General features: G+C 40.8%; 4 protein-coding genes across 8 annotated transcripts; 3 read left to right on the forward strand and 1 right to left on the reverse strand.

The window, feature by feature from the left end:
* Positions 1–12,739: 12,739 nt before the first annotated feature.
* Positions 12,740–67,333, reverse strand: kdm6a (lysine (K)-specific demethylase 6A). 3 transcript variants are annotated; one of them, XM_088083745.1, is made up of 30 exons: positions 66,812–67,333; positions 66,602–66,665; positions 62,387–62,495; positions 61,156–61,205; positions 57,173–57,231; positions 48,967–49,087; positions 45,019–45,073; positions 43,788–43,822; positions 42,036–42,129; positions 36,500–36,626; positions 35,050–35,148; positions 32,766–32,985; positions 32,232–32,372; positions 29,487–29,579; positions 29,323–29,400; positions 28,162–28,269; positions 27,102–27,512; positions 24,998–25,869; positions 22,457–22,586; positions 22,171–22,276; positions 20,306–20,511; positions 19,220–19,272; positions 19,067–19,141; positions 18,304–18,452; positions 17,443–17,557; positions 17,173–17,360; positions 15,866–16,007; positions 15,256–15,382; positions 14,484–14,654; positions 12,740–13,750 (listed from the first exon to the last, which is right to left on the reverse strand). In XM_088083745.1, the coding sequence occupies exons 1-30, from the start codon at positions 66,979–66,981 to the stop codon at positions 13,724–13,726; spliced, it is 4,395 nt and encodes a 1,464-aa protein (XP_087939871.1). In that variant the 5' UTR covers positions 66,982–67,333; the 3' UTR covers positions 12,740–13,723. The 3 variants fall into 3 exon arrangements, with proteins under 3 accessions (XP_087939871.1, XP_087939872.1, XP_087939873.1); XM_088083746.1 differs by lacking the exon at positions 32,232–32,372; XM_088083747.1 differs by lacking the exons at positions 48,967–49,087; positions 57,173–57,231; positions 61,156–61,205; ... (1 more) ...; positions 66,602–66,665; positions 66,812–67,333 and adding an exon at positions 46,115–46,234.
* A 1,684-nt stretch (positions 67,334–69,017) lies between these two features.
* fundc1 (FUN14 domain containing 1) lies at positions 69,018–73,507 on the forward strand. Of its 2 annotated transcripts, XM_088083749.1 has the most exons (6): positions 69,018–69,105; positions 69,559–69,712; positions 70,955–71,030; positions 71,130–71,258; positions 71,907–72,029; positions 72,741–73,507. In XM_088083749.1, the coding sequence occupies exons 1-6, from the start codon at positions 69,087–69,089 to the stop codon at positions 72,816–72,818; spliced, it is 579 nt and encodes a 192-aa protein (XP_087939875.1). In that variant the 5' UTR covers positions 69,018–69,086; the 3' UTR covers positions 72,819–73,507. The 2 variants fall into 2 exon arrangements, with proteins under 2 accessions (XP_087939875.1, XP_042350526.2); XM_042494592.2 differs by lacking the exon at positions 71,907–72,029.
* Positions 73,508–74,486: 979 nt separating this feature from the next.
* efhc2 (EF-hand domain (C-terminal) containing 2) lies at positions 74,487–102,844 on the forward strand. Of its 2 annotated transcripts, XM_088083748.1 has the most exons (16): positions 74,487–74,633; positions 75,498–75,686; positions 76,770–76,920; positions 77,072–77,295; positions 78,368–78,619; positions 80,307–80,414; positions 81,051–81,189; positions 82,428–82,593; positions 82,689–82,831; positions 83,850–84,046; positions 84,210–84,343; positions 84,986–85,180; positions 87,268–87,360; positions 88,140–88,239; positions 91,265–91,397; positions 102,707–102,844. In XM_088083748.1, the coding sequence occupies exons 1-15, from the start codon at positions 74,592–74,594 to the stop codon at positions 91,388–91,390; spliced, it is 2,259 nt and encodes a 752-aa protein (XP_087939874.1). In that variant the 5' UTR covers positions 74,487–74,591; the 3' UTR covers positions 91,391–91,397; positions 102,707–102,844. The 2 variants fall into 2 exon arrangements, with proteins under 2 accessions (XP_087939874.1, XP_042351025.2); XM_042495091.2 differs by lacking the exon at positions 102,707–102,844 and having other exon boundaries at positions 91,265–91,572.
* Positions 102,845–121,522: 18,678 nt separating this feature from the next.
* Positions 121,523–128,726, forward strand: ndp (norrin cystine knot growth factor NDP). Its single transcript, XM_042495159.2, has 2 exons — positions 121,523–121,720; positions 127,073–128,726. The coding sequence occupies exons 1-2, from the start codon at positions 121,523–121,525 to the stop codon at positions 127,295–127,297; spliced, it is 423 nt and encodes a 140-aa protein (XP_042351093.1). The 3' UTR covers positions 127,298–128,726.
* Positions 128,727–140,493: the final 11,767 nt, after the last annotated feature.

A 140,493-nucleotide genomic window follows, 5' to 3' on the forward strand; every position in this document is an offset into this window, starting at 1 on the left:
ACAGATGTAACGCTCCAAACATCGGGATCGATATATCAAATGAATGATCTGTGATGATTTGACTGGTGCTAAGTGAGACCGATATCCTTGTCATCATCTTTAGGTGTGTAAACAATGACATTTTGGGATTTATGACAGCAAACCTGCCTGGACGGAATCTCACTCTGCTAACTTCTTCTGCTCAGTTTCAATAAGGTGAGGCTGAAAAAACGTGCGTACAGACCGAAATTTAACTGTGCTGTTCTGTCGAGACACAGCGACCTAAACTGGCGGTGAGTATAATGATAATAATAATAACAATAATAATGGAAGCAGCTGAATACAAAGTGGGACTTTTCCCATTAAATTAAATAAGTAAAAATGAACAGAGGCAACTCTGAAAATGGGGAAGTTTGACTCTGTTGGTGGCATTCGGTGTCAGAAACCATCCTAACCAGTCTGTCATTGCCTGTCAGGCTTCACATATTTGGCTGCGTGCGTTAACGGTAGTCTGCGCTCCGCTCACACGCATTCCTCCCAAAGCCAGCACTTCCACAAATGACTATGATTTCCTCTTGGCTGCTGAAAGCACTTGATCCGCACAGTCCAAGAAATATAATTTTTGCCCTTCTGTACGTCCATTTCCTGTCCTAAAATACTTGCATATGTTTTCTCTGTCAACTAAAGTGTGAGTCACTTGGTTAAAGAGTAAAAACAAATACGGTCGGAACAAATGCAAGCTGACTCACAGAGGTGACTAAGACATGTGGAATACACCTTCAGGATTTAGGAACAGCTTTGATCCTCTTTATTAGCGAGTGTGTCAGAGTGTGTCAATGTGTGTGTGTGTCACAGACAAAAGTCAGCATACATCTCTTTCATAACTACAGTGACATCTGCTGGCTCCGGGTTACACTGGCTCTGCTTTCTCTGTTATTAGCTTCCTATCAGTGTGAGGACCAGAAACAGGTCGTATGCTGTTTAACCCTCAGGGACCGTTTGGCTCATTTTACACACTTTTCATCCTTCTTTTTTTAATGATAATTGGGGCTGTTTTCATGCATATGGTATACATTTCATCAAGATTGTGTATCTGAGTGTAATCAGTGAGTTTGCAGCTCAGCTCCTACAATAAGTCTAAAATACACTGTGGAAACTAAATAGTTAATTCAGACTGTTCAGGTCCAAAAATGCTCCATTGAAACCCATTCAAACTGACATTTTTGATCCCACAGCCATCAGAGCAGAAAAACAGGACTTGTATTATTTCTGGGTGTCATTCTGGACTTTTGACTCTGAATTCGTCATTTTGACTATTTCCCACCTGATGAGGTCATTTTTTTTAAACTATATTTGGCATATGGAGGAAATACATGCTATTTCCACTAGGTGACCTGTCACAGTCAGTGAAGCTGCTGATCAATGAAATATCCCAGACTACTGCATGTTGAAAATCATTCATTTTTATGCGCTTTTTTTAATCTATAAACATGTGGCATCATGACAAAAACCTGGCATTTAAAAGGTTAAAACTCTGAAAATTCAGTAATATTTGATATTTTGATTAGGACCGATATTGGTTAAAATTAACTAAATGATAATAGAAAATAAAACAAATGTATAACATTTTTAAAGCTTGGTTTTGAAAAGCGCATTTTCTGCACAGAGCGATATGTGTGTGTGTGTGTGTGTGTGTGTGTGTGTGTGTGTGTAATATTAAAGCGGGCTCTAAAGGGTTAAACATGCATCAAATTTTACCACATAACATGAAACTCTTACTGCACTTGACCTCAGCGTGAGCGGGTCAACAGGCACGACCTCTCGTGGTTTGAATTACTTTAAATCGGTGTTTCTCTGAGCGTCATGCAGGTAATATGCTGTTCACGTAGCTCTAACCGCTTAAAAAGATGATTTTTTTTATTGATAGCTGCATTTTTGACCTTCACTGTGCAGAGCGTCTGTGTGAGATGAGGCGATGCGCAAAGTCAGAACCTGGAAAAGTGATTTTTATTATTCAGTGCAGATTATTTTTTGTAGAAACGCGTCTGAAGAGGATCTCTACATAATGTATTCTCTTTCCTGCCAACAGACTTGTATATATATTCTGCTCAGGTGTGCTCAAGGGCACGGGTTTGGTTTGAACCCAGACGCCTCTGAATGAAGTGTCTTTTATGATGAGTTAACGAGGCCATTAGGCCTCGTCCATCTTCTCTGACAGCGAGAAAGTTGAATTTAAAAGGTGTACAGTTATATTTCTGTTTATTCAGAAAAACAGTTGTGAGGATATAACCCCTAATCTCCACCAGATCCGTGTTCAGTCCGGATCCACCACGGCAGACGGAGCATCACATACGCAAGGCTCCTATTTTTGCCGGATGCACTTCGCATCCGTAAAGTGGTGAAGTAATGAGTCCTAAAACGCGGAAGTCCGTTAGCCTTTTAGCACTTCCGGTTCCCTCGTCTCAAAATCTCTGTGTGTTTTTAATGGGTTTTCAGTAAAATGTCCTAAATAAGGTAAGTACACATACATCCACATGCAAAAGGCAAAAGGATAAATCAGGTGAGTCTAACTGCGTCCAACATTTCAGAAATATAAACTGTGTCTGACAGAAAACCGAAAAAGGCCGCGCCTCAGCTTCCAGCTCTGATATTTTCTTAAATGTCAACCTCCTCCCTCTTCTCACTTTTGAAGGTAAGTGGGAAAAAAATACAGCCTGCCAAGATTTAAAAAAAAGAAATCTGAATATTCAAAATGGATCATGAATAAATTAAAGGTGTATCGGCTGAAGTGGCTGTCAGTCCGTTGGACCGACGCGGCCACCTGTGGTCGTGAAAAAGAAATAAGTGTCAAACTAAGCCTCCAGGCCCGCGTACAGATCATCGATCCCACACCTCTGACTCATTTTGCACAATGAACGTCAGCGAGCGAGCAAGTCAAATCCTCCATCGTGCTCCGTCTGAAGTTTGGAGAAAAGGCTCAGGTGAGCGAGATCATTGTTCACCGATTCTGGCTCCGTAAATGACCAGAATTTCACTGTTATTAAAAACTGATTATTCATGAGCTTCACACCGAGCGACCAAGTGTTCGTGGAAAAGGTTTTCACACCGACTCAATCCACACTTAGATTTGCCAGATTTTTTTGCTGCACCTCGGATTGTTGTTGGTGAAAAGAAAACCGAATGTTTTCATTTGCTTTGGTTTGTTTGTTTTTTGGGGACCTGTAAGTATTTTTCCAACAACTATTTAGCCTCTAAACTTTGGTGTTTTTAAGGGATCCGGTTCTCTTTATCCAGGGGCTTATTAAGCAGCAAACACAGGTGTTTTCAGGCACCCTTTGCTGTTTTTCCAGCAGCGTTTTAAGCACCAAATAAAGTTGTTTTTAGGAACCCATCGCCATTTTTCAAGCTGCTTTTTAAGCATTTAGGCATAGGACATTTTGAATGTCCAGAAATGTACTAACTGCATTTTTGTGTTTTGCATTTAAAGAGTTTCTTTAACTTGATATAGAAAATAAGAGAAAATGCATATTTTTTGTGTGAAATAATTGATAGAACATATTTCAGTGATATTTTTTGTAATCTCATTTTGTATTAAAAAGAATCTGAGTGGAGTGAATGGTTACATGAGTGGCTCATTTATTGGTTATTTAAGTAGTTTGGATGATAACAGTTATCATCCACAGAATAATCAGGTTTTATTGGTCGAATCTTTTCATTGTTGCTTTTGCTCAAATTCAGCTGAATGAAAAATACTGCGTTGGAATATTAAACTGACAAAAAGCAGCTAATTAACAAACAAGCTCAATAAGTTTAAGAGTTTTTATCTGATATAAAGAAAAACACTGACAGTGACAGCCTGAAAACTGAACTGCTAAAAACAAAATCCTGCCGTCAGGTTGCTGACGTGAACCAGCAATTTGGGGCTGAACGCCTTCCTCCCGCTGGGCTGAGTGATGGGCGAGATGCATTAATAGCTTTAATGGAAAGCGCTCCTCACTCATGTAGAGATAAATAATAATCATTTAAATAAGTTCCTCTGAGCACGGCTTTTTATAGCACTTTTTAAAACTAACTTACAAAGAGATTTATAAGTACACGAGTGAAACTAAACTGACAAAGTCACAAAGTCGCTTCAAGAAAAACTGAATATCGGCATATGGGCATAATGCATGATAAGTTTCTGCAATTCGGACATCACATTTGCACATTTCATACGTATATTTTGGACATTTTTTGTGAGGTGGAGGAGACGGGGGATGGTGCGACACCTACACACATTTTTTTTTTTTAAACAACTTTCAACCTGATAATGTGTGGATTTTTAGGGACTTTCCAGCAGCTCTTTATGCACAAAATGTGATTGTTTTTTAGGGGCCCGTGGCCCTTTTTCCAGCAGCTTTTTAGCCCCAAAACATAGGTGTTTTTAGGCACCCATCACTCTTTTTTCAGCAGCTAATTAAGCAACAAACATAGGTGTTTTTAGGTACCCTCCGCAGCTTGTTAGCCATCAAATGTGAGGTGGTTTTCAGGACAAACAAACATAAAACAACAACAATTTGTCTATTGATTGGTTTTTATGCTTCGTGGCGTATGATTTGACTGTTCTTCTTAAGATTTGCACTTTTAATGTCGTATTTCTTGTGCAATGACAATAAAGGCATTCTACCTTCAAACATACAAAGAAATGATCAGCCATGATGATATTTTTCTGTTATTGAGACGCAAACCAGTTATTTCACTATGCTGTAGGTGGTCATGGAGGTCAGTGGTGGACGTGTGTTTAGGTGCACGTGTGTCTGCAGCTGAGAAAGAAAAGAAAGAAGATGGACTGAGCAGATAACACTAGGGAAAATATAGAATATGAATAATGATAAGAGTCATATAAGTAGATAGATGTATAGATAGATGTATAAATAGATAGATAGAATATTAAATATAATAATAAGAAAATACTAAAACAACAACTACTACTATACTACTACTACTAATGACAATAATAATGATAATATGCCACACACGGTGGAATTAGAGGATTTTTCCAGTTTTTAAATAAAAATAAATAAAAATAGGGGTCAGCATGTTAAGGACATACAGTATAAATATATTTTTCCAACACAGAGCTGAATCCAAAATGTAACCAGCTCTTCACTCTTCACCACAGGAAACCAGTGACGGCAGCACGATCACCTCTGACACCACCGCCGTGACTCTACAACTGAACCGAAGGCAAATACGCACCGATCAATACATAATCCATCCATCCATTCACAAACATGGTACAAAACTGATCCTCCCGGACGAGGACGAGAAGACGTGTGCAGCTGACGCGTTCAGTGATGTGGAGAAAACAAACTGCAGCCTGCTGAGCAGCAGAGACAAGAAAATATTGTGCAATCACACAAATAAAAAGCTGCACACGTGAAACGGTACAAGTGGCTGCTATGAGCCGCTGAGAGCAGCTGGATCTGCACCAGGTCGCCATCAGCAGAGAGACAAAAACATCAGTTTATCGAGTGGACGCTTGTAGCTCCATTTAAAGTTCGAGCGCTCGCTAAAAACGCAGCACGTGGCCGTTTGTTGGTCAGAGACGAGCCGCACACGTCATACGTGTCAATGACGCCGTATGACATCCGTACGTCATACGGCCTGAAATACTGTTTATAAACTGTGTATTGTGTGTGCAGGTGCACATATATATGAGGAAAATATGTTTAACCCTTTGAAACCTGGAGTGACAGCCCTTTTTTTGTTGTGCTGCTTATTTTGCTTTTTTTTTTTTGTTTTTATGATTTATTTATTCACTTTTTACTTATCTCGTTAGTTGGTTATTTATTTTACTAATTTTCATATAATTTTCTTGCACTTTTATTAGTTTTTTGTTAATTTCTGGATCATTTCTACTTTTCTCAAATCAAGGCGATTTGCTCAGGTCTCAAAGGGTTAATATGTATGCATATGTGTGTATGTGTGTGTACTGTGTGTGTGTGTGTGTGTGTGTGTGTGTGTGTGGAAGTTTGGGGAAATACATAAAAAAGATCACAAATCTGATTTTCACGCATCAAAAAAGAGCTTTTCGAACCATAAACAGCCGATTATCACAACCAGACAACTATTCAGAAACTTAACTTTTAAAATCACATCATTAATGTTCACAAAGACGTTTGAGCAGCTTGTATCCAGGTTTATATTCACAAAAACACAGAGAAAGAGACGTCAAACTCAGATGTTTCTCAGTGAGTGGAGTACAACGAAAAAATGTAACGAGCCAAATTAATTAAAAACTACTGACTAAATATAAACTACTAAGAATTATTCAAACATAAAGGGGATAAATGTAAATATAAGTATGAACGGCAGAGTGTGCATGAAATGTTTGGTTTTTTTGAAGAAATACTAACTTATTTATCCATAACCTGATAATAGTCAATTATTTCACTTCCACACCAATATAAAGCTATAAAATAGTTAATTCTCTAGACTTATTTTATTATCTTAATAACCAATAATAAATAATAAGACATAAATTAATTTTTAAAATATTTATATTAATATATATATATATATATATATATATATATATATATATATATATATATATATATATATATATATATATATATATATACCTTATTCCAAACATAAAAATGAATTGCTGACATAATAATATTATTAAAGATCATCTCTGTTTAATTCTTATTAAATCATGACAGCTATGACTGAATTTTACGGACTGAATAATATCTGCGTGAACATCAGCAGATTCACTGTCAGCAGCGTAAAAACAGACTTCAGCAAATCACAGTTTAGCGTAAAAACATAATAAATGCTCCCGATGTGGCGTCTGAAGGACTTATATTTAATGTGAAGTTAGCATCATCCTGATTTTGAATAAATCGAGAGCTGTTCATGTTTGCTGTGACCTGTGACCTTTTGACCTGACCAGCATCCACCAGAGAGGAGACAAACGTCCGAAAAACGCACGAAAATGACCCACAGGTGACAGAGGGTGAGAGGACACCGCGGCGGGTGCAACAGGTGATATTCACTCACATGAACAATAAATAACAACCTGAAGCTTCAGCAGAAAACGTCACCATGGCAACAACACATGGGTCTGTAAACAACAATAAACAACAACAACAACAACTCCTCAGGACGCACAAACAAACACAAACAGGCGGCTGCACAGCTGTTACACAGCCTCACAGTGCACGCTCACAGCTCTGCGTTGCCTAGCAACATGGACATCTTCCTCTGTGGTGCCACACAAACATCACACTGAATGAGCTGCTGTACTCACCGGGCTGACCGTCATCCCGAGTCCTCCAAGATCAGGTCCAATGCAACAGTCCACCAGTCCAGTCACTGGTCCCAGTAAAACTCATCCTTGTGGTTCCAGTAAAACCAGCACACTTAGCTTCTGTAGTTCCAGTAAAACCAGTCCACTTAGCTTCTGTAGTTCCAGTAAAACCAGCACACTTAGCTTCTGTAGTTCCAGTAAAACCAGCACACTTAGCTTCTGTAGTTCCAGTAAAACCAGCACACTTAGCTTCTGTAGTTCCAGTAAAACCAGTCCACTTAGCTTCTGTAGTTCCAGTAAAACCAGTCCACTTAGCTTCTGTAGCTCCAGTAAAACCAGTCCACTTAGCTTCTGTAGTTCCAGTAAAACCAGTTCACTTGGCTTCTGTAGTTCCAGTAAAACCAGTCCACTTAGCTCCTGTAGCTCCAGTAAAACCAGTCCACTTAGCTTCTGTAGTTCCAGTAAAACCAGTCCACTTAGCTTCTGTAGCTCCAGTAAAACCAGTCCACTTAGCTTCTTTAGTTCCAGTAAAACCAGTCCACTTAGCTTCTATAGCTCCGGTAAAACCAGTCCACTTAGCTCCTGTAGCTCCGGTAAAACCAGTCCACTTAGCTCCTGTAGCTCCGGTAAAACCAGTCCACTTAGCTCCTGTAGCTCCGGTAAAACCAGTCCACTTAGCTCCTGTAGCTCCGGTAAAACCAGTCCACTTAGCTCCTGTAGCTCCAGTAAAACCAGTCCACTTAGCTTCTTTAGTTCCAGTAAAACCAGTCCACTTAGCTCCTGTAGCTCCAGTAAAACCAGTCCACTTAGCTTCTTTAGTTCCAGTAAAACCAGTCCACTTAGCTTCTTTAGTTCCGGTAAAACCAGTCCACTTAGCTCCTGTAGCTCCAGTAAAACCAGTCCACTTAGCTCCTGTAGTTCCGGTAAAACCAGTCCACTTAGCTCCTGTAGCTCCGGTAAAACCAGTCCACTTAGCTCCTGTAGCTCCGGTAAAACCAGTCCACTTAGCTCCTGTAGCTCCGGTAAAACCAGTCCACTTAGCTCCTGTAGCTCCGGTAAAACCAGTCCACTTAGCTCCTGTAGCTCCAGTAAAACCAGTCCACCAGTCCAGCAGAAAGTCCTCGCGCGCCTCACTGACGGTAAAAGTTTCTCGGTGAAACTAAAAAATCTCCACGGAGCGCGAGCTAACGTGTCAGCTGCAGGTGCGTTTGATTGACGTTACTTAGCATCCCGCGCGTCGCGCGCTTTAAACCGGGGTTTAATTTTGGCGGATCAAACTTTTTTTAAAAATGTGCCGCGAGACAATAACGCTAACCGTGACCCAGGCTGACGTCATTATTAATCATGACTCATGTTAGCCGCGTGAGGACTGACGTAGGCCTCACTGACAGAGCAGGTATCATTTCCGGAGTGTCACCTGACCGCAGAGTCACCTGTCACATGCAGCTCCACGCACACGCACGCACGCACGCGCGCACATACACACCTTAAAAAAGAAAAACTGTAGTAAAAAACTGACAAACTTTTTTTTTTTTACTTAAAAAAAAACACGAAAAAAGTGTTTTACAGAAAACATGCTTTCCAAAAAAAAAAAGTAAAAATGTTGTTATGGTTTCATAAAAACTCAAAAAAAAAAAAATGTTTTTCAAAGAAGAAATTGTCAAAAACTTTTAATGAAAGTGTGACTTCCAAACATGTTTTCTTGAAATAAATAAAAGCATACTTTTTTAAAAAATCTCCAAAATATTTTTTTTATAAAAATTGCCAGAAATTAAAAAAGGAAGAGAAAAATCACAAATTTTTGAAGAACGTGTGCCATCCATGCCATCCGTGCCATGTTCTCTTAAAAAAAAAAATTAAAAAATACAAAAATTTGAAGTTTCCTTTAAAAAACTGCCAAAAGAAGAGGACAAAAAAAGAAGTAAATGCCAAAAAAAATTCACATCTCCAAAATCTGTGGTAAAATTTTTTTAAAAAATCATAAAATACAAAATACAACCATTGACAAAAAATATCTGACATGTCTTCTGAAGAGACGCTTGGGAGGAAATGAAGAAACTTTCATCATGATCAAATAAACAAAAACAACCAAAACACTGTCACATGTTGATGCATTTAAAGCTTCAGTATTACATCAGCTGCCATTAAAATTACTTTCCAAAATATTACAATTATTTTTGCTACTTCCATGACTTTTCCAGGCCTGAAAAATGTGATTGAAATTTCCATGATTTTTCCAGGTTTCCATGACCTTGGATCCAGTCCTGTCTTCAGTTTCAGCTGGTTGCAATCTGCAGTCCTCACCACCAGATGGAACCAAATCCCCCAAAATCTGACGTCCTGGAGCTTTAAAGGAGCTCAGTGACAGAAAAGCTGCTGATTTTTAAAAAAAACATCATTTCAGTAAGAACCACAGACTAAATATCATTTTTTCCACTGTGCTGAGACAGAAACATAATGCACATGCACAATAACACACAGACTATCTGCAGAGGATGTTTCTTCTTCTTTTTTTTGTGTGTAACTTCTGCCAAAACTGTAAGGCACAGCATTAAAAAACGATAAAAATATTGATATTTCTTCATTATCAGAAATATTCAACTTTTAACACACTGGATGCAGAGACTTAAGCAGGTCTGCATGATGAAATGTATGACTGCAAGTCTACAAAGTGTAAAAAGTACATGAAAATTAAAAATCTCCAATCCCCAAAGAAAAACAAGTAAGAGAAAGAAAAAGAAACGCAAAATGACAAAAGAAACTTTAAAAAAGGGCTTAAAATAATAATAATAACTCATTCTCCCCAAGCTTCTTTAAAAATACTTTTCCAAATGTACTAGTTGCCTGCAATTTGTGGAAAAGTTCTTGCCAAGTTGCTCGTTGCCTGTTTAAAAAAAAAAGCAAATCAGATTTTGGAGGTTTAAATACTTGTTAAGATCTCTGAACACAGCCAAAAAAAACAAACCCAAAAAACAGTGAAGACGATCCAGGTTTCTGAAGAAATGTCCCCCAAATTGCAAGAAATCAGTGAATTAAGAAAAATATATATATTATTTTTAAATTTGAGAAAAATGTGAAAGATTATAGTCAGAATTATCATAATTAGATATTTAAAATTAATTTTATTATTATTATTATTATTATTATTATTATTTTATAGAATTTCTCTCTGCTTGTTCCGATTGATTCCTTAAAAAATTATGTTATTTCACATTATTTTAAAGGAATATCATTTTAATTAATTACCATAATTATTATTTTTGAAATTATTTTAAAGGAATTTTATAGTGTTAATTTGATTTGTTGCATTATTTTGATCCACTCTTTCACGGAGGAAGAAAACGTTTTCTGTTCCTCTTTTACAAACCGACATCGTCGACTTCCTCTTTTCATCTCCCGTAAATCAGGGTCTTTTTTTAGGAGGCTGCAAAGTAAATCATGTGCAGCAGATCCCAAAAAAAACTGAGCTGCAACACTCAACCTCCTGAAAAAAATCAGCCTTGAGCCAATCACACACACAAACATCAGAAACCCTTTTGATTTCGCTCAGACGCTTTGTTCTGATTCATTATTTTCTCCCACAGATTTTTTTTTTTTTGCCCTTCCGTGCTCATAGACTCGATCCGGATAAAAATAGTTCCCCGCCGGAGACGGTCAACTGGATGCACCATGTGGACATTTAATGAGGCCTTGTGTGTTTGGATCTGTCCGCGGCGTTTGTGTTTGGTGTAAATTCGGGGCACAGTTTGCAGCGATAACAGGCTCCCCAGAACGCCGAGCACAAAAACCACAGCGAGCGAGACTTCAGCTGTGCAGAAAAAAGAAAATCTGAATATGAAACTGTTCTTTCTCAAAATTTCAACATTCAGGTTCCAATTCAGCACCCAGCTATTATTAACTCCTTCATGCTCTGACAATGTGCAAAATCTTTTAAATCTCAAGTGGCTCAAACATGTAAAATCTGTGATCTGCCATCTGCATTGTTCTCACTCGCTCGGGCGCCCAGACCTGCTCCAAAGTTTGCTTTTGGTTCACATCCAACACTTTGATTTTTTTTTTTTTTTTGCATTTGGCTTCTTCAAACACAAACTCTCAGTTTTTTTTAGATTTCACCGTATTTCTGGTTGACTAATTGTACATTAAAAGCTATACTCTGAGCGGAAAGCCGCTAAGATTTTTTCCACGAGCAGCAGCTTTAATGGCCCTCCTGGTGATCCGTTTGGCAAAGTTTGGATTCTCCTGGCAGCCGGAGGACGAGAAGACCAACTGAGACGGACAAATGGCGGCCGTGAGCCTGCCAGCGCCGCTCTGTGTTCTTCACACAGGCGGGACGGTCGTCCACGAGATAATGACACTCATTGTTCGGACCCCGGCGCTCCGACAGGGAGGAAAACTGAAGATACGAGTTTGGTTTTGATCCAGTTCAGTAAATATAGTTCTTCATTCAATCCTCCGGGTGACCCGAACGCCCGTAAAACATTTAATGACACTCCATCCTGAATTTAACGAACAGTTTGAAATCAGGATTGATGTCAGTTTTCTTGTACAGCTTTCGGGCTCCTTTAACAGACGTTTAAAGCTCCGAGAGCTGAGACAGTTGGTACGAGATGAACGTGGAAACGCCGACAAGAAAACGTTCAGAAAAAAAGTTTGAAATGAGAGAGAGATTTCTTACCCATGCTCCTTTAGGGCGCCAAACATTACAATCAGCTCCACCCAATCAACACCACCCAGTCAGCACCACCCAGTCAGCACTGCCGAATCAACACCACCCAATCAGCACCAGCCAATCAACACCGCCCAGTCAGTACCACCCAGTCAGCACCACCCAGTCAGCACCGCCCAATCAATCAGCACCACCCAGTCAGCACCAGCCAATCAACACCGCCCAGTCAGCACCGCCCAATCAATCAGCACCACCCAATCAACACTATCCGATCAATCAGCACCACCCAGTCAGCACCCCCTAATCAACATCACCCATTCAGCACCATCCAATCAGCACCACCCAATCAGTACACCCCAATCAGCACCCCCCAATCAACACTGCCTTATCAGCACCATCCAGTCAGCACCAATCATAACTTGGCTTTGGTAAAAATAATTAGAAGTTAATATATTTTATGTAGGATATATATACATATAAATATATATTTTACATTTTTAAAAACCTTTTTCCTTGCATACCAATCAATACTAACCTGGCTTTAGTAAAAAGTATTCTAAGTTAATAATAATTAAAGAAAGAAATAGGTGGTGGAAGACAATAAATAGTTAAAGAAATAGATAATGAAAAATATAAGATGGGGGAGAAAACATAGATGATGTAAAAAATGTTGGGTGCTGGAAAAAAAAGTTTCTGTCAACACGTGTTAGTGTTCTTCCGAGAAACGCTACGAAGGATCGCACGACGGCCCGACTTTGGTAAAACTGAAAATAAATCCAGCAGAGCTGCAGATGTAAATAAAGACAGTTCTTGTTTATTGACTCATAAAACATCCTTCAAACAATAAACCCATTCAAGGGAAGGTCTCTGTACAACGCTTACTAAGCAGTTTTATTTATATAGAAAACGTACGAGGGGCCGAGCTTAAAATCACACGGCTCCTTCAAATTTGATGGCAGGTACTCTGGAAAAAAAATTACAGCATTCCATCAACAAATATTTTCAAGCAATAAATATGCATTTATAAATAGTGTAAATTTACATAAAAAAAGAAAAAAACAAATTAAAGTTCACTCTTTTGTCTATGTGCAACCCTTTTTCTCTGTGAATTGGCTGTTTGTCTACAAATGACCCCCCCCACCCCGAAATAATCGTCATCGTTCCAGCAAAATCAGCTGATTTTTTTTAAAAATGGGGAAATGTTGCAAAGAATGCGTCACTCAACTTTTCACATTACAAATCTGTTTTTTTTAAATCTTCCTGAACGAGGACGAGGAGGAGGAGTCTACCTAACATACAAAAACCAGCTATGCTAATGACTCGTCTCATGAGGGGGGACGGGGGGGACGGGGGGACAAAGCTCTAGTGTCGACCCACAAACAGAAGACAAAAATGGGAAAAGAAATCCAGTCAGTAGTCTTTGTGTGACCATGTTGCCAGTTAAAACATAATATGTACAAAACGTTAATTCATGTTGTTGTTGATGGGGTTTTGCGTGTTCGGTGGTTGAAGTCCAGCAGGAGAACAGTCTGGTCGTGACGACAGGAGGAGCCGCCGCCCCCCTCCAGTCCACCGGGGGGCGACGCGCCTCTCTGAGCAGGTTGCATAGACACACAGCTTTTCACGCAGCTGCCGTTTGGGAGAGCTACAGAGCGCCGTTTGAGGACTGCCGGCTTTCTTCCTGAATATCAGAAAATAAACAAAAAGAGGTTTCCGGAGAGTTTTCCGATTGGAGTCCGTCGTGGTTTCTGACTGTCCTCAGAACAACAGTGTTACCATCAAGACGAGGAAGGCAGCGGACTCGCCTGGAGACACACAGACGGAGAACACACTCAGACTGGACTCTGGCGTCTAACTGGACATCATTAAAGGGACAGCGTGGTGTTTTTTAAGTGGCGTTGTATGAAGGCAGCAGCTGAATAACCTCCGAAAAAAACAGCCTAATATCAGTTTAGAGGGACGATTCAACCTCGAGTCAAACACATATTTTGCGTCTCACCTGTAGTGATGTTTACTGATTAGATTCTGAGTTTACTCAGAATAAATAACTGGTCACAGCAGCAGCGCCCGTGTCCTGCAGGGACAAATGTTTCTGTCATCGGAGTCCGGAGGATTTGAGGACAGCACGGGGACGTTAACGCTTCAGAAAAGACTCTTTCAGCAAGATGCTGTTGTTGTTTACTTTTGTGAGTATTTATATTGTTATTATTATGATGATCAATATTACTATTAGTGGTAGAAATTTTGGGGAAGTGGAACAGACGTGATAGATATGTAAATGTACATGGATCACTTTTTATCATCTGTTGTTGCATTCTTTTTTTTCTTTTACTTTTTTATGTTCAAAATAAACTTCAATCAATAAAGCGGCTAAAATATTAAAAATATAGTGAAAATGAAACGGAGGGTTAGATTAGCTGCTGCACACAGCGGGACGTTGGACACGGACTTCATACAACCTCACTTCAAAACGTCCACGCTGTCACCTGAAACCGATTTCCCCGTTTAAATGACAGCAGGCGGTTTGGGGATACTTACGAGGGTGAACTGGTCGTAAACCTGCATGAGGTCCTCTATCTTGTACTGCTCTAGCACCACAAAGTTGTCCAGGTTCGTGCTCCCCCTGCGGGCGCAGTCCTGGCAGTGCACCACGTACGTTTTCCTGCTGTTGCTCTCGGTGGTCACAAACAGCAGGTCGAACACCTCCACCTGCGCCAGAGGGACACGAGAGGGGTTCATTCACGCAGCACCAACACAGCAGACAGAAGGACGCTCTACGCGTGGCCCACGGGCCACATCTGGCCCCTGACAGGGTGCCGGGTGGCCCCCAACTATTTTACAATTCACAAAGTGATTCACACGGGGAATAGTTTTTGTGCTTTTAGTACAAATAAAGTGTCAGAAAGATTAAAACAGCATCAAAACAGAGCTTGTTTATAAAAAGTGCCAGTGGAGGATCCCCCACACCCCCGACAGAGGACACAGCTAAGACCCTAATGTCCTAAAGTCCTATAAATGTCCCAAAATCTGAGAAATGTCCTAAAATCTGAGAAACTTCCTAAAATATAAGAAACATTAGAAAATCTGATAAAATGTCCTAAAATACTAGAAAACCTCTTCAGATCCCAGAATGGTCCTAAAAAGTCCTACAATCCTAAAAAGTCCTAAATTCTGAGAAATGTCCTGAAATCTTAGAAATGTCCTCTAGTCCCAGAAACACCCCAAACCCTAGAAACAGGCACAGATCCGCTGTGCGTGGCCCCTGGACTCTCGTCATTTTGCTTTCATGTCTTGGTTTTCGGGGCCTCACCTCACAGATGCTGCAGTAGTGAGCCGGCTCGCTCTGCGTCCTCCCGTGCCAAACCAGCTGTTTCCCAGCAGCCAACAGCAGCTCCCGCTGCATCTGACACTGTTTCAGAGTCCGTAACAAACAATACCTGAAACACACACACACACACACACACACACACAGCAGGTGAGCACAGGGTAACACACAGACACACACAAACACACAGAAACACACACACACACACACACACACACACAGACAGACAGACAGACAGACAGACAGACAGACAGACAGACAGACACACACACACAGCAAGTGAGCACAGGGTAACACACAGACACACAGACACACACACACACACAGACAGACAGACAGACAGACAGACAGACACACAGACGCAGACACACAGACACACACACACACACACACACACACACAGAGACACACACACACACACACACACACACACACACACACACACACACACACACAGACGCAGACACACAGACACGCACACTCACACACACTCACACACACACACACACACACACACACACACACACACACACACACACACACACACACACACACACACACACACAGACACACACACACACAGAATCGTCCTCACTTGATCATCTCAAAGAGCCGGTGGTCGGACACTTTGATGTTCCTCGCCATGTTCCAGGAGAGGTGGATCATGGGAACGATGGATTTGACGCTCTGCAGCTTGTTCCACTCGTATCGCTCCACTGCCAGCTTGTACTGGTGCGCTGAGGACGAACACGGAGGAAACGGTCATTTAACCCCGTAAAACCTGGAGAAACGTCACTGTTCTTCTGCTGCTTTCAGTCAAACTTTCACAAGTATTTAAAACTTTAAACCCAATTTAATCTCTTAAAAAAACACGGAAAAAAGGCGACGAGAAACCTGGTGAGAAATGTTCAAGACACTGCAAGAAATTAATTTTTTTTAAAAAAAACTAGCGAAATTGTCTTGAGAAAAAAGGGAAAATATATTTATAATTATTGTAATTACAGATTTAAAGTTGTTACAAAATAATTACACATTATATAAAATATTATTTGTTCCTTTTTATATGTATATTCTCCTTTTTTCTTTTAATCTTAGTTTAAAAAAACCTAAGTCAGTATTGCTCAGCTTTTACAGGGCTGAAGGGTGATTATGTCAAAATAAAATTATGTTTTAAAAAAAAATTATGTTATACAAGAAAAGTCTTATAACTCTGAAGTATTGTTTCCATGTCATTTCCTTGGGTTTTTTTTTTCATTTTTTTAAAACTATTTTTGGGGTAATTTTCTTTCACCTTTTACAAAAAAATCTTGCCAATTTTTGAGCAATTTCTTGTTCCGTCGCTCGTTTCCTTTTCCTGAGTTTTTGAAAGAAAGCAGACTTTCAAAGGGTTAACCCTCTGAACGACCATGTGAAATACCGCGTTCGCTCAGCAGGTGAGGTCACATAAGGTCACGATGTGATGACGGGGAAAACAAAAAATATACTAAAATGATGTTCTTATTATATTACAGTTCTTATTCTGGATCAGTTTTAACCCTTTAGGGCCCGTTTTAATATTACACACACTCGCATCGCTCTGCACACAAAATGCACAATCAAGCTTTAAAATATTACACATTAATCCTGTTTTCTACTTTCATTGAGGTAATTTTTTAACCTAAATCGGTTCTAATCAAAAGAATCAAATAATCATTAACTTTCAGAATTTTAACCCTTTTAATGCTTTTGTCATGGTTTTTGTCATGATGCCGCTTTGTTTTTAGAATTTTAAAAAAAACACAAAAAATGAATTATGTTCCACATACTACATGCAACATAGACTTTTTTATTTTTATTTTTATTCTCACAGTCTGGGATATGTCAATGATTAGGCTCATAACGGGATTTATTCCCGTTTCTCACCTGTGAGGGGTCCGACGTTCCACGCGATGTTGTTGCACCAGCCGATGGCCTGAACCCAGTGGATGGTGCCCGTGTTGAGCCACACCAGGTCCCCCGGACGCTGGATGAACCGGTAAACGGGCACGTTGGTCTCGTACAGGTCCTCCAGGTTGGGCCACCAGGAGCCCATCAGGAAGTTGATGTTGTTCCTGCGAGAGGAGGAGAAACACGTCGTCAGCGTCGACTCTGGAGGTCAGACGGTAAAAAAATCGCTCATTTCTGGAGACGTACTTTTCGCAGAAGTCGTTGATGACGCCCCAGTACGTCTCAGGCACGGCGAACCACTCACAGTCCCCGGGGCCGATGTTGATGTTAACGGAGCAGAAGTTGTTGTTCTCTTGGTGACCTACACACACACACACACACACACACACACACACACACACACACACACTCACACACACACACACACACACACACACACACACACACACACACACACACACACACACACAAATGGTTGTGGTTTAAAACATTTTGATTTTTTCTTTCATAAAAAAATCTCTCTCTCTCTATATATATATATACACAAAAAAATTTATATAGATTTTTTTTTTTTTAAATAATGAATTCAGAACAAGTTTAGATGTGAATATGTAATTATTACTTAGGGACTGTTTGTTATTTATTGAGGGGGGGTACAGAAAGGGGGAGGCATATCAAGTAATTTTTTATTTTTGTTTAGCGGAGGGGTGTACAACTTTAAATGCCTGTATTCTTATTTATTTTATCACACATTTTTAAAGAAACACACTTCAGTAGACATGTTAAAAAAACATTTTTTGTTTTTAATTTTTTTTTCTTAAAAAAGAAATCGCCATTAATTAAAAAATACTGGCAATTTAGAAATCAATTATTAGAAAATTTTAAGAAAATGTTGGCATTTACATTTTTTATCAGAACCAGGAACTGTAAAAACAGAAATTATCACTGGATTTTCAAATTTATTATAATCCTTGAACATGTTTTCCAAAACTTTTCCAGTCTGAACCTGTATACTGACAGAGTGAGACAGATACAGACGACAGCGGTATGTATTTGTGTGTGTGTGTGTGTGTGTGTGTGTGTGTGTGTGTGTGTGTGTGTGTGTACCTGGTGTCCTGCTCCCCGGCACCTTCATGTAGAGCTGGACGGTGTTCATGCCCAGGATGGTGTGTCCGACGTGGCTGAGCAGGTTACCGGCTGACACCACGCGGGCAAACGCAGGCAGTTTAGACAACTCCTGAAGCTGCTGCTTCCACCTGGAGGTCAAAGGTCACACATGAGGAGCTGAGCAGATTTTACACAGAGATCCAAAACACACAAACAAATGCTGGCAAAAAAAAAAAAGAAAAAAGAAAAGAAGGCAGCGAACAGAACATGGACCAAAAGTCAGCAACAATGATTAAAAATGGTAAACTAAAAATACCTGATAATGTGGAGGGAAAAAAAAAAGACGAAAAAAATTCAAAAAGCAAAAACAGAATTTTTGTAAAAAAAAGTAAAAACAGGAAAATAAATTTTAAAAAGCAAAAACGGAATATTTTAAATATAAAGGTAATATAATTACAGTTTTCAGGACTTTTTTGTTGCATTTTTTTTTATGATTTTCTGATAATCCTCTCCTCTTTTTAAAACTATTTTTAAGGTAAATTTCTCATGTTTCGCAAATTTCTTGTCAAGCTGGTCTTTTTTTGGTGCTGCAGTGCATTGAAAATGCTCTCTATATTCTTTATATTTTAATAAAGAAACAGAAATACACATCCCTAATAAAAGTCACTTTATTCCCTTTTCCCAGCTAGAGACTGCATAATGTAAATCAGAAGATGTGTGAAGTTTTACGCAGCCGGATGTTTGGTTAAAACAGATCACTCACTTCTTCTCATCGGAGAGGTCGATGTTGGTGCCAAACTTTATGTGTTTGAAAGGTCCTTTCCTCCGCCGCATCGCGCTGAAAGAGCAGCAGAGTTTATGTCGTTAGCGACAGAAAAACTCAGAATTTAGACGTGAAGAAGGAGAGAAAACTCACCTGTCTGAGGAACCTGCTTCTGCATCCATCTCCTTCTTCTTCTCATTCTCCTCCTGTCGAAAATAAAAAGTGTCACACTTAATGGAAACGTATCGAGAAAGTCTTCAGAATCGGCTAAATTTAGCAAAGTTTTCCGGTAAAAATTCCTCTTGTATTATTTCAGGTCACATGATCCATCTCTGATAACCTGTATGTGTGCATCACATGGAAATAACACGCCATTCACAGGTTTTGTGACACGCTTTGGTTCTACTGATGTTATTGTTATAGTATTTTTTCATTTAATTTCATCTTGGTTTCTTTATTAATTATAAGTGCATTATTATAATCACTGGAGTGTATCCTTATTTTTTATGTCATTATTATTATTATTATTATTTTGTTTTTATTTTTTTGTGTTATTTTTTATTGTATTATATTTTATCTTTTTTTTAATTTTATGATTATTATATTATTATTATTTTATTTTACTTTACTTCTTGGGGTATTGCACCTGGACCACAATACATCCGATGTGACAGGGTTTGAGGTGGGTAAGGGGTTAATCCAGGATGTGCTGGGTGGGTGTGTGGGTTTTGTTGTTACTAATGATGATCAAATTTCACAAATAAATAAATACACAAATAAACATTGGTTCAACTGTGGTTCATCTGTTGCAAAGATCAGTTTTCCTGCACGTCTGCAGTGTTTGGGTTTAGTTAATTTAAAAATGGACAGTGTAAATTAATAAATACATAAATTATAAAAAATGCCAGAATAAGCCAGGAGGCTACTTTTGACTTCTTTAAACACAACAGCAGGAGAAGAGGAAAAATAAATGAATACAAAAAAATAAAAAATAAAAAAAAACAAACCAAAGAGGAAAGAAGTTGGAATTTAAAGACTGGAAAAGAATATACAAATTATGAATGAATGAATTATTATTAATAAAAACACTGTTAGTGGCAGTGACATATATAGAACACATGCAGATTACAGCATCACAGAGAGTTTAGTGCTGACGAGTATCTGTCATCCATTTTTAACTGGTTACTGAAAGATCTGTGAACTGTGTGTGTGTGTGTGTGTGTGGTCTCTCCCACTGACCCGCAGAGACTCCTGGAAGGACGAGGCCTGGTACTGGGCGTATTTGATGATGGTGGTGTGGGAGCGGCTGCTCTCGCAGCGCCACATCTTCCTGCTGCCGCTGGGGTCCCAGTTCTCGTCGGTGGGCTGAGCCAGCTGAGTCCGCACCTCCACCAGGTGGTCGGGGTTGGCCTCCACCAGGGTCTTAGTGGAGAAGAGGCCCAAATCTGAGGGCGATGGGAAGGAAGAGCAGAGTGCAGGAAAAAGAGCAGTTAGAGGGAAGTATTTTCTTTTCTTTTTTAAATTTCATTTTTATTTTGGAAGTGCAGTGTAATCACATCCATAGTCAATAAATATTATTATACAAATGATACAAAAACTTTTTTTTTAGTCATAAGCAACATAAAAAAACAGGAACAAACTAGTCTATTTTTTTCAGTTTTCGGGGAATGACGATGAAAAAATAGCCACAACAATACTTTACTCGTCCAGAGAGGGAGAGATAAAGGCTAAAATAAAATAAATAAAATACTCGCAGCAGTCTTACTTTGTTACAGAAGGATTCGTTAATAAAAGTGCTGTAAACAGAGAGTTTGTTTGTGTTTGGGTCATAACTGACTGAAAAGAAAAAGGTTAGATGGATAAAATAAAGTATTGATCTTTTATTTGATTTATTTTATTACTTTGATGTTTGTTATATTAGTTTACTATTAATTTTCAGACCCAATTTATTATTTCCTTATTTTGGTTCATTTATAATCTGTTATATTATTATTATTATTATTATTATTATTGTTGTTGTTGTTGTTGCCTTTGTGCATTTTATTTTCTGTGTCTATGAGGGGATATATATATATATATATATATATATATATGTTTGTACATGTTTGATTGAATTGAAATACAATTGAAATTTCAATGAAGATGTTTTAAAAAAATTAATATTCATTGCTGTGATGTTCATGTCTTGTGACATTGACAGCAGTCACTGGTTAATATAAACCTGCAAATTGTGTCGAAAATCAATTAAAACAATTGGTCAAATAAATAAAAAAATAAATAAATAAATGAAATGAAATAAATAATAAAAAGAGTAAAGTAATTATCTAAAAAAGTCAGGTCTTAGTGGTTTGACACATCACAACCACAGTTGTATAAAAATGTCCAAAGTATGATTGTCAAAGAATACCTGAAAGATTTTTTTTAAATTCATGATTGCATTTTAAAACATTTCTTTTTATATTTACATAGAACATGATTTTGATGTATTTTCTCATCGTTATTCTGACTGAGGGAGAAGACGACATTAAAACTGTCGGTGTGTCGTCAGTAGAGCAGCACGGTGAGAGGGTCGGATGTGGGCTGTGTGTGTTTCCATGTTTTTTTTTGTCTTATTGTAACTTTGGCTACAAAACTCCTTAACACATAAACAATCTGTCAGATTAGATTATTATATAAGAGGGCAGCACGTCTTTATTATAGTAGAGCAGATGTTTGTAAGTTCTTGGCAAAGCCGAGCTGTTTTCTCAGCAGCAAACACGTGCAGTAACATTTTACACTTGCAGGTGGTGCTGTTGTCATACATGTCAGATTTTCTCACACACACACACACACACACACACACACACACACACACACACACACACACACACACACACACACACACACACACACACACACACACACACACACACACACACTCGCAGAGACACACCCACAGAGCCACGTGAGACAGAAAACATCCAGCTGCACACACTCACAGCTGCTGTCACTGTTGTCATGTTCAATAAATAAATAAATAAAATATACAAGTCACACACATCGAGATGCTCGTAACTCTAACATCCTCTCTGCAGAGTGGAGTGCACGTGTTTTGCAGCAGGTACCTAGTTTGAGCGCTCCAGCCAGCCCTCTGATGACGGTGACCGGGTTGGCGGGGTTGGTGCAGAACTGGTGCAGGGGAGGGAAGAAGGCGTCCCTCTTGTTTTCGAGCTGTACGTCAGAGAGGAGACACAGGAGCGGTCAGCGGGACTCCAGACTTACCGGCAGAATCAACAGATTACAGAGGAGCTGACGACCAGTGTTTGTATTTGGTAGCCAGGATAGTGTTTCTGTAACATCACACACAAAACATGATGAATACTTGTCCTTGTAAGGCGCGGCTGCACTCACATAAATGCTGGGTGTCGGGGGGTTGAGTTTGTCCTTTGGCAGCGGAGGAGACGGAGCGCGTGGGGGTCGTGGCGGGGGACATTTGTCCAGGAGGATGCTGCTCGTCGACAGGCCGTTCTTCCCGAGGTTCCTGCAGAGAGAGCGGTCGCTTTATCAGCTCAGGTAAAAGCAATAAACGACTAAACAATTATTTTATTTAACCTTCATTTAACCAGAAAAACGTTGAGATGAAAAATCTCTTTTTCAAGAGTGTCCTGACAAAAACAGACAGCAAGAAAAGTTACAGACATAAGAAAAGAAATACAAATAAAAACTCCAAAACAACAATATAAAACACACAAAAACATGTAAAATCTGCATTTATTCACTCAAACTTAAAATAGCATTTAAACAAAGTTTTGTGTTATATTCCAAATTCCAAATATTGACAAAAAGATTTGCATTTTTACTGTAAATGCATTCGGGTTCCAAATATTGATTATCGGTCTCTTTAATTAGTTCTGACTAATAAAAGAAGAGCGAACATCCCAACTTTTACAAACCGAGAGGTGTTCGATGCTGCATGCAGAGACTCTTCTGCAGCGTTTCCCAATGAGCATCACGTGATGTGAATGTGGCAGATGAGACGGCCCTGACCGAAAGTGAAGAGAGGATCCTGTCTGCTCCTCACGGGACTCAAAATCCACGCAGCTGCACACGCACGCATGCACGCACGCACGCACACACGCACGCATGCACGCACATGCGTACGCACGCTGCACTCCAATCTTTCTCAGCTCATGATGGTAAAGTCAAAGTTTTCATTCAATTCGGCCTCAAAGACACAAAGTGGCAGTTTTAATCCAAACGAGATGATGAATAAACTCAGCACGCGGCGCGAGGTCAGAATGTCACGACATTTTCCAAATGCAGCGGAGAATCAACACGTTACTCACGTCTGCACACGGTTTCACATCTGACGCATCTGCTGCTGCACTACTGCCAAAAACACTCAGTGTCACACCGCGTCGACTTCTTTAAATCGACAACTGGCCGATGTGTCAAGCGTGATGTACGTGCACGCACACGCACACGCACACACACACACACACGCCTTGTTCAATAACCCTAAATAACACAGCTTCTGATCTGTTAAACTTCTATTGTTAGTTGTAAACTGAACAGCAGCAGCCACAAAACATAAATGCATACTAAAACAAGACCAATGATCATTTTATAGGTTTCATTGAGAAACGCTGCAGTTTCAGATTACAGACATTTCCATGAACCATATTAAACTAAACTTTACTAAAACTAGAGTCAGCGCCTCGCTGCTGAATGTCATCAAATAGTCAAGTTTACATCCACGTCTGTCCAGACTCACGGAGCCGAGGAAGCTAACGCTTCAAATATATAAGATATATGTTCCAAAACACAGATGCCTCAGACACTCAGAGGACCTGTACACTCTTCCAGGTGGACACCCAAGATTTGTGTCTCCAGTTCTGTTCACCATAAACGTCTCACTCTTTGTTCCTGAGTTGTGGTGTTGAAAACTGGACAGAAAAGCGTTTGTGCAGAACATTACGAAGTGAAATTGAACTTCTGGATTTAAAATGTCATCTGGTCATCGTGCTTTTCTGTTAGACGTTTGTGTGAAATTTTGTCATAATTAGTGATGAATTCTCCATTAAACATGTTTTGTGAGGCCTCATTCAGCACGTTTTACGTGCTCTGTAAAGCTGTAATTACAGCTGGTTTATTTGTTTAAACAGACTAATGTCCTCGTCCCAGTATACAAGCACCGGGGGAGAGTCCATTTATTAACGCAAGTACATCTGACTGCTCCACAGCAGGTGGCGATGTGCCCCCTTTCAGCTCGTTGCTATTGGACCTTATTCCAGAGACTTATTACGTCACATTTCAAACAACTTAGCGGGCAGCAAAAGGGCTGCATCCCGAACATTTTGGTTTCTTTGCTGCTTCTTGTTTTCCATTTTCCCGGCTTTCTTCTACAAATTTCTGCTGCTCTGACCGAGTCGCACACATCAAAAGACTAAATCAGCCCCCAGCAGCATTATGGAGATGTGTTTGTTCGACTTAAAGAAATTCAGTTTAGTCCGATTTCAGTCAGACTAACATGTTTACATGTGTTTTAAAAGTCCAGTGAACTTACTGACTGTCTTTGACCTTCGAACGCCAAATTACAATCACTTCATCATTGAGTCCATGTGGACATTTGTGCAAAATCTGAAGGAATTCCCTTCAAGTGTTATTGAGAAACTGCATTTTCAAGAATGAGGCGGACGCACGGCCCCAGTGACCTCTGACCACTAAAATCTGTTTATTTTTGAGTCCAAGTGGACGTTTGTGCCAAATTTGAAGAAAAAACCTTCGGGGTGTCCCTGAGATTGTGCGTTCTCGAGAATGGAAACCTGAAAGCGTTCCTCTGGTGAAGGCTATCGCTCTCGCAGAGGCATAAAAACAGAAATACGGGATTAAAAACTGATCTCTCAGACCCACCAACAAGAAAGCTGACATGGCGCCGCGCCGGCGTCTTACCTGCACGCTTTGAGCACCTCACTGGAGCTGGGGTAGATGGAGACGGAGGACCAGGGAGCCAGACCGCCAGGGACACTGTGTCTCTGAGCTCCTGCAGAAGGCTCCACCTTCGTCGGGCTCTGGGAGTCCTCGGGCCCCTTCCCGTTGACGGTGGGCCCCTGGCTGTTGGACGGGCTGTTAAGGCAGGAGAGGCTGTTGGTGGCGTGCGGGTCTGCTGAGCGTGGAGAGGGCGTAGCGGTGGCTAAAAGTGGCGAGGACGCCGCCGACTGCTCTGACGTTGGCTTGGCGGCAGCGTGGAGACCCGGGTGGACGTTGTTGATTTTCTCTGAGGAAGGCCCTCCGTGGTTACTGTGGTTATTGTTGTCGTCGTTACTGGTAGTATTGGCTTTTCCCTTTAGCAAGGCTGAGAGCTGAGGATTGTCTGAACTGACCACGCCGGGGGCGGGAGAGCCGGGCTGAGCCGGGCTGGCCGAGCCGTCCGTCCCCCGCGGCTGGACGTGATTAGTCAGTCCCTGCGCGGGGGTGCTGCTGGGACTTAGGGGCGTCCCTGCGGAATGCCTGACGGCGGCCTCCGAACCTGATGGCAAAGTGGCGGCGGCGCCATTGCTGCCCCCTGAAGGCGTGGTGTCTTTGGTGTGGACCCCTGAGGTAGTAGCGGCATGGGGGGGCGAGGACAAGTGGTTGGGTGTGGTCTGGGGGGAGGTGGGGGACAAAGAGGAGGCTGAGGAGGAGGCAGTGCAGGGCCCGGAGGAATGTCCAACCTGATTCAGAATGCCAGAGGAAGAGAACGAGGTCTGAGGGGAGGAGGAAGAAGAGAAAGGGGGTTCTCCATTGGGACCTGCCGAATGTGAACCTGGACCTTTTTGAAGCCCCTGGACAGAGAGGAAGACCGAAAAATACACACAATGAAAAACACTAACATTTCAACATCAGAAACATTCACAAAGCTGTAAATTTTACTAAAAATAAGTCACACGCAGATACATCATCATCACAACTAATCTGGGACCATTTTATTCCCCGTCTCCGTGAATCAGTCGAGCGTCAGCTACAGTTTACATCCGTGTCTGAAATTGTCTGAGCTGATCACTACAGGGGGATTAAAGTCACTTTTAAAAGATCAAGAAAACAGCACTGAAGTCGCAGTCAATGTGATTTCGACTGTAATTCTCAGTGAAGTTGAAAATTGCACATTAATGTATTTGACTGTTCTGTGTTGCATTTTAACTGGACGTCGTGTTCGCTCTTTGTGTGACAGTTGTGTGTGTTTAGGCTATGTGTGTCTGTTCCTCTCTCTCGCTGACAGAGCTCACAAATCCATGGATTTGGGTGCATACTAACATCATTTTATCACTTGGTGAAACACCAGGCTGGCTGTTCACCGCCTGGCTCACTGCGGTGGACTGAAGCGTATTTCAAGTTTATTTTTCCAGGAGACCTGCGGTGTGTTAGAGGTCTTACTAAAGAACATTGTCTTAGTTATTATGCTATTTAATATGCTATTAACAAATTCATTCAAAACTGCATCCGCAAGTGATACCAGCAGACGTAAACTCTGATCTGACCAAACGTCGGTTCCTGAGTTATGATGTTGAGTAACGAGCAGAGAAGTGTTTTAGCAGAACATTATGACGTCACACTGAAGGTGGCCTCTGATGGCATCACTCCATCATGTTATTATTTTGGACAACTGTGTGAAATTTTGTCATAATCAGTGTAGGAATCCCTGAATTACAGCCAAACCAAACATTTTTTGACATCACCTTTGACCACCAAACTCTGATCAGTTCATCTTTGAGTCCAAGTGGACGTTTTGTCATTTGAGACAATAATGAGACAGACGAGGTTACAGTCTGTTGACCTAATCGATTCATTGTTGAGTCCAAGTGGATTTTTGCAAAAAAGAATTGAAGAAATTCCCATATGGTGTTCTTGAGATACTGTGTTGATGAAAAATTGGACAGACAGATGTAAGGAGATACAGACGGACAACCCGAAAATATGTCTCCGGCAATGGCTGCTGCAGATGTGGAGGCATTCAGATACAAACAGACAGAAAGCCCAGATGACCTTTGAATGTCGGATAAAAACATCAGCCGCGTACCTGAGTGGTAGTGTTGCGTTGTTGGCTCCTCCATGTCTCGTCTGCGTGACTGGGACTACTGGTAGTGCTGCTGGTGCTGGGGTGACTGGCGGCTGTGCAGTTGTGAGGTAGAGAGTTCTGCTGCGGGTAAGGCACGTTTCCGTTGCTCGCGCCGCCACCTCCCAGTCCCAGGGTGTGATTTTTGTCCAGGTGTCCCAGCAGCACCGCTGAAGGACTCGAAGAACAGGATCCGTTGGCGGTGGGCTGGGTGACACACGGGGGCCGGATGGCTGTGTGATTGAGGGGGGAGGTGCGGGAGAGGCCTGCGTGGTGGTGGGAGGGCTCAGCCAAGGGACCGTTGGGAAGGCTGGGCCGCGGCTGGCCACTCGCTGCTGCTGCTGCTGCTGCTGCTGCTGCTGCCTGCTGCCTCATCTGACACACAGGACAGAGGAGCAGAAGATTCAGGTAAACAGCAGGTTTCCATCAACCCGCAAACTGAGACTGTAAATACAAAATACGCCTAACGGAAGCACGTCAATTTGGAAAAAAAACTCCTGTTTATCTCAAAAAGGTTGGTGGTATTTCAGGCAAATCTACAGATCACATGATGTCCGACACAGAGTGGCGTTAATGTGGTTTCATGGATGCCAACTGCAATTAAACCCAAAAAAGAAGCACAACAACAACAAAGTCACATGACATTTTACAAAACATGACCCGGTATGTGTGGACGGAGGAAGAGACTGAAATCTTTCTACTCTGATACGAGACAAAGACATTACGGCGATATTAGATCGGCTTTATCGAGTGGCTGCAATAGATATAAACCTGCCAATGTTTTACCATCCATCGCCATGGTTACTGTGATGTTATTGTGAGTAGAGAAGTCGCATAATATCAAATGCAGTCATCTCAATTGTGTTTTATGGAAATTATCGCTTCAGTTTTGTGCAAATCTGTAATGGAAACCCGCCCAGTGACGCTGTGCAGCTACATTAACACTTGCAAAGACAAACAGGAGCTTTATGAAGCAGAAACACAGATTTAGATGGCGGCAGTTTGGTATAAATCTCGTGTTTACCTGCAGCTGATGTTGCTGCATGAGAGAGAACTGATTCTCCAGCTGCTCCAGCATCTGCACCTGAGGCGGCTTGAGGTTTGCTCGGTTGGTCCGCAGGTGATCCAGGTGCTGCACAGTTTAAGGGTTCATACAGAAAGGACAGAATTAAATCCAAGGACTTTCAAGTAGTTTTTTAACCCTCTAAAACCTGGATCACTTTTCACAAGTACAGTGCTTTGTAAAAAATATCCATCCCTCTTGGTGTTTTTCCTGTTTTGTTGCATTGTAACCTGTAATATACATTTTATTATTGGGAACGGAGGTAATAACAGCCCCGAAACGATGTCTGAGTAAAACATAAAGCCGGAAAGACGTGGCCATGAGCGCCACAAGTGTGACTTTTTAATGACGCGTTTATGTTGGTTCACGGGTGTTATAAACGGGGGACTTTGTTGTGGTCCTGTCGCGATAAAATAAAAACCACATGATAAAGTTAAACATGTACAAGTTAAGAATAAACAGCACATTTTAACGATATGAGCAGGTGAAATCTAAATAACAGATGATGCAGGCACAGTATGAGTACAGTCATTTTTAAATAAAGTAAAATTAGCATAAAGTCAGTGCTGACATTGTTGGTTTTCATGGAACCATTTTGTCAGATTACATTTAAATAAATGATATGACGGGAATGATATTGATGAGATGCTCTAAAGGACGAACAGCCTGGATAAAGGCAGTTTTTGTGTAGTCCCCCCTTTAATGCAGCTCTATAACTGGTAGATTTAAAGGTGATGAAAATCGAACAGAGGAGCTGCATAATCTTATAAACTAGGCAGACAATTTTGTATTTCAGGAGGTTTTCCTTTTTTTCTAAGATCTTAGTTAGATTTTCTCCACATATCATTCACCAAATCAAAAAACAACGACAACAAAAAAACCCATTAAACAGGACAAAGACCCTTAACAAAGACCTTTAACGACAAAACAAAAATACAAACAACAATATGTAGCTTATTTGTCTGGTAATGGGTATTTCAGGAGGTTTTTCCAGCTCTAACTCTGTGAGACCCGAGACATCGGGTTTGTGAGAATGGGACAGACGACCGGAAAACATAATGCCTCCGGCCACAGCTAACGCCAGCTGGAGGCTTAAAAATACTTAATTTTGACATTTCCTACCTGAAGCTTCTGTGGCGTCAGGTACCAGCTGGGGATCTGCTGCTGATTGGGACTGTTAGCCCACGAGTCTGCAACACCCTGCATATGAGACAAAACAATGTGGACCACGTCTCGCCTTTTAAACTGTCCTGCAGAGCCGTAATGTTAAAGTCTCGTATCTGTACCTTTGCTGGGCTGGCGGTGCGTTTCCTCTTGGCAGGACTGGCCTGTGGGTCTGTGTGGTTGCTGGTGGACTGGCCTCCATCCCCCTTACAGGCCTGGAAAGCCGGCAGAGACACAGCATGTGAGGACGCGCTGGACTGACAAAAACACTTCTTTAGGCAAAACACAGATCAGAATGAAGCCTAATGTTGTGTTTGATAAAGGAGACAAACAGCCAGAAATTCAAAGTGACACCGGAGGATACACTTAATACTACAATTACATGCACAACAATCCGCGCATTTTAATATCGCATGTATGACAACATACTCCGATTAAAAATATGGTTTGTTTTATCACCTTAATCCAATTGAAAGAGCTCGATTAAGGTCGTAATCAGAGTATTCATGCTGAGGTTAAGATGTGGGATAATGCAACGTTAGTTGCATCTGTGGAGGGTTTTTTGGACATGCAGACCATCTGTTCTGGTCTCTCATTGGTGGTTTACACATTCTCAAATCTCTGCAATGCATCATTATTATTTAGGAATAGCATTTGATTACATACAATCAGTCAGACCTCAAACTTCAATACTGAAGCAACTTAAAATGACCTAAAATGTCTTTTATTAAAATGTCTGTTAGTTTAATTTCTGTGTTTGGTGAAAGTGCAAATCAAGCAAGTGCTAATGATGAAAATGATGTTATTTGTTGTTAAAAGAGGATGATGTCAATGTTAAAGATTATAATAGACAAAACTGCATGAAAAAAACATTAGACGAGGAAAATAAGAGGACTAAATAAAACTGAGATGTTGATGGTCGGGGTCAATCTTCAGACCTAATGTGTGCAGCTAAAAAAATTGTCTTGTTTTCAAATTAGCAAAAACTATTTATGCCAATATTAAATATTTTTTAAAGGAAAAAAACTGGATAGTGTCAAATACATGACACAATAATTCATGCACATTAGTTAAAGGTTAACTCTGTGTTTTTCAACCTGGACCCTGATTTCTTGTGTTTCTGTGTTTAAGTGACAAACGGAGACGACAGTTTTTCAAAATGGTCCAATAACAAGCAAGACAGGCTGCAGTGTAACCACTTGGGGCAGTTTACGTCCACTAAAACTGCTTGTTTTTTCCACAGACAGGCTCAGATTGTTATTTTAAGAGTGTGGCATTATTATGGAAAGGATCATACTAAGATTGAGTTTTTTGTCAAAGACTAACCAGTTTTGTTTAACCAGAAAAAGCCCTGAAACGACCAAACCCACCACACTCCATTTAAATAACTGATTTTTTTTTACCGTAATCATACTTTACCTGACAAAGTCAAACTAAACAAAATGAAACTCAAAATACAAAAACCTCTTGGTTTGTCTTACCGCTGTTCCAACAATCACCAACTCTGGTTTGGTTGGAAAAAATCTTTAATTCACCCAGTTAGAAGTGAAAACATGCTGTACAGGCTAAAATTAGTTTATTTAAAAGGAGTCTGGAGGGTTTGTTAAGAGCGATTTCAAGGATCTTTCTCTTTAAATGTCTTTCTTTGTAGCAGGGTTCATACACATTTTCACCGATAAATTTCCATAACTTTTCCATGACTTTTCAAGACAATTCATGAATGAATTGAATGGCCATTGATCCGCCTTATCAGTTATTTTTCCTTGCAGATTTTTAAAGATTTTTTTCTTTCTTAGAAATGTTTTTTCTTTCCAATTTTTTATCATTTTATAAATGTATTTTTGGTGTTTTTTTTTAATGATTTCTTTTAAAATAAAGTTAGTGACTTTATTTATGTGGGGTTTTTTGTTTTGTTATTTGTTTTTTTAAAACATTTTTGGTGATTTTAAAGGAAATGTTTTTCCCCATTGAAAATTGCCTTAACAGAAATTATCATTGGATTTTTAAAAATCCCACTGTCCTTAAACACTTCATTTGATATCATGCAGGTTTGTCAAACTAAATTCCATGACTTTTCAAAAACTTTCAGGATGTATGTAGTTTTCCCAAACTTTTCTGAGCCTGGAAATTATTATTTGCAAATTTCACGATTTTACCATTTTTTTAAAAAATGACTGTCCACACCCTGTTAGGGAGATCCTTCCTGTAATGTTGTCAGACAGTTAGAATAATAACCTGAGCCTGTCAGTAACAGAAAACAGAGACTTTTAATGGCCGTGCCATGACGGCGCACAGATGACCTGAGTGGTTTCATGGCAGTCTGTTTTGTGAGTGTCAGTTTCAGCACTCTCACTCAATGCTGAACCAATTTCAAAGACTACAGAACACATTAGTCACTTAAACAAAGCCAAAAAAAATAGCTCCACGTTAAAATACAGCAGTTATCCTTTAACATACTGTAGCATTAATCATGCATTTTCAGCCTCGCAGTTTGCCAAGTACATCTGTAATGACTCTTTGCATTACGGAAAAGAGCTGCGGGACATAACGAGCTCTTCGTAGCTTTGCTCAATAATTTCAACACTTGTCATGTGACACAGAGAGGCACTATGAAGGTCAACTACACGCTGGTAATTAGATTAATGTAATATGGGCCGCGCTCCAACTCCTTCAGACCGTATCCTTTTTATCTTCTGGCCCAGATTGACCTCGGATGCAAATCAGGATTTTAAAAACATCAATATTGTCTGATGCAAATAAAGCGTCTGAAAGATTTGGAGCGAGGCCTCAGCTTTAATAGTCCTCGTAGATTTATTGTTTAAGTAATTTCTAAGAGGCTGTAGTTTCTGGTATAAACTGGATCTCACCTGCTGTGCCTGTGCAGTGTTCAAGGCCCCCTGCCTGGACGTGAGCTCAGCAGGAATGGGTAGGCTCCACGCCTCCTCAATACTAGGAAGCATTTTACTCTTATTCTGCAGACTACCTGGCTGAAGGTTACACAACTGAGCCTAGGAGAAATTGTTTAAGACACAAACTTTAGTGCTGAACTTGGGTTTAACAAGAAAAGGCGCTACAAAGACTACTGCTCACTTGCAGGAGGTGTTTTAGGAAACCGTATACAGAATATAACAGAAATGTTCAATGCCATGAAGGTATGCTTTACAATTAACAAGTGAGGAAAAATGTGTTTAAACACACCAATATGAATCATTATTCATATCTCAGTGGTCAGAAAGCAAAATGACAAAAGCACAGTTTTAAGAAGCCAATTGCTTTGGCAATAAACACAGCATTCAATACATACACACACACACACAAACACACACACACACACACTGATATACTGCACAACATCTAACAGACAGAGCTGATGGTGTCACCAGTGTGAATGTCGGGCCCACCTGCAGCAGCTTGATGCGTTGTGTGAGCGCAGCAGTGTTGAGGCAGGCCTTGCTGCGTGTAGCATTGATGTAGCACTTGATCGCGTCGTGCGGCTGGCCGCAGGACTCGTAGAGGGTGCCCAGGTCCATCCAGGCGGCCGCGTGGCTGTGGTCCAGTTGAACGGCGCAGATGTAGGCCTGCAGTGCGTCCATAGGCTGGTTCTGCTGCTGGTAGAGGACCCTGGAGGCAGAGGGGAAGGTCATTCTGCTGCCATCTTCCACGATTTATGTCTTTTGTTTTTAAAATACAGAACTGAATGAACATGAAGACCTTTCACTAACGTAAAAAAAAAAAAATAGCCTTTTGTTCCTTTTCCTCTCTATTTGTCTCACGTGCTAACTTTATTATCCTGTATAAACTCTCCTGAATGGTTTATTATATGCATTTAAAAAAAGTTTCTTTGTCTTTATGAATTATGTATATACAATTTTCAGATATGTATACAATAAATATATGTATATATTATAAATATCTATATTTATATTTATAAATATATGATAAATAAAGAAATTAAATAAAAATATTTAGAAATTATAGAAATAAAATAAAATAGTATGAACAAATAAATAGGTGCTGAAAAAAGGGGGGGTTAATAAATAAAAACAATAAAATAAAATAAAGGTAGAGAATAAGTAGAGATTTGAAAAAAAAAGTTGTGTAGACACGGGTATTAGAGAAAACACACACATAGACAAAGTGTGGCTGCACGTTACAAGACAATGTGTTTCTGATACCTGCTCACACAAAGCCAGGTCTGATACGTGAAACGTACACTATCCATTTTGCCCAGTGATAAAGGTATCCTTCTGGGTTCTTTAATTAAAAGTCATTCTCTCCATTAAATATATACTGTAAATTACATCAATCCATTCATCAGCACTGAGTATTTCACCTCTGTGAGGACACACCCTTCATACATCTATCTACAGACCTGTTCCCCGCGTCCTCTGTCGCACTGCAGCTGCTGGATTTCCCCAAAGAGAGCCGCTGACGCCCTGAGCACCAACCACCCTCCATCAGATGAACTTTTATAACGCAGCTATTGCTCCCCCTCAGACTTACGGATGTTAGCGTCCCGCTGCTTGTGACCTTTATACCTCTCAGTATTTTAACGTCATAGTTGAGGATCTCTGGTGTGAGATACTCATGTATTGTCAGAGTATTACATACGGAGGCTGCGGTTTGTAGAAACACACGGGGCGCACACCCCGTTAATATCAACACGTATTTCAGCTACTTTTAAAAAAAAGGATTTTCACCGCTTTACAGCGCCGTCACACAGCCTTTTCTTTTGGCACTACATTTCTCATTCGCCGCCGGTCAGCTGTTTGGATCAGAAGGTCAGTTAGCAGCAGTTTCGTGATCTGACTGAAATGAAACGTTGAAAAACTTCTAAATACAATATTCACTGATAATTTTATCTTTTATCTTTTATTTTTAGGTAGGCCTTTGTTTAAAGTGGCTAAAACACGCTTTGATACAGCAGCGTAATGCCAGAGACACACTGCCTGTGCGAGCAGTGCATGAGCGTCGCCGAGCGTGTTGTTTTGTAGTTTTGCTTTTTTTCGGCGCCCGTGTCATCAGTCAGAGCAGCCACATTGCCTGCAGGAGCAGCGCTGTTGCCTTTCAGCCGCGGCACATCGAGAGAAACGGTGGCTCAGCGATTTTTACCACGTGCCACGCGAGGTTGACAACAAAAATTGAAATTGAACGTGGTGTTTTGATAATTATATTGACTCTGTACCATCTTTAATTACAGTTTTAATGTCTTTATCTGTCACAGATATGAGGAAGTATAAATATATGTTTTACTCAAACATTCCTGCTTCCGTTTCAAAATAAGCAGGAGCTTCCGTAAATGAGAACATTTGTGCTCATAAATGTGGCAAACCAGAACGAATATCAGCAGGCAGCCCTGCAGAACCGTCACAACGCTGCCAGTGTGAACACCACGAGCGTCAAACACGCAGCCAGAGTGTTTCAGGCGTGATGCTGAGCTTTGGGGTGCGCACCTCGTCTAGTTCTGCAAACCGGGAGCACGCTGACCGCCAGCTACTGTGTGTAATACACTGACTATACAAAAGTATCTCATACAGTCACTTACAAAATCCACAACTCTTGCTTTCTTTTTTTAAGGCATTTTTGCCTTTATCAGATAGGACAGAGAGATGTCGGAAAGGGGGAGAGAGAGGGGACGACATGCAGCAAAGAGCTGTGAGTGGGAATCAAACCCGGTTTCCTTACCCTATGGAGCACCAGGTGTCAGCACTGGCCTCCGACTTATCAATGGACTGACGGTAAGAGATGAAGGCATCCTGCACCTTTCCAATACTGGAGTAGCACCTGGAGGACAGAAGACGGACAAAGGAAAAAGACATGAGATACGAGGGACAAAAGCCAAGTTAAACATCTGCTCATGTGAAAATACAAAGCTCTTCAAGTGTAGCACATCTTTAAAAATCAGAAAAGTGCTGGTCATTTATGGAGAAGATGTTCCTGAAAATATCTGATTTGGAAAATGGAAGAATCCCACTGGCTTTCTGTCGAGGGCAGCAGCTCACTCTCTGACTTACAGTCACCTTTGTCAAGCTCCTTCCATAAAACACTCGGTGCATCACGTTAATGAGCAGCTGTTGTCCACGACTCGCCGTGCTGTGACGGTTACATCATTAAAGGTTTAAGAAGGATGTGTACATCCCTCCAAATCCAATCAGACACAAAATGCTGCCCCACATTGCCAGATAATGCAACCTAAAAACTCTACACTATAGCTGGCATCTCAAACAGCACTCACAAGACAGCAACGTAATATTGCACCAAATTCAAATTGGCCTTACGAGTGGATATAGTACTTCAAAAGTGCAGATATTGTTTTAAATATCTTAATTTATTAGTAGTATTTATGCAGAGAGACATTGTTTTATACATCTCAGGTATGAAAAGTCTGTCGCCACCGGCTCCATTTTTATAAACACATCTTTCGTCCAAACAAAGACACCAACTCACGTTGCACAATAAACTACAACTACAACTACATTTAAGCTTTTTTATTTTAAGTAAACACATTTTGCCGTTTTGTTTTCTTTAAAAAAAATTCACCACAATAACACCATTTACAGCCAGAAACTGAAAAAAACAGAAATTATTATTGAATTTTCAAAATCAAATATACAACGATCAATGAACACATCATCTATTATAACACAAAACAGATTTCCGTGATTTCTTTTCCAAAACTTTCTGGGTAAACTCAGAGGTAAACTGGAAATTACCATTTGAAAGTTTAGTCTATTTTTATTAAATTCTATTATTCACATGACTTTTCCAGGTTTATGACCGTATGAACCCTGGATGTAGCTGAGCCTCACCAACACCTAAAGGGACTGCAGGAAATTCTGGGGAGGTCGTATGCTTACCTGCTCCAACACCTGAGTGCACTCACCCTGCTCATTTACCCCCACAGACACCCAAATCAGCAACACAAGAACAAGAGAATTTGATGTGAAGCTCGTGACTCTATCGACTATATTCATCCGACAAAAGGCCAACCGAGATTACCATCACTGCACGACGGCAGATGGTTTCTAGGTAAAACAAACAGTCTAATCTGGACTCCTTGAATGCGGCTGTGCTCCGAAAGCTCAGAGCGTAGCCCTGAAAAACACACAAACACGCACGCCCTTGTTTGCCTTACCTGCCGAGAAAGTACCAGGACTGGCCAGAGTTTGGGTCCGCTTCTAACGACTTCTGCAGACACTGGATGGCATAGCTGTCCTTGGTGCCTTTGTCCCCCAGCTGCTCCACCGTGTGATGCATCCAGCCTGAGGAGCAGAGCAGAGATCAGGGGAGGTGAGTCTTCGGCAGTCACCTCAAACACAACAGCTGGCTTTGCTCGTGACGCTGTGGCAGCGCCAGCGTGCAGAGGAGAAGCTGTGACGTGCAACAGCAGAATCAGAGCAGTGTGAAATTTATTTATGTAAAACAGTGAGAGTCAAAGACACAATGGGCCTCATGAAAGAACGGACATACGGATGCATTTTCTCTTATTTTTTGCTCACATCCACAATTTGTTCTTATTTTGTTAGCAACCTTTTTTGGGGATTCCCCAATTATTTCTTATTTTTGCTTTTTTTTTTTTAGGTAAGAGAAAATTTTACGAGTGGTCGAGAGCACTCGTACCAAGATAAGAGAAAAATATCTTTTTTCTCGAGACCACAAATTGTTGACCACACAAGGAAAAATACGTGAGTGCGTACTTTTACTAAAATACTTCAATGCATTTCCCTGAAAATCCTTTAAGTTTATTAAACAGCATGTCAATTTCACTACTGCAAGAGTTCTTCTTTTCGCAGCCTTTTTTGTCTGCAGTCTTGTTCATGTGCCAGAGTTTTTGCACACAGCACAAAACCTGCTCTCATATGGTGTTTATGGGGCGTTACCTGTGCTAATAGGTGACTTATGATCGAGTGGGATTTATCATTGAGAACAGCTGATCAGAGCAGATTTGGATGGTTAAGAGCGTTTGTTGGAGTTGACTTCTCTTATATTTTGTTTTACCAGAAAATTGAGAGAAAATGTGAGAGACATTTAAGAGAATGTTGCTGCATGAGGCCTAATGTGCAGTAAAAAGGTAAGACTGCTGTCTGATGTGCAAATGGACTCACAATCAAAACAAATGTCCCTCCAAAACGCTCGAACCAAAGAGGAAGGAGGCAGACAAAGACGGCGCATGCATGCACACACGCGCGCACACGCACACACACTTCAAAAGCTCTCTTATGAGCCAGCCTTTACAAACAACTCCTCCCTGCTCCACAAGCAAACACACACACACACACAAAAAAAAGCACACACACACACACACACACACACACACACACACACACACACACACACACACACACACACACACACACACACACACACACACACAGTGGTGTGCAATTTACAGCAAATACAGAATCTCTCAGGAAGACAGATGCAATCCAAGGCCTCCACGGTCCTTCTCCTATACACCTGTGGCAAGCTCCACAGGTCACCATGACAACCTCAGCGGGATACACTGGGAATGGTTTTTACAACTGGGTGAGAGCTGAGGGGGGTTGTCTGCACAGCGGAGGACATTTTCTCTACGTTTGCACAGAAATTGTGTGCAAAAGTGTCTAACATTTACGCTCCAGCTGCTCTTTCACAGCACTTTTTTTAAACATTTCTAAACCCTTTTGAAATCTAAGAAAATTGGCTAAATTTCCTTCAAAAAGCAATAGTGACTCAAAAATTTTGAAAAGATACTAAAGATACTAAAGTGCAAAAGTACTAAATGAGAGATCATTCAGTTATCAGAATACCTGCCGATTAATTTTCTGTAAAATGACTAATTGTTACAGCTGTAATTTACACCTTCATGCAGGCTGACACTTAAAATCAAGCCACCTGAAAATATTGTGAACAAAAGGCTGAAGAATACCTCAAAGAAATGTGTGTATTTATTAGGGGGGGTAATGATCAATCGATCTGCATCGACATATCAATTCAATGGGCAATGATCCCGTATCATTGGTGCAAAATGTACACATCGATCATCCTCTTTCAGATGTGCCTTTATTTTGAAATTCCACGTGACCTTCACACAGCGTAAGGAAAATAATGGTGAGCAGACGAGAGAAATACGATGAGAAGAACACTATTGACTGGGAAATAAATCATCAGTGTGGAAATGTTTTGTTTTCAGAGAAATTACGGGACAACAGACAGAAAATGTAAACATGTCTCTGCCGGGGCATCCTCACTTCACTAACTTCATGAATTTCAAAAATGTTGAGCTGAAAACATGTGCATGCAGACTGAAATTCATCTAGGGTTGAGATGCTGTGACTTAAACCAGCAGGGTGTAAGCATAACTAATACACGTAAACTGGCAGCAGCGGAAAAGTCCGCTAGCCTCTAAGCTAATTCATGCAATGTAAAATGCCATAGGCTTATGCTAATAACATTAGCATGTAGCATATGTGGGAGAAATGTCACTTACAAAAGACAGTTGTTTTGTCTATAGACCTTGACAGTTATCATTGAGCCAAGTTTTATACTTTTGTTCAAAGATGTCACGTTTTGAGGATGTTGGGAGAAGTTTATCTACAAGTCAGACAGACCTGAAGTTTCAGGAAAAAAATCGTTTAAATTAAAATTTTTAAAAAATTCCAGAAAGCATTTTATTTTACAATTATTAATATGTTGTTTTTAACGTTTTTTAACCAAAAGCAAAATAAAGGGGTGGCAGCTTCCTCTGTAACCGACTGTGTAAAATGAGCAGATAATATCGGCTCATATCGATCACCAGCGTTTAAATCGAATCATATTAAAATCGTATTGTGGCAGACTTTGTGATATCGGCAAATATGGTATCATTGTCCAAAGAATCGATATAATGTGTTATGGTGATGAATCTAGTGATTTACACTCCTAGTGTTCATTACCAAGACAACATAAGCTGCACACAGAAAGTGAAGAGAAAAGACGAAGAGCATTAAAAACACCAGTTGCATTCCCCATTTAGTGCTACTCAGCTACAGCGGTTAATTCTGCTTCCCATAGTTTTGAGGCGTGTCCTCAAAACCCAAATATAAACTCCACATATGCAGCTTTAAAGTTAACTTGTTGGTGTGTGTTTCACAGAGAAATCTGTACCACTAACATCATAACATGAACCGTAAATATCTGAATGAAAGAGATTGGTTAACTTGAGTTGTCATGACTACATGTCACAGCACATTCACATTAGCGCCAACATTTCTCAGCTTTATGTGGCGTCACCTGTCACTGTGCATCACTGTTATTAGTGCTGCTTTGTGCTACACGCTGCCTCTGAGAGGAACAAAAAAAAACTTTAACAAGTATTAAAACCTCAAATGGCAAGACAATAATGATAAAAAAAAAAGAAAAAATAGAAATTATATTTTGATAATCAATTTGTTTTAAAAAGCTGAGGAAAAATGTCCAGATAATTATCTTTATAAATTGTCATAATTCTGTAAAAGATTTTTTCTTCATAGTAATTATCATTTTAGAGCAGTTTTTTTCTTGTCATTAATTTTTTTTTGAAGGTGTTATCTAATATTTGATGGGGGTTGCTAATTTTCTGGTAATTTTCTTCTTTTATTTAATAATTTCTTGCTTAGGGCAATTTCTTGTTAAGTTCCTTCTTGCATTCTTGCCATGTTTTTGAAAGAAATCAAGCCAATTTTCCACAGTTTCAGGGGTAACTTTACAGTCTGGTAGCTCTCTGTTGACCAAGATACCACAAAGCAATACAAAACCATTCAGTGTGACCCTTCTGCTGATGTAATGTAATTGTTGCAGTATTATTTAGTTGGATTATGTAATTCACATATCCCACAGACAGATAAGATGGCCAAATTGATTCTATGATTTAATTTGTCTTCCCTGCCTTCTGCCTCTGAACCGCACAATCCGATTCCTGCTGTCTGAGTTATACTCAACCACATTAGATTATTTCACAGTTGCTAAAGGTACGCATTTAACCCTCAGGGCCCGCTTTAAAATTAGGCACACTGGTATCGCTCTGCACACAACATGGGCTTTTCAAAATCAAGCTTTAAAAAAATGTAAACATTACTACAGTTTTCAACTTTCATTGAGTTCATTTTTTTTACCCAACATCAATCCTAATCAAAATAATGAAATATTCATTAATTTTCCGAATTTTAACCCTTTAAATTAGTTTTTTGTCATGATGCCACTGTGTTTTATACTGAAAGAAAAATTCAATATACTACATGCAAAGTAGATATTTTTCGATGATGACAATCACACGTGTCCGCACTGGAGCGGGCTATCAGATGTGTCCATGCGCTGTAGCAGGTTGTCGGACATGTCCGACCGCTGGAGCGTGCTGTCTGACATGTAATATTTATAATGAAAATATCGTGTTATTATCAGAATTTTAATTCAGCTAATTTGAAAAGTCAGTTAAAGTGTGAGAGCTGTTAATTAATCATCAATTATCCGTCTGATAATCTATGATGATGACTGTGCTATCACCTTAAAGACGGTTTACAACAGGGGTATGCAACAAATTATTATTTATTAAACTTTCCAGCATTATATAAAAATGAAAAGCTCCATCTTAAACAAACTTCAGGTAAATTGAAGCACATTGTGCTGATAATAGGCCAACCTCTCCTGACTGCAGGACTCTGACTTCAGCTTCTGTCAAACTTCTGTGCTGTTAATCATTTTACTCAGGAATTAAAAACGTTTGAGTCGGCCTACTTCTCCTATAGCTGCCGACAGCCTGCCAACATTCACAGTTAGAGAAAGGCTGAAAATAAGCTCATGTGCTTGTGGCCCCGGGCCCCCAAAACATTACATCTGCCCCTGGTAATAATAATGAGAGCTCAGCGCTGAAGCGCCGGATGAGACACGGAGCGATGCGTCCTGCTGTTTCTAAATAATTCATCCAAAGTCTGATTAAAGCTGAAACTAACACAAAGTCGTCTGTAGAAGTCACCCTAACCCTTATCATCATTGACTGCTCGTGTTGTCTGTTAAAACATGGCTGGTTCTATCGACATTCTATCGACTATGTCTCATACTTCAATCGAGGACAAGATATTTTGTGATTGATATCGTTATCGTTTTACCCCTCAGCCCTACGTAAAATGCAACAAACAGTCCCTAAAGGTTAAATTGTAGGAAAAGTTGAAGAACTGTAATACAAACTCCAACCATTCCAGTGTAGCTACAGAGTGAAATATATGTTTCTGCAGCATGATTTTTATGAGCAAAACAGTTTTCAAAATCACCTCAAATCTCTGAAGATTTAACATAATTTTGCATTAGAGTGCACGTGCATGCCTGCACCCTGTGTGGGGGAAGGGAACAAGAGAAAACAATGCTCCGCTGCAGCACACACACTCAAACCAGCACTTTGGAAACAGGTAGAAAGCAGCAGAAAACTTTGAGATATCTTTGGACGTCACACAAACAACACACATTTAACAACATGATGGCCAGAAACAATGTTTGAACACCACATAGCATGATGCAACACCACCCGAAACAGCACCAAAGTGTTATGCATGATCACCCCTCTGCCATGCAAAATAGTTAAAGATACAGACTGCCAAAACACTGAGACAAATTTCAGCCAGTGTATCTGCGTCCACGTGTGGAGGTGGAAGAATTATCCGATATGAGCGAGGGACACTCACCAAGTTGTTGCAGTGTGGTCGCCTTCACCTGTGCAGGAAGATTTTCCGTCTGCAGCAGACTTTCATACGCTTCCTTCGCCGCTCTGTATTTCTTCTGCAGGCAGAATGAGAGGAGGAGGAAAACAAGACGAGAGAGAGACAGAGACGTTGTTTAAGCCAGACAGGAGGGTCAGTGTGTTTTATGGTTCTATCTGGACAGACACAAAGAGTCTTAAGACCTCCTCACACTCGTAATGACCAGCCACACACACACAGCCGGGGGAGGGTCAGCGTGGAAGAGGACAGGCTAGACTCAACATGTCTGGCAGGTTTAAGTGTGTGTGTCTGTGTTAAGGTGTGTGTCCACTGCTTTGTGTTTGGGGGAAACCTGAGCTGGCTGGTCTGAGGTGAGCCCACTGTTTGTTTTAACTTGGCGACCTTATTGACCTTGAGTCTGAACCGGTACGCTGAGGTAGGTGTGTGTGTGTGTGTGTGTGTGTGTGTGTGTGTGTGTGTATGTATGTATGTATGTATGTAGGTGTGTGTAGGCTGAATGTTCTTTTATCAACTCACAAAGCGGGTTTCCATTAACCCTAAAACTAAAAATTGCAAATATAAAATACGCACAATTTTGAAAAAACTCCCATTTATTACAAAAAAAAAGGTTTTTACACTTGCATGAGGTGGTATTTCAAGTTATTCGAAAAAAGACATATTTTGCAAAACTGCAATGGAAACATTTTTCAGTCTTTTCTAGGTCACATGATGCTGTGTCTATGTGCTTGTCAGTAGGAACTGGCTCCTTCATGAAGCAGCAGGAGCTACAAGAGCTGTTATTGCATCACAGCAATATAAGGGGCTCGCCTTTCCATCATGGCTCCATAACGCGCCTACGGGGCCTTGGATTGGAAATAATGACAGCTAGTTTGGTGGCTGCAATAGAAATAAAGCTGCTGATGTTTTGAACATCCATCACCATGGTTACTGGGATATTATCACCAGAGGAGAAGCTGCACAACCTCACAATTGTGTTTTATCGACATTTCAAAGATATGGCTTAAGTTTTGGGCAAGTCTTTAATGGAAATCGGCCCTCATTTTCTTAAAAGCAACCCGCCCCCATCGCTACAGACCCTACAGCTCCAAATGTCCCTGAGTGTGTGAAGGTGCGCACACACAGACACACACACACACACACACACACACACACACACACACACACACACACACACACACACACACACAGACACAGACACACAGAGTCTGGTCTTGTGGACTCTTCCTGTCTGCACACAATAAAGACACCTCAGGGTAAACACTGACACTTGGGGCACATAAATGAGAGAGGCTCTTAGTGGTTCCTTCCTGCTCGGACTAATGATTGTTCTCCAGTCGTGTCCGAGCCAGACGACACACACTGATAGGACACGAGATCTGAGCAGCTGTTTGACGCCTGGAATCAATACAAAACACTCAACTCATCTAGGGCCGGTAATCACGATTATTTCCTTTATTGATTAATCTGCAGATTATTTTCTAGAATAGCTAATTAATAGTTTGGTCTGTGAAAAGTAGGGCTGGACCCAGATCAACAGGTTTATCGACTGAGTCGAGACGTTTCAGAGTCGGTGTGAGCAGCACTGCAAACATGTGAAATATTGTCCATGTAACTGCAGCTAATGCTGGTTTTAACCTCCAGAACTGTCAATACGAAAGTTCACACAGCATTAAAGCGTCCTAAAAGGTAAAACAGAAATAGGAATTGAATGCTTACCTGGATCTCATACAAATGAGCGATGTGGAACTGAACTGTGGAGAAAAACAGCAGAGAAAAGAAGAGTCAGGATTTGACTTGTCAAAAAAAATCAGGGATATTACAAACACTATGTTTATATGATGTTAGAAAAAGTTGGATTCTTGGACTTTTAAAATACATTTATTGCCAATGAAATCTGAATATATCGAATTTTTTTAAATCGGACCAACACACCCAGATAATGTGATTGGTAATCAAGTATTTTTCTATTTATTTCAAATAAAAAAGTAACCCCCCAGCCACCTGTCTCCTCTGATAACAGAGTACAGTCCCACAACACCAGCACAGAGGCTAAGTGATGTCCTGCTGTGGACAGGCCGCAGCAACACAAATTTTAACCACCTCAAAAAATAAATAACATCATCGCTGTTCAGTGGTGTAAAATGTTTTTCTCAGTGGAGTTTGGGGTTTTTGATATCACAGCTTCCTGTCAGCATGGGCTGTCTTACTGCAAGAAAAAGCAAAAATACTCTAAATATAGTGAACACTTAAGCTGATACTGATTTTTTTTAGGTGGCTTAAAACTGATCAAAGAAGGCAGAGGTTGCTCAGCGCCGTTCAATTATATCTACGGATTATATGTGAGGCTTTCAAACCCAAAGTTACTGTAAATAAATATATCATCGACTGTATAAATAATAGAGGTCTATAGCAACCTGTTGAAAGAGGGCTTATCCCCACCTGCCGTGGAGGGCTTGGGCATACTTCAATCAATAAATCGATTTTCAAACCCTGGTGATTGTACATTGGGACAAGAAGAGTCCAGTTAAATAGCCTAATCGAGCTCTAACCGTAGCGCCACTAAACTGTGAATGTAAACGTACTGAGAGTCACCTCAGCACAGACCTCAGTGGGTACAGATTGCAAACAGTATGGAGCACAGATGGGAGGGGGAGTGGGACAGTTTCCCCAGAGTGTACATGTAATCTGAAATCACACTGTGTATGTGCAATGTGCTCGCAAGCACTTCCAGTTCTCTCTCTCCGTGTGCTGTCTCCTAGGCAACCCCAGTCTTGGGCAGAGTCAGCAGAGAAGCGGCAGCAGAGAGGAGAAATTGCTCTGAAGAAATATTCCTGTGCCCTTTCAAGATGTGCTCCTGCCGCCGACAAGCCGGCACATCACATCTAATATCGCATTACAACGGCAGCGCGTGGCTGCTTTCCATGTGGCCTCTGGTAATTGGACTTACTTTCAGCTTTGGACAAAGTGCAGAGATTGGAGTCGATCAAAGCCAGCTGAAAATGCTGCAGAAAGACAAAAAGGAATTTTATTAGAAATAGTAATAAACTTTTACTCAATTAAATGTCTGCATCATGCAAATATCACCTAATCACTACAGGTCTAAGAGCTTAAATCACAATAAATTTCTCCACTCTATTCAATCGGCTTTGCTGGAAACCCCGACACATCCACACCAAACCATGAATGAACCCAGCTGACCGTAACACGAGAGGACACTGACCGCTCGAGGCGCTGAACCTTAGATATTCTTGTCTCTGGTTCACTCATCTCGCTACAATCTCCCCTTCCGTCCTCGTGTCAGTCCTCAAAACGAGGCACTGGCATCCCATCCCACCATGTGAGCTGAAGACAGCAATGCCGGGTAAGACAGATGTCTGCAGAGGCTTAGCCGGGCTGCCAAGGCGTGGCACGCTACTAGCCAATATCTCCATCCAGGGTCATTGAACAGATTAACCCATAAGAGCATCACGCAGCTAGAGACACAACTCTGGGTTTTTATTTTGGGTTCTCCTGACCCCCTCTGGGCGGCTATACAACTAACTTCCCTCATACGTTAACACGCTGACTTTACGTTTCATTGCAGAGCAGACTTAAAGAGCTGAACCGCACCTGAGAGAGAAAAATTCAAAGCGAGGTGCTCCTGTTAATCTGTAAATGGAGCACTCGGGCACCCATAGGTGGCTTCAAGGTGACAGCTTCTATTGCAGCCACTAAAAGCTGCACCACAGTCACACACAGCTTTGTGCATTTAAAAAAAGGCACCGGCAGTGTCTCTTATCTGGGTCAGTAAAAACTCACAGCTCCTGAACACTAAAAATCAAGCCAACAGTTAGAGAACACACTGTACTGCTGGTGCTGCCCCCCTCCACCGGTCAACTGGAGGGGACTAAAAAACCTTAAAGCCACACTTGCACGTGCACAGACACACATAGATTTTTAAGCAGAGCTATGAAAACATGAGACATCACAGCCAGATGCCTAAATGTCAGAATACACTCACTCACACACACACACACACACACACACACACACACACACATTACCTAGATCGCTGGCACATCACACTCCTCCTGAAACCCCTCTGCATCCTCCTGTGGGTCTCTCCCTCTGTCTCTCCTTCCCTTCCTTTCTCTTTCACACTTGCTCTGCCACCAGGCAGATAATGCAGCAGGATTGTCAGCTTGGCATTCCACCTCCCTCCCCATGTCTCGCCTTCCTCTCTCTCTCTCTCTCTATCTTTCTCTCTCTCTCCCTCCTCCCCCTCTCCTATCCTGGTGTCACTGATTACTATTCAGCAGACGGCTGCAGTGGAGAGTGCAGAGAGATGACACACAATACCTCAAAGCTGGAGCAGGCAGCACACACCACCTCTCCCCGTCTCCCTCCTCCCTCCGTCTCACCTCAAAGCTCTCCTCTACACACACTTCACCTTGCAAATACACTCGTGCATTTCTCTCATTGGCTAAATTAGCAGCCATTGATGGAATGAAGTGCAACAGAAATTGCAGTTGCTGCCTCCTAATTAGGTTACAAACTGTGACTCAGTGTCTTCCTCTGTCCAATGTGCAGCGAGCACAGAACGGGAGGTAAATTAAGATGATGCAACATGCATCCTTCAGGAAAATCTGTCTCCACATTCCCTAACTCTCAACACTCTGCAGCAAACTGTCCTGTTTCCTCTTCCTCTCTTTTCTCCCTCTCCTACCTTCATTCAATCTCTGCTCCTCTAAACGTGCTCTCACCCCTCCCTGTAGATAACTGGGCCAGTCGTGTATGTGTGAGATCCTGCCTCTGTGTGTGCTGCTGGCGAGGAGCCAGGACTAATAGGGAGGGGTGCGTCCAAGACAGAGTGAGGACGTGCAGCACGTGCAGCCCACTTAGCTCAATACTGTACCACCACACACAGATTAATACACATCATCTCCTGCACACACACTCTTTTAATTTCAATTTAACAAGGTAGTTTAACAGTCACGAACACTTGGAACCCATGATAATAGATTTGCAATAAATGCTACCATTTTTTTTTTGTAGGAAAAAGAGCCAAATATTTTCTGGTTTCATGCTTCTAAAAAAAAGTGAGAATTTTATGCTTTTTTGTCATACATGATATACTGAATTTTTTAAATAAAACATAACATTTTTTAAGACATCAGCTCAGGCTCTGGGAAATTAACCCTTCAGTCGACTGGGAAACCTTCAAATTGAGCAGTCATTTTATTATGTTTCTTTGCTTGTCCATGTGCTGTGCAGTGCACTTCTGGGGACGTTTTGGTCCCCAGATTTTGCATCAGAGTAAGCGTCTTGACTTTCACGCTACTCTTTGGTACAGAGAGTTGCGAACATGCAGGCAGCGGCACAGAGGAGGAGAGGAGACTGGAAACGTCTTCTCTCTTCTGCTGAGAACTGGTAAATTTAGGTACAAACTGACTACAAAGATGACACTGCGCCATCTTTTATTACAGTTTGATTATGACCCCGAGTGCCAAAAAGTTAGATATTGTACTTTTAATTGATGATGGAAATAAGTGTTTCAGTCTTACTTCAGTAAGCTTTTAAAACTGACTTAAGCATAGATATGAAATTATATCATAACTATCTTCTCTAAATCAGCTAAAAAAAATTGGCAATTTTTAAATTTTAATTTGGCTTTTTTTCGAACAGGCAATTTTTTTTTTTTTAAAAAGAAAACATTCTGATGTTGTTTCTTTCACTATTTTTAAGAGAAAATATTGGTCATTTTTCTTATCTTTAGAATTTTTTGGCGATTTTTAAAAATATAAACAAACTTCCCTATATCAGCTCCATAAATACATAAATTATTCCACTCTTCAGACAGCCTTAAAGTTTAAATGCAAAACTGCTCTGTGAGGCTGGATAGTATCCTACTGTGTTGAAATGTCTGATAAAAACTCATGTGACAGAGCGTCTGGAGCAGGACAAAGCCCAGGATCAGATAGCGGGTCGTCCCTAAAGGGGACCAGGACTCTCAGACAACAATAGATCCATAGGCTCGATTCAGAAAGCCTCCACATCTATGGCTCACAGGTGTCAGGAGACAGTAGACGGGTTCAGCTCAGACAGACGGGACAGATGATCCTGCAGCCTTTGTAAATCTGAGGACTACTGAGGTCAGGTCAGTTCTGGCAGGAAGGACGCCTCTATGACTACACATCAAATTTACAATACACACTGGCATGAATGGAAAATGATTCCACTTTTTCTCATGTTGCCATCGTTCACTTGAAACACAAAGCTGGTGGGTCATTTTGGATTTTACTAAACATCTGCAGAATGCACTTGTACATATATTATGTATTCTAATCAATTTATCACTGCAAAGAATAAATAATTGCATCCCTGCCTTTATAATTTATACCATAAATGGCCTTGAAAAGACAGAAAATATTGTGTTCAGGGTTCATACGTATTTCTGTGACTTTTCCAGGCAAATTTTCAGGACCATACATTCTCTGAGACGACCATAGATACTTCATGTTCGGTCGTTTTCATTGTAGATTTTTAAAGAAGAGATTTTGGCTGTTTGTTTTTTCCATCTAACACATAACATATTATAAGTTATTATACAGGGTTGTGAAACAAAATGCCATGATCTCTCCAAAACTTTCAGGGCACATATTTATTTATCCAAAACATTTTTCACACCTTGAAATTATTATTTGCAAACTTCATGACTTCAGGTTTTTCATGGCCGTACAAACTCAGTGTGTTGAAAGTGAACTCGTGCCTGGACGTCGGGCTGATAACTGCTTCTAAAGCTTTACTATCAGGCCCTGCTTGACCCGACCGTGACCTGAACCAAAACAAACACTGTGACTCCGTCTCATTTGGTCTGTTTCACAATCTGAGAGTTTTTCCAGCCGTGAAGATTTACCTTTAAGCTTGACTCGTAGTCTGTGTTGACTTTAAACATGAGTCCCAGTCTCAGATGAATCTCTTTAGCTCTTGAGAAGCTGGGGTTGATGTAAAGCACCTCCTGGAACGCCTTGATTGCCCTGAAAAAAGACACAAAAACAGAGAACATTTAATACAAATAGAAATGTATACAAGTATTTAGGGCAACACCAATAAATCTGAAAACAATCTATTTTGTTAGACTAATAATCAGAGTCTTTCCTCGTTCTTCTACAATAACATAAGCCGCCTTTTCATCAGCTGCTGGTTTCACAAATACTCACCTGAGCTGTGCAATATCAACTCAAACATTACAGTATGACTCAGTGTTGTTGATAATATGGTGATAATTGTGGTAAGACTGAGACTCAGAAATCAACTGCTAACAGCTGCAAAAAGCAACCAAAAGCACTGAAGACTGAGTGAAATCTCATTTTGGAAACCATCCCAGAAGGTGGTTTGAGATGTGTTTCAGCCAGATGTTGACATGGTAATGATACGTTCATCTCCCGGCTGCAGCTGAAGTGACGCGGAAATAACACGCAAGCTTTATTTAGTAGGACTGCACAAATATGAGGAAAATGTGCAATAATGGTGTTGTTTATCACAATATTACATGCAATAAATTAATAGATATTAGATTGAAGTCATTTTTTTTATACAGCAACAAATTGACTGCTGAATTTAACAAAAGAAAGAAAAAATATTTTCAACATTCACTCAGAGTGAATTGAACATTAAACCGTAAACAAAGGGCACAATTATAAAAAACTATTATGGTAACATCTTAAAATAATGCATCTTCTGATACTCTCAACTAAAAAAATCCTTGAGTGTAACACTGAAGTCTTTTACAATGTGTTTACAGCGAATCATGATAAGGGCTGCACAATTAATCGAAATATTATCGAAATTGCATCTGGCCAAGTGCAACATCCAAATCACAGCAGCTGCAAATTTATGATAGAGGTAAAATGTGTCTCAACATACCATTATAAATACGGCATTGTGGTGCTAAAGAGATGCTTTTCATCTTGACATCTTTTTCATCATGACAATTAAAAAAAAACTGTGATCAAATTTGTATTGAGTTTTGTGCAGTATAATAGCAAATAATATATGCATGGCCACATCTCATCCTTATGTTTTCCAAATTTTGCAGGTATTTAAATTCCAAAACAAAATTGAACCTTTCTCTAACTTTCACCTCCCCACCCCAACATGCTTAAATGATTTGTGATTTTTACCTAATTAATTAATTTAAGAAAAAAAAAAAGCCTGAAATAAATGATGAAAAGACGAATTATTATGAAAAAGAGAAAAAAACAACACTCATCTTACCCAGATAATAATAATAGCAGGACTATCATTAATAAATGCACTATGTGTACACATGCCTACAAATAACCAAAACAGAAACAGATACATCAATACATGTATGCATGTATCATGTAAAAGAAAAAATAAAACCATTTAAAAATATACATATATTGTACAGCTCTGATCTTTGTGTCTGCCACTTTTCAGCAACAGGAAGCAGTTTCTTTTTTTCACATTTACAGCTGCTATCGACTCTAGCTCTTGTTTTGGACACCTTATTTGGATGACATCTGATCAGGGCTGTGCCTTCTCACCTGGTATTAGAGAATGTTGTCGTTATTTCTACTTGCACAGTGGTTACATTTTAATATGCAAATTGTGTGGGCGGGGCTAACGGACATGCCAACAGCCACGGCCCCAGGTAAAGGGAACTGCTGCTGCAGTACGGCCGAGTCAACGGGCCGCAGTGACTGAGGTAGTTTCCACACATGTTAGAGCGCTCACTTGGTGCGCACCAGATGCAAAAGTTTTTCACTGTTTCATTTTTCAGCTTCACCTTTGTTTTTACTCTAATCAAAAGGACACACCCAAAGGCGGAGCGTCATGTTTCCATGACTCTCGACCGGAAAAAGTAGTCGTGAAGCATCATGTTTCCCCGAGTCCTGACCGGCAAAAAAAGTGTGCAGTGACATTTTTCCATGACTCCCGAGTCCTGCGTGGCTGCGACTTAACAACATTGTGTTGATGTGCTGGAGACGATTCAGGAGGAGACGCAGATTAATCCTCCTGAACCGTGACCTCATCACACGTTAACAGACGTTACCGAGACCACCTCCTCAGGGAGGTTTTGGTCCACACCAGAGTGCGACTGCTGTGTTCACACTGACCCAGACGCACCGCGCTCGGGCCCAAAGTTGGATTGGGCCAACCTAAACAAGGACTGAAAACACCTGAACAGATCACCTGACAGGGAAGTGGATGACTGTGGCTGAAACAGGTGAAGCTTTTGTGTTTTCGGTTCCGTCTTATTTAGTCACACTTTGTCCGAGCTGTCGAGTCCGCTGACATGCTACAAATTGATCGACTTATTCACTAAAAACTCAAGCCAAATGTTAAAACGTGGACTTACAGCAAACTTTATTTCAACTAAAGTGACTCTGCACTTTTGCTGCATTACCTAATGTTAGCTTCCCACACTGAATGAACAGTTATTTCACAGCCCAAAATCCCAGAGGTCTTGATTCAGGGCTTTTTTTACACGATAAGCCTATAATAACGTTATGAGGTGCTTAAAAGTTTAACTGGAAGATTCAACATCCTGTTCCCCAACAACCAGCTGTCACTACAGCTGAGGAGATGGATTTTAACGACTGAGCTCCATGATGTGAATTATTCAGCTCCATTGCTTAAAAAAAGACGTTTTAACAGGAAAAACATCACCCTACATCATCTTTTCAAACATCAAAATGATACAGAAAGACAAGAGCACATTAACGAGACATGAGCCAAAGAGTTTGAGCCAAAGACATTGATGTGTTACAGCTGAAAAAATGTCATTATTATTTTTTTCACAAGCAAGTCAACACATTATTTTTTGACCTCATATAGTTCAAGAAATACGTAATATTACACACACTCGCATCGCTCTGTGCATAAAATGCACATTTTAAGATCAAGCTTTAAAAAAATTATACATTAATATTATTTTCTACTTTCATTGAGACAATTTTTGACCAACATCAGTTCTAATCAAAGTATCTAATTTTCAGAATTTTAACCATTTAATTGCCAGGTTTTTAATCATGATGCCACCATGTTTTTTGAATTTGAATTTGAACATTAAAAAGACTCATTTTCAATATGCAACATGCTGAGTAGATTTTTTTTCATGATCACAGTCTGGGATATGTCAGTGATCAGCAGCTACACTGACTGTGACAGGTCACCTAGTGGAAACAGCATGTATTTCCTCCATATGCCAAATATGGTCAAAATGACCCCATCAGGTGAAAATAATACAAGTCCTGTTTTTCTGCTCTGATGGCTGTGGGATCAAAAATGTCAGTTTGAATGGGTTTCAATGGAGCATTTTTGGACCTGAACAGTCTGAATGTAACTATTTAGTTTCCACAGTGTATTTTAGACTTATTGTAGGAACTGAGCTGCAAACTCACTGATTACACTCAAATACACAATCTGGACTACATTTAGGACACATGCATCAACACACACACACAATCATCACAACAGGAAGAAGAAAAGATACTAAAATGAGACAATCTGTTCCTAAAGGTTAAAGATGTTTTACCATGTAGGTTACTAACTTGTTTTACACTCAGTGCTTAATTGAAGTGTGGAGAGAAGTCTGGCTAAGGGAGACTAATGTCACATATCGATGCAGATTTTAAAAACGGAAGCCTGTTATGGTCTGAGATAGGCAGCCAATGACGGGCTGCATCCTGTGACCACTGACCCACTGACATCTGTCCCATTTACTGAGGAAACTTTACGTTGACATTTATGCAAAAGACTGAATTCAGCATTCATTGGTTGAAATTTCTGATCTTGTGGCTGAAGTTTATCAGGAACGCAGAGCTGACCTTACAAACGTAGCTTTTGCTAAACAAGAGCTGAAAAAGCTGCCAATGTACTGGCAATAAACTTTTTACTCCTCTCTTAACAATATCAAAATTTAAACTCATCTTCAGAAATAAGAGCATATTTAAACAAACAACACTCTGCATGAACCCACTCACTGTGTAGTCATCACAACAATGGCAACTGCATGTCAGCATGAAGCTTTTCTCCTGTATGAAGCGGCAGAGCTCTGAGCTCACTGCTGACTGAGTGACCCCCCCTCCACACACACACACACACACACACACACACACACACACACACACACACACACACACACACACACACACACACACACACACACACACACACACACACACACACACACACACACACACACACACACACACACACACTGAACTCATTGCCCCCATTCCCTCCTCCCCGTCTCCCTGCGCCTCCTCCTCGTTTATCTGGTCCCTCCCTCCCTTCTGTGCTCGCCGCCCGCCCTCTCCTCCCTCGCCTCCCTCTCTTCCCCCTCCTCCCTCGCCGAATGCTTGGAGAGAGCAGCTCTTGTACAGAATCAGTTGTGACACACAGCGTAAGGCCGACTGCAGCCAAAAGAAAAGGCCATCCGACAGCAAAACAACTGCACATTTTTACACACAGGCCGAGCAAAGACCACAGTCTGGTTCTCTTATATTGCTGCTATTTGGAGAACAACCGGAGATTTTATGGCATCAGAGACGCTCCAACCTGCTTCACCTGGGGGGCATTTCCGCAAAATGACAGGAGGCCAGGGGCCGGTCACAGCAGCCCCATATATGTTTCTAGGATCCTACATTTTTAGGATTTGGGCAGATTTAAGATTTTCTGACATTTCTAGGATTTTATGATATTTCTTGGATATTAGGACATTTGAAGGGTTTTTAGGACATTTCTAGGATTTAAGGACGTTTACTGGATTTTCTGACATTTCTAAGAGTTTAAGACATTTCTAGAAGTTCAGGGCATTTCTCGGAGTTTAGGACATTTCAAGGATTTTATTACGTTTGTAGGATTTTAGTCTTTTTTCTGAGAGTTTAAGACATTTCTAGGATTTTAGGACTTTTCTAAGATCTCAGAGTCTTAGCATGGACCTCTGTCAGAGGGTGTGGGGGTTCGTCCACTCACATTTTTTGATTTATTCTGATGTGGTTTGATGCACTCTGAAACCTTATGCATATTAAAAGTACAAAAACAACTGACAACGTAAATTACTTCAATTTTAATGCAAAAAAAAAAAACAAAAGAAAATGTTTGGCGGGCCCATCCGGCATGCTATCAGGGGCCAGATTTGGCCCTCAGACCTTAAGTTGAGTATCACTGGCATAAATGTTCCACACATATTTGGATATTTCTCAGCTTATATTTTCTTTGGCCGACGCTTGTTTTTCTTGGATTTTAACCATGAAACAAACAGTCATATTTGATAGTGGGCTGTTACTTGCATGAACAGGTGGATTTGGGGGCCGGCGTTTCTCCAGCTGGGCGCCACTTCAGCCCTGTGAGCTAACATTCACCATTTGACAGCTCAGCATTCCTCTGGGCCTTCGCCTGAGGGTGACGTAATCCCTCCTCACAAACCCGACATGCCACCCTCCCTTCCCCCATTAACACATTCCCGGGCCTCAGACATGGGGACATGAAAACTTGGCAGGGCGACAACACTGGAGGACTTCAAGGTCACAGAGGAGGTGGAGGGGGAGCAGCAGGCAGAACAGAGAACAGTAACTTCAAACCAGCGGAGGGGACGGAGGTATCAGAACCAGTGCAGTGTGAACTGCTGGCTCGTTACACCTGCTGCTGAATGAGCCAACGATTTAACTGAGACATGAAAGGGTCGGTGAATTTAACGGGTCAGTGTGGCCTGAAAATGTGCAGACAGCACCATATCCCGAGCTTTATAACGGAGTCCGAGTGTAAGTGAATCTGTAGAGTTTAATTCATGTCAGAACACCAGTACAATACACCCAAAAACACACACTGACAAGAACTTAAACAGTAATTAAATACCCCGTTTCCACCAAAATTAGTCCATGTATGCAAGAAAACCTTTTGTGTAAAAGTGGGAAGGAAAGACTTTTCCAATTTTCTATAAGTGGCCTTAAGTGTCCATTTATTAAGCAGCTGGACTTCAAGCACACAATTTTGAGTGTCTGACTGTGCCGAGGCAAAGAGCACTAAAAAGTTCACACCACATTTTTTTTGAGCAGTATGCAGCCTGAGGAAACGAGTGAAGATCATCAAGCCCGTCGTAGCCGTTTGTGGTGCGAGACAAAAAACCGTTAGTGAATCTGTCAGCGGCGGTGATGCTCTGCTCCCGATGGGACTGAGAGACGGGATTTACCGCACATTGATGGAGTCCTAAAACGGCCTCGAAATCTGGATGATTATAAGCAGAAGTTTAACAGCACAATCCCCTCGAGAAACTGAGCCACGTGGGTAAAAAGTCCACCTGGGGCCCTGTTGACAAGGATGATGTGGCTTTGATCACAGGACACCTAAAATATTGGACCTTACTTCAGAAATTCAAGCATTTTTTGAGCTATCATAATTCCCACCACTTTTAGGGATCTGGCATTAATGGACACATCAACATAAAGGCTCCACGCAGCTTCGGAGCAGAAACCAAGCTCATCCAGTTGGAAGGACGTTAAAATGAATGGTATGGTATTAAAACTTCAAAGACTTTGCTTAGACTGAGAAAACAGATCAAATAAATGTTTTATTTGTAATGGCTGACTACAGCAGAAGAAAACATGCTCAACAGGCACAAAGGTAGCAGGAGGAGATAAATAACGCCGGGGCCGGCTGCTACAGTTTGACATATTGGAAAGCTGTCTCTTTTATCTTCACTGCTCCGGCTTTTGGGTTCATTTGAGGACTCTTCAGTAAGTGCAATGCTTACCATAAGATCTGCCCCCATTAAACACGCTGAGCAGTCACACAAAACACATCTTCCTGCTGCAGCTGATTCACATGCGATGGATGTCAACGCTGCTCAAGTCTTCGCACATCAACACCCACCACTGCACACCACGTTACACCACCAGAAATACATTCTCAAGCAGAAAGAAACACAGAATAAAACTGGATCCGGTAGCGGTGAAATGCTGCGTGTATTCGGCCTGACACTCAGCACAACCGTTATACTCAACTTACAACCCAGGGGCCAGATCTGGCCCTCAATAGGGTTCCTGGTGGCCCCCCAACCATTTACTAATTCAAGATAAAAAATAAAGTGATTCACACTGGCAATCGTTTTGTACTTTTAGTACACATAAGGTGCCAGAGTGCATAAAACAGCATCAGAATAGAGCGAGAATTACTATTTTTTATTATTAATCAATTAAGAATGACCCTAAAATCTGAGAATTGTCCTTAAACCTAAGAGTTGATCTAAAACCTGAGAGTTGTCCTGAAATCTGAGAATTGTCCTAAAATCCAAAAAACATCCTGAAATCCTTGATATGTCCAAAAATCCTAGAATTATCCTAAAATTGAAGCAATGTCCTGTAATCCTCCAAATCTCAGAAACATGTATGAAGTTGCTGTAATTGGCCCCTGGTCTGCTGTCATTTTGTAAAAGTGGCCCCAAAGCAAAGGCAGTTTTGTCTCCCTGCGGTATATTCTGTGATCCAAACAGGAAAATGAAACTCGTTATTCTGCATATTACTGAAGACATACAAGTTGGATTTAGTGCCGTTATGCCGTCGGCACAAATAGCTCGTGGGGATTGTTTTTTAATTTGTCAGAATGTGTCATGATGTAAAATGCCAGTTCAGCCTGTTTGCAATTATCTAACCAGTTTAAAGCTTAAACAGGACCAGACAAACAGAAAATTTACCAACGACACCCTCAGACACTGATTGCTTAACCACAATGTTTCCTTGTATATATATCTACACATGTTAAATGCACACATATAACATGTAAATATGACAGCTTCAGAGTAAACAGTAGGTACTTTTAGAAAGCGAGGCTTGCCATTTCTCCGTTTACAGTCTCTGTGCTGTTTGTGCTCGGCTAAACGCATTCTGCAACCAGCTGTACTGAACACACACAGACTGAGTGATGATGGACGTCTAAAGCCTGCTAAAGGTAAGACAGCAAACTAGTATTTCCCAAAATATCTGAGCATAGCTTAAGGGCGGACTACAGCTTTGATTATCCACCACGTTTTCAAACCGACAAGGAAAACAATGATCATGCATGCAATAAAAAATATATACGTTTGAAGCACTTACCACTGAAATGCGTTGTAATGGAAGTAAACCATGCCAAGGCCGTATAAAAAGGCAGCATTCTGGAAGAGAAAGGGTTTGGAAAATTGTGAAAACAGCAGCATTAAACTTCTTCACATTGTAAAATAACTTGATACAAGGCCAAAAAAGAGCACATGATGGTGTTTTATAGGTTTTTTTAAATTTAGCATGTTCATTACTGAAAACTCATTATCAGTTAAACTGCTACACCCAAACTATTATCCATTCATTTCTCTATTTTGTTTATTTTTTGCATCTAAAGTACTACATAGTAAATCTACATTCATACAACAGTTTTTAGTGACACAACCTGCTACCGGCATGTCAGTTTATTAATTTGAGGACACTTTACATATACAGTACAAAGACATTTTTAGTTTTAAGCCACCTAAAGAAAATCAATATCGATTTGAGTGTTTTTTAAATTTAGAATATTTTCACTGCTTTAACTTGCTGTCAGACAAGAAGCTGTCTGTGAAGAAGCGGGGTGGCTGAGGTGTGACTTCTTTAAATTTAAAATCAATATAAAATACATCTTTTCAAGTTGTCTGTCCCTCACCTGAGCCAAACTTAAAAACACAAGTCCCTCCTCAGTGCTAAACTTTTTGTAATGCTTGACCTGTTTCGCAGCACCCCTACCTTCCTCATAAATAACGAACAGCCCCTATTTCTAACCACTGAGGGAGGCCTGCACGGCGACTAGAAGCATGTGCAGAACATTGAGTCCAGTTAAAGTCCGACTGAGGCGTCTACCTGACAGAAAAGCTCGATATCCAATCGCTCTGTCTTGGTGCGTAAGTCCGATTTCAGTCGGACTTACACACCCCCACACCCTCTTTGGTCAACCGCACCAGTCTAGCCCTGGGCTCCAAACTCCAGCTCTCACCACCGCCACCACCAGAAGTCGGCCCCACGCCATTAGCCAGCAGAGGGTAAGACCTCACACCCTCTCTCCGCTGTGAGATCTGTAATCCCGAAGAGCCCAGAGCTGTCAGGTCCGATCACAGTCCCGCTCTCGGCACCTCTGTTTAATGGGCTTTCCAAACAGTGAGACATCAAACCAAACGGGCCTATTCATCCACACGGAGAGCACCGAGAGGACAGGCTGGACGCCATCACATCACAGCTGATTGGACAATTTAACTCCAGACCATGAGCAGGAACTGTGGGTAATCTAAACTGTGTTTCTGCAAATAATACCAAAACGTTACATCCACAATATAAAGATCACGTCCTTATACAAGTCCAAGGCAGCTAAGCTCGCTGGAAAAGTGCTTCACTGTAAGATAAAGACAATGTCATGATCCAAAATTTACACACACACACACACACACAGAGAGAGAGAGAGAGAGATATCAGATATTTTTCTGTTCCCTCGCATTATGTTTTGCGCTCCTCTGATCCATTCATGTGTTGGTCCATTTAGAATAAATAATCTGCAGAAACTACAGAAAAGAGATGATGAGACATTTTACATGATGCATTTATTGGATATTACTCCTCTCAAAAGGCTCTGCAGTTTTTCTTTAAAAAATTTCGGCTATTTTTCTTCTTAAAACTCTTGGTTATCTTTTATGGAAAAACTTTCAGCGGTGCTTTTTTTGGTGATTTTTAAAGAAAACAAGCCTTCACCAAAAAAAATGACACCATTATTCACAGGCAGATTTTTAGAGAAAACACTCTACCATTTATTTTTAAAAAACACCGAAATGAGGCCACCCAGTAGCTGAGTTGGTAGAGCCAGCGCCTCACGTACAGACGCCATGTCCTTGCAGCAGCTGCAGGTTTGATTCTGCTGCGTGTCATTCTCTCTCTCTCTCTTTCACGCTTAAGCTGTCCTCTTAAATACAGCCAAAAAGCCCACAAATTATTCTTTTTTTCAAATCACCAGAATGACACCATTTATCACAGCCAAAAATGGTTTAAACAGAAATTATCGCTGGATCTTTTTTCTGACAGTCCTTGAACACATTGTGTGTTATCATACAATTGGGAAGCAAAATTCCATGACTTTTCCAAAAACTTCTGGGTATATTTAGTTTTCTAAAACTCTTCCAGGCCTGTAAATTGCTACTTGCAAATTCCATGACTTTTCCAGGTTTTTCATGACCGTTCCAACCCCGACCACAGGAGTTCGGCATGGCGGTAACTTCAATACAAGCTCAGCTAACACAACCACGTCAACAACCAAACATCAGCTACGGTTACAGTCACATTCACAGCTACAGCCTCTGCAGCTGTCAGTGTCAGAGCTACATTCAGCAGCTCCACCAGCTCTGAGCCGCCACATCTGATGGTGAGCCCGTTCACGCTGCGGTCACATCCAGCTGCAGCCTTCTACATAATACTGTATCATAACACCGCTCCATTTCTCTCAGTGGACCAGAGGCAGGGCTCCAAATACCACGTGCATATATGCATAGTAGTGCGTGTAAAATCTGAGCTGTGCAAGCATTTCTCAGGGCAGCTCTGCTCTCACACACTGACCGTGAGAATCACGCAATTGACACTTTCCACACACTCTCACGCAGAGAAAAACTAATTTATAACTGATAATTGCACAAAAAAGAGGACACTAACAGTGCACAGACAGACAACACAGAGGAGCACAGAGCTACAGCAGCACCATAACACACTGCAGGTCAAGTCAGCCACCATCACGATTTTTTTTTTATGTATGTGTACCTTAATCAGCCATAAGAGACGAAGCATTTTAGCAATAATTTCTCACATTTTATATACTGAATAAAAGCGCCAGCAAAGAAATCCTAATTTCTTAAAACAGATGACCGTAAAGGATTTCTGCTCAAAATGTCCCCGACTACGACCATTACTAGTTATACCGTACATTAGGAGCCAACTATGACCGTGTCGAAGCTGAAGTAATTTTCCAATCTCACTAAAACTTTGTTGAAAAGCTGGCAGTCTGACTGTGGCCATGATGCAGAAAAAGAAGGAAAAATACACAGATGGCGCAGGTAAACAATATTGGTGCATGTCACTAGAAAAGTTACACACATCAGTGCAGTGCAGCAACTTCAAGCCCTGAGAAGGGCTGCAGAAGTATTGGGGGGTAACGCAAAAGATTTACCTTTTGGGGTTCCTTAAGACATGAAGGCAGAAGTATCAATAAATGGTATCCAACATGAAACAATGGAAGAAAAGCTTGACAGAGGTGTAACCAACTGTCAAATAAACAGTTACAACCACAAGTGGGTCATTTTTGGGGAAGATAGGCCGCTCTGTATTAGTATATATCACTATTTAACTTAATTAATTTGCATTGGCAGCAGCAGGATACTGAGGCTCCATAAACCTGATGATTTGAATAACTCTATGTGCTTATTGTTACTGATGTGCCACATGTAGGTGCTCGGACACACCGAGTTGACCGTCAGCCCCTTGAGCTCCTGGAGCCGTCCAGCGCCCTCAGTTCCTGCAGTGCGTCTCTGGCACATGATGTACGCCCTCTCTCACTGGCCTTACATGCACTCAGCGGTACATTACCTCCACATGTCCTCCAGAAATGAAAAACATTCAACAGGCTGACAACCAGCCCAGTCTTCCAGCACTCTTTCCATCCCCAATCAACACATCACAACACAGCAGAGTCCAGCTGATCTGCATTTCAGCTGCTGGTTGTGTACAGCACTCTCACGTAGTATCGGGACAGCGGTATGTTTTTTTCTTGTTTGTCTGTTCGCAGCCTATTAGACTTGATATTAAACAACTGTGACATAACATGCCAGGTTACACCTTTAACAGTGTCTGAGGATGTTCACATTGCATAAAAAGTGACCCAGTTTTAGGGGAGTGCAGTGAAGTTGAGTGTTCACTGCAGTGGTCTCTGAAGACCATGTGGACCCAACAGCAAAGTACAAAAAAGAAAATGGCATCAAGAACAATGGTGCTGCAAAGTGGACTAAATAGTGGACGTTTTATGCCAACATGTTGTTCAAACTCACCTTCCAGTAGTCCGTCTGTAAACTGAAGTACCTCTGGTATGCAGATAATGCTGAGAAAATGATGAGAGGAATAAAAGAGTGTGGTCGAGAAAGAGGGAGGGACACAAAAAGAGATAATTAACAGTCAGTGAAAATGTTAAATGCTGAAGATATTCACCTCATCTGCACTTTTGACACTTTACAACAGGGAGGTTTTAAAGCCAAGCACAAAATGTCTAATCAGAATCACTCTAACCCTTTTTACACAGGGATGGCGCTATAAGGCCACTACGCAGTCCCGTCTTTATGCCTCTGAGTTTCAAGAACCAAACGACGGCAGCGTAACTCAGCTCCGGTGTGTGATTATTAATTGTATTGCAGCCTTGAGGAATCAAAAGAGGTGTACAACTCAACAGCGTCTGCCTTTTGTATGACGTATGACATACATGTCGGCGGCACTTTATAAACAATAACAAAGGCATAACATTTTTATAACAATCATTTGCCGCCTCTGTTATATGGCAGCCTATCTCGTCCTCTGCTCAGAGACCAAGGAGCCCCTAAATCTCACTGTTTTGCCAATTTGTGACCATTTACATCTGGTGGTGTTCTTCTTTGAATTAACCACTAATCTCTTTTTTAACCTCCCGCAGTGACGCACACACAGCATTTAAAACAGATTCTGTGTTCTGCGTGTGCTTCTAGTCGCCGTGCCGGCCTCACTCAGCGTTTACGGAGAGGAACTGCTCGTTATTTGTGAGGAAGACGTGCTGCAGTTAAAGTGTTGACGTCTTCATTTTTACAGCAGCTGATGGAGGCAGCAGTCGGACAGCAGCTCTGCCGTTCAGTGGAGTAAAATCACCTCAAATCCCTGTCTGTAAGGGCTGTCTGACAGCGAAGTAAAGCGCCAAAAATATTCTAAATATAGTGAACACTTAAACATATTCGGCGGCTTAAAACTAATCAACGAAGACAGAGTTTGCTCAGCACCATTTGATTATATGTACATGACGCGGCGGTTTCCTACCTCGAAGTTATTATAAATAAACAGTTATGATTGTGATTGGGTCTATATCAAAGACTGTATACCTGATATAGGTTGGTGCTGGTATACTGGGATAAGGACAGTAGTCCAGTTAAATGGCCTCAGCGAGCTCTGAACGCAGCTCGACTAAATTGTTCGTGTGAAACTACTGACAGATCTGGATGGGAAAAAAACAAAATGCAGGAGGATTTACACACAGAGACTCACCTTTTGGATAGTCCTCCAGCAGGAGGTTGAAGTGTCCCAGCTGACAGAAAATGTCAGGGTCCACTTTCCCCTCTGCTTTCAGGATGAGGGCATCGTAGCAGCTAACAGCCTGAAGAAAAAGCAACAGCAGCGTGGAGTTAAAGGAGTGCTGCAGCTGCAGCTGCAGCGAAGAACACAGAGTTAAATGTTTGATAGATCTCATTATTACACAAAAATAATCAAGTTATAAAGAGGCGCTGTGGCAGTCAAATTTTGATTCTGACTTGGTGCTTTAACTCAATGTTTAAACAAATAACTTGAGGTTTACTGGAAGCGATTATGAGACACAGCTGACTAACTGCAGGGCTGCTTTGCATAATACCAGCTGAATGCCCAAATATGGACCCTACAGTCAGTATTTTATCAACAGCTATACTAATCACTCTTGCTAACCCAAACTGCAGCCATTAAAGAGAATAAGCAAGTAAGAATATGCATCATTCAGATGTTGGCAATACTTATACTTATTGATACACTTATTCATAATACTCTAATAATGTGGTTCAATAAATAAAGACATTACATGAACAGATATGAAAGATTCATACTGGACAGTACAATAGGTGTGTATTTGGGATTTTATTTGCTATCCTAATAATCATCATCCCCTTTGTGCACTACAAAAAAAACATTCTCTAAATTTTCATTATTAACAATGCACACAATTGTGCATTGTCACAATCCATATTGTTATATTAATACATATTTTTATGCATGAACACAGCCAAAATGATAAAAAAAAAGAAGAATGAAAAAGTGCCTAAAATGCACTAAACAGTCCCTGAGGGTTATGAAAATATTCTGTGTACTACTGAACTACATTTGTCAGGGCCAAGATGAACCTCAGTTGGGGTCGTGACAGAAACATGCATGATGATTACACAGACTCGAACGGACTGGATCTATTGATGTTTAAAATTAATAATGCTTTTTTTAGAATTGAAATCTGTCAGTCTATAAACTTCCGCCCTGGTGTAACATTTATAGAACTTGTGTATTATTTGAAAATATAACAATAAAGACTAAATTTTAAGTGTTATAAACAGCCTCTGCTGAAAACATTAAAATCTTTTAAACCCTCCCACTTCTTCTCAAGCTTCTCGTGAGGTAAAAAAATCTCTGCTCACATTCACAGGAAGAATCAATGCATGTTTACATTGACATGGATAATCCCAAAATGATATGGGTTTTTTGCAGAATCCCCTTTATGTGTTTGGGCACCTAAACATCATATTATGTTTATGAAAACCCAAATATGCTGGCTGGAATAATCCGAAAGAAACCGGGATGCATAAGGGGAATATGGATAACCCAATTTCTCTGTGCCGATGTGATCGTATCCTGAATCTCATCATAAACAGGAAAAACCTCCTAAACAGGTCATTCAAGTCCATGATCACACTCATTCACAAACATGTCATTTCCTCACACTTCCATGTCATGCAGCAATTAAAATACATGCATTGTTACACACTTTGTGGAAGTGTTGACATCACGCCAAGCCGTTCTACTCATGAATTTGTGCAACAGGGTTATCTGAGGTCCTGCAGAGCACCCTGCAGAGGCAGCGTGATTCAGCAAACACGCATACACCAATTAAAAAAAACTATAATGGGATGGCCCCAAGTCAATGTTTTTCTAATGTTTCTCTGTGTTGACTGTATCAGTTCCCCTACATTTTAAAATGGTAGAGTCCACAGCGAGGATGCATGAGGCATCTGGTTGATTTATTTCACAACAGAGATACAAATTAATTTACTGAGACAAAGCTTCATGCATGCAGTTTTATCTCAAATATAGATCCCACGATCAGATCTTATGAATTTATTGTTCTGATGTGTGTAGGCCCGCCTGTGCTGCTCAGGTATCCAGCAGAGTATGAAGGACAGCAACAACACCAGAGCACATGGCTGATCCTAATTTTAAACTGCACTAACAAAATAATCAACAAGAAAACATTTCATGCAGCGAATAAACACCATGTATCACTACCCACATTTTGGAAGTGCTGGCATAATGCAAAGCTGTTCTACTTATGAATTTGTGTTAGCTAAGATCCTGCAGAGCACCCTGCAGAGACAGTGTGACTAAGCAAACAACACACTTTCACGCACATCCTCCAGTTTTCAGAAACTGTATTAGGATGACACCAAAATGTATGTTTTCTAGGAACAAAAAAGGCAATACCAGTGTGGTATTCAAATGTGTGCACCCATTGAAAAGAGTTGCACACCTGTTAATGCAAGCACCTCCCTCTGCAGTTAAGGGGAGAGGATGGTGCAAAACACTAAGGCCTTAATATAATAAAATAAAATAAAAAATTAAGCACTGGGGAGGGACTTGTGGTTTTGTTTTGTTTTTTAAAAAACGGGAAAATTAAGAAAATATTATTTAAAAAATGTGTATATTTACAATTATAATAATTTAGTGAAAAATATTACAAAAGGGAAACATTATAAAATATATAAATAATACCTTTTTTTCAGCACTTCTTCTAGGTCATATTCATGTTTGTTTTTTACCTCTTTTATTTATTTATTTATTTTTTTAACTAATTTTTGGGTCATGTTTCTCGTAGCCTTCTCCCCATGTTTTTGAAATAAAATCATGCCAATTTGCTTAAGTTACAAAGAGATAAAGTTATTATGTGTGTTGATTATAATAAAATATCCAATAAAATAAATTGTTTTTTCAGCACTTCTTCTAGGTGATATTGGTTTGGGTTTTTTACCTCTTTATTTGTTGTTTTCAGGTGAGTTTCTTGTAACTTTTTTTTTAAAAAAAAATCTTTTTTGGGGCCATGTCTTTTTGCCTTCTCTCCATGTTTTACAAAGAAATCAAACTACTTTGCTCAAGTTACAAGGGATAAAGTCATTCAGTGTGTTAATTAGTATAAAATATATAAAACAGACACATTTTTAAGCACTAATAGGTGTTTTGTTTTTTACCTCTATTTCTGCTTGTTTTCAGGTAAGTTTCCTGTAACTTTTTTAACCATTTTTTGGCTAATTTTTCTGGCCATGTCTAGTTGATACCCCCCCAAGTCTTACAAAGAAATAAATTCTCAAAATTTAGAGGGATAATACTATTATGTGTGCAGGCCTGTCTGTGCTGACCAGGTATCCCGCAGAAGGACAGCAACAACAAAAAAGGCAACACCGGAGCGCGTGGCTGATCCTGATCTGAAGGTACACCTCAACAAAACAATGTAATCAACAAGAGACCCAGCAGCCACATGTTGAAGACACACACCACACACAGAGACGTGACGGTGCGAACATGCATGAACACACAGCGTGCAAGCGTGTGTGCGTGCGTGCGTGTGTGTGTGTTCAGTTATTAAAGTGAGCTTCCGCTTCATAATCAATCATCTTTGTTACAAACACTGAACGTCGTGATATTGCTCATTAGCCTAGCCGCCGATGCTAGTTAGCAACCTAACGTTTTTTTCTCCAACATCCCCGCCATCTTGGGGCCAAGTAAAGCAGCCATTAAAATTTATTGCAAACTGTTACCACCGTGTGTTTGTTTCAGCCCAAATAATGTCAGCTAAGCGGCGTCGCAGCAGCTTTATGAGCGAGTGAAGGAGGGGAGAAAACCGCTGTTAGCCGCTAGCATGCTAACAGCGGCGAGCTGACGCACAAACTCCGGTTATTGGGGACGGGACGGCTGAATCGGTGGGACACGAGACATTTATGCCAATTTAATGTTAAAAAAAGTGTGCATTTATTTTATCCCGGTGTTTAATTTTTCCACTCGTGCGAGCTGGATACAACAACTTGCAATGTGTTCACCTCAAAAGCCCTTTCTCGGCGAAGTTGCAACATTGACGCGTTTTCTCCACCTTTAACTGCGTCCACCGCGACATTAACGTTTGATAAACACGCTTTTCTCTAACACGATGAAAACACGATGACTTTCAGCAGCAGGTGGAGATTCATGTGCTGTTTTTGCAGTTTGGGCCCTTTAATGTTGATACAGAAATGTGCAGTTTTATTCAGATGCAAATGTCAAAAAAAAAAACGAGCCGCTTTCACAGTGAGCAGTAAGTTGAAATTGAAGCTTGCGTTTGTCGCTTTGAAGCCGCGTAGCATTGTCAGCGTTTTTGGGAGGTCTGTGTCACTTTCTTCCAGGTGCACTAATGAGAGGAGCTGTAACACACGGACAGAGGCATACCTTTAACAGCAAGGCCTTCGTTCTGGCGCCATCTTCTTGAAGCCTATGAAATCCAAACAGTGAACTGCAAGTAGAGGACAGACAACACAGGCGGTTCCGTGTTACTTGGACGGGGGCATTTTTGTATTTGTGGCCTCGAAGCGAGGCAGAAAAACACATTTTTGGGGGGAAAGAACCGGGTGACCGGGCTCACACGGCGGGTTATCTGACCTGTCAGTCCCGAGCAGGCTCTCTTTTTCCTGCGCTGTTAGCTTCGGAAAGTCCTCTTCGATATCAGTCGCTGTTCCCGACGCCATTTTCTCCTCGTCATTACCAGCAACGCCGAGACTCCGGGCAGCAGCAGAGGCAGCGGCGGTGAGCGACACTCCGCACGATTTCATGGGAAAGCAACGGGGAAAACCGACGGGACCGAGCGATAACTCCGGCGGGGGAAGAAAAAAAGCGATAAAAGTGTCGCACGCCTTGATCCAGGACTAAAATGGGGCGTAGCGTAAAATTCTTGCCAAATCCTCAAGGAAATGATCCCTTCAAGTTACCTTCCACACTCCTCATTGTACATCGAAACACGGCGTGTGTTCCGGCGCCACTTTGTGCATGGAGTTGACGTGATGTTGGGTTTTTGGGAAGGAGTGTTACTTGGTAATGTCGCAAACTTCCCCAACCAGCGGCTCAAAGTTGTTGTAATTGTGTCACATAGGCAAACGCACGCCGCCACCGTCGGCACGCCCTCCGTCCGCGCCGGCCAATCAGCGGCCGGAGAGTGCGGTCACGTGGCTGTCTCCAGTTGATGTGTTGCGGACACGCGGACGAACACGCGCGCGCACACATCAGACTTTGGGGGGCGGGAGGGGGCTACAAGGCCCGCCTCCAGCCCTGCGATTGGCTGTTCACCCTGTATTGTGATTACGTAACTGTGTTTTAAAGCCGCTCATTGGTCGAAACAGCCGTCATGTTTCTATATGGGGGGCGGCTGTCAAGGATGTTTGTTGCAACGTTGCAAATATACAGGAGTGATAGAATAAACTATTTATATGTTGTATATAATTTACTGTCATTTATTGTCAGATGTATTGAAAAGAGATAAAATAGTTGCATAAACATCTATTACCTTCCTTTTTATTCAGTTTATTAATTTAAAATTACTGTCTACCAAAAATCTATTTTGCTTTACTTCATATTTTATTCATCTAATATTTTTGTTATATTTTAACTTGCACTACTGCTTTTTTTTTTACTTTATTCTATTTGATTCTCCTTTTTTACACATATTTACTCAAGATTTTCATTGACAGCAATATTTTTTATTGTTGGGCTTTTGAAGATAAATAATTTGAAATTAATTTGTTGATTGTTGTATACCATAGTAATCCCACACTGAAGTATATTCAGTGCTATCAAGGTTAAGTAGTGGTGTTTTTTGGTCTGAAGCTGGGGAAGGACTGAGTCTACAAATCCCAACATTTTGACCATATATATTAATACAAAATATTATAGGCCTAGTTATGTGTATGTGTGTATATATATAGTATGTAGTATATTGAGTATGTAGTATATATTTGGGGGTTTTCTTTTCTGGATGAAAACAAAACATAGTGTCAAAAACCAAAAATCTGGCATTTAAAGTTTTTTAAATTAATAAATATTTGATATTTATGATTAAGACTGATGCTGGTTAAAAAAATGAAAAAAACTCAATGAAAGAAGAAACATAGTGGCATCATGACAAAAACCTGGCATTTAGAGTGTTAACATTCTGAAATTTAATGAATATTGGATATATATGATTAGGACTGATGGTTAATAAAAAATTAACTAGCTTGCTTGATTTTGAAAAGTGAATTTTGTATGTGTAGTGGTCTGGGTGAGCATGTTTGACACTGCACAATAAAATAATGTATAAAAATCAGTGTTGCTGCAAATCATTGACATATCCCAGGCTATGATGATGGCGATAATGATAATGATAATGATAGTAATAAAAAAAAAAATTCATCTTAAAACATAGTGGCTAAATTATTTTTGATAATATATAGTTATAATTTAGGATTTCTTTATAATTTTACAATATTTTGTATAATCATATTTTACTTCTTTAACTTTTACTGTCTACTTAGCATGTAGTATATTAAAAATAATTCACTTTTATTCCATCTTAAAAGATTGTGGCATAATATTTTCTATAACATATAATTAATACGTTAAAAAAGTATAATATTTTATGTGATAATATTTTATATTTATGATTAGGGTTGAGATTTGGTTGAAAAATGAACTCAGTGAAAATATTAATGTATATACATGTTTTTTAAAGATTGAGTTTGAAAGCACATTTTGCGTGCAGAGTGTGTGTATTTAATATTAAAGCGAGCTCTAAGGGTTAATAATTATGGTCCATGTTGTTGTTTTTTGTTTTTAGTTTTTGTTAAAATTATGCAAATGACGTCGGACGTGCAGGCAGCTGAGGACAGAGCAGCTTCACTCCAAAATGGCGAACCGCGACAAGGGTAAGCAGCAGCTATAAACTAATAACATCTCTGTCCGGAGCTTCTCTGAGCATTAAACACACGCCTGATGGGATTTTACACCTTCGCCGTACACGCGTGACTCTGTAAAAGTGTGTGTTTCGCCCCGTTATGTCTCCGTGTCATCGTTACCAGCTAACTTTTGAAGTTAGCTGTAGTTGTGTGATGCTAACTTATTGTCAGGCCGATAACTTTATAAGTTCCTAACGAAGCTAACAGGGGAGCTACCGTTAGCTGCAACCGACTCAATTAAAACCACGTCAAAGAAACAAACGTTTATTATTACGCTTTTGCACCATATCGTCCAAAATGTTACTTTATAGCATCTCCAGATTAATTTAATATGATAGTGCTGCCTTTTTTAGCCACTATGTGCTGCATGACATCTTTTAGCAGCTAATGTGACTGATTTTTTGGTTATTTTTCCGTGCACAGAGCTGGAGGAGGAGATTTACGATAAGGTGGTGGACCTGACAGAGTATGCCAAACGGCAGCGATGGTGGAACCGGCTTTTCGGGACAAACTCCGGCCCTGTAGCAGAGAAATACTCGGTGGCCACTCAGTTAGCCATAGGGGGAGTCAGCGGGTGGTAAATATTCTCCTTCGTCATGCTTTGTGCTGCCTTCAGGTGCTCCTCGTTAACGCTACCACTTAGTTTTATGTATGCATTACTATAATAACAATAATAATAATAATATTTAAGGAGTGCAGCCCAACGTGCTTTACAAGAAAGAAATTACACGCACCACAAATTTCACATAAAAGACATAGAAGACAAACATAATAAAACCTGCATGTAAAAATAAAATAACAATAGAATACATATATCTTCACATGGATGAAACCGACTTACAACAAGACAAAGTAAGATAAAATAACGATAAAAATTGAAAACACAGAGTGTGTGATATAAGATGGAAAATAAAATAAATCCCCCTGACATTATTAATAAAAATAAGGATAAAAACAGAGTGTATACAATGCATACAATTAAAGAAAATACAGCATCTTAAAGCTGTGCAGCAGTGTCAAACAGCATTTAAGTTAGAGCTAGTTAAAGGCTGGAGTGGAGAGATAACTTTAGTTTAGTTTTCTTTTTAAAATATCTAGAGGTTACTTCTCTGATATCTGTAGGCATTGAGTTCCAGAGCTTTAACTGACAAACGCTGCATCCCAAATTTTCTTTTGGCTGTTTTTGGGAACCTCCAATAATCCAGCTGCAGATGATGGCGAGTAAGGAACGAGAGTGGAAACCCACATGCAGTGAGAAACTTAAAATTGCTTGGGAAATTTTAATACAAATGCTACAGTTTTTCAATAAAAATTCTGTTTTATTTACAATAAACATTTTATGTGAAATTTTTCTTAACCCTATATAATTGATCTTTTGTTGTTTTTCAGTTTTGGTTATAAAGTGGGTCCAAAATTACATTTTGAGTGTGCCTTAACAAGTCTACAATTAAATTTGCCATGAACTGGAGGAACCCTGTTTAATGGTTTAGTAATTATCAGTATTTTCCACCTATTTATTTGTTCTTTCTATTTCACTTCTTTTTATTCTTTTATATTTTTTCAATGATTTTATTTTTATCTATTTTCCCCCCTTTTTACATGACTGAAAGGTTTTCATGTTCATTTGGTTGTGTGCTTTTTTTTTGTATGTTCACATAAAGCGGTAAAAAGAGACTTACAAAAAAGAGGAAATGATCAGTATCAGTATTGTTAAAATTGTAGCATGAACTATCAGTTTTATATGCATATAAAAAGGTGTTATTGCGAATCTGTATTCATGTCCCATGAACCACCTTGCTCTGTCTTGATTTAATTTTAGGTGTGCAGGTTATCTCTTCCAGAAGGTTGGAAAAGTTGCAGCTACATCTGTAGGAGGAGGTCTGCTGCTGCTGCAGGTATTCTTGCATCACTAAACACATAAACCTTTCAACAAAAAACAGAAAAACATTTTCCCGCATCTCTCATCTGTGTTTTGTTTGCCTGACTCTCTTCAGATCGCTAACAATAGTGGTTATATCCAAGTGGACTGGAAGAGAGTAGAGAAGGATGTCAACAAAGCTAAGAAGCAGTTAAAGAAGGGCACCGATAAAGCCGGCCCAGAGCTGAACACGTTCTTTGAGAAGGTAAGATTTTCGTGATCAGAACTTAAATGTCAGTCTTGAAGAATATTTTATAACCTTTCATCATACTTAAAAAATGACAGTTGGGGCATCCTGGTGACCTTGTGGTGAAAACCTGTACCATATAACTCCCCTGGCACTATAGAGCTGCCACTGAGTCCCGTCTTTATGCCCCTCTCACATTTTTACTCAGAAACAAACAGCGACATCTTGCTGCTCCAGTGTGTGATTTTTAGACAGCATGCCGGCATCATAGAAACAAAGGAGGCTTGACAGGCGCGACGTTAAACGCAACAGCATCTGCCTGATATGTGACTTATACGTGTCAGCAGCACTTTATTACAGAAACAGTAGCATAACATGTCATTAACCCTATGAAACCTTGATTGGCATCAGTTTTGTTGTGTTGCGTTCAGACACCTTTAACAACTTTTAAAAACAGACACAAACAGCTTTTAAACCATTGAAACATAAACAAATTGGTTTGATTTCTTTCAAAAACTCAGGGAAAAAACTGAAATCAGAAACTTGACTGTTTAGTCATAACTGAAATATGTGGGAGCACTGCATGCTGATGATCAGATCATTTATATTATATTTAATGTTTCCTTATATCGTTTATAATAGATTATTAATGTGTTTTCCTGCCAGAATCGCTCATGGTTTGCGAAAAAAATGGACCAGACGCGGAAAGTATCGCAGCAGATCGTGAGCTCGCTGCGGGGCTCGAGGCCGCGACGTGCCCTGTGTAAACAGCCCGATTTCTCAACACAGGTACCGCTCTGTGGAAAATCGCGGCGCTTCCGCGTTTTATGTGAACCCGGCATAAGGAGCTCCCATTACCTCTCCCCATAACGCGATCGTACCTTTTATACAGAACAGCAAGGTGGCACTGATATTGATTCTTTTTATGTGGCTAAAGTATGTTTTGTTGCGGCGCCGTCCACAGCAGGACATCGTTTAGCTTCAGTGCCGGTGTTGTGGGACTGTACTTTATTTATCAGAGGAGGGGGGTGTCTGGAGTGTGACTTTTTAAATTTAGAATAAATATAAAATACAACCTTTTTCAAGTTGTATGTCCCTCAAAATTAAAAACACGTCACTTCCCTCCTCATAAATAATGAACAGTCCCTATCCCTTAACAGCGAGGGAGGCTGGAGTGGCAACTAGGAGCACGGCAGAAAACATCATGACTCACCTTGAAATAATCTGCGAGTTACAGAATATTTTGCAGTTAGTCAAATGTGCATTTATTACTTACTTTAGCTCTGGCTTTATGTTTGTATCTTTAATCTATGCATGTCAGGGAAGCAGCAATATGACAGTTTTCTTAGTGTGACTCATGTTGTTCCTGCTTTTGAAAAAAACAACAACAATTTAAACGGTGAATTCAGCTGTATTTCATTTCAGACTGAACTAACGTCAGTCTGAAAAGGGGTTGTATATTAACTTTAGACACTGAAACATATCTTCTGTCTCCTTCAGTCCACAGAGTTTGTGAAGAAGAACATTGTCGTCACGAGCGGTTTCATCGGAGGATTCCTGCTCGGCCTGGCATCTTAGGCTCTGCCAAACCACGAGAGTCTGTTATTCCTCTGACATCGAGAAAAACTTTAGGGAAACATTATCAAAAATTGCTGGAGGGTTTAAAGTGTTTTGGCAGCAGGCGACCTATCTCAGATTAGTTTGTAGCTGTGTGTTTCTACATAAGCTGCACATCCTTTTGTCTGTTTTAATACTGCACATGTGACGAGTACTGTCGACGTACTGTGGGACTGAATGACCCTCTTAAAAAAAAACCAAACTCCACTGTCTGAGTCAAATGATGATACATATCATGCAGAATTCATTTTAAAAAGTGTAAAGGCCATCAGAATGTATTTATTTATTTTTTACCAAACTGTCACAAAGGAACATAATGCGTCGTTATTGCAGCCTTGTTGCGCACAATTAAGCCAAGCAAAATGCAGCTAAGTTGATTTAAATTCACCTTCACATGGTGTCCATCAGCACTAATGTTGTATTTCTCAATTCCAGGCTTCAGTTATCGATCATCTTCAGGGCTAAAGTGCTGATAGGAGGTTGTTATGCCTCTTTGAGAGGTGCCACATGTTTGATGGGTTATGTCAGCCTCCCCGACATCTCTTTTTTTAATGTGTTTTGTTTAGCCATAAATTAATGCTTTAAGCACTGACAGCTGTGGTTTGTCTACTGTGTAAGTTTGATGAACAGTAAAAAAAAAATAACAATCAGTTGAATTGTTTCTCGTTCATTTTACAGCAATTTATATGCAATAGTACAGTCGTGTCTTTTTACTCTTGACCTGGAGTCTTGGATGTCTTTAGCAGGGCTCCTGCAGATCCTTAAAAACACCTTCATTAATTTAAAAAATAAGGCTTTAATTGATTTAAAACTGACATAAATCAGTCTTTCAAAGGTCTTGAAGTGCAGTTTATGAATCATTTTTTCTAAAGTTGCATTATAAAATCTTTAAAATTGTAACATTTATTTTTTGTTAAATTACTCAATAAATTTCTTTTCATAAACTCGTCATGATGGTAATCAAAGCAGTGGAATCTACATGCAGACTGAGAAATGTAAAATTACCCAAAAAAACTGACCAGAAATGCCAGATATTTCTCACCTCTGTTGATAAACCAAATAATTACTTATATGACAAAATAATATGTTTATTGCCTTCCATGTGTTCCACTTGGAAAAGGGTTGTTTTTACAATATTTGATGTGTTTGGTTAGCTTGTGCATTAGTTTATTTTTGGGAAATGTTTAAACAAGAGTAGAATAAAGGGAATAAAGTGGTTTTGGTGAAATGCAAATAATTTAAAGTTTTTGTGAAGAAAGTGTTCATGTCATATGCGTTCAAGGAACGTCGGAAATTTGAAAATCCAACAGTATTTCCTCTTAAAGCACCCTTTCAGTGTATTTTTGGCATTTTTCGTTTTATTTCATAGTTCATATTTTTCTGAGTCATATTCTAACAATGTTGTTGGAAGATGACGTTTGGCTATAGAAGAATCTGCAAGTCAAGCAGCAAAAAAAACCAACAAAACAGTAGAAATACTCAAGTGAAGTATAAGTACCTTACAAATGACAACAAACAAACAACAGCCGTGTATTTAATCACATTACACAAAATAAGAAAAGGGGCTTTTTTTCTTTGTGTTTCTGAGTTTAATTTTGTTCACGAACATTCTACAAGTTCCCCGCGTTCGAACGTTGCTAGGAGACGCAAACAGAGCGCTACCATGGTAACAAAAACCTACAGCAGCTGAATTGCGTTCGAAGAAAACGGAGTTGTCTTAAACACAACACAGCGATGGCGTTACCGTTTCTGCCCGGGAATTCTCCCAACAGACAGGTAAGAAACACTACTAACGACATTTGGTATATTTTACGTAAATGTTTGACTTTGTTTAGTTTAGGTTTTGGGCAGCTTGACTTCGACAGTTTTAACCGCAGAGACGTTATCTAGCTAACGTTAGACCGAATGTCAGTTAGCAAACGTTAAGTAGCATGCTAGCTCCTGAGCTAACCGGCTAAATGTTTGTGAGTTTAGCAATTTAACCCTTTGAAACCTGAGCAAATTAGCTTGGTTTCTTTCAAAAATCAACGAGAGGCGGCGAGCAGCTTAACAAGACATTGTTCAAAAATTAGCAAGAAATTAAGAAGATGTTAAAAGAAAATTACTGTAAATAGTAAAAGAAAAAAACATGTAGCTTCATATTTCACTTAAAAGTAAAGGGGAAACTTTATGCTTGACAGAAATAGTGATTTGATATATATCGTGATATATATCGATATCAACTGAAAAAAATATCATGGTAAGACTTTTTTCATATCGCCCAGCCCTAATATAACATGATATAAAAGAAAAAAAAGCCACACCCCAGTCAGACTACTCTCAAAAAAATTATATAGTTTAACTTTATATTTATTTCATGTTTCATTGTATCCCATTATTTTTACTTACATTATTTTGTGTTTTTTCACTTGCTTGATTCTCCCTCTTTGTTTTTATATATATACATACATAGCATTTTTTGGAAGGAGCCTGAGAACTAAGATTGTCACTGACAACATCTGTTTCTAGTTACTTGTTGTGCAATTGATAAATGATATGAAAATCATTAGTTGATTTAATGGTTGTACACCACAGTAATCCTACATTACAGTATGTTTGGGCAGTCAAGGTTGGAGACGGTTTCTCTTTTCTGTTCTGCAGCTGGGGAAGGAGAAATTTCACAAATCCCAACATTTTGACTACTCCAACGGAGTCCCGATGCTGGTGGGATGTGAGCGTCCCGGGATCGGCGGAGAACTGTTAGTCGGCCAGAAGATTAAGCCAAAGTATTCCCTCTACCCCAAAGGACAAGGCAGTGGTTTACCATCATGGGTGACCTTTGACAAACAGGTGACTCGATCAGTTCTTCCTCCACAGTTTGAGTGACCATAGCAGTTGTGTTAGAGTAACTGTTTTAACAGATGTCTCATTTAAACAGATTACAACAAATACAGAGCAGTGGCTTTAAAGGTTAATGTGTTACATACAGCATAGGTACTGTTCTGTATTCAGGGTTCAGTCATGAAAAACCCGGGAATGTCATGAAGTTTGATTAAAGAAATTTCCAGGCCTGGAAAAGTTTTGGAAGACTAAATATACCTTGAAGGTTTTGGAAAGGTCATGAAATTTTATGTCAGAAAAAACATTTATTCAAGGACCATTGGAAATTTTAAAAGTCAGTTTTTACAGTTTCTGGCTGTGATGAATGTTGTAATCTTTGGTGTTTTTTAAAGAAAATATGCATATTTTCTTTAAAACAGTTATCCAAAATTTCTAAAGAAAAAAAAAATTACAAGAAAAATAAATGCCACTAATTTTTAAAGAAAAAAAAAATCACCCACAAATGTTCTTTAAAAAACACAAAATTTCTTTGACAAAAAAGGCCAAAATTGTTTCTTTAAAAACATTTTTGAAGAAAAAAGGGCATTTTTTTCTTTCACTAAAAACATAAGAAAAAGTAAAGAAAAAGTATTGCCAAAAGTTTTTTAAGAAAAAAACATGACCCAATCTTTTCTTCAATAAAAATCATTTAAGGTTTTGAAAGAAAACCAAATCTTTTTTTAAGTAATCCCTAAAAATGTTTAATTTTTTTAATGTTCAGCTCTAATCCTGTTCAGAATTCTGAAATACTTTCTAAAACCTACTTATATCGTAATGAAAAAGAACTGATAAGGAGCATCGATGGACGCTTCAGAGAAGATATTCTCTCTAAAGTTTGCCTCAGATTCATGGAGATTTATTGGTAAACTGTGTATGAACTCTGTGCGTTGTTTATCTGTCAGTTTAAAGCATTTGTACCAATGCTGTGTGAAGTCACTAAAGAAATCTTGAAAACTTAATGATCAGTTATGTAACTAAAAGTGTAAGTAAAGTTATGTAAGTAAAAAGCCATAATTTAAATGTGTCATTCACAATCTCCCTCTGCTGCTCCAGGCTCTGTGTTTCGAGGCTTATTTTCAGGAAGCTGTGCCTCAGGCACGAGATGAGACGTACAGGATCAGGAAGTGTAAGATCTACTTCTTCCTGGAAGATGACACCATACAGGTGGTGGAGCCCGAGTACAAGAACAGCGGCATCTCTCAAGGTGTCTGCGATATCACAGCAAATGTGTCATGAATGTAGCTCAAATGAAGATGTCTGAATTTGTTATGTACCTTTTTTTCATTTCACAGACGTGATGAGTGATTTAATACCCTTTACTCCTGCGTTGTTGTTGTTGTTGTCTCCTGCGGCAGGAGTATTTATTTGTCGCCAACTCATCCCACTGCCTCCCCCAAATGATGACCAGTTCTACAACATTTTCCATTTCAACATCAACCAGCAGATGGTGCTGTACTCACGCACATTCACTGTCACCGACTGTGACTCTTTCACGAGGAACTTCCTCACAAAGCTCGGCGTGCGCCTGAATGAGCCCGCCGCTGTACCCGACGACCCCTACAGCAACCTCCGGGAACAGGTGGGCCTCACAGCCACACTCGTTTAAGTTTCTCAGGTTTTTCATTTTCTTTAGGTATTCCTTTAAAAAGAACAGCAGCAGGTTTCAGTCTGACTCATCATGTGACTGCAAATAAAAATAGAAAAGCAAAAAAGATCAGCAAAAACAAGAAACAGGTCGGGTCATTCCAAGTAATGACAGTCAGATCCTGTGTGGAATAAAAAGTTTCACTTTCTTTTTGATCGGGGATAAAACTACAAATATTTATATAGTTTATTTGATAGTGACAGTGTGAAGCTTGTGTGTAACAAGCTGCAGTAACTGATGTTTCACATACAGAGATTCCCAACTTCTGCTCTGAGTTTGGCTTTTAATAAAGAAAAACAAAATAAAGATATCAAGGTTATATACATTAACAGGTATGGTACAAAGAAGAAAAAAAGGTAAATATTTATATCAGTATTTCATAGACATCACAAAAAAGACACAAATGTCAAGGTCACATGCACTTACAGCACTCAACTACGAGACTTAAAATAAAATAGTTAAAAATAAATAAAATAAATAGTTAAAAATGCTCTCTGATTTTGTTTCAGCCAACCTTTAACACTTTTGTCAAAAATCTTAATATCTTGTGTTAATTTTATGCCTCAGAGAGGTCTTACATCGTGTGACTTTACAGTTGCTGCTTGCTGTTCCCCTGGTGTTCCTGGTGTCCTGCCACTGTTTTGCCAGCTGATGAATGTGCAGAAAATATCCGGTGCTAAATTTTGAAGACATTTAAAACCAGTTTGAGGGATGAGAATTTTAGAAAATTATCAAAACTGAACAACTGTACTGCTTCAGCCTTTTTATCCATTAATTCTTAAGTTATACGTAGATGTAAATATTTCAGTTCGTCTATGAATTATTAAAAAAAAAATAAAATCAGTAATGCCTGCATAGCCGTTCACTGTAAATGCATTTTTAAAAAAAATAGTTGTCAGTAGTCAGAATGAAATTTAGTGATTTCCATGTCTGGATAAGTATGGAAATTAGAAAAAAGAGCGTGTGGAAAAATGTTTGTGTCTCTTTCACTCTGTCCCTCCTCCAGATGGAGAAAAGTATGAAGCCTCTTCGACCGTACGAGAGGCGCGACACTCTGAAGCAGTTCCTGGACCACGACCGCCAAGTCCTGCGCTTCAGCTGCTTCTGGGACGACACGGAGAGCGTGTTCGGCGACCCGCGGGAGCTCGTGCTGCACTACCACCTGGCTGACGACACCATAGAGATCCTGGAGATTATCTCCCCGAACTCTGGGAGGGATAACCTGCCCAAATTCCTTCGCCGCAGCAAACTACCCAAGGTATGATAGAGAGGGACGATATTTGGTGTCAAGGAGAGAATTCGGTAAACGCACAGGTTATGGAAATTCCCAAATACTGTGAAATGTAGAGAGGAACATGCTGACAGGAAATGTCAGAAAATGTGATAAATTCTCGAAGGTGGTGAAGAACTGTTAGGGTCTTCGTGAATGTAGAAGAATGGGCCAATCACAGCAGCCCCATAACATGTTTCCTGGATTTTAGGACATTTCTAGGATTTCAAAACGTTTCTAGAAGTTTCAGATGTGTCTTTGATTTTAGGACATTTCTCAGATTTCAAAACATTTCTAGGATTTTAGGAAGTTTCTAAGATTTTTGGATGTCTCTTGGATTTTGGGACATTTCTATTATTTTAGGACATCTCTCGAGTTTTAGGATGTCTCAGATTTTAGGACTTTTTTTCAAAGCTTATGACATTACTAGGAATTTAGGATGTTTTTAGGATTTTAAGACATTTCTAGGATTTTAGGACATTTCCTTTTCTTTTTTTTTTTAAAGATTTTTGGGGGGCTTTTATTGCCTTTAATTTAGGGGACAGTGTGAGTGTGAAAGGGGGAGACATGCAGCAAAGGGCTGAGGCCAGATTCAAACCCGTGGCCACTGTGGCGAGGACACAGCCTCTGTACATGGGGCACCGCTCTATCCACTGAGACATCAGGTGCCCTGATTTTAGGACATTTCTAGAATTTAAGGGCATTTCAAGGATTTTAGGACATTTATTGGATTTTCACATGTCTCTGATTTTAGGACGTGTCTAAGATTTTAGGACATTTCTAGAATTCTAGGGTGTTTCTAGGACTTTAGGCTGTTTCAAGGGTTTTAGGACATTTCCCTGGATTTTACGACGTTGCTAAGATTTTGGGACATTGGGCGGTTGGCTATGGCCTCTGTTGAGGGTGTGGGGGATCCTCCACTGGCACTTTTTTTGATGAACAAGAGATATATTGATGCTGTTTTATGCACTCTGGGACCTTATGCATACTAAAGGGTCAAAAACAATTCCCAGTGTGAATGAATTTATTTTTATTGTGACCCCTGTGAGGGTCCAGATTTGTCCTGTGGGCATTAAGTGTGTTAGATTTCCATGTCCATTGGCAGGTTTTTACATATATGTGGTTATTCCAAACCCGAAGGCTCGCAGTGGCTCTCTTTCTGGTTGGCTGACTTCTCTCCATCTTTCTCCCACCCTCCGCTCCTCCACCGAGACCTCATTCACTCTGACAGGACGGCTGCAGCATCCAGCCTCCCTCCAGCAGTTTGCCTTTCTCCTCCACTTACTGACTGAAGCCTAATTCAACTTGAAAGACAGCCAGACCTCAATCGTGTGTGTGTGTGTGTGTGTGTGTGTGTGTGTGTGTGTGTGTGTGTGTGTGTGTGTGTGCGCAGTGCAGTAATGTTGTTTGTTCTGCTGCCTTTCATTAAATGTCAGCCCTAAAGGTTGACCAGAATCCACCATCCAATGAGAAATCACCACATCCTTAAAGACAGATCAGCTCTTCACTCTGTGTCTTTATTGTATTAGTCCGTCTCTCCCTCGGTGTCCAGCTGTCTTTGGTTCTCTGTGTCTGTCTCCATCCATATTTGCGTGCAGTGTCGCTCCGTGCTGCGAGGATCTTGTGTTTTGTGTTAAGTTTCTGTCTTCTCCTGCCTGTGGTTGTCTCTCTGTAGCGTCCTCCGGCCCAGATGAAGCAGCCTGGACAGATGGCAGACCGCACCGTGCTCAATACGTTTGCCTCTGCGAGTCAGGGGAAACGCTTCATACTGGACAGCCTCAGAGTATGTCCTGTCTCACGCTACATGCTACAAACATGCTGATATGACAAGAAAAATAAAAATTAAGAAATAAATTCTATTTAGGATACAAAAGAACAGACTTTATTGTCCCAGGAGGACAAGGAGACTGTCAGAGTCTCAGAGGTTGCAGTTCTGACAGCAGGCCCAAAAACAGCTTTTCTATATGGCCAAAAGTATGGGGACACACCCAGTTTTGTTCCAATTCCAATTTCATCACAGCAGTGTGAAGGAGTGAGTGGCATCTAGTGGGGAAGATACAGATTACAATCAAGTAAATACCCCTCCCTACATCCTGTCCTGTCCAAGTGTGAAGGAGAACCTACGATGACCTTAACTGAAGTCTTCAAAAAAAAGTCCAAATTATCCCTTTAATGCTCATAGCTGTGGAATGAAATGTCCAGCACTCATTAACAGCATACATTAGAAGTATGGCTGTCCACATACATTTGGCCATGTAGTGTATTAGATGAGCTTGTGCCTGAACACCACTTTGACTGAAACTACACGGTGGCAAGTTTAACTCCACCAGGTTAAATAATAACACGTTCAGCAGGTAATATTTATCTGCGGTCTGCCTGTCATCTCACGCTCTCCTCTTCTGTATTGTGTCTCTTGCAGACCGGAGCCGTCCACGAGGAGTTTTATAAGGACAGTGATCTGGCTGTTGGAGGGGAGGTGAATGTGTGGGGCAGGAGAGTGATCCTCACCGACTGTGACCAGTTCACCAGAGACTACTACCGCTCCAAATACGGCATAGGTAACCACAACTGCTGTGTAGTTTTTTTTTCTCCAGTGTTTCTTTAAACGTTTCAGATATTGTTGATGTTTTATAGACATAAATATGAATCAAGCCCAATTTTGAAAAACAAAATTATTAAATAATTACATCACCTATGCTTTTATGATGGCAAAGTGACATTTCGGCTAAGTCATACACTTAAATTGATTTAATCTTCAGTTATTAGTTGCTCATTCCTGCAGTACAATAATGTGAACACTTAGGGGCAGTAAGAGCAAACACAAGCCAGAGCTGACACATTACTGCATGTATATAGTTTGTACAAGACAAATATTGTTAAAAAATTAAAAATATTAATAAAAAAATCAGAATGACCTTATTTAGCTGCTCACAGTGGTGGAAAAAAGTACTCTGATCCTTAGTTTACTAAAAGAAATGTAAAAATACTCTGTTACAAGTACAACTTTTGCACTATATATATATATATATATACATACATGCATCTAAAATCATAGTGGCATCATGAGAAAAACCTGACATTTAAAGGGTTAAAATTTTGATTTAAGATGAAGACTAAAATATTAACTCAATAAAACTTGATTTTGAAAATCACATTTTGTGCATAGATAAGTGTGTGTGTGTGTGTGTGTGTGTGTGTGTGTGTGTGATATTAAAGGGTTAATATAGTATAAAAACTGTTATAATGTGAGTGGCAATAATCTGTAAAACTAAGTAATTATCGTTAAACTAATAATTAGTAAACATTGTTTATTATATTTTCATTGTTTTTAAATGTAAAACAACTATTAACAAACATTTAATTAACTATCAATTCACCATTTATTAATGATGGTTATTGTAAAGTGTTAATGAACTGATTATGAGTTTAGCGCCATCATCAGGTCCTGTCCCTCCAGTGCTGGTGTGACTCCCGTCTCCCCAGTTGGAGGCACTGGGGGACCACAGGAGGCTGGTTGCTCCCCAGCAGCAGAAACCTAAGCTGGATCCGGAGGTGTCTGCCACCCTTGGCAGGTTTGGGGGTCTCAGTATTAGTCACAGCAGCAGAGCGGGTGGGGGGGGCGCTGTGATGCAGGGTCCTGAGCAGTCAGAGGTCGGCTCAGGGTCACAGTCAGACCCACGCTGCTGCACTCCTGCTCGGATGGATTACCTGCTGTCCTCTGATCATTTCAGCCGTCCTCCCGGCTTTCTTTTTTCTTCTAAGTGTTTTGTCTTTTCTGTCCCCGTCCTCCTGTCAGAGGACTTCACCCCTGTGCAGTACAAAGCTCCCCCGGCCCCGAAGCCCCCGAGGCCTGTGCCCCCCTACAACGGCTTTGGCTCCGAGGAGGACTCGCTCAGCTCCTGCAAGGGCCTGCTGCCCAAACCCCCACAGAAAGATTTCCACAAGTTTATGGAAAAAGACAGGTTTGGAAGAGTTGTAGTCGCAGCTGAGTTTCATACTGAGATGTTTGTGTGCGTCAGTGGCAGCCCCCGACTATGCTGTGTGTGCGTCCCCGTAGATGTGGCCTGGACAGCAATGTGCTGGACTTCCGAGCCAAGATGGTGACCAACGATCCAGTCGACAGAGACAGGGTGTTCATCATCTCCTTCTACCTCTGCGACGACTCCATCAGCGTGTTTGAACATCCACAGAGGAACTCAGGTAAAAAAGTTTGGACCGTCGCTGCGCCACAACCGCTGCGCCACAACCGCTGCAAAGACCTCAGATACAAATCTATGACTCTCATGGCAAACATTTGGTTTGTCAGACTCAGTTTCCACTTCCAGAAAGTTTTCAAAACAGATGACGTTTAGTCCATAGACCCACTTTTTAAGCATGGAGATATTCCCATCGGTGTAAATCAGCATTTGACGGGAGTTTTTACCATGTAAGATGACGAATGCGTCACAGGTTTGAGGACTGCTCAGCAGGGCTCCAAAATGAGATATCCAAAACAAAACTATATGAGGAGCGATTTCATTCAGTTTAGATTTGAATTTCAGTTTAGAAGTTAAAACATATCGCCAACATGATTTAATCTCAAATGCCAGAGCTTTAACCAAGGTTCGTATGGTCATGAAAAACATGGAAAAGTTATGGAATTTGCTAATGGAAATTTCCAGTTTTGGAAATTTTGGAAAACACCATAAACCCTTAAAGTTTTGGAAAAGTCATGGAATTTTGTTTCAGAAACCTGTACACATGATGTTTTGAAGGACTGTTAAATCCCCAAATAATTAATGTTTGTTTGAGTTTCTAGCTGTGGTAAATGGTGTCATATTTCATGTCATTATAGGTTAAAAATTGGCAAAAATGTTTAAGTAAAAAAAAAAACCTTTTTGTTAAATGCCTTAAAAAAATTCACCCTAACCCTAACCCATTTGTTTTTACTAATAAAAAAAATAAATAAACATACCAAAAAAACTAAAAATGGCCAAAATGGAAAAAAACAACCCACCCCATGCCTTCCAAACCCATAGGTGTTCTTTGGACAACTGTTTTTACAGTTTCTGACTGTGATAATGGGGTCATTTTTAGTGATTTTTATTACCACCAAACGCGAGGGCCCGCAGGTTTGAAGGTTATAAATCAACAATCTAATGACAAAAAAAAGGTTAAGAAAAAAAACTAAATGGTTATCAAGTTGATTCTCTCCTCGCTCTCTCACATCGTGCTCCAGGCGTGCTGGGCGGTAAGTTTTTGGAGCGAGGTCGTGTGAAGAAGCCCGGCCAGGAGCTGTTTAAGAGCGAGTTGTCCGAGTACTTTACAGCTCAGGATCTGTACGTGGGAGCGACCCTCTGCCTCAACAAAAAGTTCTTCCAGCTCCTGGATGCTGACGAATACACCTTCAACTACATGGAGCAGCATGCTGACGAGGTACGGAGGGACTCTTTGTTTCTAGTGGTTTCTGAGGTTTATGTAGGTTTTGGTTGTTGCAAACAGTGGTGCTCTCTGGAGCAGCTTGATTACAAAGCTGTCCGTTTTTGGTTTTACCTAATTCTGTCTGTGATGAAAGATTGTTTATGTTTATTGTCTCAAGTTCCCCAAAGCCAACGTGGGAAACATCCTCAGTAAACTGCGGTCCATCCCGGAGGAGAAACAGAGCGAAATCAGGAAGTTTCTGAGTCTCAGTGACCCCAACAACACCGGCTTCATCCCCTTTGAGTCCTTCAGGTACAGAAAAACAACCAGTCTGCCCACTGCACCCCCCGTTACAAGAAAATGCTCTGGTGCTTTTTTTGAGCATGAATTCAGACTGAAGTCCACCTGATACACAAGATCTGATCATAAAGTTGAATTCCTGTTAGCATTATGATGGTAATTACCAATTATAGGTGTGTCAAGTCAACTCAAACCATTGTTTACTCAGGGAAAATTAAGCATTTTACAGCAATGCCATGGACTCACATTCAGTGAGCTAAAAAGATATAAAGACATGATAGCAATAAGTTCAATAAAAACAAATAAGTAGCAGCAAATGGCTTTCAGGGGTTATAAATAGCAACAAAATCAGGAAAAAGGATGAAAAAGATTAAATATTAAGATTAATATTGGCTACTGTAAAAGTTGTCTTACATTTTTTTCCAAGCGGTATTAAAGAAAAAAAAGGCTTAAATCTCACTTGCACTGAGCTGCATGAACTCTGCTTCAGCTGCAGTGGATTCTTGCAAATAGAGGATATAAAGAGGCAGAAAAACATGATTTTTTTTCAAAGGTTGTCTGTCTCATTCTGCTGTTAGGATGTAATGACAGATATTTGTGTGTTATTGTCTTAATGTGTGTGTGTGTGTGGGGGGGGGGCTGTATGCTCCACAGGGGCCTGCTGGGAGGTCTGGACTGCGGTCTGTCGGAGCACGAGGTGCTGGTCCTGGGCCGACGCTTCTCAGAGCGTGAGCAGCCCGAGGAGGACGTGGGCCTGATGCTGGCCGTGGCCCAGGACTTCCTCAGGAAGAAGAGCTTTGAAGAGCTCCCTCACATGGCCAGAGCCTTCACACACAGCGACCGAAACAAGTAGGTGGTTACACGCACACACACAGACAGATGTTAGCTTTAGACAAAAAGCAGAAACACACACAGACAGCGTCACAACAAGACATCAATCGTGGAGTCAGTGGCCCCACATCTCAGAGCAGCGATTTGTTCCAGCAGTGTGAGAGTGGAGCATTGGAACCAGATGGACCCTGAAGACCTGTATGGCATATAGCTCTGCAGCCACAGGACACACACACACACACACACACACACACACACACACACACACACACACACACACACACACACACACACACACTTGGTCTCTGTCTGTCCTTTCTGTTGACTTCCTCTTTTTTGTGCATAAAATCACGTTAAGTGCATGCACGCCACACAGAACTGCCTGTCCAAACATAGAAGTAGTAATAATGATAATCATAATAAGTTCATTTATATAGCACTTATCAAAACCAGCGTTACACAGGGCTTTACCCTTAAAATTAAAAAAATTTGGGGCGCCATGCACACTCAGTTGGTGGAGCGTGCACCCCATGTGCAGAGGCTGTGTCCTCGTCTCAGCGGTTCACGTCCAGCCTCGGCCCTTTGCTGCTTGTCGTCCACTCTCTCCCACCTTTCACGCTATGTCTGTCCTGTCCAACAAAGGCAAAAAAGCCCCTAAAAATATATATATAACAAAAATATTCACATACAGGAAACATTTAAAAACACAAAAGAAAAAAATAAGATCAACACACAAGAAAAATGTTAAATAGAAAAAAAATACAACACCAAAGAAAAATATAAAAACAATGGTTGAATTTAAAAACAAAAACAGAACAGTCCAAGACTTAAATGCAATTTAAGTAGTAAAATATTAACATGGGTTTCTGGACTGGAGGGTCAGCAGAGCCGTGAGGTTACGCTGACTCGTCTGTGTTTGTGTCCGTGTTGACGCTCTCACTTAGTGTCAGATTGTTCATCAGCGTCCCTGTAATGAAGACGGCATGACAAGAATGAACCTCAGGAGCGTCGGGCATCACTGTGGACAACAACAGCAGAGGTCTTAAAGGACAAACATCCTCTGTTTCACACTTTGGCTACGGTTACATGCACACCAATATTCCCCATTTATTCAGAATATGATGATTTTTTTTATTTGTGACAGTTCAAGTGAACACCATTTCCTGTTTAACCCCATTTTAACCTGAGCAAATTGGTTTAATGTCTTTCAAAAGTATGGGAAAAAAGGCAAAGAGAAACTTAAGAAAGAAATTACCTAAAAAATAACAACAAAAGTAAGTAAAAGCAAACAAATGACCTTGAAAAAAGTGCTTAAGAAATATAATAATTTTGTTTTTTATTATTTAAGATAAAATAATTAGCATTTTCCTTTTTTCCTCAGACATTTTCGCTATCATTTTCCTCCTAAATCTACTAATATTGTGCAATTTGTAGAACATTTCTTGCCAAGTTTCTCATTCTCTTTTTTCACGGTTTCAGAAGAAAATAAACAAACATGCTTCGAGTTTAAAGGTCTGAATACTTGTGAAAGAACATGAAAGAAGAGGCTGAGCTCACACGCTCCAACAAATCCGCCACCAGAAGGAAACTAAAAAAATCCTGTTTTAATGCGAAGAAGTAAAATGACAATCAGCTCCAGCTGTTGTACTTTTCCATATTTTGACGTGATAAACGACATGTTAGGTCACGTTAATCAGAGCATGCACGGCTGCATGTCAGCGGGAATGTTAGTGGAATATTCGTTTTCATCAGCCATGTAAACAGCTTTACTAGGAATGCTGTCGCTTTCTGAACAAGGGCAGAAAATGCAATATTTTGTGCATATAAATGTACTCAGTGTTGTCATACACATCCAGTTTGAGATATTTTAATCTATTGATATTAGAGTAGAGCTTTCTGAAATATCATCAAAGGCTAACGTGTGCTGCTGGTGTGTTTGCTCTGATCTTGTGTTCAGCTTGTCAGCACTGGATTGTTTTCAGTTTACATCCGCTAAGAAGGTTGTGTATTTCCTTTGAGCTTTATTCAAATAACCCACTACAAACACACAAGCAGCCAGATGTGGCTCTCTGACGCTGGATGTCCATGTCTCTTTGTGTCTCCAGGACCGGCCGTCTGTCCACCAAAGAGACGAGGACCATCTGTAAGGCCTTCAAGCTCCCCCTGCCTGAGAAGCTGCTGGGAGGTCTGCTCGGCAGGTAAACCGGCGCACGGTTCAAGGTCGAGCCGTTCGAGGTCCCACTGCGTCTTCTCAGTGATTCATTGTCTCTCTTTGTAAAGTTCGGTGCCGTTCTTTGCCCAGAATTTGTTCCTGGCATGGTTGAAAAATCTCTAAAGCAACATTTAGACTGATTACCACTAAAAAATGATGCATTGGAGGTAGAGCAGAGTAGCTTCATTTAAATCAAGTGGCAGCTGTCGTCTCCTATTCTGGGGTTTCTTTTTTTTTTTTTTTTTTGGTAATTCTATTTTTTATTGGTTAATGTGAGCGTACAGAAACAAAATACACAACCAAATGATCATGAAGACCTTTCAATCATGTAAAAGGGGGAAATAATTTAATGGAATAAAAGGATAAATAAATACATTTAAAAATTAAATAGAGTAAATAAATAGGAAAAATAGAAGATAAGGGGGGGTGTTAATTAAATTTAAAAATATATATATGAAATAAGGTTAGAAAATGAAAAGAAAGGCAAACAAAAAGGGTATCGGATCAAAACATGCACATGTAGACAGTTGGTGAGAACTCGTTAGACTTCTGATATTGAAAAACGAGGAGGAATTACATTAGGAAGCCTTCAACAACTTTCAACAACTGCCGGTCTTAATGATTTAGCCACTATAATAAATGCTTTTTTTGATGTAATTCATCCTTGTTTTCACATTTTTGGAGTGTCTGGATTTCCTACCTTTAAGAATGTAAGTACTTGTTCCACTGCTGTCCGTTTCTAATCTGGATGCACGTCTGTTGCAGGTTTGCAGACAGAGACGAGATCGACTATCACGCCTTCCTGGCCGGCATCAACTGGCTGGAGCACCCTGCTCCTCCAGTGATGCCCGAAGACTCCTTAAAGGTAAGAGAGAGGAAACACGGTGAAACAAAGCAAAAGCAGCAGAAGAGTGAAAGAGGAGAGAGAAAACATTTTTTAGATGAGAGTACGCAGGTTTCCATTACAAATCTGCTCAAAACTTAAGCAGTATTTTCGAAATGTCGATAAAACACAACGTGGAGCTGACTGTGTTTCCACTGAGTGATAGTCTGCAACTTCTCCTCTGGTGGTAACATCCCAGTAACCATGGCGATGGATGTTCAAAACATTAGCAGCTTTATTTCTATTGCAGCCACCGCATTAGCCGTCATTATTTCCAATCCAAGGCCACGTAGGCGTGTTATGGAGCCATGATGGAAAGGCGAGCCCCTTATACATGGGAGCAGCCACAATTTCAGTTTGCACAATTTGGGGGGTACTGGCAGCCCGCCGAGTGAATCAGAAAAGCACAGTAAGTGATTTCAGTGTGTGCACAGATTTTTAAATAGTTGTAACTGAAAATCAATCCACATCTTGTCCCTACCTGCGATGACTCAGACGACAAGTGAGCCAAAGGCAGAATGAAGTGAGCGGGAAGAAACGGTTAAAAAAAAAGAAAGGCAAAAGGGCAATAATTTATTGTGCATAGACTTTAAAAAAAAGACACACACACACACACACACACACACAGAGGTGGTCAAAGAGGAAGGAAGTAGCTCCTTTGTTCTTGTCTCTTGAATTTGTATCTTTCCTGTGTAATGCTGATTTAGCATGCTTCAGCACAGCCAAATCTAAGCAGAAACAGGTGAGCGGGAGAGATATACAACATGGCATGACAACAAAGGGAGAGAGGACTGAATCTGTGTGTGTGTGTGTATCTGAGTGCTGTGCAAACTCAACTCTGCGTTTTCCTCTGTCACGGTTTCCAGCTGCTCTCAGCCTCTCCGGGTTTTCAGCCCAGACGAGTCGCTCAGTCTCTGCTCCGTGATTCTGCCCTCTCTAAAAAGCTTTAAGGTGTTGACAGACTCGGATTGACTAACTGCTCCCTGGGCCTTTTTTACTCTTTGCTGCAATCCACATGCTCTTTAGTATTTAGTATTGCCAGTTTTCTTATTACCTCTGTTATTTTCTTTCTTTCTAATCATTATATTTAACGGTCTTGGAGCCAGTTCAAAAACAGCCTTTTCTAAAGAAATGACTTAATTGCATTTGTCCTGTTGCGTTTTAACAAAGTTATTTTGTTTTCTGCACTTTAATCAGTCTAATGGAGGTGATTTTGGAAGTGGGGTTGTATGAGGTGCTTTTATTTATTTATTTAACTTTTATTTATACAGGTAATCTCATTGAGATACGGGATCTCATTCTCAAGAGAGACCTGTCTCAGACAGCAATTAGTTACAGACAGATTTATCAATACAGTACATAAAACATTTAAGTGAAAGTGTCAAGTGAAAGCTGATTAAAAATACCAAAAACAGGAACAAGTGCCCAAAGATGCTTTTTCCAGTGTGCTTAAAACAAGTTTTAAAATCCCCTCATGGGATCAAGCTCCAGATCCTGCTGTTGCGTGTTCCAGGTTGAAGGGGTGGGGTAATAAAATGTCTTTTTGCAAAGCTCTGGTCGTCCTGAGCGAACACTGAAGGTAATAAAGGCCTGGGAGCAAAGGCTATGACTGCACTGTATCCATAGTGAGTCTATTACCTGCAGTAGACAGCAGTCGGCACACCCCCCAATTTGGAGAAGCAGGTAGGAGAACTGACAAGCAAGCTGAGCAGCAGCAAAACATATTTTAGCCACCAAAAAAGACAAAAACATCAGTTTGAGGGTACACTCTTTTAAAGATATTTTTACTGCTTCACCTTTATGTCAGACATCCCCTTCCAACAGGTTAGTTCCCCATGCACAGAATCAGTTTAAAATATATGCTATATAATATCTCCTGTGTAAGTGTGTACGGTTTATTAACCATATCTACACTAGTCCAACTCCTTTACATGAAATACTTAAATATGTTTACTGAATATGTCCGATGGACATTCTGGTGATGTTTGTCCTGCTCATATTTATTTTGTTTGAAATAAAGATCTAACTAATTACACCAATGACATTGCATGACAAAATATGACATCAGCGACATAACAAAATTCTCCCGATATGCGGTATGACAGAAAAGTGTCGCACGACACTTTTCTGTTGAAAATACTTAATTTCTGTAAAGTGACACATCGAAAGTGTAGAAGAGAAGGTGGAAGGTGGACTATTGCACACAATGTTTTTTTAAGTTATTAGCCTATAACTTAACCTAAAATCTGCTTTGTCACTTATTGACTTTGATATTTTTGAGTAAACAAAGTATTTTTAGCTCTCTGAACACAAATCTGCCTCCGTCAATGAGTTTGTTTGTGTTATTGTGTGACTGGTGAATCCGCACTAACAATTTAAAATGCCAGAGTCACACAATAACACAAACTAACTAACTCAACAAGGCAACAATGTTAAATCAGTTAATTTGTTAATTTTTATCAGTGGAGTCTTGTTTTAAGAGAACAATATCCTCCCTGGAAATCACTATCTGACAGCAAGGTAAAACAGTGAAAATATTTGAAATATAGCGGACACTTTTAAGTGAGTTTTTTCGTGACTAAAATGTTGTTGGATTCCTGTCTGCTTCTTAAAACCGACCGCCACCTACTGCATGTAATACACTGACAATAGAGAAGTACCTCATTCAGCCCCGCTTCAAAAGAGCCAAACTATCCCTTTAAGAACGTTTTTTTAAACTCTAAGTAACGCCATGTTATTTACATGGCAGATTTGTTACACACTGACAACTTAAGGTGCTTTTCAAGTGGTATGAAGCACATAAAGCAGAGTAAGACAAATAAAGGAATTACAAAGATGATATCTATCACTGAGAAACACTAACAGAAGTTGAAATATTAAAAGGCGAGCAGCAAACAGTAAACTTCAAGTGGAGACTAAAATAGTCTGTTATTGGCAGCAATGAAGAGGAAGGTGTGTTAATGTAGTCAGAGTTGTGTAATGGCTCGTGTGTCCCTGTCGTCTTCAGTTTGAGGTGAATGCGAGGTTTGACGCCGGCGAGGCTTCAGTGAAAAACGTCAACTACTCGTCTCTCCTGGAGGTGTTCAGCTTTCCCTCCAACACCGAAGACCCAGCAGCCGTCACCTCAACATAGACTCCAGGTTTTACCTCACGAACACACACATATTAAAGAACACGGTCTATTGGCTGAGCACCATCTGTGTTTTCTTTGTTTGAAATGTTCTCTTATTTTCAGAGTATTGCATAAATACATGACATTCTTTTGATTACCTAAATTTATAATCGTACACTCGTGATACGATTGAAACTGTTATTACAACCATACTCCTCTTTGTGTTGTTGTTTCCTTTTTATATATATACTTTTTAGAAAGTAAAGATGAAAAGTAAGAAAATATGTTTTAAAAAGTACATAAATAAAAAAATAAAATAAAATAACATTAAAATAAATAAATGAATGTATGTGTGTGTGTAAATATATACACATCCACATATTAAAGAAAATAAATAAAGAAACAATTGAAGAAAAAAATATGTAAAGAAAATTAATTTAATAATAATAATATTTTTAATTTATTTATATGTAAGAAATTAGGACAATAGAACCTGCTTGGATCGAACGGTAGAACAGCGATGTATGGAACAAACCTTTGTATGGAGATAATCTTACCTGTTTATCTGTCGTATCAGTTAGGTTGCTTATGGAGTTCTCATTTTAGTCTGTTAGATTTCTAAAATCTGTCAGCGTCGGTGCTGTCGTGTGAGTGATGATGGAGATGGGTTAAACTGCAGGGGGGATTGGATGTGTGTTCTGGATTTTAAAGTTTATTTTATGGTGTTAATGAATAATTTGGCGGTAATGGTGTGCTCAAGCAAGCGCTAACAATCCCCTTCACTGGAAAATTGATGCTTTAGGGGAAAAAGTTCTGAGAAAACAGCTGCTTTCTGGTGTGCTCGCGTGTGTACGTTTACATGAGGTGGTGCGGATCCCTCGGAGACGTGGTGAAAAACGCAAGGCGTTAAAGCAGAACCATATTTCAGCTCTGGGCAGCGTGCGCTCACACACATTATGATCACCACTGTATCCTCCAACGCTGTGCTAAGTTGATAACGGGGGAAAGGTCTTTGGAATGAATGATGTGTGCTGTATGATGACTGTACGCTGGCGACATCACAAGACAGAAGCTAAACATAGACACAGAAACCACACAGAAGAGTCCAGGAGACTTAATGTGCTTATCTTCAGGACTTAGGGTTAGTGGTCGACCAACATGGGTTTTTCAGGGCCGACACCGGTACAGATGACTAGTCTGAGACCAATAACTAATATTTGGAACCGATATGCATTTACAATAAAAATGAAAATCTTTCTGTCAAAATTTAGAATTTGGAATATAAGAAACTCTAACACAAAACTTTGTTTAAATGGCTTTAGCAAATGTTTCATCAAAACTGAGACTTTCAGCATCATAAATAGCAAGTTCCCAGCAGCTTCTTTGATTAAGTCAGGTGAAAATTTAACTGAAAATTAATGAATAAAGCAGCTCCCTGATCTATTCCCACCTGATCCAATCACATTGATGATTAGAGAGGAGCAGCTGTTTGTAAGTGAATGCAAAGTTTTAGACCCCAACTTTAAGAAGAGGGAGGTAGGTAAGGTTAAAGGTGGAAAAGTGAAAAGGAAAGAGTTAATTTATGTGCGTTTTGTTTTCAGCATGTGTTTAGATTCTTTGAGCCTCATTAGAGTGGTTTACTCTTAATGAAAGTTTATTCTCACATTGATTGGATGAAAACATGGAAAGACATTTGGAGGAGTGAGCTCTTCAGAGGGGTCTAATTTACTAGGAACTGCAGCCTCATTGTGTGTGTGTGTGTGTCTGTGTGTTTTTGGCAGTGTGAGACTATAAAAAGGCACAGGTTGTTCAGGTTGAGGCGCCACTGTAATCAGAGCCTGCGCTGCAAATTCTAGTCAGGGGATGAGTCAAACATTAGGTAATCAACCATCCAAACCCCCCCAACCATGTAACCAGCACACACACACACATCACACACACGTCCCGCCTCACCCCTTCACACAGAGCACAGAAACGGTGCATTACATCACCGCAGGCATTATCAGGTCCTCTCTGTCTGCTTTCACACATACTAAAATATTAGCTTCCCCACTCGCCCACCGCCAAAACACAACGGGTGACGTCGCTGCGGTCGCTGGTGGCAGGGAGCTTCCTGAGTGGCCTTTTTTTGGCTCGTGAAGCACGCTGCGAGAGAGGGAGGAACTCCGACAGCCCTCCCCCCTCCTCTTCTTCCTGTCAGTCTCCGTCTCTTTGCACCCACGCATCCCGTTTTCTGCCCCGTCATGCTCTGTGGCACAGCAACAGCCATCTGAAAGAGCAGCATCCTCATCATGGCTCTTTGAAATCTGGCTGCAATGCAGGATGGGCAAAAGACAAAAAGACAGTCATTTTTTTAAATATAATGCTAATTTAAGGTCATGAATTCTCCCGAAAACACCAACACTAACCTGTGGCTCTCAGCACGGAGCGCGACAGGCCAAGCCTGTGACTCGTGTTTTAATCGTTTTTGGAAAACAATTCATCTCTATGGCAGAGATACTCAACCTGCTCTGCTCAGGGGCCACATCTGCAAAACAACATCAGGCCAGGGGCCATTCGCAGCAGCCCCATGCATGTTTATAGGATTTTAGGACACTATAAGATTTTAGGACATTTTTAGAATGTTAGATCATTTCTAGGATTTTAAGACATTTCTTGGATATTAGGACATTTCTACGATTTAAGCATGTTTCAAGGATTTTAGGACACTTCTGGGATTGTTGGACATTTGTAGGATTTTAGGAAGTTTCTAGAATTTTAGGACATTTCTAGGATTGTAGGATGTTTTTCGGATTTTAGTGCATTTCTAAGACTTCAGGGCGTTTAGGATTATAGGAAATTTCTAGAATTGCAGGACAGTTCTACAATTTTAGGATGTTTCTAGTATTGTACGACATACGATTTTAGGACATTTCTAGCATTTTAAGACATTTCTATGATTTTAGGTAATAGTATTTAAGTCGTTTCTAAGATTTTAGGACATTTCCTGGATTTTAGGACATTTCTAGGATTTTAGGACAATAGTTTGATTGCCTTTGTTGGATATAATTGATATTGCTCTACATGCTTTATGAGAGGTGTTTTGAGTCTTCTAGTGGCATCAGTGTTAAGGAAGTTATTTGTCAAAATCTCAACTACCACATGTGAAACAAATGTTGTACCAAACGCAGGATTAAACTGTCATGAATCACCGTCCCTGATGGTGTCTGCTCTCGGCACGCCATGTTATGTTGACGTGCTTTGAGTGACTGCTCTCTGCCGTCTCTCCGTCTCTGCACTCTGCAGCAGCAGAACATGGAGGCTCGTTGTAAAGAGTCTGCTTCACTGTTTTGTCTTCGCTCCACTTTACTGCTGTTCTGCCTGGGACCGCTGCATTGTAAAAACTGATATACAGGAAGGTCATAAATGTCTCAGGGGTTAAGAGCGTCTGAGTGTGTTTGTGGTGCACGTATGTGAGGGCTTAATGCAAGTCTGCTGGAGACATGGCTAATCTATGAAGCCTAAACAGATATTTGAGAAGAAGAGGGGAAAAGTTTCTGTTTACTGGCTGCGTGCCTTTCTTTTCTCATGACAACAAATCCTGAACCTGAAAGCACGCAGACACACACGCATCACAGAGCACCTGCGTTCAGATGTTTTTCTCAGAACTGTTCCCCCTGAGCTGCAAGTTTTGGCCCCACAGTTGACTCCGAATAAGCTTCTGTCAGCTGATATCACTGTGTAACTCTCGTGTTTTAATACGGTTGCATCAGCTGATTTTTACTCAATTTAAAGCTCTGTTACAGGATTGCTTCTGATTACAGATATTCAGCATATTTACCCAGATGACCCCTAACCATTTCCTAAAGATTTACACTAGGAATTGTTTTTGTATACATAAGGTGCCAGAGTGCATAAAACAGCATCAAAACAGAGCTGTGACACGACTCAAAAAAATGCCAGTGGAGGTTTCCCTGCACCACTCGACAGAGACCCTAGCTAAGACCCTAATGTCCTAAAATCCTAGAAATGTGCTAAAGTTGTAAAAATTCCCTAAAGTCCTAGAAATGTCCTAAGATCCTGGAAACATGCTAATGTCCTACAAAATGTCCCTGAATACTAGACATGTCGTAAAATCTAAGAAACGTCCTAAAATCCTTTAAATGTCTTAAAATACTTGAAACATTCCCAAATCCTTGAAACCTACCAAAATTCTAGAGATGTCCTAAAATCTTTGAAACATCCTAAAATAATATAAATGTCCTAAAACCCTGAAAATGAGCTTAATTCCTAGAAACATCCTTGAATCTTAGAAATGTCCTAAAATCCTATAAACATGTATGGGGTTGCTGCTGTGGCCTCTGGCCTCCTGTCACTTTGCAAAAGTGGCCCCTGAGCAGAGCCAGCTGAGTCCCCCTGCTGCATTGGATGTAGATGTTGTTTTATTTTTGTCCATGTGAGGAAAATCAGTCAGTTTTGAGTAGGAAGTTGGTTCCAGCTGGTGTCTTTATTTTTGCTGGATGTGTAAAGTTCATGTTTTTGTTTTTTCCTTCAGATAGATTTTCTTCTCTGAGAACAAACTCAAATCCTTGAATGCCACCTTGGTGAAAATTGATGTCTGCCTACCTGTTGGCTCTGAGCGAAGTGAGTCAGTGGAGTCCATCGTTGTCTCAGGGGGGCTGTAGAAAAGATTGAGCAGCCTGTTAAGTGTTCTCCGTCTGGGCCAAACTGCCGGCCCTCTGTAACGGCGCTTCTATAGAGATGAGGAGAGTTTAGCAGAGCGTTTTTTTGGCCGCTCTCCCTCATTCCCGTGATTCCTCAGTGCCTATGGGCATTGGCACAGAGCGAGGGGCGGAGGGGGAGAGGGCCGAGGCTTAGACCCCGCTTTACAGGGTCAGCCACTGCCCCAGGTGCACATGGGGAAACACTTAGCCGCTCTCTCATTATTCCATATCTCCCTCTATCTCTGTCTCACAATGTTTCACTTTCTCTCTTTTGTCCCTTTCTTTAACCCCCCCCACCCGGGGCTGCTGTTCTCATTCGATATCGTGCACACGGCTGTTTGTGCGTAAATGAGTGTTAAGATCGTTAGCTACACTGTGGTCCGCGCACACTGCGCCGTCTGAGAAACTCTCTCTCTCTTTGATACCGGTGTTTTATTCCTGTACGAGACATTATCCCTTGATTCTGAGCACTTGTACTGGCTAACTGTGTTTCCCCCTGAACTCCAGGACCAGACCTGGTACGCTCATCAAACGTCAGTTGTCTTTGGCAGCGGCTGTGACACGACTCTACCTGCTCGAGAAAAAGAGAAAGTTATTCTACACCGGCTGTAAATTACAACTATGGGACTTTTTTTTTGCTCTCGGCTTTTGGCTCCCAGCGGAAACCATTTCTGAGGCAAACACGCCTGTTTTTCTGTTGCACACCGGTCCACATAAATCTCCCAAAATTATAGCCCCCTTCCATTTTTTTCATGTAGCTTAAAATAAGGCTGGAAATCAATCATCCAAATGAAGACTGAATATGTCTGTGCACCATCAGTCAGCCTGCAGCTTTGTGCCTCTCGCTGATAATACGAACCGGCTTCAAAACAGACTTTCCTGCACTGAAGGAGAGAACAGAGAGCTTTATGCCTACCATACACCACAAGACTTAAAAAACGAAAGTCTGACACCATCCAAAAGCTAAACACAATGTGAGTTTTTAGTCACAGACTATAAGGTTTTTGTAAAGACTTCTTGCAGAGTCGCTATTTGCTCGACTACAACCAGATTTCTTAGAAAAATATTTCCCATCCTGTTTCTGGTGGGAAAAAAATGACATACCGTAAAACTCCAAATGAAAGCTAAGTCCCAGTTAAACGCCCGGTGTGAAAACATGTTTTGACAAATAAAGGGCTTTCTCAATTAGAGGCTCAGTCTGTTGCCATGGAGTTCATTTTTATACGAGTTCTTTGGATGTATAAAACCGGGTTGTTGGCCACATGCTGGAGATCATGTTAGTTAGCTGTTTAGATCATGCGTACATGTATATATGTATAAACTTTAGTCAATGTGGACATGAGACACACAGTGTAACTTGGTAAGATGCTCCACAATTCAGTTAATTTAACTGAAACTGTGAGCACCAAAGAAGACAGTATGATCAACATAGTAAACAAGAGAGACGCAAAAATACAGATTAGTAGTTGTAAAGACTATTTTTTTAAAAAAAAAGCTAGGGACATTTTACCAGTGAACTATATATTTTGATTATATATTTAAATAGTTTTATAGTTTGTTTTTGCAAATTTTCAGGCCTATCGAGTATCAAAAGCCGGGGCTATTAATTGAAGTTTTACAGTATTAACAACATTATTACATGTCTGCAAAAACCAGCCTGCTCTCACTCTGCAGTCGTCAAATATCGCTGCTTTTGCTGTCAGCGTGAGATCCTGACCCCAAAAGCCAGCTTTTGTGTCAGTGTGATATGTCGCTGGATGGTGACAGACCCGTTCACAGTACGATACATCGGCAGTCAGCAGGACGGCACACAGACAGTCGGCCTAATGTCCTGCTGATACGCCACCGGACGGCGTCAGATGAAAACGCTGAATGGCGTAATATAAAGAGAACAAATGTCCCTGGAGGGCAGACCGGAGGGGAGGTGGATGGGTCCAACAAACCCTGGACTTTTATACGGTAGTCTGGTGTTCGCTTCCTGTCTGAATGTGATTTTTTGTTTTTTCTACGCCTCACCAGCTGCCTTGCTGTCTAATCCTAACCAGCCGTGCTAGCATGAGCTTTGGTTGCCAGGACGTCAACCAGCGTCATCATGCTGCTGTGTTAGAGTTTGTAAACAGATGTTTTGATGTGGTTTTGCTTAAACGGAAACCCCTATGACTTCATTTTATCAATAATTTTCTCGATTTTTGGATTCTGCATTGTGGAGGGATGCGAGAAAAACATGGTGTGAGTATCGATATACAATTATTAATTTGTAGGTGAAGTATTCCTTTTATGTTTCAATAAGACCTTCTTTATCCAGATCTTAACCTGGATACAAGTCCGTCTGAGTGATGTGTCACCACCTGGTTAGCCTCGGACCTTATTACCCCGTGGCTGTTCACACCAGTGATTAAGCCGCAGGTCAGGTTGCACCCCAGTTAAACCAGCGTATAAGCCAGTGAGTACAAAGAGCGACAGTGCAGTTGTCCCCGTCTTAGTCATGTCCCACCTTGGCTGTAGGCAGTCCGACATGCCGTCCCCACGAGCACCAGCAGCTGAGATGTGACTGGACCTGACGTGACGTGAGTCTCATCAGAGCGGGATTAGCAGGGCAGGGTCACCTCCCAGCTGGCCTTTGGTCACAGCGTCCTGACACGCGTTTATCTTTGGGCTGCTGTATGAGAATTTGTGCTGATTCAACAGTAAGCCTCTACCTCCACACCTAAAGGGTTAAATATATCTGTGTGGGTTTTTAACTGATGCCGGCCTAACACCGTGTGACTTTTGAGCAGTTTCACAGTCGCAGACGTATTTCAGATGTTGAAATAAAATCATGAGAACTTGCTAGAGTTTTGGCGGGCTCTCGTGATCTTGACTGTGGTCGTAAATTCAGTCCAAGTGTCTTTCAAGTCAATTTTTTTCTCGTCTTGAAGTTCCGATAAAATCAAACATCTTTAATTGATCATAATTTTTTGTTTTGACTCGTACATATACTGAAGTTTAATGACGATTGACAACAACCAAAGAGCTCCAAAGAGGAAGAAGCAAACCTGGCAGACCGTAAACCTCGAAGGAGAACAAGAACGTGAACAAGTCTCTGTTCTCTCATTCTGTGGAGAAGTTGGAGAAACTGTTGGAGTTTTCTAGTAAACAAGAGTCCGTGTTGATTTCGGCGTGTATCAGACTCAACAACCAGCACTGATTTTAGTGAGACATTTTTGAGACAGTTCATTCCCGAGATGTCCTCCCACTGAAGGAGCAGAGCAGACCAGCTGAGGCTGGTGGAGAGTCGAGGCGACAGAATCCGAAATGTAAAGTTTGTACACAAATACAGTTAATATTTATGGATAATACTGATGCTGAATTGACAAGAAAACTGTCGACATATGACGCCTCTTATCTTTTGTTTCTAATGTCGTGTGTTTTTGCCAACATGTTCTCATCACAAGTCATCACGTGTTGCCGCATTGCAGTGGACCTCTGCGTCTACATATTACGCTCAAAGTCTGCTGTTGACGTTTCAGGATGCTGCTACCGTGATGTCAACAAACACACGTACACTTGCGGTTCTCGTGCGTTCGCCATCGTCTTCTTGTTTGTTTATACTCACCGCTCTGTAGAAGAAGCCTTTACGTGCAGGGTTGTCTTCTTCTGTGGTGTGTCATTACAAAGTTACACCACCAACTACAGGCCTGGCAGCGTTTTTGTGGATCTGTATACACGAGGATTGTTTTCACAATGTTCTTAAATGTTTTTAGCTGGGCCGTTCTCATCTAAACGTGGACTTAGATTTTACTGCACAAGTTGTGTGAGAGTTTGTAACTGGATGTTTTGATATAGTTTTGCGGTTGTGGACTCCTGTGACCTAAATTCATCCAGAATTTTCTCTGGTTTTGGATTCTTTGTTCGCTGTGAAGGCAAGAGAGAAAAACAAAGGTTTCTTCATGAATTCGTCGTAACACGGGTTGAGTAATTCTTAAACAAATGGTCATTTGGGAGGAGAAACATTCCTTTAAAGACCTTTCAACAGCCGTCACTTTGGGACAACATTACTTTGCTTTTTATTACTGTCCGTTTACCTTCCACGGCTACAGAAAGTGAAAGCGTTTTTACAAGTTGTCAGACAGCAGCTTTAGCGGTGGTATGTCATCCCGCTCAATCCCCAGCTTTTGCTCAATATATCTTGAGTCTGCTGGCTGTTTTCCCCCCCGCTCGCTGCCTCTGACCCCACCCTCCTCCCCGCCGCATATGGGATTCACATTTGGCTCGGCTGACCATTTCCTTAATGTGATATTATGATACATTATCTGAAGCCATTTACTCCCTGTCACCACCTCTCACGTGGACACAAGCTGAGCAGGCCAAGCAGAGGCGGTCAGATTCTGTCCAGGTGAGTTACGACCATTTAATTTGACACTGTTCGCAGCGGTGATCATTTACAACGCCTGAAAGTGTAATCAAAATACAAACCCGGCTTACGTGGGTCTCTCGCTCTCTGTCTCTCCAGGAGCCTGTTGGTGGTGGATAAGTTTTCACCCTCTCCTGCTGCCGGCTGTAAATCGCCTCTGTCGAAGGTGTGTGTGTGTGTGTGTGTGTGTGTGTGTGTGTGTGTGTGTGTGTGTGTGTGTGTGTGTGTGTGTGTGTGTGTGTGTGTGTGTGTGTGTGTGTGTGTGTGTGTGAGGGAACAGAAGGTGAGAAATTTGGGGGTCAGCCGAGGTCTTTCAGGTAATTGTGCTTCTTAAACTTTTGACCCACTAAGCCCTACTTAGTGTGGTGCTCGCTCCCCTTATTTCCCCCGAGAGTTTTGACTCTGCATACCAGGACGTGTGTGTGTGTGTGTGTGTAACTGTGTGTGTGATACAATGAGTGTCTGAACATATGCTGTCAGCCTCACACAGCTCACATTGTTCTTTTTCACCTATTTTGGCATTGCACTCATTGTTATTCCCACTCCGTCTTATTCTCCTATTCTGAGCAAACATCAGTGTTCTTGTGCTTCGCTCAGACAGCTTTCACAAGATATTTTAACCCTTTGGAAACTAAACAAAATGGTTTGATCTCTTTTAAAAGCGCAATGAGCAACTTTGCAAAGAAAATGTTCCACAAATTGCAAAAAAATAGTAAAAGGTGGCAATAAGATTCCCTGAAATAGCTTTAAAAGAGTGAGACATTTTTTAAAAGGGAAATATATATCTATATATATAGAGAGATATATATTCTGAAATTTTATTTAAGCAAAAAAAACCCAGAAAAAAATATGTCCCACAAATGGCAAAAAAATAGTTATGCCATGAAAGTTAGTTTTAAAAAAAGGAAGAAAAAAATACAGTGGGAGATTATCCAGACAACTTTATTTATAATTATTAGAATTATGTTATGTATAATTATGTACAGTTTCTTACACATTTTTGGGCCATGCCCTGTTCAGTTTCCCATAGCCTTCTCCTCATGCTTTTGAAAGAAATCAAATGTATTTGCTTTGGTTTCAAAGGTTTAATCCGGCTATATAAATATATCAGATTGTCGAGTTTGTCGACCTGCTCCCCCTCTGCTGTCTGTGAGGCATGTTGAAGGAATCCATCTTTGGCACAAGATGATGAGTCTTTTTTGTCTGGCTGTGTGCTCTTCTTTCTGTCTGGATTCTCTCCACGCTCCAATTAGAGGATTTTACCTTCGCAATCAGTCAGTTTTTGATGTCCCGCTGCTCATTTTAGAAAAAAGAAACACCAAAACAGCTAACATTCCAGAAACACTGAGAGAAGCAAAGCAGCTGACGTAATGTACCACAATAATTTGGCAGCAGATGTGAAACAAGCCTAGAAGGTATCAGGGTTTGTATGTTCATGAAAAACCTGGAAAAGTCATGGAATTTGCAAATAGCAATTTCAATGCCTTTGGAAAAGTAAATATACCCTGAAATCTGTTTCAAAAACCTGTATAATAACACTCAGTGTGTCCAAGGACAATCGGAAATTTGAAATCCAACAATAATCTCTGTTTTTGCAGTTTCTAGCTAAGGTAAATAGTGTCATTTTGGTGATTTTGGAAGAGAAGATGCCTCCCAAATCTGAAAAAACAGAAAGTATTTCCTTTAAAAATTGCCCAAAAAATTAAAAAAAAATATCGCCAAAGATTTTTTAAGGAAAAAAGCCAAAAAGGTCAAAATTATTATTATTTATATATTAAAGTAAGCATGCCTTCCAAACCAGCTGGAAGGCATATTTTCTGTAAAAATCAACAGTAAAATGACAGTGCAGCCATTTCGAGTTGTCTGTCCCTCCTCTGAAGCCAAAATACAAATCCTCAGCGCTTAAAAAATATTTTACATACCTTTCCCTTTTTTGCAGCACCGCCTCCCCTCATAAATAACAAACATTCCCTAAATTATATTTTAATATTCTGTGTGTATACATTTTTAAAATCATTTATCTTTTAAAAAGCCGTTATATAGTAATAAAAATTAATCGATAAGGAGTATCGCTGGTCGTGTCAGAGAATGTATGGTCTTGAAAATTTGCCTGAAATTCATGGAAAGTCATGGAAATGTATTGATAAACTTATGTATGAACCCCGAGGTATGATGGCCCAGTGTCTCGGGGTAACAGCGATCATTATTAACCTCCGTTTATCGTCCTCTTTGTGTCTTCAGGGTGTCTTCACGTTGAGCCCTGTGAGGGTGATGGATGAGGTCGTTACAGTTTGGATCCCGTCTGCGCTCGCTGTTGTTCCCAAACATGCAGCCGTATAAGTGTTTACAGATGAAGACAAATAATCCAGAAATATCCACCGAGTGACTCGCACTAACAGTCCGCCCACTGGGTCCTGTATGTTCTGAAAGAGTGAGTGATGAATGCTTTTCTTTTAACCCTTTGAAACCTGAAAACTTTTCTCGTGCCACATTCAGATGCCTTTCACAAATATTCAAAACTTTTGACCCTGAGCCAATTGGTTTGAGTTCTTTAAAAAGAAAAAACACGAGAAAAGGTGCAAAGAAATGTCCAGCAAATTACAAGAAGTCAGTAAATTTTTTAAATTATTTCTAAAAACTGTAGGAAAGACGACAGGAGAACTGTGTCTCAATCATAGTAATAGATTTAAAATTATTTTTACAGGATAAATATAATTATTTTAAGCAGTTTTTCAGGCCATTTTCCTGTTTTTGTTGTTATTGGGGTTTTTGTTTGTTGTTGTTTTGTTTTTACTTTACTGTTTGTGTGTTGAAAAGGTGATGAGCAGCCTGGCAAAAAATTAGAAAATTGTGTTAAATTTTTTTAATTTAGTTTAAATAAAAATATATTTATAAAAGCTGGAGAGGAATGTCCAGAAAACTATTCATAATTATCAAAATTCTATATTTAAAATTTTTAGAGAATAATTATTAGTTTTTTAATCACTTTTTTTATCAGTTTAGCTAATTTTCTTGTGATTTTTTAAAATTAATTTCTTGCTCATTTTTGGGTCATTTCTTTGTTCATTTGCTTGCTGCCTTCTTGTGTTTTTGTCATGAGGTCAAGCCAATTTGCTCACTTTTCAAATAGTTAAATTCACATCTTTTGTTTGAAAAATCAGCTTTTATTGAGATTGAAATGTTTTTTTTTATGATTTGGAACATTTAATGAAATGTTTATGATGAGTAAAGCTGAACACACTTTATGTTTGTTTTTAAATGAAATATTCAACGTTTTTTTTTTTTTTTGCTTGCAGGTGGAAGACGATCTAAGCCGCATTAACTGTCCGCACGGCGCAGATGCTCCCATCAGGAGGAGGCCGCTGAGGTGAGTTATTTAACCCCTGTCTCCCTCCCCTCACCTGCCCCACCTGCACACACCCCGCCTCACATCATGGCGGGAGAAAGCGTGTGAAGAGGAAGGCCACAGAGGCCAGTTGTTTTTAAATAAACTAATTCTGCTAACAGTTTTATAACCCTGACCTCGTAAAAACTGGCTGCAGCTTTTGGTCAGCTCTCTCCTGATGGGGCGAGCAGAGACGTCCAGGGCTGGAATTCCCATTTGCCGCTGTGGAGCGTGTCGGTGCGTCAGCTGGTGCGAGAGAGAGGGAGAGGGAAAGGGAGAGAGAGAGAGAAAGGGCGTATGATATACGATTGCTGTGTCACGATCCACATGTGACGAGCGTCCTCACAGGCAGAGCATCCAGGCTGCTCCCTCGTTCTGGTGGTTTCCCTGTTCGAGGAGAAGTGAGAGAGTGTGACTGTGGGACAGACGAGAGAGAGGGGGAGAGAGGGGAGGTGAGAGAGACAGAGGGAGGAGAGAGGAGCGCTCAGACAATCGTGTGTGAGAGAGAGGTAGAAACAGGAGGAGAGAGGAGCTGGCTGGGGAACAATAGTTGAACAACAAATCCAGCGTTGCGTGCAGGATCTCTGCGTCTCTGGATATCTCCGCTGTCTCTCTGCTGCTCTGAAGGTAAGACAACCAACGCGTCCAGCTACAGGCGGACGCTGTCTTCCTTTTGTTTGACACACAGTATGCAGAGGATGTTCTATTCTCTCGCCAGAGAAGTCTGAACTGCTCCAGGCTGGATGAGATAATGTGTTGCATTTTTTTCGTTTATACTTTTTTTTTTTTCCATTTTTTCCGTGCATGATACACGGCCGCGCTCCTGCAGACTCCGACTTAAACTTCTGCTCACTTTTCCTGCGCTGCACATCCCTCCTCTCAGGTGCACATTCCTGTTTTATTGCAGGTATTTTCTGCTCCGCATGTGTCCAGAAACCACAAGTGGTTGTGATTAGGAAGCAGTGTGACATGATGTGTAATAGGAGGAAACATGTTTGTGTTGGCGCCGGTCGATTCGCTAATCAGGCACTGACAGAGAGGCTGGAAGGACAGAGGAGTTTCTCGGGCAGTGATACTCGCCTCATGGCCCCTGGACCAAATCCAGCCCCCGATAGGGTGCCGGGTGGCCCCCCAACCGTTTTCTAATTCACAGTAAAAATGAAGTGATTCCCTCTGGGAAGTGTTTTTGTACTTTTAGTCTCCATAAAGTGCCAAAGAGCATAAAACAGCATCAAAATAGAGCTTGTTGGTCAAAAAAGTGCCAGAGGAGGATCCCCCACACCCCCGACAGAGGTCCTAGCTAAGACCCTAATGTCCTAAAATACTATAAATGTCCTGAAATTCTAGAAAGATCCTAAAATCATAACAATGTTCAAAAATCCTAAAAATGTCCTAAAATCCTGGAAATTTTCAAAAATCCTAAAAATGTCCTAAAATCCTGGAAATTTTCAAAACTCCTAAAAAATGTCCTAGAATCCATTGAATAACCTGAAATGGTAGAAATGTAAAGGTAAAATCCTACAGACTTCCCAAAATCTTATAAATGTCCTAAAATCCTACAAACATCGTACATGTATGGGGCTGCTGCGACTGGCCCCTGGCCCCTGTCTTTTTGCAGAAGTGGCCCCCAAACAAAGCAGGTGGAGTCTCTGCAGTTGAGTGTGTGTGCCGGAGCGTGAGGTTAACCGGGGTGTGAATAATTTTGGGATCTGGATGGATATGTGTTTTTCAGGTGCGTGCGTTTATGTCTGAGAGTGCGTGATTGACTTGGCCGGGTGCGTTGGACCCCGAGGCTGCTGGCTCACGCTGGAAGGAGACGATGACAGATATAATAGACTCTGTGGTAGGTAGGAGGAGGAGGAGGAGACCAGCTACCGCTTCCATCGAGCGGAGAGGGAGAGGCGTGTGAGAAAGAGAGAGGGAGAAGGTGTTTAAATGAAAAATGAGGTGACTACAAAAGACCGGGGGATAATGCGAGCCGGGGAGAGAGGGAAGTGGGAGGAAAAACGTCTGAGAAAGAGACGGGAACCGTGAACCCTTCGCGGGACAGGCGGTGCTGGAGGAGGACACGACAAATAGGAGAAACAGAATGAAACTGAGATGTGTGAGAGGGGGAGAAAAGAGGAGGAAGGAGGGCTGGAGGAGGTGAGAGTGACAGAGAGTCTGACACGAGACCGAGAAAAAGAGATGGAGACGGAGATGCAAACATCCCTCCAGACGTCCCTCTGAACACTGTGACACCAGACGAAAAACAGTCTGTCCAGTCGGTCTGTGACTGAGTCCGCATCCTAAAACTACAGCTCACCTTTGGACAGTGGGCGGATGTAACTAAGGACATTTACTCAAGTACTTCATGCTACTTTTGCTCTGCACTACATCCCAGAGGGAAATACTGTCCTTTTCACTTAAAAATTAAATGATCAAACACTTAATACAAGTCCAGCTGCAGTGAGTAGTTAAATAATGGATTTATTGATTGTCAGAAAATTAATTGGCAACTATTTTGATAAACATTTAAGTCATTTTATATATTATATTTTTTTTTGATCGTTTTGAGATTTCGATTGTTTTTCTGTTTTTTTTTTTTATTATTTAGATTTTTTCAGTGTTTTTTATAATTTTGAGTTTTTTTCCTGTTTTATTATTTTATAATTCTCTAATAATGTAGATGGTTTGCGGTATTTTACCTATTTCTCTATTTTTTAAAAAAACAGTAATTTTAAGTTTTGAGTTTTACTAGTGTTTTTTGTGTCTTTTTATAATTTGGAGCTTTTTGAAGGTATTTTGTTTTTTTAAATGTTTTTTCTATTTTTCTATCATTTACTCATTTATTTATTTTTCTATCATAATACTTTAAGTACTTTTTCCTGATTATACTTACTTTTACTTGAGTAACATTTTCAATGCAGGACTTCTACCTTTAACAGAGTAATTTCACAGTGTGGTAATAGTACTTTTACTAAAGTAGAGGAACTGAATACTTCTGTCTTTTAGACTGTTTAGAGAGGAGGAAGGCGAGGAAGAGGAGTAGGAGGTGTGTTTGAAACATCGCACACTCGGCCAGGTGCAGAGAGACAGCAATGCTCTGGCAGAGCAGCGCACGGTCGGGTTCATGTCTCATGTTTCATATTCTCACACATGCAAACACACACACACACACACACACACACAGGGGCCCATTGTGAGTGTATTTATTTGGACGGCGCTGAAGCTTCGATAGGCAGTTCACAATGTCTCACCGCCGCAGGAATGTGCTTCTGACAAATGGATGCTCCGCACGAACCGCGGGCCATCGAGAAGATCCTGCCAGACGAGCATGTGACAGATCTCTGCTGCCCCGGAGAAACCCGGTCCAACGTGATAAAACAAACACGCCTACGACTCCTGCGCTCGCTCCTTCTGGAGAGCGCCTGGGGCCCGCAGCTGAATGGAGGATTGATCTAGTTTCATGGTTGTAGCCTGCAGCTTGCAGCGCTCTTTCTCTCTGATGAGGATGGAGGGAGCAGAGGAGGAAGATTTAGTATTTGAAAAACAATAATAATAGAATAAAAACTGAAGAAATGCCCCCAATGGTTTCTTTTTAGGGAAATAAAATTGCCAAAATGTTTTGTTCAAAAATTGCCAGAAAAAAAGGCCCAGATATTTTTTTAAAAGATTTTTTTAGTTTCTTTTTAATTGCAAAAAGTTTTTAAAGAAAACAAATGTTGTAAAATAAATAAAAAATACCAAAATATTTTCTTAAAAAATCACCAATAATAATAATAATACAACAGGGAAAAAAACTAAATCTTTTTTTTAACTGAAAATAAATTGCCAAAATGTTTTGTTAAAAAAATCGACACAAATTAAAAAAAAAAAAAAAAAAAAAGGCCAAAATGCTTTATTAAAAAATCACCCAAAACTAAATCTAACAAATTGCAAAAAAAAAAAAAAAAGTAAAAATCTAAAAAATACAACTTGTGGGCAGGCATGTTTCAAAGAAGATAAAAATGCCCAAATCACAAAAAATAATAAAATTATATTTTAAAAAAAGATAAATAAAAAAACAAACAGAAATAAAACCCGATGTTTTCTGATAATGGAAGAAAAAATTGTTATAAAACAAACACGCCTACGACTCCTGCGCTCGCTCCTTCTGGAGAGCGCCTGGGGCCCGCAGCTGAATGGAGGATTGATCTGGTTTCGTGGTTGTAGCCTGCAGCTCGCGGCGCTCTTTCTCTCTGATGAGGATGGAGGGAGCAGAGGAGGATTTTTAGTATTTGAGGTGCATGTGTGTGTGTTGACCCAGGACTTGTGTTTGTTTTTTTAGTTTTTTGTTGCGGCGCACTTGTCAGAAAGAAAGGAGAATATTCACACATATATGTCCTCTGTCTTCCCTCTGCGTCTCTGCAGCGTTTCTGAGAAGCAGAAATTGTAAAGCTAACACGAGCTGAGCTGCGGCTCACGCGGCCGCCCGTCATTGGCTGCTCGGCACCCTCAAATCCTCACTGTTTGTCTTATCTTTACTGGGGGGGATATATTTAGTGAGGAGCTTAGCTTTTAGGAGGCTGGCGCGTGGGGAGGGTAAGAGTGCGTGCGTGTTTGTGTGTGTGAGGAAAGAGTAAGAGTGTGTGCGTGTGTGTGTGTGAGAGAGAGAGAGAGAGGAAAGAGTAAGTTTGTGTGTGTGTGTGTGTGTGTGTGTGTGTGTGTGTGTGTGTGTGTGTGTTTCAGGAGCTGGCGTCAGTAGACAGTGGAAGAGCTTGGCACTCTGCATGCCAAACTGTGTGTGTGGCTGGAGGACAGGTCTGTGGGTCTGCCCCCACACACACACACACACACACACACACACACACGACCCTCCTCGCTGCAGGCAGGAATCTGCCCTTTAGTTTATTAAAAGCTGGTGAAACAATGGAGGGAGGTGAGGGTGAGGGGGGTGAGGAGGGGTGAGGAGGGGGTGAGCGCGGCGAAGCACTCGAGCAAATCAAAAAGGAGCGTGATGATGTCGTTAGAAAGAGAGGGAGGGGGAGAGATAGTCATGATGTCATGATGCAGGATTCGTACGGTCATAAAATACCTGGAAAAGTCACAGGATTTCGTGTCACAAACCTGTGTACTAACACATGATGTGTTGAAGGGCTGCTGGAAAACTTTAAAAAAAAAATTCAGTAAAATAAATCACCAAAACATTTTCTTTAAAAATCGACCAAACTAATAATACAAAAAAAACTCCCAAATGTTTTATTTCAAAGGAAAACCAGTTGCCAAATTTTTTTTTTTCAAAATTCACCAGAAATGAGGAAAAGCATAAAGTATAAATTAAATTAAATTAAATTAAATTAAATTAAATTTTTTTAATTGCCATAATTTTTAAAGAAAACAAAATGGGCAAAGTTTTTTTAAAGAATGCCTTGGGCCCATGGGTTTGAAAGGCATTGTTTCTTTAAGAATATGCAGTTAAATAATTTTTTAGAAATAAATAAAAATCAACCTGTGGGCAGGCATGTTTCAAAGAAGAAAAAAATGCCAAAATATTTACTTTAAAAATGCCCAAAAAGTAATACAGTTTCAAAAAAAGAGAAAAAACCCCACCCAAATGTTTCCAAAATTAAACAAAATTTAAAAAACAAAATAATTTCCTGGGAAAAAAAACTGCAGTAAAGTAAATAAAAAATACAACCTGTGGGTAGGCAAGAAAAATTTTAAATATTTTCTTTAAAAAGTCACCAAATTAATAAAATAAAGAAAAAGAAAAGAAAGAAAAAAAAGAAAAAACACCCCAATGTTTTCTTTTAAAGCAAAAAAAAAGTGCCCAAATTGCCTCAAAGTCATGTAAATTTATTAGTAAAAATGTGCATGAGCCCTGATCATGGTTAAAAAATGACAGTTTACCTGCCATTTCTGCCTAATCCCCCTCCTCTGGTGTCCTTTGATGCACCTGTTCTGCGTGCGTGGCAGCGAGGGCTCTATAACCGCCCGCCGCCGCAGACAGACCCGTCTCTGGACAGCAGCTGTGTACTCAGCTGCCGGCTGGCTGTGGCGATAACGCAGAGGACCCTCTGAAGATGCGGCTTCTCGCCTCGGCCCGTTTGATATCACACAGCAGCCACATTTAAAGCCGCAGCAGCATTCAGCCGCTGTGCTCTGTGTGTGTGTGTGTGTGTGTGTGTGTGTGTGTGTGTGTGTGTGTGTGTGTGTGTGTGTGTGTGTGTGTGTGTGTGTGTGTGTGTGTGAGAACAAAAAGCCATCAGTGAGGTGGGCAGGGGATATTTATACATGCACCCCGCTGCTCAGAACAAAACGTGGCAGCGGGGACCGAAATATTCTGTTCTACACAACATATGGCTGCAACAGTTGGGAGGCTTCATGCTGTTACTTTTCTTTAACAGATTTTTAGATAATGTCATATTTCATTTTTACCTCCTGAACAAAAGTCTTCATGATGACTCTCAGAGCTTTTGGGCGAAGCTGCAGTGGATCAGTGGATTTTCATCACTGAGGAGAGAAGACTTTTGGGCTGCCACTCGCAGTTATTACCATTATTATCTTAAATTATCTCAATGTTATTTGTCTTTACCATTGTACATATTAATCTTCATATTGTAACTAAAGCTGCCAAATAATTATAGTGAAGTAAAAAAACAATATTTCCCTCAGAACTCTGAAATACTTAAAGTACATATACCATTACTGTGTGAATGTGTGTGTGTGTGCGTGTGTGTGTGTGTGTGTGTGTCTGTGTGTCTGTGTGTGAGAGTCTCCTCAGACATCACAGTATCTGCTCTCCTTCGGCTCGGCCTCGGCGTCTCCTGCTGCCCGGGTCTAAAGCTGTAAAGCAGAGGGATTGTGGTATGTAAGGAGGGATCGTGTTGTGGTTCTGTGGTTTGGCTCCTCGGATCTTCTGACTGGATCTTTGTGCAGATACCGGGCTTCTTAAACGATGTGCCCCGCGGCGATGCTGCCGCAGCTGTATTAACAAAAATGAATTTACAAAATTTCATTTGCCCCATGACACACGATACGTCTTAATAAGCAGTAAATGCACATTTGGAGATATGTGGGTCTCCGCGCTTAATATGTGTAATACATGCTGTTTAATACTTTTCTCTGCCTGTGGGCCCCCAGCTTTGACTCTGATTAGTTTTTGAGTAGCAGGAATCCCACATCGGTCAGTTGGAGTTTGGAGAGGAAAAGAGAATTTAAATTTTTTGGTTTGTGTTTGTACAAAATTATTTAAGTTACAAATCTGGTTTTCTTGCTGACGTGGTCGCGCTGTAGTAATCGCAGACCTTTTAAACCTGAGCAAATTGTCTTTATTTCTTTTAAAAACATGGAAAGAAGACAATGTGCAAGAAGAAATGACCCCCAAAAAAGCACAAAGTAGTTAAAAAAAAAGAAAAGAACAGAAAATGGGAAAAAAGCAAAGAAAACCACCATAATATTAACAAAAAGAAAATGAAAAAAAACAACTCAAAAAACTGTTGGTGAAAAAAATAATCAGCCAAAAATAATTAAACAAATTAAACAAAGTTAGCAAGAAATTAGTAATTAAAAAAATGACCTAAAAATTAGAAAAAAAAAGTACAAAAAAATGACCCAGAAAGTTGCAAGAAATTGGTAAATAGTTACAAGAAGAAAAAAAAGCAAAACAAACAAAATGGAAAAAAAAGTTACTCGGAGAAAGTGCTAAAAATAACAAAACTAATACATTTACGTACCATTAATAAATATATATCTTTATTACCTAATTTTAAATGTATAATTATAAAAAAAAAACATAATTATATTTTTCAGCTAATTTTCTAACTAAATTGTCGCAGTTTGCGGGACATTTAATGCCAAGTGGCTGATTGCCTTTTACTAAGTTTTTGAGAGAAATCAAAATTATTTGCTCAAATTTCAAAGGTTTAAATACCTGTGAAAGGTGTTTGAAGGACGCACAAGAAAACTGATGTTGATCCAGGTTTCAAAGGGTTAAGAGCCAGGAGGGTCTTGTTTGTTTGTGAAGCCTTTCTCAAAAATGAAGTGTGTAAAATTTAAGGGGCTTTTGTGGCGTCTAGCTGTGATTTGCAGATTGTAACCATCTAAAACTTCACCCGCCGCGAATTCCTTCAGTTATCATCATTCAGGAGGTTTTTATTGGGAGCTGAATTTTCCACAGAGGTCTCTTCAAAACAACAAAAAAAAAACAGATTAAAACAGCTATAAAACACGAATAAAGCTGTTTCACGAAACAAATGAGTAAATCTTCGACATGGTTTGGAAACTCGGGGACGGGCTGCTCGCCCACAGGATCGCTTTCTTCTCATAAGTTAATGTGAGTCCACCTTTTTCTGATCCAGACGTTCAGGAGGTTTTTATCGTGAGCCGAATTATCCACGGAGGTCTCTTCCTCTCCAAAACAAACAAACCTGGTGATTCAGATCGATCAAAAACAGAAGAAAGGTGTTTCATCTTATAATCCATGTTTTTCTGATGCAGTTTGGCATGCCGCTGCAGGGGCGAGTCCAACACATGTGGAGTCGCCTTTTTTCCTCCGATAACTAATAAGGTTTTCCACATGAAGCTGAATCATCCGCAGAGTTCGCGTCCTCTCCAAAACAAACAGATCTGGTGATTTAAACCGCTAGAAACACTGAATAAAGCACTCTCACGTTACAAAAAGCGTAACTCCAGCGCTGCTCTCGGCAGTTTGGCTTCTTACTACAGCGGCAGATGCAAAAAGGCGAATGGACGTATCTGGAGTTTGGTTTGTTCGTTCGTTCTGGGCTTCTGTGTCCCCTCTCTAAATTCAGGGTTTCTTCGTGGGTACAGGCAGAGGCATCCGTGAGTTATTTTTTCCTCAGCAGCAGTTTGTGACTCGCAGGGTGGATAGTTGATCTGTCGATCTGTTCAGAGCTGATCAGGTCAGTTTTAGCTCCAGCCCTGGTTGAATCTTGCCTTTACTGGTTCAGGTTCTTGATTTTTTTATGTCTTTTCTGAGGTTGTGATTGCTAATATCTGTATGCTTCAGCACAGCAGAGCCCAGGGTCAGACTGCTCCACCTTTTGTTTTTGGGCTGCTTTTTTCACCTTATTTGAGTTTTTATTCTAATTATTCCACTCTATCGGCCTAGATTTTATTTTCTTCCCACTTGACCTCTGACATTACATGATGGACCAGTCCACTTGAAGCATTGGGGGGGTGTCACAATGGCCAGTACCGCTGCACCTTCCTTATATAGGTAGATTTTTTTGCATTTTTGGGGCCGTGTACCCCTAATCAGTTGGGCTGTCCCAGCATCAAATGAGCTTCAGCCAGCAGTTCTTTCTTTCTGTTGTTTTTCCCTACAGTTTTCTTTTTGAACATCGCTGGTGACGACCTTGCAGCCCACAAGGTGGGTCGGCCCATCTGGCATTTGTCAGACCTGCCAGTTTGAGCCTGGACGAGCTGTCTCTCCCCTCCTGTCTCGCTGGACCAGAATATCTCTTTTCCCACTTCAGGCAGCAACAGTGAAGCCACTGTTCAGTTTTCCCTCTGAACACGCACTGATGTCACTGATGTCAGGGCCGCGGCTTTACGATGAAAGAACCTAAAGGGTTAACTGTGACCTCACTGGCTTTTTCGTCCCCTTGAGTCAAATGTATCTGAACGTCTTCTGACAGAGATAAGGTGGCCTCGCTTTCTCCAAAAATTCCTCTCCTGGTGAAATGGAAAATGTGACTTTCAGTGTGGAGTTTTACTGGATGGAGCCTGCAGGTTTTTCTACAGCCGACATCAGGTCCGCCTGTTTACTTTAATCGAGCTGAAATTTCACGGCTGATTCAGACTGATCGTCTTGTTGTGTTTTATGGAGCTCTGCTGCCAACATGGCGGCTCTTTGTGATGAACACACCGAGGACCCAAAGAGCAGCGTTTTGATCCAGCACTCCTCCCAAACTTCCTCACCGTGGAGCAGAGCTTGGGGGGGCACCGGAGGGGGGCAGGAGAGCGGGGCTGCATTTTAAAAGAGGGGGGATTGTTTTTGTCTTTATATCAGAATAAAAATCTCAGTTTGAGTGGATGATGGTCGATTCCAAACGATGATCAGGATCAGGGCAGACGAGGATCGAAGTGGTTTCATACATATCATGCCAACGTTACATAGCATATAATCCGACTTTGTCAGGGGTGGAGGGGATGGTGGATGGCATGTAACCTTAATGAGACGCCTGCTGAATTGCAGACCACTTTAAAGACCAACAAACGACAAAAGTGGCTGTGTCTCCTGGTCCTTACAGCATCAGAACATCTGTGTTTCTTTGGGACCCACGGCTACATTTCCAGCGGCTTTTCAGCCCCTAAATGTGGGTGTTATTTAGGGACCCACGTCTGTGTTTCTAGTAGTTTTTTTGTCCCCAATGGTGGGGTTTGTCACTTTGATTCCAGCCACTTTTCAGCACTCGAACGTGGGTGTGTTTCCAGCTGCTTTTTAGCGTTTAAACACTGGTATTTTTAGGGACCTGTGACTGTTTTTCTAGCAGCTTCTAAGCCCTTAATCGGAGGTGTTTTTAGTGACCCGTGGCTGTTTTTAACAGAGGTGCAGTGTCATGAGAAGCGGTTGTTTTTGACAGAGACGTTGCTGTGTTTCCAGCGGGGATTCTGTGTTACTGAAACACAAAGCTCGATACCAACATCTTCCTGCCAGGAGCATCCAGCTGCTATAAATCTGAGTCCGGGGCAGGTGTGGGTGAGATGGGGGACCCTGCCCCAAGCCTCCTGACCTTGTTTCCTCAGTCTTCAATACAGACAGGCAGGGAGGCGTCACACACACACACACACACACACACACACACACACACACACACACACACACACACACACACACACACACACACAGATCAGCGCTCACAGTGCAGTAATGAACTCACTCACACAGATAATATCTTCATATATTATCCTAAAAGCCGGCGTTATCTGAGCCAGCTGCCATTCATGTATTGATATCAGCAGCTTTCAGAGCGTCAGCGTGAGTCTCCAGAGGAGACAGTAATGATGAGGTGTAGTCACCTTGTACCGGGGGGAGTCCCTGTTTGCATAGCAATGCATTTGGAGCGCGGCTGCCTCGGCTGGCTGCAGAACAGGCCGACGGCAATCAATAGAAAATCATCTCTTTGCTGCACATAAAAAGGTAATATGGCGGGAATGTCTGGCTCGCTCAGTAATTGTTAATCAGAGAGGACAGAGCTGGCCGAGGACCGTATCTGGCTTGTGGTGGTATTTACTAGCTGGATCACGCCTGTCATTATCTTTGTTTGCTTTGCTCCATCGCAGGGCCAGGACCTGTTGTCTGTTTAACGAAAACACATGTTGTAGTGGGGGATTTGTGATTTACGAGGAAACGCTGAGGATGTTTTTTCTCGTGTGACCATAAATACAGTTACTTTTTCATGTTTGATCTGAATTGATTCAACATGTTTTCACTTTGTTAAACCCTTTCAGAGCTCAGAGGGCGCTGCAGTCACACGTTGTCTGTTCCTTCATGCAAAGCCGGATTACCATCTGGGGAACTGACACTGAGCCCAAGACAAAAATTACAAAATTCACTCTGTGTGCAGAGCTGAAAGGCAGTTAGTACCCTGAAGTACAATATCAGTGAACGCAGGTACCTGAGGTAACCCCCGGTAACATGGACGGTCAGTGTTCACAGTGTTTCCTTGACTTCATCCGTGTTTTTAAACTTCTATTTTTTAAATTCTTTGCAAAGTAGAACAGTTCTTTTTTTACTATAAAGCCAAGAAAGTCTTTGTCCTTAAATCCTAGAAATGTCATAAAGTCCGAGAATGTCCTGAAATTCTTGAAATGTGTTAAAAACACAGAAATGTCACAAAATCCTAAAGTTGTACAAAAATCCTAAAAAACAACCCAAAAGCCTAGAAATAGCCTAAAATCCGAGACACATCCTAAAGTTGCAGAAACGTCCCAAAATCCCTGGCCTCCTGTCATTTTGCGAGTTGAGTATCGCTGCACTGAAGAAACAAAACTGTTGTTCTCATGTGTGGGGTCTCTCACGTTTTCAACATTTGTCAGCTGTAACCTTTTGGCTCACCCACTGATGGGTAGGGTACAGTTAATTTTTCCTGTTTTTTTCTAAGTGCAGCTATCTGGTGTCCCTGAAAGCGTGAACGTGCAAAGTTGAAGGCCATAAGATACGAAACAATAAGCCGAAAGAAGCTCGCCATAAAGACGAGGGAAGCGGCAGAGTCCAGTAATCCTCTAATTTCGTCCTTATGAACGACCCCTTTCTGCCGTTTGATCAGTTGTCATTACAAAATCACTGATCGTTGCAGCTTTAAGACAATTCTTGCAGTATTAGTTGACCTTTTGGCGCTGTGTCATAGATGAGCTCTGTGCAAAAATCTTGTTTTAATTACTTTGGTTTATAAAGTGCTCACGTGGTGCATATTCCCAATTAGAGCCGTGTACCACAGACTAAACTAATCTGGGGTCAATTAGTATTTTTCCATCATAGAGTACTGGCTGTTCTCTTGGAATATAATGAAGTTTCCATGTGTGGTCCGCCGTATGAACTGTACTTAATGGGAACTTAAGCTCAGTTCAGACCAAAGATTCTCGACCAGACGAGTTGAAACATGCAACTGCTTGCAATGTGCCGGTCTGCTGGTTCACATCAGCGCGACTGGAAGAGACGGTGCATCATCTCTATGCAACAATTCTCTCTGTTGCTGTTCTGATTTCCGGCTTTTCAGGATTATTTTGTGGCTGAATATTATTTTTAACTTCTTAAAATATGAATGAGGTTATTGATAGTGAGAAATCCCTGCAGCTGCATATGTAGTACCATGAAACATAATCAAAACGAGCATCAGATGGACTATATTCATAATAAAAATACCACAATCATATGAATAACCGTCGCCAATAATTAGTCAATGAGTGTGTGTGTCGTGCACACAAACAGCGAGCAGCAGCAGCAGTCCACCGTCCGACACCAGCACTCTGTGAGGACAGAAACGGGGCTCGGCGGGGACAGAGCACCTGCTGCAGCCAGCCGGCGCTCATTCTGAAGTAGTCATATAATGTGACTTTTGTGGTGATTTGTTTTTTTTTTGTTTTTTTTTTTAAGATTTTTTTGGGGCATTTTTGCCTTAATTAAACAGGACAGAAGATCAATAGCATGAAAGGGGGAGAAAGAGAGGGGACGACATGCAACAAAGTGCAGCGAGCCGGAATCAAACGGAGCGCCTGTTTATCCACTGAGCCACTCGACGCCCCTGTTTGCAGTGATTTCGGTGTTAGATGGTGAAGCTAAAAGGTACCGTTCATCAAACATGGTAAAAAATGTTCACAGCCCTAATGGGTCCCCACAGCTGTTTTTTGCCCTGGTGCCTCAGTGTGGCGCTGCAGAGGCGAACATGTAATTATCTTGTAAAAAAACTGAAGCCAACACCTACATGTGTCTTCACTCAGGCTCCATCCTGAATGACTCGTAATGCCTGAGACGGGCGCACTAATGATGCAGATATTGATACTGGAGCAGAGATGGGGATAACAGTCGCGGCTGTAGCTCTCGGCCAGGTCCGGCTGGCAGGCCTGGAGGTGCTGATGGGTGCTGGCTGTATGAGGCAGCCTGCTGCTCCGAGTAGACCGGGACCGTCTCCTCTGTAAACCCTGCAGCACATGTTTGACGTGCCAGCAAAACATCTCGGGGAGTATTTATTTTAACAGGCCAAATGATACTTCGATTTCTCTCAGGAGGAATGTTAAGGTTAAATGATTCCCCTTTGAAAGAAAAACACGGAGATGGAGCGGGGGGAGGGGAGGCGTATAAAGGTTTTGAGAGAACTTGATGCATCCTGTGATTCGGTTCAAATGAGGAAATCAGTGCAGAGTCGTGCATGTCGTGATGAAGATGGATGCTAGAGAGGGAGCTTTGATCAAACGCAGTATTTTGTTCATTTCCTCTGCTTTGACGCTGCCAAACACTCCTGCCCAGGAGTGCAGCTACTGCCACATCAGCTCGGAGCCCACGGCCACTGACATCACATTATGTTCATGCACAGGCGCTAGGGCTAGGCGATACAACGACAACGATATCAATCACAAAATAGCAAAATAACCAAATGCAGTGAAGGACTTTGACTGTAGAACAGCTGAGTGTTTGACAGCCACAGCGCTGAAACAGACACATCTGCAGAGGTGAAAGTGACTTCTTTAGACTCTACAGACGACTTTGTGTTAATTTCAGCTTTAATCAGACTTTGGATGAATTGTTTAGAAACACCAGGACGCATCGCTCCGTGTCTCATCCAGCCGCTCGCGCTGAGCTCTCATTATTATTACCAGGGGCAGATGTAATGTTTTGGGGGCCCGGGGCCACAAGCACATGAGCTTATTTTCAGCCTTTCTCTAACTGTGAATGTTTGCAGGCTGTCGGCAGCTATAGGAGAAGTAGGCCGACTCAAACGTTTTTAATTCCTGAGTAAAATGATTAACAGCACAGAAGTTTGACAGAAGTTGAAGTCAGAGTCCTGCAGTCAGGAGAGGTTGGCCTATTATCAGCACAATTCAATTTACCTGAAGTTTGTTTTAAGATGTAGCTTTTAATTTTTATATAATGTCCAGCGCGTAGACATGTCCAATAGCCCGCTCCAGCATGTCCTTATGAAATCTTCATATCTCACTAAGGAGTCTAAGGGAAGCTTTAAGCTTGACAGAAATAGTGATTTGATGCTCAATATTGGGTGGGACATGGCTATTAATTGAAGTTTTATGGTATTTAAATTTTAGGTCATGTGTGTACATTTGGGGCAAAAATGGTCCCTTTCTGTTCAGATGAGCTTCATTACAACAAAGATCAGTGCTGATTGCCTCACACAGTTACAGTGGAGTCATCGGGGTCTTAGGACAGTTGGTGGGAACTAAAGAGAATAATAAATCCAGAGCACTGTTTCTTTCTGTCTCATTTAAAATCTTTGCTTGAGGTTTTGAGGAATGCCTCTGCCTGTAGCTCGCCGTCTGAAAGTTTCAGTTTTCTTTTTCTCACTGCTGTTGTTCTACTTACTTTGTTCTTGGAACAAGTGTCACATGGATTTTAAAATCAGGCAAAAGGCAAAATTGCATATAGCTGCAAATCTTTATGGCTGTGTTTGCACTGAAATATCATCAGCGCGGTATCTTTTGTGAATTCAGCCTTGAGACGGGGCAGAGTGGACGTATCTGATCTGCAAGTCATGGTGCTTTCCAGTCTGTGAATTCACCCGTTTATGTCACTTACATAAAAGTAAATGACCAAAAAATGTCAGCTAGGTTTACATGATCTGATATTTCCTGCTCACTCCAAATGGCATTGAAACACTAACTCTGAAAAGCTCATATTTTTCCTTGAAGAAAATAAAAGTTAATACCTACATTGGCAATGGATTGGCAGATGATTTATAGTGTTTTCCACAGTTCAAAATCTAATATTTGGAAGCTGCTGCTTGTGCTGTAAATGCTAAAGTGACGTCCTGTTTGAACTGATGTTTCTTTTGACTGAACTTTACTACAAATGTTACTAATGTCTCTTTCTTTGTATTTTAATGGTGCAACCAGAGTTAGTCAACTGTCAAATTAGTGTATAAACTCTTCAGTTGCACTTTAACCTTTTAAAACCGGGCTTGACTTAAGTTTTCTGCATTCAGATGCTTTTCACAAGCTATTTAACCCTTAAAAACCTGAGGAAATTGGTTTGCTTTCTTTCTAAAACATAGGTGAGAAAGGCAATGACCAACTTTGCAAGAAATGTCCCCACATATTGATAGAAATTAGGGAAAGGTGACAAGAAGATTACCAAAAATAAGTTTTAAAAAGATGGGAAGATTATTAGAAAGTTATCCCAAAAAATAAAAGATGTAAAATAAATACATGTATATTATATTTAAGGCTTTTAGAACATTTTCTTTTTTTATTTTTATTCATTTGTTATTATTATTATTATTATTATTATTATTATTATTATTATTGCTTATTTTCAGGTAGTTTTCTTGTAACTTTTTTTTGCCATTTTTTGCTCATTTTTGGGCCATGTTTTGTTAAGCTGCTCATTATTATGAGTGAAATTATGAGTGCAAATAATTAATATACCCCAGACTTTTACAGACATTACTCGTTAAAAACTCTTGAACACATATTTCTATGAAGAGTGGCTCAATAGTAATAAGAAAATCAAATAAATCTTGAACCTTAGACCTCGATCATTAAGCTCCGTTCTCTCGAGCCTTCGTGTTCACTCACCTCCACCTAATTGACAACACATTGCCTGTTAGCAGACCTGCCTCAGCCAGCACCGAGCTCCCTCCGAACACAAACCCTATTGTCAGGAGCACAATAAAACTATGACGGTGGAAAAAGAAAGAAAAAAACATAAATACATGTGAAAGTCTGCTGCGGGACTGGCAGAGGGTTCAGGAGACGGCTTGTTGGGAGAGCGATTAGTTTTAATGAAAAAGTCACTGGTGGGGAGAGAAAGGGGCCTGGCTGCAGGCTGTTTGTGCTGCATGGCTTAAGTTTCTGCTCTGTAATTAAAGCACCCGGACTTCTGTGTCTACGTGTGTGTGTGTGTGTGTGTGTGTGTGTGTGTGTGTGTGTGTGTGTGTGTGTGTGTGTGTCTGTGTGTGTGTGTGTGTGTGTGTGTGTGTGTGTGTGTGTGTGTGCGCAGTGTGTGGGTGTACAGAGGAGAGCACTGAACACAGGAGACAAAGTGGGCAGCCAGGTTTAGAGACATAATCATCAAACAGTCAGTCACCAAAAAACAGCAAAAATGTCTGTGAGAATCTGTCTGGAGCTCCATCCACACACACACACACACACACACACACACACACACACACACAGATGGGGGGGGGTCGGTAAAACATACTGTCTGCAGCAGGGACACTCATCCTGCTTTGCCTGGGGACCAAACAAATGACAGGAGGCCAGAGGCCAGTCACAGTGGCCCCATACGTGTTTCTAGAATTTAAGGACGTTTTGAGGATTTTAGGATGTTTCAGGTTTTAGGATGTGTCTAGGATTTTAAGATATTTATAGGATTTTAGGACATTTGTGGGACTTTCTAGGATTTTAGGATGTTTCTAGTATTTTATGACATTAGCGTCTCAGCTGTGTCCTCTGTCGGGGGTGTGGGAGATCCTCCTCTGGACCTTTTTTTTTTTATCAACAAGCTCTATTTTGATGCTGTTTTATGTCTCTGGCACCTTATGAAGACTAAAAGTACAAAAACAATTCCTGGTGTGGATCACTTTATTTTTATTGTGAATTAGAAAATGGTTGGGGGGCCACCCGGCACCCTGTCAGTGGCCATATTTAGCCCGCAGGCCGTAAGTTGAGTATCACTGGCCCACACAAACACAGTGTTGTTTCTGTATCAGTCCATGTCTCTGCTGATGTCCTCCTGTTTGTCTCCTCCTTCCAGACTGTGGTGGATCCAGACGGCGGGGAATGGAGCGGCCCGACGGAGCAACCCTCCCACTACCTTTCTCCCTGCAGCGCGCTGACCTTAGACCTCCGCTGTACTAGCAGGAGCAAGACAGAGACAAAGACGTCCCTCCTATTTTGGACTCTGAAGTACATCTTGGATGAGAGACAAAAAGAACCGTGAGAACGAGAAATAAAAGGAAACAGAGACAACGTGGACATCCCGTGAGGATCGAGAGCCTCGGGGTGGTCCCATCATGAAACCTGCGGGCCCCCCCTCCGGCCTGCTGCTGGTACTGATGTGCTGCCCCCTGCTGGGCCTCGTCCAGTCCGCCAGCAGCAACAAGGCCAGCGATAACGCACACCCGCACCTGGGTGACTCGGACCCAGAGCGCTGCATGAGGCACCACTTTGTGGAGACCATCACACACCCGATTTATAAGTGCAACTCCAAGGTAAGGCAGAAACCCCTACACACACACACACACACACACACACACACACACACACACACACTGTAAGTCAGGGATACTCAAATTGCTTCTGCAAAAATCACAGCAGGCCAGGGGCCAGTCGCAGCATTGTGGGACGTTTATAGGATTTTAGTACATTTCTGAAATTTTAGTACATTACTTGGATTTTACAATATTTCCAGGATTTTTCTAAGACTTTGGGATATTTCCTGGATTGTAGGACATTTCTGGGATTTTTTGAGATTTCTTAGATTTGAGGACATTTTAGGAAGTTTCTTGGATTTTAGTATGTTTTGTAGTCTCTAATAGGATTTTTGGTTGTTTCTAGGATTTTAGGACGTTAGGTGCTTCGCTGGGACCTCTGTGCGGGGATCCTTTTATTTTCATTGTGAATTAGAAAATGGTTGGGAGGCCACCCTATTAGGGGCCAGACTTGGCTCGTGGTCCATGAGTCGAGTATCACTGCTGTAAGCCAATCTGCCTCATTAACAAGTTGTTTAAGGTAACAGGTCCGCTCCACCTGACAAATGAATCCATTTGTTACAAATAGCAGTGAAACCATTTGTTCCAAAGCAAGCCTCGGAGAAGGAAAGAAAACCCCAGAGCACCGGCCAAAAAAAATCCTCCAACACTAACTTCATTTATCTCAGACACATTTTTCTCTTTCTACTAGTATTACTCTTGTTGCCCCTTAAAAGGCTCCTCCATTTGGCCAGATCAGTGTCTCTTTCTACGGCGGCCAACAAGGGCAAACACGCTCCAACGGGCCAAAATATCTCAATTAGGAGGAGAGGGCCGCAGCTTCAGAAACGATGCCAATTTAAAGACAAGAAATCAAATAGAAACCTTCTGCAAATGAAAAGAAGCCAAAGCAAATATATTAACAGCAAAGAAGATGAAAATATAGAAATGAGCCATCAGAGCAGAGCCGTGTACACGGCGCCGCAGCAGAGGAGCGTGTGTGTGTGTTGGTTGTTGTGGTGCGTGATGTCCAGCGTCGGGGACAGGCCGGAGGACAGGTAAACAGCAGAAAGCAACATGGACAGAAGTCTGTGAAAACTCTGCGAGGTTACTTCTCTTCATCTTTCTCACTTATGCAGTCTCCTTTTCAAACTAGTGATGGCGGATTCATGCAAAAAACGTCCTTCAAATTTCAAGAAATGAGTTAAAGGAAACAAGAAAATGCAAAAGAAATTTGTTTTTACAAGTGTAATAAAAAAAAAAAAAGGGAAAATTGCCCAGTAAAGTAATAATGGTTTAAAATTATGTTACATAATTTAAAAAAACAACAAAATTTTTTTGTCCATTTTTCAGCACTTTTGTGGTTGATTTTCTTGTTTGTTTTTGGTTTTACTTTTCCTTCTTTCTTTTTTTAAATTTATTTTATTCGGTGATTTCCTTGTAACTTTTTACTAATTCCTTCCTTTTTTTGGCCGATATCGTCTTAAGTTGCTCATTGCCTGCTCCCCAAGTTTTTGAAAAAAAAATCAAAACAATTTCCCCAAGTTTTTAAAGGGTTATTTTCTTTATTTTGGCTTTCCGCAGCACGTTTTTTTTCAATTTCCTGCACGTTTCCATAACTGTATTTGTTTTGGATTTTCGTATGTGTCTTTGAATTGGCGTCATCTCCGAAGCTTTCGAGCGAGCGTTTCTCCGGATGGAAATGTTTTGGGCCGTTGTAGCGCGTTTGCCCTTGACGGCCGTCGTATATTTCTTTCCTTCTGTCTCTTTATCTTCACGTCTCTGACGAGTCACGCTTCTTTTCTCTGTTAGTGTGTGTGTGTGTGTGTGTGTGTGTGTGTGTGTGTGTGTGTGTGTGTGTGTGTGTGTGTGTGGGGTGCTGGACATGGGCCACGCTGCAGACATATTCTGCACCTCAGCTGGGACTTTTTTGGCTGAAGTGGACGTCTCTCTGTCAGCCCGCTCTCTCCTGCCTCTGCCAGCGACTAAAGAGAGAGCGATGAGCTGAGGAGAGAAAAAGAAAAGTGGACAGTTACATGATATGAAGGCGTGGTGCGTCATTCTGTGTCTCACTCTGAAGACAACTCAGAGACACCCACTTCATGTAAAGAGACTGATGATCCTCCGAATCGCGCCAAACATGTCAACACTATTGTGGAAAAATAAGCCGTCAATTTTCACCCCGTCCCTTTTGCTGCGCAGTTGTTCAGCTAGCGTGAGTGATCAGTTCTTTGGTCTTTTTTTAATATTCTGGCTCTGAGTGCATCGAGCAGGTGGCCAAACCGCAGCTCGGCCCGGGGAAGGCAGGGCAGCATGAGTCGGGCTTTCTATTACAGCACACAGAGAGCTGACGGGACGCCTGGCTGAGCGACCGTTTGACACCTCAGTGAGTCAGTCCACACAGAAACCACCTGCACCACGACCTGCCCTCTGTGTGTGTGTGTGTGTGTGTGTGTGTGTGTGTGTGTGTGTGTGTGTGTGTGTGTGTGTGTGTGTGTGTGTGTGTGTGTGTGTTTTGCAGGCCGACAGATTATCAGCCTGGCCAATTACAGGGGCCGATATTTGGCATTTTTCGGATTATCTTTATTGGCGTTTTATTTCAATGATGCCGATAGAATTAATGAATGAAACAGTGTGCTTCTGTGGCTCCGCTGCAGCTGTGTATCTCCCTTTGGTCTTTATTTTTAGAAATCCTCTTCACGCCAAACCTTGTTTTTTATGAGTAAGTTCTGGAGGCTCTTCAGTTTCAGTTAAAAAAAAAAAGTTTCGTTAACAATAACTTCCAGGTAGAAAACTACGTCACGCATTAGCTTACACATAATTGATTGTCTTTAAACATCTGCTAAAGACATTTAAACAAAGTTTTGTGTTGGAGTTTGTCATATTCCAAAATTCAAAATATTGACAGATTTTGATTTTTATTATAAATACATATCGGTTCCAAATATTATTATGTTATCTGTCTCATTAATGACTAATAATCACTATCAGCCCTGAAAAACCATAATCGGTCGACCCCTAATATGAGTTATTCTTTCAGTGCACGTTTCGTGTTTTTATCCTAAAGATTTTTATAAACAAGCTCAATTTTGTGCCTTTTTATGCACAAAAGCAGAGATACTTAACTTACAGCCCCAACAAAAGCACATGGCAACTAACACCGGGACGTAAACACACACACACACGCTGGCACGAATGGTAATATGTAAAAAAAACATCCCATGCAGACGGGGAGCGATCACCAGACTCCCAACAGAAAGTCCGGGGTTTGTTGGATCCCTCCATCGCCCCTCCTGCCCGCCCTATTGGGACGTTTGAGCTCCTTATAACGTTGTTACTTAAAACGTTTCAACCTGATGCCGTCTAGAGGCGTATCATGCAGACGTGACAGGTTCTTCTGGCCGTGTTGCATGATCTGTCTGCGTATCATGCTGCTGCAGCAGTCTGGTGGCACGTTATAACACCGCAGATGGCCACATTTTCAGCTGACGCTGTCCAGAGGAGTATTATACAGCCCTGAAAGGTGGCTTTTGGTGTCGGGATCTTATGCCGATATCGCTGTAAAAGCGGCCTTATTTGTTTGTTTATACTCACCGCTCTGTGTTTAAACGTTTATGCACAGGTGCGTAGTGTTCCTCCACGGTGTGTCATTTCAAAGTTACAAAGTTGCAGTGTTATCACATGAACGCTAAACGTGGCCTAACGCTGGCTTACATGAGGAAGTGAACGAGCAGCAGCCGCTGTGTCATATTTTTAATCCAGCTGGTCATGAATGAACGCAGGAGTAAAGGTGCCGACGAGGAGGAGCAGAGGGAGGAACTGTCGCTGTTTGACAGCCTGATCCTCAGCTCGGACAAAGACAAATGGTCTTAAAGTGGCGACAACACTGTGTGTGTGTGCATGTGTGTGTGTGTTTGTGTGTGTGTGTGTGTGTGTGTGTGTGTGTGTGTGTGTGTGTGTGTGTGTGTGTGTGTGTGTCTCACCCTGCCACAGCCCCAGACAGGCTTTTGTCAAAGTGGGTACACGGGTGGCGACACGCAGCAGCTGACAGAAGGACATGACACAGGAGTCTGTTTAGGGAGGCGACAGGAATGTGGTGACCCACAGAGGAATGCCAGGCGGACGGTCACAACGCTAATCAGGCCGCCGCTCTGTGTGTGCGTGCATATGTGTGTGTGGGAGTGTGTGTGTGCATGCAGGTTGTGACTGATCAGACTTGGTACCTTGGTTTTTGTGTTAAGATATTTTTCCGTGTATATCGGATGAGAAAAGTGGACTTTGAGCGCCGCTGTGACCCTGAGCTCTGAGCGGCAGCCGGTGGAGGAGTGTGTGACTCGTCTCGTCGTTATCGCTCAGTTTGCAGGTGCAAGGCCGAGGCCGGGAGACACTTTTAGACCAGACTCGCACCGATAGCCGCAGACACCAGGGTTCATACGAGGTGCTTGAGGTGCTTGAAGTGCTTGAATTTGATACTCAGAAATTTAAAGGGATACTTCGCCGAACTTCAACCAGCTTTCGGACCAACCCGGTCTCACTCCGAAGTCGTCACGTGGTGACGGTCGATCAGTGACCTTCCACGAAAACCTTTAACGTTCTTGATGTCCTTGCAGGTCGATCAATGACGTTCCAGTTTCAGAGTGAGAACGGGTTTGGTAACCACGTAATATAAGAAGCACAAGCGCGCTCATAGAGTGGGTGCTGACTTTAGAGCGGGATCAGGAGTTTGTGTGTGTGTGTGTGTGTGTGTGTGTGTGTGTGTTTTCTACATGTTACCGTGTGCCTTTTTTGCTAAAACCTAACCATCCGTGACTTTGGTGTCCAATCCCGACCATTGAGACGATCCAAGCTGCACAGACTTCAGGACCTCGCTGCGTCATACCACCACGTACATTTGTCGAAATCACGGTAGCGGTATCCGGGAACGTCGTCGTGTGACGTGGAAGGTCACTGACTGAACATCACCAAGTGATTCTAACAAAACAATGTTGTCAGTCAAATCATGCAAAAACAGTTTTCTTACTTTCATTATTTATGTTTTTTTGTTTGTTTGTTTTAGAGCACAATAAGTAAACGTGAAGAACTCCACTGCAAAGCCACAACACGTGAACGTTTGGGATGATTCAATTTCAACTGTATTAATCCCACAAGGGGGAGTTAGTTTAGAGCAGCATGATAACAAACACACACGGCAGCATTCACGATATACGATCAGAAAACAGTGAACACAGTAAAATATAAACCTCCCCACATACAGGTCTGACCACCTGAGGGGTCAAAGATTCTGAATGGCGATGAGAACGCGTTGGTACGAACTCTTACTCCCCGTGTGAATGACCCGTCTGTCTTTTCTTTAACTGCGTGTTTTTGTTCCAGATGGTGTTGCTGGCGCGCTGCGAGGGCCACTGCAGCCACACGACCCGCTCAGACCCCCTCATCTCCTTCAGCTCGGTGCTCAAACAGCCCTTCAAGAGCACCTGCTCCTGCTGCCGGCCGCACACCTCCAAGCTGAAGGCGGTGAGGCTGCGCTGCGCCGGCGGGACTCGCATCACGGCCACTTACAGATACATCCTCGCCTGCAACTGCGAGGAGTGCAGCTGAGCGCGGAGCAGCAACCCTCCCAGACCCTCAAGACTCAGAAGAACCCAGGATCCTCTTGGCTTCGGGCCTCGCTCTTCAGCTATCCAGAGCGTTTTTTGTTGATTATTGGATCCGGAAATTACCCCGAAGGACGGCGGCTCAAGATGTTGTTGTCTTGGGAGTGATAGTTTGGAGCGATCGTACCACCCTCACGCAGACCTTAAAACTGACCCGCGGCCTCTGGGACTCACACTCAGCATACTATACCCTCTCCATTATGTGCATCCAATCAGCGCAAGAGCATATTTCTGCAGCGCACGAGGCCAGACGCCACAAACTGCCGCTCCCATGGGCCACTTGGAGACCCTCCTCGCCGCGGAGCCGCGCTGCGCTCATTACAGGCCTCCGTGATTCATAACACACATGCTCACAAACCGCAGTATGAGAGCTCATTACAGATATCTGCAGCAGCTTTCCGCCAGCTCCATAAAAACCCGGCCGCGCATGTGACAACAAAACAACACGCCTCGTTAAAAGCGCAGGATGAGGCTGGATGAGAGCGAGCGAGGGGGGCCACGTGAGCCCGGACATGTGGCGGACCTATAGAGGAGCACCTGCACCGCCGCTTATTTACCCAATAACATTTTACACACAACCCGCAGACTTTCATCTGGCTGTGTAAAACATGAGCGACGCTGACAGCGGAGCTCATCAGGCGAACGATAAAAGAGCGGCGGCAGACGTGTAAGAGGAGCTCAGAGGGTGAAAGAGGAGCGGGGATGAAGGTTGGGCCAGCGTCTGGGTGGTCGTGCGGACCGTCAGCAGACTTTCAGTGTTTAAATGTAATCTATTTGGATCTTTGGGATGTTCCTGTTATTGAAACTGTAGCTGCAGAGTTTATGAAACCGCTGCTTTCGCCTGTCGTGTATCGTTACTAATGAAATGTTCAGTGTTTTGACCCGCAGAAAACGTTCCTGTCGCTCTGCATACGCCTGTAAAGTCTGCACACGTCTGTAAAGTCTGCACACGCCTGTAAAGTCTGCACACGTCTGTAAAGTCTGCACACTTCTGTAAAGTCTGCACACGCCTGTAAAGTCTGCACACGTCTGTAAAGTCTGCACACGCCTGTAAAGTCTGCACACATCTGTAAAGTCTGCACACGTCTGTAAAGTCTGCACACGTCTGTAAAGTCTGCACACGCCTGTAAAGTCTGCACACGCCTGTAAAGTCTGCACACGTCTGTAAAGTCTGCACACGTCTGTAAAGTCTGCACACGTCTGTAAAGTCTGCACACGTCTGCACACGTCTGTAAAGTCTGCATACGTTTGTCACATAATGAAATCCACAACGTTAACGCGCGTGTGTGTGTGTGTGTGTGTGCGCCGGGCTCGTCTAACACGTCATTGGCCGTCAGTGCTTGTGGTCAGTTTATCTGAATTAAAAAAATGAACAACAGTCACGTTGTACCAGTTGTGGTTTCTTCTATCATAAAATCTCCAATTTTATAACACCACAAAAGTTTTAGTGCATACATTTAAAAATTGTAGCCAACCTATGAAAAGTTTAATGGAAGCAAAAAAAGCTGAAATTTTTTTTTATTTATTTATTTTTTTTATTTAACCAATGCTGGATATTTATGACGGAGGATTAGGAACATGTTTAAGAAAAAAAAGTTTGATTTTGATTAATACATAATATCACAAGAGAAAAAAAGTCTTACATACATACAATACAACACATTTACGAGAATAAAGTCATAGTATTGTGAGATTAAACTCATAAATTTTCTAGAAAGAACTTGAAATATTATGAAATTAAAATTGCACATTTATGAGAAAAAAAAATATTATGAGCTTAAACTTATAATTTCATGAGAAAGAAAGCCACATATTGAGACTGGAAAGTTGTGTAATATGGGAAGATTCACCCATCTTTGATAATTTAAAAATAATAATTTAAAAATATAATAATTTACACTTTTTATCCAATATATTCAACATTGTATCTCATGATTTTGACATTTCATCCTTCTGATCATTAATCCTACTTTTTCACTTTTTATAGCCTGAGCACATTCATTTGATTTATTAAAAAGAGATGTCCCACAAATTGCAAGAAATTATTATATTTAGAAAATTACGTATAAAAATCTACTATATTGATGATGTATGAACTGTGTTTAAAATAATCATAATTATATATTTATTTTTTTAAAACAGAATTATTACAGTTTTACAGTTTTTCAGAATACTTTAAGGCAGTTTCGCTTGTTTTTTCCTCTCTAATTTATTTTACTTTTTTACTAATTTCCTCCTTATTTCAGCCTGATTCTTACCATTATTCTCACCCAGCCTGTTTATTTACCTGCACAATAACTCTCCTGTCATGACCTGCAGTAACCTCTGTTGTTTCCACATTTACCATCACCTGACTGCCCCGCCCGCCCGCCGACCTGCTCACCTGCTCACCTGCCCACCTGACCCCCCGCTCACCTGTCTCCACTTCCCCCGTTTTCCCTGCAGCACATATGTACCGGCTCTTTTCCACCTGATTCTCGTCAGATCATTTTGTGTGTTTCTGCATCCATCTGCCCCGTCTCAAGGTCTGAATCACAAAAAAATATTGTCCTCATGATGTTACAGTAAAAACATGCCTATAAAGTTTTCCGCTGAGTATAATTTACCTTTTTTTATTCTGATCGCAGAAAAAAACAGAAAAGCTGCAGCTTAGAGCCACAAAGGTGCAGAGACATTCCTCAAAACGACAAATGACGGAAAGAAACTGTGTTTGAGATTTAACCATCGAGGGGAGAGTGTGAGTTGGTTGTGAGTTACGGAGTGAACAAGAGTCTCTGTTTCTGATCCAGTCAGCACTTATTTTAGTGAGAAGTCTTTATTTTGAAAAGGCCGCTCTTATTCCCACGGTCTCCTCTCAGGGAGGCTGCTGGTGAGTCCAGGCAACAAAATCCTTAATGTTTGCACACAAATACAGTTTATGGACTCTACTGATGCCAAATTGACAAGAATACTGTTAACAATTGAGTTTGAATGAAAGTTTCCCACCAAATAATCTCAAAAGGGATTTAATTGTAATTTTGCAAAGAGTGACCCTGCAACAAAACCTCAGAGTGAGAATAAAAACTTACAGTTTCCTTTACAGATGTACACAAAACTGAAGTGATATTTTCGAAATGACGATAAAACACAATTGTGAGATGACTGTGTTTCCACTGAGTGATGTTCTGCAGCATCTCCTCTGATAACATCCCAGTAACCATGGCGATGGATGTTCAAAACATCAGCAGCTTTATTTCTATTGCAGCCACCAAACTAGCCGTCAATATTTCCAATCCAAGGCCACGTAGGCGTGTTATGGAGCCGTGATGGAAAGGCGAGCCCCTTATACGTGGGAGCCGCCACGTGTGAGGGATTTCTGGGAGATGTAGTCCACGATTTCACAGAGGAATTGTGGATTCAAAACTTTCTCAGAGTTATGTGATGCAGTAACAGCTCTTGTAGCTCCTGCTGCATCATGAGGGAGCCAGTTCCTACTGACAAGCACACAGACACAGCATCATGTGACCTCACAGCGTCATGTGACCTCACAGCATCATGTGACCTCACAGCATCATGTGACCCAGAAAAGACTAAAAAGAGTTTCCATTGCAGTTTGGTGAAATGTGGTTTTTCCAAATCGCCTGAAATACCACCTCATGTGAGCGTAAATACTATTTTTTGCAGTTAATGGGAGTTTTTTTTTTAATTGACTTGTTTACATTAGATGTATTTTATATTTGCAATTTCAATTTGTGCAATTTTAAAACAAAACAACATTTTTTAAAAGTCTTTTAAAGTCTTCAAATGTAAAGCAGATTTTAAAATATCACAAAATTTGCAATCAAAATGTTTGAGAAATAAGTCTTTTGTGAGGATAGAAAAAGATTTTAATTAAAATTTGTGAGAAAATGTGAGCAGAATGTGTTAATATTTATGTTAAATCTATAATATTTAGAGCTCCTTCATGTTCCTCTGCAAGGACGAAGTTAGCCCAAAATGACAACCATCATCTGGCCTCTCTGTCATTCTGTCACACTGGTAACCCCGAAAATTACACTCCTGCCTCATGTCACAGAGAGGATCCTCTCCCCGAGTGTGTGTGTGTGTGTGTGTGTGTGTGTGTGTGTGTGTGTGTGTGTGCTGATGAAGGAGACACACAGCGAGAGGAGACAGCACAGAAAGTCAGATTAATCTCCAGAGTCGGAGGGAAAAGCGTTTTATTGGGTTCACGTGTGAAGCAGCCGGCCGTGCTGTCAGTTGCAGTCGGGATTGAAACGTCTGCAGAGCGGCGTGTTGTGCTGTTGCACTCTGGGAGGGTAACGTTTCAGCTCTGAGCGCAACAAAGACATCTGCACAGGGTGTATACACACACTGTGTGTGAGGAGCATGGAGAGTCTGCTGCCTGAACACGTTTGGAAAAGGACTTTTAATGGGAAACAATGAATTCACGCACAGAGTTTGAGCTTCTATTCTCCCTCAGGGTCGACAGAGCTGATGGGATTCAGCGTCTGCCTCAACGGAGGCCTTCAGGTTTCCTTTATACTCTGCAGATGCCTTTTCACAAGAATTGAAACGTCTCAAACGTGAGCAAATCTGTTTGATTTCTTTCAAACGCATGGAGGAAATGCAAACAGCAGGTTGGCAAAAAATGTCCTGCAAAATGCAAAATATTTGTGAAAGGTGAAAAAAGTGAGAATTATTAACAAATTATCAAAGAACAGGGTGAAATGTCCAGAAAACTTCAGGTCAAATCACTGTAATTATATATTTTACGTTACATTACAGAGAGAATATATATTTATTATTATTGTTTTATTGTTTCCCGGGTAATTTTCTTATTTTTCTTTTTTCCCCCATCTTTATTTATTTATTTATTTGCTATTTTTGGGTAATTTTCTTTAAACTTTTTTTTTTAAATTTGTGGGTCATTTCTTGTATTTATTTAAATTTATCTTACAGCGATAATATATATTTTACTTCACTGTTATTAGTAATATTTTTTCATTTGCTCTTTTGAGGTAATTTTCTTGTTTTTTCTTGTAATTTTCTTCTTTTTTATTTTTAATTTCTTGATTGAGTTGCTCATTGCCTTTTCCCATGTTTGTGAATGAAATCAAGCTAATTTGCTCTGGTTTCAAAGAGTTAACAATTTTATTTCTTTTTCATTGGGCTTTATTGAAGCACGGGCCGAGGAGAACCAGGCTGGTTTTTCAGTTTAGGTCGGCTGTGATTTTCGAAGTGCCGCGTTTACATTTTCTGCTGGGTGGAATTTTAAAAAAAACATAATAATTCAAATCTATTCAGCTAACTGTGAATTTTAACCACCGCTGAGCACTCAGAGTGACAATCCTTAAATTTTCCATGAAATGAAACCCCACTTTTCAAACGTTTTATATTCGGTCATTCCATCGCCTGAACATTTTCTCTCTATAGAGCCGTTTTTATTGTCCGAGGTAGAGTCCATCTTTCCTGTTCTGGCTTCAGATTACCTTCACATGCACGAGTGGTTCACAGGAAATGATGCACGTCATGACGACACGAGTTTTGACCCAAAAAGCACAACTTGAGATGAAGATAGATCCAAGATTTATGGGCCAATTCACAAAAGGATTGAGCGGCTTTTTTTGGCCTCCTGTGTACAAATACGACAAAGAAACTATGTAAAAGCAGTTTACCACGATGACGATGAATCACGCAGCCGTGGTGTAGTTTTACTATTTTTTTGCTGCATGTCTTGTTTAGTTGTTCGTTGCTTTTCCTAAATGTTTGTGAAAGAAAATCAAACGACTCTGCTCAGGTTTCAAAGGGTTAAAGAAGAGCTGATATATCCTCTGGGTAAATGAGGACAGATAACAAAAAAAGTGTACAGTACTGAAGAATTAGTGAATAAATTGAGTAAAATAATATTTTTTTAGTTGTGAGGAAACAAATTGAGCCATGTTTTCTTTTTTTGTCAGTTATTAGTTATTGATTATTTGATTTAGACATCAATGTTTTAGATATGTTTTAGACATCAATGTTGCTTTAGAAATGTACATTTATGCAAAAGAACCAGATGCAGGTTTAGTGAATATTAACCCTTTGAAACCTGGATTTACATTAGTTTTATTGTGGTGTGATCAGACTCGTTTCACATGCATTTAAACCTTTGAAACGTGAGCTGGGTAGTTACATTTCTTTTACAAATATGGCTTAAAAGGCAACTAGCAACTTGCTGTGAAATGTCCCGCAGATGTAAATTGTGAATTGCAAAAAAAAAAGTGCCCTGAAAATGAGATGAAAGATAATTATCAGAAAATTAACCAAGGGACATTATCAAGAAAACTGAATATTATTATTTTTAATTAATTAATTAATTATAGAAAAAATATTATAATATTTTGTATTTATTACTTTATTTTTGCACTTTTTTGAGGTCATGTCCCATTTTTGTTCTTTTACTTTTTTGTGATAATTTTAGGTAATTTTCTTGAAACTTTTTACTCATTTCTTACTTATTATTGGTTCATTCTCGTTAAATTGCCTTCTTTCTGTGTTTTTGAAAAAAAAAAAAACAGTTTGCTCAGGTTCTAAAGGGTTAAATGTGGTCTGTCTTGTGTGACTGTGAGACAATAGAAAATGTTAAGCTCCAACATGCTTAAAGCTCTATTACACACAACAGTCCATGCCTTCAATAAAAATAGTTTCCCGTTAGAAATGCTGTGAATGTTCCTGCTGAATGTTGAGTTCAGGCTGGAAAAGTGTGTGAGAGCTTCGGCTCTGCAGACGTGACTGCTCAGATTTTCTCGGTGAGGTGCTGACAGCTCCATGACAGACCTCAGCTCTCGTGCAGCCGCTCGATGGTCGTGTTGTCGACCCTCCAGCAGCGGCAGCTCGTGGCTGTCGTCCATGTTTCTCGTCTGGCATTTTTATGGAACTCTAAACACACAGATGTGAGTTTCTCTCTAACAAGCAGGCACCTATAGCGCCGTCCAATAAAACTTCTCTTTTTCTGATTTTTATTAAACGCCTGGATGGTTATGATTAGGATCAAGGATGAATACATGTGTGTGAAGTCTGCTGGTATAAAAAGGCCACATGTGTGCCGGCTTCACACCTGGAAAAAGATGAAAAATGTTTCTGATGAATGATATTTCTTCTCCTTTAACGCTCCCTGAAAACTGCGTCTGAAGTTAATCTGTGTGATAAAACTGCACATTTTAGAGTTTCCTTTCACTGTGACCTTCCCAAGACACACCTGTGTAATGATACTGTTTAAATCAGCGTGTTAACCCTTTAAAGCCTGGATGGACATCAGTTTTCTGCTGCTGTGTTTGGATGCTTTTCACAGAAATTTAAACCTAAAAAAAGGCAATAATCAACTTGGCAAAACATGTCCACAAACTGCAAGAAATTAGGGAAAAGATGAGAAAGTGACCTGAAAACGAGTTTTAAAAGAGGAAGAGAGAGAAGTATTTGAAGTTAAGAATCATCAACTGATCATTTTTATTTGGGTGAAAGTGTGCAGAAAATTATATTCTTAATAACTATTATTGATAAATGAATTTGTAGTTTTAATTTTCTTTTTCTTTCTTTCCTGCCTCTAAATTGCAGGCGATTATCCTGCAACTCCAAATCTGTAACTCTTCTTTCCAGAGTCTTTTTGGAATATATATATATATATATATATATATATATATATATATATATATATCCTTATGCTCATTATGCTCATTATGCTCATTGTCTCTTTTTTCTCCGTGTTTTTAAGGACTCAAACCGATTTGCCAAGATTTTGAAGGTTTAAATCTGTGACCAAACTGATGTCTATGCAGGTTCTGAGGGGTCAGTTTGTAAAGAAATGGAAAACCTTATATAATAAAGTGAGTCTGTGTGAAGTGCAGGCTGCTGCTGCCCTCTGCTGACGAGCCACAACACACACACACACACACACACACACACACACACACACACACACACACACACACACACACACACAGTGTCAGTGTGTGCTCGGAGCTCTCGGGAAATAAACGCAGGTACAATGTGACCGTCACAAACCGTCACCGTCGTTGTCTCAAACCTCACACACACCTCACGTTGTTCTAAACTTCATCTCCCACACACACACACGTTGCTATGGCGACGTCTCTGCGCACGTGTGTTCTCGTCCCTCACCTGTCCACCTGTCCTCCCTCTCAGCTCTGCATCCTGATCTTTGCTGTCAGCCTCCACAGCTGCATCCAGTCAGCTCATTAACTCTTCAGTGAGGAGGGGTCCCAATGATTTTTTAAATTCCCCTTTTAAATAAAGTAATTTACAGTGCATTTTCTTGTCATCTTTTACTAATTTCTTGCAATTTTTGGGACTTTTTTTCTTGCATTTTAGCATCAAGACATGGCTGAAGCTTTGCAAGACGTTGACTAAAAGCATAAGGAAATTACCTGAAATAAATAAGTAAATAAATAAATAAGAACATTTTAAAAAGGAAATGACTTGTAAAAGGGGTTTGAAAACTTGATTAATTTTGTATCATAATGTAAAACTTTTTAATGAAGTTTCGCATTGCCCTTATTTCCATGTTTATGAAAGAAACTGCACCACTTTGCTCGCAGTTCAAAGGTTTAAAAACTTAAAAGCGTCTGAAAGCAACACAAGAAAAGTTTTGTCGCTCCAGGTTTCAAAGGGTTAATTACGGTGGCACTTTATCACCACAATAATGTCTGAAGCTTGTTATCATCCTGCCGATATGAGCTCTGAAAACTGACTGAAGACTTAAATTTGTTATAAAAATAATAAATACAAGACCAAGAACACGTTAAAAAATGAGTTTTACAATAAAATCTCAAAGGCGGGATTAACTCCAGAGCCGCTGAACTGGATTACGGTAGATTGTACTGGTGTCAACTGGTAACTCGTGTAATCACGTCACACCTTTAACCCCGCCTCTCCCACGCCGCCCTGGTCACCGTAAAGTTCGGGATGTGCTAACGTGGGACTTTAGTGGCTTATTCCATAAATTAGATCAAATGAGGATTAGGATTAACCACAATCGTAGTCAGATTAACCAACTCAATTAATGTACACTCATCTGAAAATCTGCATCCGAAATATGTTTGGAAATTGAATTATTAATCTGTAAATCAGATCTCATAGTTCGTATTCATCATTCAACATCATTTTATGAAGAATTAAACCCATTTTTGGGTAATGGGTCAACTAAAGAAAGTAGAGCCTGACAGCTCTCTGCATGTACAAGCATTTTAACCTTTGAACCGCGATCAAATTAGAGGGATTTCCTCCAGAAAATTAGTAGATTTAAAAAGTTATTTTTTAAAGCGAGGGAAAAGTCCTGGGAAAATTATATATTTATCATAATTTCAGATTTGAAAATATGATACAAAATTAATATTTTTTTCAGGGTCATTGTAAATATCAGCGCACTTTTGCTCACAGCTGTAGGCTTTAAATGTGCGCCAGTCCCGTTAAAACATACGGACGGCTGTGATCACAGGTTGTGTTTGTTTGTGGGATACTTTCACCTCAGCATCAAAGATTCAGAGCTGCTCCACCACTGCGTCTGTCCGAGCTTTCATGTGCACATAATCTTTGTTGCAGTTAAAATCTCCGTCAAAATAACGCAACATACTGACACACCTGTTGGTGCACATTTGCACAGAGCTTCCGTGGAAATAATATTTAGTTCATTTCATCGGTCACATCACGCACATGCACAGCGCGTTGGGTATTGTTGAATTTGACACCATGGAAACGAACCTGGCGTGTTGTGTTGACATTAACGGAGAGACAGCAAGCTCAATTTGCGGCAGCGGCACTAACTGTGGCACCTCGTGTGGCACCCCCAGATGCCGCAGCTAGGTGCCGCTAGCAGTCGCAGCAGATGCCACTGGTTGCCGAGACGTGCGGGGAGGTGCCGGGAGGTGCCAGTGCTTGTGGATGGACAAAATTGGAGGCATTTTTACCCCAAACTAACATTCATATGAGGCACTGCTGCGTGTTACACTGACTCCTGATTTACCCTAGTCTCATTATTATTATGATTATTATGATTATTATGATTATTATTTTATTTATATTATTATTTTATTTATATTATTAATATTATTATTATTATTATTATTATTATTATTATTATTATTATTATTATTATTATTATTATTATTATTTTCGGGGCTACCTGAGTTTATTCTAATGCACGAGGCGCTGCCAATAACAGAGCGATAGATACAGATGGATTCGGCCAATCACAGTGCAGTTTGCTTCAGATGACGTATGACTACGTAAGCGGATACAATCGTCTGATCGTCTTCTGATTGGACGACAAGACAAAAACAAACCTCTGACCTCGCCAAAGGAACCATGGGAAACCAATATGGCGCTTAGCATCGATGCTAATGTACTTTTATCATCGAAATATGGATCAAATATGGACGGAAGACGCCCAATATCGGATCTATCAGCACGGATTTATTGAACAAAGTCCCGTAAAAACACCAGAGAGGCTTCTAAAAGACACCTCGGAGACACAGCCGGCAGCTCTCACCACCGGAGGAATGAAGCCGCTCCGACCTCCGGGCACCGGGCTCCGGGCACCGGGCTCCGGGCTCCGGGCACCGGGCTCCGGGCACCGGGCTCCGGGCACCGGGCTCCGGGCACCGGGCTCCGGGCTCCGGGCACCGGGCTCCGGGCACCGGGCTCCGGGCTCAGTGCTCCGGGCTCCGGGCTCCGGGCTCAGTGCTCCGGGCTCCGGGCTCCGGGCTCAGTGCTCCGGGCTCCGGGCACCGGGCTCCGGGCACCGGGCTCCGGGCTCCGGGCTCAGACTCTTTAGGTGAAGTGGACCAGGGTTTAGTCGCTCACAGGGTAAGTTATGACTTGTGACTACATTTGGACCTTCTGACTTGAAAACACTTGAGTCAGTCAGAGAAAACTGCAGAACATTTTCCGTATGAGTTGAACACCAAACAGAAACATATTAAACTGACGTAGATGTACTCGGGCTGTCAGAGTTAATGATTTAATTTTAATCCCCAATTTGTCAGTTTTGAGATCAATAAAGTATATCTATCTATCTAACTGCCATGCCATTAAAATCTGGTAATAATGCGCTTTTTTCGGATGCCTCGGCGGGTGTTGTCCAGCTGTATGGCGTATCATACAGCCATGAAAAGTGACTTTTGCTGTTTGGATCTTATGCCAAAATCAGTACAAAAGTGGCGGTATGTGAGGACTTGTGAATGAGATCAGGCTGGTGATCTCGGCTTCACCTTTACGCGCCAACGGTTCTCGCATGAAACATTAAACTGTTTGTTGCGGTTTGGCTGTTTGTTTTTGGTAAGTTTTTTGAATTTCTTGCTCTTTTTTTTTGTTAAGTTGCTCATTGCCAATTTTCTCAGTTTTCAAGGGGTCAATAAAATTCTGAAATGAATCGTCATTAAAAGAATTAATTATCTGACAGCTCTAAAAATGAAATAGATCATGAATCTGTTGGTAAAGTGGCGTCACATTGGGTGAAGAGCGCGTTAAGGTTTGTTTAAGACTCAAAACTCAAACTTTTTGACTTGAAACTTGACTTGGGATTTGTCAGCCTTCACTTGGGACTTGACTCAGGACTTAAATGTCTTGATTTGGGATTCCAGTGCAAAGACTTGAGACTTGCAACATTTGATCTGACCTCTGCTGCATGCACACCTTACAGCTTGTGCAAAAATCACTCTTTGGACGAGTTGTAACTGACCGACTCTCCACAGGAGGGCGACAGAAACACAAGAATCTGCAGCCATTAAACGAGGATATTTTAAGATAACAAATCAAATAAGTGCAAAGTTATTTTCTGCACACGCAGGACTCTAAAAATGAGTTATTGTGTTATTCAGAGAGAAAAAAAGATTAAATTAATTCAGCTTCAAACAGTTATAAAGTGCAGCATAAACTGACCTACACAAGAGAATGTGGCTGTTACTCTGAAACAAGAGAAAACTGAGTTTCATGGTTTTGGCATCAGATGGTTTTGTTATAACAGTCGACTGTGTCGAGATCATCTTTATCTCACAGGCCTGGTTCCTGAGAGCCAGAGCTCAGACGCACCGTTGCTTCTCTTGGCACAAACAAACTGAGTTTTTGAACATTTGACAGAGTGAGAACTCGTTTATTGGTCGAGCACTTAAATTGTGAAAAGATTTACAACAGCTGAGTTTATTGATACTACTGTTCAGTGATAAGAGGAGACCTTGAGCCAGACGATCACCGGGAGCAAAGTCCGGGTCCTTAACTGGTGAACGCTGCAGAGAAGCAGCCGTGTCTCGAAAACACCAAACTGGATTTTCATATGTGTTTGCTGTAGTGGAGTGCAACTGATTACATGTTCTGTTCTGTTCTTAAATGCAAATTTAAGGTACTTATATGTTGCGTGAGTATGTGGATTTTATGCATCTAAATACTTCTATTGCATTATGATAAGTGGTGTCATCTTGGCAATTTTTATTTTGGAGGGACGGTGGTTTGGAGGGTAAATTTTCCTTAAACAAAAAAAAAAAAAAAAAAAAAAATATATATAGACTATATTATATATATATATATATATATATATATATATACATATGGCCAAAAATTTTAGTGGGGAAAAAAACACTGATTTATTTTTTAAAAAATCAGTTTTTTTTTTTTAAAGAAAAGCAAAATGACAGAAAGAATTTAAAAAAAAAAACATCATGAAAAATAATTTAAAAAACAACAACTTTGTTTTATTTGCTGGAAATGTGTAATTTATGATAATTTTCATTTAACAATTTCTGGCTGTGATCATCATGTCATTTTTACAGTTTTTATCTTTATTTTCTTTACAAATTACCTAAACAAATAAATAATGTAATAAAAAAGAAAAAAAGCAATTTTTTGAGAAAAAAATCACAAAAACAAAACAAAGTCAACCAGAATTTTTAAAAATCACCAAATATGTTAATGAAAAAAAAAATCACCAAACTTATTTTTGGAAGGTATGTTTTCTTTAAAAATCTGCAGTATACCAAAATAAAAGATGTAATCCCTCCTGGGTGCTTTAAGAATGACTCGACATGCTTCCCCCTTTTTTTCACAGCCCCCTCCCCTCTCATAAATTTCAGTCCCTTAATAATGACAATAAAAAAGTGCTGGATCTAATAATCT

Source organism: Plectropomus leopardus, chromosome 10 (genome assembly GCF_026936395.1).
Source record: "Plectropomus leopardus strain MGB_pleo_1.0 chromosome 10, ASM2693639v1, whole genome shotgun sequence".
NCBI classification, from domain to species: domain Eukaryota; kingdom Metazoa; phylum Chordata; class Actinopteri; order Perciformes; family Serranidae; genus Plectropomus; species Plectropomus leopardus.

What these genes read in the sequence shown, in the direction of transcription:
- kdm6a (XM_088083745.1), bottom strand. Translation starts at nt 66,981, where the DNA reads ATGAAATCGTGCGGAGTGTCGCTCACCGCCGCTGCCTCTGCTGCTGCC. An exon ending in GCTGGAGGACTATCCAAAAG is followed by an intron (nt 61,206 to 62,386) that starts GTGAGTCTCTGT and finishes TCATTTTCTCAG; the next exon opens with CATTATCTGCATACCAGAGG. An exon ending in GGCTGGAGCGCTCAAACTAG is followed by an intron (nt 20,512 to 22,170) that starts GTACCTGCTGCA and finishes CATCGCCCTCAG; the next exon opens with ATTTGGGCCTCTTCTCCACT.
- fundc1 (XM_088083749.1), top strand. An exon ending in GAGGTCTGCTGCTGCTGCAG is followed by an intron (nt 71,031 to 71,129) that starts GTATTCTTGCAT and finishes GACTCTCTTCAG; the next exon opens with ATCGCTAACAATAGTGGTTA. An exon ending in TGAACACGTTCTTTGAGAAG is followed by an intron (nt 71,259 to 71,906) that starts GTAAGATTTTCG and finishes TTTTCCTGCCAG; the next exon opens with AATCGCTCATGGTTTGCGAA.
- efhc2 (XM_088083748.1), top strand. Translation starts at nt 74,592, where the DNA reads ATGGCGTTACCGTTTCTGCCCGGGAATTCTCCCAACAGACAG. An exon ending in GAACAGCGGCATCTCTCAAG is followed by an intron (nt 76,921 to 77,071) that starts GTGTCTGCGATA and finishes CTCCTGCGGCAG; the next exon opens with GAGTATTTATTTGTCGCCAA. An exon ending in ACAGCAACCTCCGGGAACAG is followed by an intron (nt 77,296 to 78,367) that starts GTGGGCCTCACA and finishes TCCCTCCTCCAG; the next exon opens with ATGGAGAAAAGTATGAAGCC.
- ndp (XM_042495159.2), top strand. Translation starts at nt 121,523, where the DNA reads ATGAAACCTGCGGGCCCCCCCTCCGGCCTGCTGCTGGTACTGATGTGC. An exon ending in TTTATAAGTGCAACTCCAAG is followed by an intron (nt 121,721 to 127,072) that starts GTAAGGCAGAAA and finishes TTTTTGTTCCAG; the next exon opens with ATGGTGTTGCTGGCGCGCTG.